Here is a 142,699-nt window from a genome sequence, read left to right as displayed (position 1 = left end):
CGTGCCACGATTATCTTTGCTTTCGTAGCATGCCACCCCATTAAAATAAGACGCAGGCCTACGTCAAAAAGAGTGCAAAAATAGTATTAACATGACAGAAAAGACGGAAACCCGGGGTATCAAAAAAGGAAAAGGGGAAGAACTAGAAGGAAAGGACATTAAAAAATAAAAGAAAAAGACATAAACTAGAAACGAAGAAAAGGGAAATGACAGAAAATGGGAAAGAAACTACTACAGTATGAATAAAAACATAAGAAAAAACAGGACTGAAATAAAAAAATGGGACAGGAAACAAAGATAAATAGAACATTTAAGCAGGAAACACGAGACAGAAAAAAGGAGGGATAAAGCGAAAAAATGGAAGGAAAGTGAAAGCAAAACCCAAGAAAACTGCACTGAAAACGGAAGAAAAAGTGGCAAAACGGGACTAGAAAAGAGAAAAAATGGAATAGAAAAAAAATAAAACGTGCGAGGAATAAGACGAAAAATGTCCATTCAAGATTCAAGTAAAACTTGGTGTCTGATTTCGTATCCATCATTGGTTTGAAGCAAAATTTCATATTAATTCATGTTGAAGTCTAATTTAATATCAAATATCATTTGAATCTCAATTTCAAGTTAATTTGAAATCAATAGTAATAATGTGTCGAAACTCAAAGTCCTAAGTCTAATTTATGTCGAATTTCAAGTGCAATTCCTATTCCAATTTTAAGTTTCAATTTCAAGCTTAATTTCAAATTTATTTCCTAGTCTAATTCAATTCTATTTCTAATTCAATTCTAATTCAAAAATTTAAAATTCTGTTTTAAATCCGACATCATGTCTAACTTAGAGTCAAACTTTCAGTCCAAATTACTCTAAATTTAAGTCCAATTTCACATCCACTTTCCACTTCAATATGAAATAAAGCTTCAAGCTCAAGCTAGTTAGCTCAAGTCAAGTTTTTTTTGCTCAAGTTAGTCCAAATTCAAGTCTAATTTAATGTCCTATGCCTAGTCTGATTTAAAGTCCAATTTCAACTCTAATTTCTAGTCCAGTTGCAAGTCTAACTTCAATTTCAACTTTGATTTTAAATCCAATTGCACCCGAAAGTCGGAAGTTTTCAGCCTAATCGGCAGGTATTTTTGTGACAACTACTAATAGATTCGTCATTCCACGATGATTAGAATTTTTTCAGGCCAAAACGCTCTTCATGCCGCGTGCTACAACTTTTGTGTACGTCTTGGCACGCCAGGGTGTTAAGAGTGCAACCACTGCGTACTACATACCTTCCTTCTGCAGTACTTTGACTGCGCCTTTGATTATTGTTTTTGCACCGAGTGACAGTTCCCGCTAATTTGTTTTTCACAACCTACTGTAACTTTAACGAATAAACACGTTGTTATATATTGTTCCGTATTCTCGTGCTTTTATTCCCGCAAACGTTTATCCGAATCGCAGCAACACTTTACAGGGCAGTGCTAGATCTTCGAACGTTTGGTTTATTAAAGCCTGACTAAAAGTTTCTCTGGACGTATTGAAATAACCTATAATGCGAGACTGGAGTGACGCAAAAACCCCATAAATGACTGGATTGCAGTATTTTTATTCAGTGTTAAACTTCAGAGTATTACATCACTATCATAGAACACATCACACCCTGCCCAGTGGAAGATTCGACTGAATCAGCATGTTTCTTTCACTTTGAACGCATTTCTTGAGCACCGTTGACTGTCATTCCCCCTTCGTCGAAGGGGGGTTGCTTGACAGTACCAAGCTGGTTTCCGTGTAGGTCGCTTCACGATGGATCAGATGTTTACCCTGTGTCAGTTACTAGATAAATTTCGGGAACACAACTCGCGGGCGCATAATCTATTTGGTGACTTTAAGGCGACGTACGATTCAGTCAAACGAAATGAGCTGCGGGTGTGACAGATAATGCTATCATCACGAGATCTCACATGCTTCTTGGGTTTGCGGAACACGTCGATATCATTGGCATCTATAGCGAAATGCCGCGAAAGAGTACTTCAAAGCTTCGAAATTTGAAGCAACAAGATTGGGACTCACGAAGTGCGTGGTCACAGACAGGGAACGTGAGAGTTCAAATGATGTTGAAACCAAGCTGGAGCTGGATTAAAGCCGCAAAGTAAACCGACAAATTGAAGCTGCGAATCGTGATTTTTACGATGTTCATATCCAGCTGCAGTTCCATAGCTTGCCAATTTGCACAAAATTGGCGCTCTACCAAACACTAATTATCCCGGTAGCCCTTTATGGACCTGAATCATTTACGCATCGCTAAATGAAGCTGATTTACGAAGGGCTGGGGGTTTTTGAGCGTAAAATTGTACGATCAATACTTGTTGTCAAAATAAAAAACGCAGATGGTATAATGCAGGCAGTGCACTGTGACAGGCTGCGTTAGGCTGGGCAGGAGGCCAGAATTCCCAATGAAAAAGTAGCTAAAACTATTTTCAGCAGAGAACCAGGAAGAGGCCGTAGACCGCTCGGGTCAAACTTCGCACCTGAAGGATATGCGCTGTCAAGGACAAGGTATTCGAGGAGATTGGAGAATCGCAGCTCAAGACCGGCAGTACTGGAGAGGACCATAATTCGTTCGGCGCAGGATCGATAACGGACCGTCGCCAATAAAGTAAAGTAAGTAATTATTTGATTTACAGAGTGAGTAGTAATTACTATCAGTGCTTATAGGCTGTTATAGGCTGAGGTCGATGACGGCCCATCTCACCAACTTGCCAGTTTGATTCGAATTTCCATTCGTATTTTCATTGGTAATTATGAACGCAAAACGAGTGATAAATCTGTTTTTGGCCGTGTTTTAAAGAAGCGAAAGCCACTGACTCGGAATAAACGAAAGATCTTCGTACCATCAAGCGATACAAGAAAACCGGTACTTGGAAAATACTCCCCAAACCTGACCGTAAACGCACTGTAACGACACTGGAAGCAATATCAAAGGGCGTATTCGACGGAGGCCAAATTAATCTGGACGTAAGGTCAAGGGAATTCAGTCAGCCATGAAAAATATGTTGGATTATGATCTTCGATTGATTCCATACGAAAAAAAACACGGGTGCACGGTTTGACTGAAATGCAGTTTGCTGAAATGCGCGGTGATTGTGAAACTCTGTATTCGGACGAAAAAATATTCCTGCTACAGGATTGCCACAACCAACAAAATGATCTTGCTGATATTCCGCGGGAGAAATTGGTTGTTCAAAGGTTCCAGAATGTTTCCAGAATGATGGTATGGGGATGTTTCTTCAAAAATTTGAAGATTTCATTGCTGTTGGTTGAACCTGATATAAAATCAACACTAAATATTACATCGCCAATGTATTGAAGAACCATTTGCTTCCCATCGTCAAAAATACCACAAGAATCCACCACACTTCTTCCAACAAGATTCAGCGCCGTCTCACCAGGCAGAAGCTACTGAGTGCGAGGACAATTGTACGGATTTTATTTCTTCGAAAGAGTGGCCTGCCTCTTCGTCCGATTTGAATCCAATGTTTGATTTGTAGCCAATGTCCCGCGATGTTGAAGCTAAAAGCGGTGAACGGAAACGGCGAAGCATTTTGGGATGCTGACGGTTGGCATGTCACTCGAGCACCAATCTTAAAATTTGTCCACTAGGCGTTGCAATTCAATGCACTCGGAGTCTATCTTAATTACCTTAAACATTTGTATGTCGTCGGCATTAAAAGACGGTAGCCAGATGGCATGGGAGCCGACATTTCGTTTTCAAAACCAGAAAAGAGCAGCGTTCCAAGGTTGCTCCCCTGCGGTACGCTAGAGATTTAGCAGAACGAGCCGGAAAACTTGGACCCAATCTTCACACTCAACCTACCATGCGTTGGGTACGAGGTGGCTATAGCCACCTGCAGTACGAAGCACAAACTCCCAGCTTCTCAAGCTGCTTTCACTGACTGCATCAATTTGTGGCCGCCGCCCAGTCTAGTGGTGGAACACGACAATTGCCGTCGTTACAAAATTATTCTGAAATCGATGTTCTCACCACAGGTGTGGAATTGTGATGTAAAGTTATTCATAATCATTGTTCAATTTTTTTTACAAAATAGTTATTTATTTTCCTTAACATATTTAAAAATAATAAAATTCAAGTCGCAATTCACACTCCATAGATTTGGGCAACATAGTTAAAGAAGGTCGTGTTGTATGCCACAATAACCATCTGAATGTACCGCTGACCGATTCCTCCAGCTACGACATAACCCTGGCCCAAGCTAGAACTTTGATTCACCACAACCTGAACGTAGCTGACCACTGCACCAGTTCCGGACACCGGATAGCTCAGCGTTAGGGTGACATCCTGCGGTGTACTCCAGGACTGACTGTCCTGACTGGTTCCAACCAGGCGGTCACCTATTAATGAAATAAAAGTTACCACTAGGTGGTGGAACTAGGTGGTGCAAACTTACCGGAAACCCGTCCTCCCAGAGTGTAAACAATCTGCTGCCGCGGGCTTCGGGAAACTTCCATCGGAACCAGCTCCAGATCTGGATGGGCCGCCTTGAAGGCGGCGATATCTTCCACAATCTCAATCCGCGATTCGATGGCCGCCGATTGTTCGACATCTTCGGCTAGAACGGTGGCGACCACCACCGCCAGCAGGGCAACTCCAAAGCTGATGAACTTGGTCATTTTATTTGATTGTTTTTTTGGTAGAACTAATTGACTTGTTCGATTGAAGTGGTTTGCTAAAACTGATAAATTCACCGCTCAATCGTGGAATATTTATACTAGTGGATTGGAACCATCAAATGGCTATCGTTATCAAAAGATGATTTGATTTTATTGTCACGCGGTTTAGTCCCAGTGAAAGTGTATCGAAGTCAACCCGAATTCTTGCGAATTGGAAGCGCATCGATAAGAGAGCAGGAAGTCAATTCAATCTCTCGCATTCAATTGCATTTTCGGTAAACAATTTTTTGTTGAATTGGCAATCATAAAAAGCGTTGGATCTGGATTACAGGGATTGTGTCACTTCAAGGTGATGCCTTATCTGAGAGAGTGCCATAAATTGTATTGTATCAAACCGAAACCGGTTTGATTGCTACTGAAGATGAATCATGGAAAGTTTGGGTCGTAATTTTGCCAATCAATTTTTCGATTGACCGAGTTTGATTACATTTTGTCGATTACAAATTGGTAACTCTTTTGTCTCGTTTATTTAACACAAGTTTTAAGGGTTACGATCAGGACCTGTGAATGACTGATCGAGCTTCCATTGAGCCATTCAACGAGTCGTTCAAGTGATTGATCTAATATCTAAGCCAATATTAAGGTGCGTGATTGTAAAAAACCACAACATCGATGACAGAGTCACTCGAGCTAAGTGGTTGTTACTACAAAGTAGCTAATCCGCCACAAGTGCTCCATTTACACCATCCGGGGTGCTGCTCGTTCCTTTGCCCTGTCCCCTTCTTGGCTTGGCACAGGACGGGGGCAGCTGGCCGTTATTGCCGTGTCACAACCGGTCGATCATTTATTTCATCAGCCAGCGCGGTCTCGTTTTTCCCACCTGAAGAGAGTTTGCATGATCCCAATAATAATAAGCCCCCAGAAGCGCATTAAGTAATAATGATCGCTCGTATGTTATTTTACTCCGCTACGCTTACCGGCGCATACTAAAGGCAACTCTTCGGGGCAGGTTGGTTTGGATCTCATTTCGCTTTGACAATAACGTCGATTGAAAGCAGATAGTCCCCCCCCCCTCTCGTCAAGCCCACTCACTGCCTCATCGTACGTTGTTGGTTGGTTGGTTGGTTGGTATGAACACGGTTGGTTCGAATTTGCTGCAGCCAATCTGATCCACTTGTGCCGAATCCGAACTGCGCAAGGGTTTCTTCTCGAGCTCGAAAGGTCTCTCAACCCGCCTAACCGCCGCGCCGGAGAGCATGCTTGACGGAATCCGAACAATGTAAGACTATAGGCTGGCACTGGCTGGATTCCATCCAGTATTTGCGGCAACTTGAATATGTCAAACTGGCAGCTCTTAAGGGCCACACTGTGGTTTCAGTGAACGAAATGGTGTTGGCTTACCAACCGTTCCGAAGGGGGGAATGTCCGTCAAAGGCATCATCATCATCGGTCCAAGCCAGTCGGAAACGACCTTCGCTTGTCGCGCAATCACGCAGCTGCCTTGCTGGTCGTTCCACCACCGTAGACAGCCAGCCCAGTAAAGCGCAACAAATGATGCCATTACACGAGAGTATAGTGTCATGTAACATGATGCCCGATTGTCTACAGTGCCAGTGCTTGCTTGGCGATATAATACCCTGGAAAAGTGGTCCCGCGTGCCTTTCCGCGCAAACGGTAAAGTGGAAAAAGGAAACCGAAAGTTTTATCGTCACACCATGCGTACGTTTATACTCATCACGAACATTGAATAGTGTCGCCACTTTTAGGTTAGAAAAATCAACAAACTAAATTACCCTAATAAGCACATTAATATGATAACGAAGATTAGAAATCTAGTTTTAAAACTAAAATATTACCCCGGCTTGGGTGCTTCTTTTACGACGCATTGTGGTGAGTCACACATTTGAATTTAATTCCGAACGCGCGTTTGTTTGTTCCGTTGCCGGTGAAGATCACAGATTCACAGCCAGCGTGCGGTGTGCGTTCAGATTGCTTATCGCTGGTTCCTGGCCATTGTGAACGGACGACCGGCCGTGGGAGCGAACTGTCGCAAGACCTGACAGCTCGGTACGGTAGCAAGGCAACAGCATCAGAGAATAAACTAGATTTGACACTTTGTTTGCTGATTTGCTGGTTTGCTACCAGCAGAGCAGGCGGTGCATTGTTGATTTCGTTATAACCTTAAAAAGCAGCGCAGCACAGCAGCCAGCGGCGGTCGAATTTGTTCCAAACAGTCTAGGATTGTTAGCACCAAGTTTAGCTCCGGTCGGTCGCATGTCAGTTTTTCCCACACGCGCAATCCGACGCAGATTCGGTGCCCCCGGTTGGTCGGTCGGTCGCCGTGTGAGCCGGTGGGAAAGGAATTCCAAGTTTAACACTCCGGGCATGCCGCATAAAATGTCATTGTTGGGCTAAATTGCCTGAATACAGAGTGCACCTCGGCAGACGAAGGTAGCCGAAGAAGACATTTTTCGGCGAAGAAGACCCAATTCAATGCTAATCGTGACCGTTTAGCGATGCACATCGTGCAGGGCATCGCATTTGACCCTGAATTGTCCGATGTTGCTACATGCCGGCGCGCGCGATGCGCATTTCGTGGTGTGACCTACGCCGCGGCATGTATGTGACTTCGTTACTTTATATTGTATGTTAAGCATAAAATAAAATAAATCTTAAAAATCCAAAGATTAAGAAATGCTCTTTTTATTCAATGGTTCAAGGTTAATTCTTACCGAAAAGTCATGAAAACTATTTCAGTGTGTATATAAAATGCTCATTTTTGCAACACAACTAATAAATGTCAAAGTAAGTGCAAAATTCTAAGATTATGGGCCGGATTAGCAAATCGAATCGACATGCTGATTAATTCTGAACAAATAGTGCTCGAGAAGTTATCGTTGCGGGAATTAGCCAAAAATTGCGAGTTATTCAAAGTGTGCGATGTTCAAAATCGTTAAGAATTATACAGAAACTTACACTGTAGATAATTTATCCGATGCAGGAAGCGACCAGCGGAACGGGAATAAGGAGCATAAAACAGTTAACATCTTAACATTACATATTATAATAATAATGAGCCCTGATGACCCCGACCCACTAAAACCCTACTCGAGTCTCCAGCCTCAAACCTCCTTGGCACCACCTTATCGGTATTACTTCAGAGAGGGGCTACTGTGCTTAAATACTACTTAGATAACTACTGGACTATGGTAGTTAAGCTGTTAAGCCGCCGTTGATCCGCTCTCCAGCGGTTTTGTAGCTCAAGTACAATCTGGGTAGCAGCCACATTGACCGCTCCCCAGACGTTCGAGCTAGGACACATCCTTTGAACTAAATTATCCGGAGTAGTGTCCTGTCCGCTCACTGCCATCATGTTGTTTCTCGCGACCACCAAACGAGGCCATATGAAAAAAGCATGTTCTGCAGTTTCCTCTACATCCACGCATTCGGGACACGAAGGGGACTCCGCATGCCCGAACTTATGCAAATACTGTCTAAAACAACCATGCCCTAGCAGAATCTGTGTCAGTGGGAAGTTGACTTTGCCGTGGCGCCTGTCGACCCACCCGGATAGTTCCGGAATAAATCGATGTGTCCACCGGCCTTTTGTGGAATTAAACCATGCCCGCTGCCATGTGACCATCGAGTCCGATCTTGTGGTACTCCGTATGCCCCTAGTTCCAAGTTGGTTGCCAATAGGCATCATACCCGTTAAGACGCAATTTGCGTCATGTGGAACTGTGCAATACGCACTCGCCACTCTCAAGCATATGAGACGATAGGTACTTTCCAGCTTACCTAGGTAGCTTTTGGTTCCTAACGCTGATGACCACTCCGGCCCGCCACACCGAAGTATGGACTCGACCACATTGGCTAATAGTCTTCGCTTGCTGCCATATACCGCAGAGCTATTAGACATAGTACGAGACAATGCCTAAATAGCTGTGGAAGCCTTTTTGCAGACATAGTCGACGTGGCCCCCGAACTTGAGCTTGTCGTCGACCATGACTCCCAGGAGTCTTAAGAACCGCGTTGACGAAATAGTGCAGTCCCCGACGCTGATATTTGCTTGCTGCACCGACTTGTGGTTGTTCACTACGATAACCTCCGTTTCATGATGCGCTAGCTCCAGTTTCCTGGAGCGCATCCAATCATCAACAATGCTTACAGAGTGACTGGCCGTCAACTCAACCTCACCGTAGACTTCCAAGGTGATTTCGTCCGCAAAGCCGACAATCACAACCCCTACCGGGAACACCTCGTCATGCGTGACATTCCACAACACTGGACCCGCAATGGAACCTTACGGAATCCCTGCGATGATTGGAACGCTCTTCTGGCCCTCACCCGTGTTGTAGCATTGCACACGATTTTGGAAATAATTTCCAGAATCTTGTACAGCGACATCGGCACTTGGACGTCCCGAAGCGAGTTGGCAATGGAGTTCCAACTAGCACTATTAAGCGCATTTCTCACGTCGAGCGTGACAACTTTGCAATAGCGGATACCCATCCTCTTGCGCTGGATTGCCACCTCGGCTGTCTTAGTGACAGACAAGATGGCATCCACCGTAGATTTGCCTGAAAGCCGAATTAGTTCCTTGACAGACCGTTTGTACCCTCAGTGTACTGTACGGGTCTGTTAAGGATAACCCTCTCCAGCACCCGGCTTCGGCAATAGGGCCAGATTCTGTCGCTTCTATCTGTCCGGAAATTGACCATCTGCCAGGCATCTACTCACTACTAGTCCCAGTGCCTTACTCACTTTTAAGGATTTAACGATCTCAAAGAGTTCCTCGTTCGTAACCGTCGCTTCCTCCCTGACCTCTAAGCCGCCGTCTCCCGCGTTACTTTGGATGTTCGGCAGAGATGCCGACCATCCTACACTATGGTCTGAGATACTGGCACGGCGGCCGTGGGACGACTCAGCGACCGAGGCGCCATCACGCTCTTGTTCTTTACCATGACGACTCTGTAGGCATCACCCCACGGGTTTGCATGAGCGCTAGCACATAACCTTTCAAAGCAGACTCGCTTGTTAGCTTTTATCCCACTCTCAAGCGCTGCGCGTGCAGCAACAAGCGCTACTCGACATTCAGCCCTGCCTTCGTCCGAATAAGCTCTTTGCAGAATTCTCGCACGAAAGCACGCTACGCGGAGTTCCGCACTTTCATCTGTCCACCAGTAAGCCGGTGACCTCCCATACCTAGGTCGGCTTTTCTAGGCATGGTGGCGTCACACGCTCGCGACAGTACCTCAACCAAATGATCATGATGAGCGCACTCTCTTCGGATCGCTTCCAAAAATACTTCGGAGTCGAAGTATGATGTCTTCCATCCACAGGTGGTTGGAGTGTCGGCTCTACCCGCCGACTGCCGCCTCGTTATCTGACCGACGCCATAGCCGGACCGCGGTCACTATCAGCGCAGCCATTGTCTACCCTCCAGTCTCCTATCAGACCTGCCAAATGTCACGTCGATGATGGACTCCGCACCATTTCTACTGAAGGTACTTATGGCGCCGATTGGCCAGATCTACGTTGAGCTTTGCCAGAGCCTCAAGCAGAAGCTGATCCCTATGGTTCGTTCGACGACTATCTCACTCTACCGCCCAAACGTTGAAGTCGCCCACCACAACCACCGGCACTCCTCGAGTCCTCCTTCCGCTACCGACTTGCATGCGGAACTCTTCTTGGTGGCGTCCTTCTTTAGCTCAAGAATCATATCGCCCGTGCGTGAGCGGCGGACGCTCCACACGTCCACTCCTAGATCCCTTAGTAGGGCATCTCCTCTCATGGTCTTTAAAACCTCCAAGTATTTCGGTTTTCAGGATAAGACCGTCGCCCTTCTTCGCTCGCTTCCTTATCGATTTAGGTGAAGCTTTCTCATTTTTTCTTTTTAACCTTAACCTCGGTACACGGGCCACCCGTCTTGGTGCTTCCCGCTGGTTGATTAGTTGTCTTCGCCAACCCGCTAGTCTGGTAGCTTTTAGCGATCAGGGGTTTTTTTGGTCCGCCAGGGGTGTCATCCCCTGTCTCAGAGGCTTGGCGGATGCCTTACCGCTGCTGGTAGTGCTGCGCGTCAACGGGCAGACATCCGTCTGTACTGACTTCGACGCCTTCACGGTCCCCTTTTTCACCTCTCCTGCACGCGCCACGAGGTCGTTGTGCATTTTGGTCACTGCACACAAGATTCTCCGAAGCATGAGCAAGCTCCGCTTGGAGGAGTTCCCTGTTCTTTCCCATCGCCCTGATTAGCGCTGAGCCGTTCATCGCTATGTCCGGTGTGGCAGGCATACCGCTGCCCTTGCCACTCACACTAGCGCTTCTAGTTGCATCCTTCTCCATCCTTGGTGGAGAATGCTGGTGTGCCGCTTCGCTTTCCGCTTACGCTAGCGCTTCCACTTGTAGCCATCGGCAGAGATCTCTGGATACCGCCTCTTGCAGACAGATTATCTAGTCCATCCACGCTCACTGAAGTTGAATTTATATTGTTTTTATCCACATAAAGTCTCACGAATTGAGGGGAAAGGAAAGTCCGCCGCATCAGAGCCTCTTATGATGCGGTAAGGGCAGATTACTGTGGAGGGCGCCCTGGTACTCCACAGGCTTCGTTTGTGGCAGAGTATTTATAGATCCCCCCTCCCTACCATTCATCCCTCGGCACAGGTCGCATGACACCTTGGATTAAGGGTTGATCTATTCACGTTTTTATATTTAGCCATGGATAACAGCTATTAAAACCATCCTCCTATTAGGGGCTTTATACCCTCTGCTCTGGTTCTCAGTATTTTTAGGTTCATCGAACACGCTTCTACCGAGATACGTCATTTGCAGGAGTTCAATGGTAGATGTTGAATGTCGAAATCATTCAACAGGAGGAGTGTCAGGCCCTAACGCTGCAAGCGGTTTACTCTGTAAACTGTTAGTGAGCGAAAGGCGTGACCGTAACCGATTGAAAAACGATGCATGGCGACCATTCATCAATGCATCTGCTGCGACAATTATCTCCTTTGATGGGTCATAGTGAGTGAGCCGCAGATCAGACAGTAGAATAGGCTTGAATTGATCAAAAAACTTCTGGCAGTTTTTGCTCCCAGCACCCAGTCTTTGTTCTCGATGTGTCCCAGGAACGCGATCTGAGAAAGCGCAAAACGGCATTTTTCACGCACACGTTGGAGAATAGCATAAAGGCTGCAATCGTGTTGCTACCTGGTGCGACCAGCGATGAGGAGCCATCCAAGAACGGCTTGATTCCAGGGATGCCGACCACCATACTATCGATAATACGTTGGAATGCGCCTGGCGCTGACTTGACTCCAGAGGGAAGTCGGTTGTATTGGAAGAATCCACGATATGTCTGATAAGTCAAGATGCGTGAACTAACGCGTTCCAGCCAGTTCCGCATGGATGACGTCTGGGTTTGGCAGAGAATACCGGTCACATTCCAGCGCATGGTTCAGCCTCGTCGAATAATCTTCACATGCACGGATTGATACGTTGTCCGATTAGCGTACGACGACTATTGGAGCTGGTGCTTGAATTGGTTGATGAACTGATCTTGCGTTCGTTGGGTATGAAATGGGGAAGGCAAATGAGGAGCGTCCAGTATAGCTCTAGCTATCCCAAGCTCCTACCTAGCGCCTCTACGTGGTCATACCCGGTAATGCTCTATTGAGTAGCCAAGCAAGCAGGTGCGATACTGGGTGGTTTCCGGCTGCCTGATCTCAAAACCGAGGTTTTGGGCAAACGACGGAGCCACACGACCTTGCTAATAGGTAAACAATATATAAGTAATTTTATTTATTTTTTTCGTTTTAGCTTGTTGAGCACCTCCTGCTATATAGTGAAAACTTTGGCCAATACGAGTGTTGATACTGCACATGGATACCAGAAGAAAAAATTAAATTAAATATTAGAAGCATTTATGGAAACTCAAAGGACGCTACCCTATTCCATTTGAAGGACTGCTGGTGAGATTGTTCTATTTTTGCTCATATATACCACATTTCATAAATAAACTAGAATCGGGAAGAGGGAGGGACCATCTAAGCACTTGTTTGAAGCGATGTGCCTAGGGAGAGTGAAACAGCCAACGTTCTAGGATTAATCTTGGCCCGAAACAACACATCGTGGATAATGAGCGGGCTCTTCTCCCCACCTGCTGGAGTCATTCTGCATTAAGACGGTTTATTCAATGATTGACTCAGGCGACTTAGCCCTTGGAAGGAGATTCTCTAAATCCCTGGTACGTGTAAGTGATGTTGCTAAACGACCAATTCCCTTTTGGCTCTTCGTACAAGAATTGGGAAGCATGACCAATCGTTGAATATGTTCAACTCTTTTTGACATGATAGGCTCATTACTATGAACGGATGTTCTGCTATGGCAGATGGTACACACTTAATAAAAAGCACCGAATTCGGTAAAATTTTACCGAAATCTAAACAGCTGAACGTTCGGTAAAAATTTCGATGATGCCAATCGACGTTTACAGATCATTGGTAATGTTTGGTGCAATAAAAATTTTTACCGAACGTTCAGCTGGTAAATTTTACCGAATCGTTTAAGTGTGTAGTACCATATATTCATATTCATATTCATGAACTGATCTTGCGTTCGTTGGATGGCGTTGACGTTAACCAGGCTGCTGATTGGTATTGACCACAGATCGAAAAGATCCATAGGCTGGATTCCCAGAACACTGAGTTCAGCGTTGTCCGTGGTGAAAATGAGAACAAATATGGGGACGTCGCCAATGAAGTCAGAAAGATGGTTAAGGTTACCTTCGGAAGCTGTGACTGCAGACTCTATCGCCGGTTGAGTTTGGTCCACGTTTCGTTCGAAATGATGGTGATCCCGGACGCTGAGTCAGGTTGAAGTTTGATTGCTACACCGTTGAACTTAACCGAATCGGGCTTCCGCTTGTTTACAATGTTGCAAATCGTGAAAACGCTCCTCGTCTTTACTTTGGGCTTCGACTGCTTCGATGGACCGGGCTTGCTACTGACTGCTCACTTACATCTAGTAGGAGGAGTGCGAAGCGAACGGACAACACATGGACATAGTACTGCGTAGAAGCCACCTCACTCGGGAGGCATCTTCCAGGGTTTCGCCATCCTTCGTGAAAACGTCTTCGTATCTCGCATACTAGCCGTCGAAGAAAACTCGCACGTCTTGAATGCCGCTGGCCAGGGATGCAATGATCACTGCCACTGCCAGCCGGATTTGCACGGTGCTTCGCGGTGAGATTGATGAGCTGCAGAACCGCTTACATCAGATCCGCATCAGATATTTTCTTTAGGTTTGAAAATTTCGAGATTCTTTAAGGACTTAATCGCCAATAATTATTGTTGTCGCCGTAACCAAGGTAATGAACTAGTAGTTCGGTGGTTGACTAACGAATGACAATCTTTACTGAGCAAATGAAATTCGTAGCCTTCTTGGGACGCAGGACAGGACAGAGCAAGGCCTGCTACAGTTACACTAGCAAATTAGAAACCTAATTCTATTATAACGTACAATCATTTTCATATCATACAACCCAAACTTAAACTTATTATCTATCTAAACATAAACATTTTCCTACTAGAAATAAGTGTCCACTTTATAAAATGAACAGACCTTAGTTGCTGGCTTACATTTTTTCTTCACAATTCTACAATTTAATTGATCATCGCACGCTGAAAGTAGTCTGGCAGTTTCGACAAACCCAATGATTAATAATTTCTACTCAGATTGATTAATAGTACCTACCGACGAAGAACCATGCTACACTGTAAACAAGTTGTGTACTTAGATGCTTATAATGAAACCTCCGGAGGTTGCCGAAGCGAACGGCAGGCAACTTAACACAGTTTTTTTTTTCAACCAATATCGCAAATAAATAAACAATCGCTTAAGGGCTGCAACCAAAACACAACAACACCAACAGCAGCAATTAAGCCGGCGTAGTTTACTAATAGATACACGCACGCAGCTAAGCGGTGCATACGCACCGCAATACCTACACTTATAGCTTAAATTGCGTGAGCGTTTGGATAAACAGCCAGGTACTGAAATGATTTACTGGAAAAAAAAGCATTGCAAAAACTTAGTCTTTAGTGGCTGTGTTGGTTCTATGCTTCTGCGAAAATAAAATGTTTCGCATTTTTTGTCGTGATTTATGCACATACTTTTGGCATAGCCCCAACGAAATCCTGCGGATAGCTGCAGCCGAGCTGGCTAATTAGACGTCGCGGCGGCGTCCACGAGGAGGTGATCGATTAGCGTGCGTGCTTAAACTAGTGCTTCAACAACCAACGGCACAGTTATTTGTGTTTTTCTAATGTCTGCATAACTCAGCTGGTTGAAAAATGTACGAATGGTACGAAATTAATCGATTACTTGGTTGATTTATTGATAATTGATGCCAGTCAGCGAGGCAGTCAACCAGCTCGTGGTGATGCACGTTGGTTTGCATGGTTTGCAACGAATCACTAAATTGCTTTACATAATTCAGAAAAATTGAAGACATAATCTAATTACAGCTGCAAGCTGAAGTCACTAAAATTATGTATTACAATTTGATTCGCCATACAACTTTGTCATGATTTCAATATCAATAAAATAAGAGAAAAGAATAATCATTTTGCAATCGACAGAAAATAATCATATTCGGTCAATCGAAAAATTGATTGATACAAAAAATTACGACTTAAACATTTCATGATTCATTCTCAGCAGCAATCAAACCGGTTTCGGTTTGATACAATCTACAATTCATGGTGCTCTCTCAGATAAGGCCACACCTCGACGTGACCGCATCCCTGTAATCCAGACCTATACATTTTAGTCCGATAAAGATTATTTACCGAAAATGCAATTAAATGCGAGAGATAGATTTGACTTCCTGCTCTCTTATCGATGCGCTTCCAATTTCCAAGAATTCGGGTTGACAGCGGCATACTCTCTACGACTTAGGCGCGTGACAATAGAATCAAATCACCTTCTGATAACGATAGCCACTTGATGGTTCCAATCCGCTTGTATAAATATTCCACGATTGAACGGTAGATTAATCAGTTTTAGCAAACCACTTCGATTGAACAATTCAATTAGTTCTACCAAAACATTCCAAATAAAATGGCCAAATTCATCAGCTTTGGAGTTGCTCTGCTGGCGGTAGCAGTCGCTTCCGTTCTAGCCGAAGATGTCGAGCAACCGGCGGGCATCGAATCCCGGATTGAGATTGTGGAAGACATCGCCGCCTTCAAGGCGGCCCACCCGGACCTGGAGCTGGTTCCGATGGAAGTTTCCCGAAGCCCACGGCAGCAGATTGTTTACACCCTAGGAGGACGGGTTTCTGGTAAGTTTGCGTCTCCAGATAGATCATAAACAAAAGTTGATTCGTTAATTTCCGATTCATTGATAGGTGACCGGCTGGTTGGAACCAGTCAGGACAGCCAGTCCTGGAGTACTCCGCAGGATGTCACTCTAACGCTGAGCTATCCCCAGTCCGGAACTGGAGCAGTAGTCAGTTACGTTCAGGTTGTGGTGAATCAAAGTTCTAGCTTGGGACAGGGATATGTCGTTGCCGGAGGAATCGGTCAGCGGTACATTCAAATGGTTATTGTGGCATACAATACGACCTTCTTTAATTATGTTGCCCAAATCTACGGCGTGTGAATTGGGACCTGAATGTTGTTATTTTTAAATATGTTAAGTAAAATAAATTACTATTTTGTAAAAAAAATTGAACAATGCATTTGAACAGAGAACTAACTGACTTTGAAGAAATACAATGGGTAAAAATATCAAAAGAAGCCCAACCCTGTATTGCCAAAACCTTATGAGTGGTGCAAGGGCAAGGTGCGAGCAATCAATTATGAAGACCAGGAAGCAACGAAGTAAAAACCTAACCATAACGTTGTAGTTTATTCCCAGAATGTTTGAAGAAAATCCGGCTTAAAATGTCTTAAAGCCTAGGGGAATAAATAGCCCTTCACCTGGATAGTGTGGAGCCCTGGATAATGTGTAACATCTCCTATCCTGTACCCCCTTGTGGTACAAACCGGAATACGAGCAACCTTAGTGAAGCTCGGGTAACCAACCCCGGTGGAAACTAAGGTCATAGACGGACAGGGTAGAAAGCACTGAGGCGAATGTTGAGTGTCAGCACGAGAATAAGCCTTGCTAGCCATGAAAATCTGTCCCTCCTCAACCTAATGAGTGCCTGCGATCCAGATCAGGAGCGGCTCACGACAATGTCTGATCCGTAGCTTGCTTACTCACTTATGTGTCTATGTCCGCTGGTCCGGCAGAACAAAGGGATGAAATCAGAGATCTCCACTGCTGACGGTTACCCGCCATGGCAGGTTCTTGTCTACCATGAACCTTTGGGTCTGCCTCTTTTACGCTGTCCTTGTGGATTCCAGTCGAGTGCTTCTCTGCAGATCTCGTTCGCTCCTTTCCTCAAGGTGTATCCGATCCACTTCCAACTACGTTCACGAATTTCTGTTGCTATCGGCCGTTGTTGACATCGACGGAGTTCCTCATTGCCACCAGGCACGAATGATATATCGGAGGCACCGGTTATAATAAATACCTGCAGTTTTTGCGTTGTTTCCACTGAGACGCACCAAGTTTCGCAGGCATACAGCAGTACGGATTTAACTTTTAAATCAAAGGTTCGGGTTCTCTTAAGCAGAGTGATTTGGTTTGAGCGCCAAATGTTTCGCAGACCTGCAAAGGCACCCCTGGCCTTCCTAATCCGTGTGGCTATATCAGTCTTGGTACCACCATCGGACGTTGTCTGGCTACCAAGATATTTAAAGGCGTCTACCTGCTCAACTTGTTGTCCCTCTACTGTGAAGTTGGTGGAATTGTCAGTGTTCACTACCATAGACCTGTGAGACCTGCTGCCTGGGAGCTCTCGGAGAGGTCATCTAACTTGCTCTGCATATCGTTTCAGCGTTGTGCGAGCAAGACAATGTCGTCGGCTAGGTCGAGGTCATTTAGCTGCTCCATCGTTAGAAGATTCCAAGGCAATCCTCGATTTGGTCTACTGTCAATTGCTCCAATAAATATCTCATCTATAACGATGAGAAACAAAAGCAGTAATAAAATGCAGCTTTGTCTCACGCCAGCAGTAACCCTTATGGGGTCGGACAAGACGCCGTCGTGCAAAACCTTGCACGAGAACGCCTCGTACTGAGCCTCGATGAGATGGACTAGCTTAACAGGAACTCCTCTACGCCTAAGAGCGCCCCAGATGTTTTCGTGGTTGAGTCGGTCGAACGCCTTTTCGAAGTCAACGAACACCAGCAGAAGAGAGTCCTGGAATACGCTCCAATCTAATGTAGAGCGTTGAGATATGGTCTATCACATGATCGGCCAGCACGGAATCCAGATAGCTGCCGCCGGAGAGTAGCGTCGATCTTCTCCTGGATCCGGTTGAGGATCACCAAGGATCCAAGTTGCTTATTGGCTCTGGAGATAAACACACTCCCGACGCGAACTTCTGTACTGTTCAAGGGTCGAGGACGGAAAGAAAGTGCCCATCCTATGCCAAGCTTTGGAAGCTAAATATCATTACATGGGCCGCAAATCGACAAAATGTCGAATTTTCACATATCTGGCCTCATCCGTTTGGTTACGTAACCGTTAAGTGACGTTGCCAGTTAATGTCCCCCTAGCGCTCGAAAGATGTACTTTGGTGGAGTGCGTTCACACCCTCTCCCCAAAGGTTGTTCAGTCTCGTGCACACTCAACATGAACTTAGTCATGTGTGAGATATACACTCATCGCTCTCTCACCACTTACAGTCATAGTCAGAGGCGTAATTAGGATATTAGATGTGGAAAAGGAAAAGTGATTCAACTTGGGATGAAGTCCCAAGTCAGTGCTAATTGGAACCAACGGTTACAAGATCACTAGATATAGATAAAGAAAGATAAAGGTTGTACGACGATCATCAACTCTCCCAACGTCCCCAACTGCGATCAACACTAAATTTTAGGGCGAATCTCGAACGGAGCATTTAATTCAATCAGGGACGGCGCTTCCCTTAAGCAAAACAAGCAGCTTCTTGGAGCGCCACTTCGAGGGGGCGCCATTTCGCCTACATTAAATAAAACTGTAGCATTCAATTAATAAGTGGTTAATATAAAACTTTCTTCCTTCTCCTTTAGCAGCATAAAGCCGGGATGGCAAGTAGTGTATCTAGAGTTACTGTCCGCTGTATTGGGTCCTGGGCTATTTGCCGCCAATTCATTGAGTATCTCGACACAAACAAATCGGCTGTGATGTGATTTTGGTTCGTTTCGACCACGTTAAACGAATGGGTGAAACGAACCAAAATCAATCGAAACGAGAATCGCAATGTCACCCCTGGTCGAGCCGTCTAGTAAGTTGGGATTCTCTATTCCTAAAGGCCCTCATACACGTACGAAGATGTTGGCCGCATATGTTGATGAATTCATGTTCGATCAACACTCTCGCCTGTTTACGAGCGCCACGAACCAAGCAGGCAAAAGAAGAAGTTCCCAAGCAACTAAAAGTGCGAATTTCACTAAGAAACATACTTGAAAGTTCATATTTGGTTCAAATGTAGTTCCGCAGAACTTTCTTGCTGAACAACCAGACATTACATTTGTAAACCGAACTTCATTCTCATTAAAGTACCGTTAATATCTGTAGCAACCTGAAAGTCCAACATGCAGCTTGTAAGTTCAACATACAACTTGAAAGTAACTTAGAGTTCGGATAATGGTGTCTAAGGAAGGTTAACAAGCTTTGTGTCTATGGAGGTATAGCTTGCTAAGCAGCTTTACTGGTAATTAACCGAACTTCAAAGCTGCCTTGAGTTCGCTGCACAGAGCGCTAAGCAGCTTCTGAAGCAACTTTGGCAAAAGTTTATAAAACAGCGCTTGTAGTTCTATTTTTATACTTTTCCATTTTCTATCTCCGCCTCCTCCTAACTTTTGTAAAGTCGGTTCATACGATTAAGATAGACCATTTAAAAAAAATCTAACTAACACCGACCGCTACTGTATTTGAACCCGAGCGTTCCTCGTTACATGCCTATCCTGATGCATTGCGCCATCTCTGACGCCGCTAGTGACATGAATTTTGCCGATGAGTTGTTCTTAAGTGTAAGTTCGTTTCGGGACTGTGATAAATGAGAAATTAGCACATCGAGTAAAAACGATGCAAATCGCATATTCCAGCAACGGAGCAGTGGTATGCGTCTAAGTTACCGAAAAGAAGTACTCGAGTTCAAATCCCTGAGGTTTATGTTGGTGGTGTGTGGTAAGTTACAATAAATTAATATTTATAAAAAAACAGTCGATTATTAACCGAAATTAAACACTTTAGTTAATGAGAAATGTCATGAATCTGCAAAACAGGAAGAAGTGGGAATATATTTCCCCCAATCTTTTTTATTTTGAAAATTATTGAAGTTTCTTTTTGGGCTGAACAGTGTTCTATATAGCGACTTAGGTAAACTTTTTGCGAACTTTCTAGTTCTGTTAGAAGTTACTTTGTATTCCCTTCGAAGTTTAAACATCAAATACGAACTTGAAAGTACGGTTAATTACTTAAAAATGAAGTTGAATAGAGTTCTATTCATGATCATTTCGTTGGCTGATTAAGCCAAAAAACCCCTTTTATCGAAACTTTTGGTTACTTGGGTTGGTCTTGTCGCTCGACCTGAATGACCCGCCAACATTTTATTCGTTTCCAACCCAACATATGCGTACGTGCATGGGGCCCTTAAGGCCGATGAAGTTCTAAAAGAGAACACAGATTCACTGCATGGACTTTCAGTAGTTTTGCGTACTCTTCCTCGTACCCTTCATCGTACTCTCCCAACTTTTGACAAGTGTACTTTGAGAATCATTCCTTGTAGTGCCTGCAGTGCATAGTTCATGCGCCTACGCCATTCTCCGCTTTCCGTTTGCGCTCCACCTCCTCCTGATGAAAATCTATTCGCAACGAAACACTCAGATAAACGTGGTGGGAAAGTGGCATTAATGATATTAAATTATTTAGAAATTTTCCGGGAAATTTTCGAATCTCTTCAGAATCCGCAATCAGGAATGAGGATGAAGTTTCTGAAGTAACAGGAAATATGAACCGAACTTTTTCACTTTTGAAGGTTTATCATTTCTAATAATGGGTTTCAAGAAACCGACAATTATTCAAAAGAAATGGCGGTTGACTGTGACCAGTGTTGGTTGCGAAGCCCTACTCGTTCTAGTGTACACGCCGGCATAAGCATTCCTTTCGGACTTCTGCTCTTGGTTATTCACGTACTATAACGACTTTTGCGAGTGTGCATTTAGCTAACAGCCACGGTCGTCGCTCTCGCACGTTATGGCAGCCTGAGCAACTGATACCGATCACTCGCGAGGACTCGCACTCCTACCCGCGTGTAGAATCGAGGGCGTAAGACGAAGAAGAAAACAAAAAGAAATGCAAAATCTGTATCCCAGTGTGCCGCTAGCCTGCTCACGAGTTGTTTGCCTCGTAAGTGGTTATACAGAAAGTCTGCACACAGCAACGCCGGCTGTTTTTCGTTTGTTCTGGGGGCGCCATTTTGAGAATTTGCGTTGAGCGACAAATTGGCTAGCGCCGGCTCTGACTTCAATGATTTTGTGGCCAAAACAGAGAAGGACCTGATCGCCAAGGCCACGGAAGAGTTGAATAATATGCCGACGTCTATCTTTTGATCGGCCATAGCGAAGATTCCGGTGAACAGCTGTAAAGCCACCTGGCAGGGCGTCAAAGCATTTTTATAGAATAAACGTAGGATTTAAAACAAATTTGTTTCATTGGATTATCTTTTGTATTTTTTTCATCGCCATGCGAAATCAGTTCATTTTTTCAATACATACATTAAGTGCATCTAGGTATTAGGGTATAAGGGATAAGGGGCGACTACGAAAAAGTGATAAACTTCGAACGAGCACTGATTTAAGGGGAAACCGAAAGTGGCTCAAAGATGGCTGGGTAAATGGCTACCATTCGAAGCATGTATTGTTTTGCACCTTAAAAATGCATCTGTATTGGCAGAGCACGCTTTCGCCACGTAATCAGTGCTTCCAGCGCTGTTATAATGTCCTAAAACTTGTAATTCAATTTATCGATCTGCTGTGTATCAATAAACGCTCAGCAAAACATAATTGCTAATCTATACCTATAAAGAAGGATTTCTGTCTGTCTGTCTGTCTGTCTGTCTGTCTGTCTGTCTGTCTGTCTGTATTTTGTTCCTTATAGAATCGAAAACTACTGAACCAATCGGCGTGAAAATTTGCATGTAGAGGTTTTTGGGGCCAGGGAAGGTTTTAGTGATGGTTAGAGACCCCTCCCCCCACTAAGAGGGGGGGCTCCCATACAAATGAAACACAAATTTCTGCATAACTCGAGAACTAATCAAGCAAATAGAACCAAATTTGGCATGTGGGTGTTTTCGGTGACAAGAATTTATTCTAGGGTAATTTGAGACCCCTCCCCTCTTTATAAGGGGAATTATAACTCCTCTCCCCTTTAAGAGGGGGGGCTCCTGTACAAATGAAATACAAATTTCCTCATAACTCGAGAACTAATCAAGCAAATGGAACCAAATTTGGCATGTGTGTGTTTTTGGAGACCAAAATTTTTTCTATGACGAATTGGGACCCCTCCCCACTTTAGGAGGGGGGGCTCCTATACAAACGAAATACAAATTTCCTCATAACTCGAGAACTAATCAAGCAAAGAGAACCAAATTTGGCATGTGTGTGTTTTTGGAGACCAAAATTTTTTCTATGACGAATTGGGACCCCTCCCTACTTTAGGAGGGGGGGCTCCTATACAAGCGAAATACAAATTTCCTCATAACTCGAGAACTAATCAAGCAAATGGAACCAAATTTGGCATGTGAAGGTTTTCGAAGACAAGAATATTTTTTATGATGAATTGGGACACCTCCCCACTTTAGGAGGGGGAAGCTCCTATATAAGCTAAATATAAATTTCCTCATAACTCGAGAACTAATCAAGCAAATGGAACAAACTTTGGCATGTAGGTGTTTTTGGAGGCAAGATTTTTTTCTATGATGAATTAGGACCTCTCCTCACTTTAGTAGGGGGGGCTCCTATACAAATGAAATACAAATTTCCTCATAACTCGAGAACTAATCAAGCAAATAGAACCAAATATGGCATGTGGAGGTTTTTGGAGGCAAAAACATTTTCTATGGTGAATTAGGACCCTTCCACACTTTAACAGAGGGGGCTTCTACACCAATGAAATACAAATCTATACCTATAAAGAAGGATTTCTGTCTGTCTGTCTGTCTGTCTGTCCTGTGTTCCTTATAGAATCAAAAACTACTGAACCAATCGGCGTGAAAATTTGCATGTAGAGGTTTTTGGGGCCAGGAAAGGTTTTAGTGATGGTTAGAGACCCCTCCCCCCACTAGGAGGGGGGCTCCCATACAAATGAAACACAAATTTCTGCATAACTCGAGAACTATTGCTTGATTAGAACCAAATTTGGCATGTGGGTGTTTTCGGTGACAAGAATTTATTCTAGGGTAATTTGAGACCCCTCCCCTCTTTATAAGGGGAATTATAACTCCTCTCCCCTTTAAGAGGGGGGGTTTCCATACAAATTTCCTCATAACTCGAGAACTAATCAAGCAAATGGAACCAAATTTGGCATGTGAAAGTTTTCGAGGGCAAGAAAATTTTCTTTGTTGAATTAGGACCCCTCCTCACTTTAAGAGGGGGGGCTCCTGTACAAATGAAATACCAATTTCCTCATAACTCGAGAACTAATCAAGCAAATGGAACCAAATTTGGCATGTGTGTGTTTTTGGAGACAAAATTTTTTTCTATGATGAATTGGGACCCCTCCCCACTTTAAGTGGGGGGGGCTCCTATACAAACGAAATACAAATTTCCTTATAACTCGAGAGCTAATCCAGCAAATGGAACCAAATTTGGCATGTAGGTGTTTTTGGAGGCAAGAATTTTTTCTATGATGAATAAGAACCTCTCCCCACTTTAGGAGGGGGGGCTCCTATACAAATGAAATACAAATTTCCTCATAACTCGAGAACTAATCAAGCAAATAGAACCAAATTTGGCATGTGGGTGTTTTCGGTGACAAGAATTTATTCTATGGTAAATTGAGACCCCTCCCTCTTTATAAGGGGAATTGTAACTCCTCTCCCCTTTAAGAGGGGGGGGGCTTCCATACAAATTTCCTCATAATTCGAGAACTAATCAAGCAAATGGAACCATATTTGGCATGTGGGTGTTTTTGGAGGCAACCATTTTTCCCATTATGAATTAGGACTTCTTACCTTTTTAGGAGGGGGGGGGGCTCCCATTCAAACGAAATACAAATTTGCTCATAACTTTAGAACTAATCAAGCAAATGGAACCAAATTTGGCATGTGAGAGTTTTAGATGGCAGAATTTTTTTTCTGTGGTGTATTACGACCCCTTTCCCTTTTAAGAGGGTGGGCTCCCATACAAATGAAATACAAATTTCCTTATAATTTGAGTACTAATCAAGCAAATGGAACCAAATTTAGCATGTAGGAGATTTTTCAGTCTTGAATTTATTTTATGATAGTTAGAGACCGACCTCTCACCCCTGTGGTAGGGAGATATGGACTCTCATACAAATAAAACAGAAATTTTTGCGAAACTCAAAAACTAATCCAACTCGAGAAATTCGAGACTCTTCCATAAAACATTAATCAATAACAAGACCACAAAAACTATCTATAGTAGCACTAGATCATTCAGGACGAGCCGGTCGCGAGTGTTGCCGGTGACCCGCCGTCGGAAGCGCCGCCCACTGGGGGGCTTGCAAAACTCGAGATAGTGACAAAGATCATCCGAGATTCATGATTTATGTACAACACAGGTTAATTTGTGGCAATACGAAGTTTGTCGGGTCAGCTAGTGGAAAATAAATTTAACTGAACATATCGATCATTACATTCATAAAAGCGACCAATGTATAGTTTGGAATTAGTTAATAGATATTTGGTTACGCACATATTTCGTTGAACTAGCGATTTCCGAAAAAGCAGCAACACAGTATCAAACTTTCATCACATCAATGAGCTTTTAAAGAGCTTTCAACTTTCGCCGCATCGATGAGCTTAGAGTGAAATAAACAAACAAAACGCAAACGCAGGAATCAAAAACGCAATCCGATGCAAGCGGATTAATTAAACATCCTAGTGATCCTACGCATTATTCAGTTGCTGCTGTTAATTTTGATTGAATCGGAATGCCTTGATAAAGAAAACAAACCCTTTTTCGGGATGTTTGTAGTCAGTGCGGTTGGCTGCGGATCAGCTGTTTATGTTTGCAAGCTCCGCTATTTGACATATATTACCAATACTAATGCAATATTCAAATAAACGTTTAGGTTTTTAACGAACACATGAGATGTACAGTACAGTGTTTGTCGCACTAACACAATAACGTTAGCCACTTTCGGTTCCGCCTTAAGAAATGAGGGGGCGTCAAATTGGGTTTTCGCCAAAGGCGCCAGAATGTCACGCTACGGCTCTGTGAAGATGTTCTTGATGCCGGTCCATTGCTCTTCGACGGTTCCCCCAGGTGGCAACTACGAGGCTCGGGATTCAAGTTGTTCGATTTCACCTCAGAATTCTCCAATCGGCGGACCTCATATCGGCACCGAACTTGCTCCTCTCGCCTCGAATGCCACAGTAGTAGAGCAATACTTGCCCGGATGATATCTTCTGTTCGCCATCAGTACCCGGCCAGCGGACCTCGCTCAGCCCCGGGAAGTAAAGCTTCAGGCGACCAACTTCCCTTGCAAGTTGAGCCAGCTTGCCCGATTCGATCAGAAATTCGGCTACGATCGTAATACAACGTATGTTTGCTAACATTCTGATCGAAACGGTTTGTTTCTGCTCCATTCTTTCACCCCAAAAAGTGGACTGAATTTGGTTATTTAACCATACCAAGTTAAGTTGATCCATGTAAAAGTGTCCTTTTTGTAACCTGAAGCAAACCAACTCTGCTTAAAGCCTGCTTAGAAGCAACGGTTTCACGTTTTTCCTGAGAGTCGAGTCCGTCAGTCAGTACCAGAGATTCAGGACTGTTGCAGCTATTCAATGGATGGTGTCTCTAGTGAACACAGTAGGCGGTTCAACTTTAACTTGCATGCAAGCAGGGAATGTTTCAATTCCACAAAAGATTGGTTGCAAGATTGATTGCATTTCCATCACTGGCTGTTGAAATTCTTAAAAATCTATTCTTTTTCTATGCCTTTTGATTAGATTTTAGTTAGCAACAGGAGGGTACGATTTTGATGTCGAAGAATAGGCAAATTGGAAATCTATCAACCACAGCGGACGTTCAATCTGGTAGAACCGATACACAGTCATTCAGTATCAGTAGGAGGTATCATTGACATAATCTACGGATTCTACGGAGCAACAGACAAAATGGATAGATCAATTCAGAGATTAAATTAGACGAATTGGACAGCACAGGTAAATTTATCGATGTCTAAAAGTTCAACAACCTGCGAAACTATATTTAAATCAGTAGAGCAGTCGGAAGAATCAGATGAAATAGGGAGATTATTACATAAACTTCACTCTAATTAATAGTCAATCACAAAACACGTTTTATTCTCATAGAGAACAACCGGTCTAATTAGCGTTTACGACCAGCTTGCCAGTTTGCAAGCCTGTCACTTCGACCCCGGTTTCCTATACACCATTATTTGTCTGTCATCAGATCCAGAAAAGGTTTATCTCATCATCGGTGAAAATAATCTGGTTCCATAACTGTGGAGGTTTGTCCACGTTTTTCTTGGTAAAATTAAATTCTTTTTTCAAATTCAAATTAAATTCTTTGAGACGGAAGACTTTTTGCTGTTGACCGTGGCAAAATAGCTGCAAACTATCTTTTGACCCCAACGCAAAAAGGCAACATACATTTTCAGGAAAACTTTGCTGCGAAGCGGTTTTTTCCGCGCCACAATGTCGCGGTATTTTTTTTTCACTTTTTATTGAAAATATATATATATATTTATCCATATAATATGTATTTCTTCAAATGTCAAGTAATTACGAGTTTCGGACCCAAACTTGCTAAAGATGGAAAAGTACAACTATATGCAGTACGTACGGTACGGTTTAGTACTATTGCCTACTAATATCATAATAATGCCGCGCAAAAACTGACGCCAGCGGGCTCTCTGAGCTGGCCAGAAACATTCCATTGTATACAAATATTTAGCGCACAAACAAAAACGAAATGAATGAGTGAGGTTTCTTCCCCCTAATGCAACGGTTGTAGCCCACTTCTATTGCGTTTTTTTTTTTGTAATTTTGACAACTGGGATGAAGGGTTTGAAAATAAGTAGTAGGCGGTGCTATTCGTATAATTTTTCGGGAGCTTTTTGCTGATCACAATCGGATGTCTGTTTGTAAACAAATCCTAAAATTAAATTTTGAACCCTCCGCGTCCTTCTATTAAATATTCCGTAAGATAAAAAAATGGCATTTTTCACGTTGAAGGTTTTTTTAAATAATAGATTCAAAAACGAACATTAAGCGTACCTCTACGCTGGGTAAGTAGTGACCGGCGGCCCGGGCGCCGGGGAAGGTAGGCTTCTGAAACTCAACCCATTGCTAACGTTTTCTTCGTTTTTTGTTTCCTATTTTTTTTTTTTTGTTATTACTTGTTTTGTTACTTGTTACTTTATCATGAAAATAGAAAATATTTGCATTACTTAACTGTCCTAACCACTAATGTTCAACGTGTTTTCTTTTTTTTTTGCTTAATTTTGTGGATAATATAATTGTTGCTGTTCTGTGTGTTGCGTATGTCGATTGTGTGTGTGTGTCGAAATCGTTCAGATAATGCGTTAATTAACTCTCCTCATTCTATTGCAGTTTGAATGTGACAGATTTCATTCTGTGCTATTTGCTGTAAAACTTTCGGTTTGTTTGCATTTTATTTGATTCTGACGACCAAAAGCTTGGTTCGTAACAATAAACTATTGATTGTTGCTGTATATGGGTTTATCGAATCGACCTTAAACAGAGGAAAAATAACAATCGACTACCATCTGGTAGCGGTCAGTTGGATTTGTGTCACTTTCTACGGTTAGGTAAATGTGTGTGTGTGTGTTTGTGTGTAGCTAGTAAGTCTGTGTCTGTCACCAAGCGTGGGAAGATGGCACAGAATCATTTGAAATGATTTTTAAGTTTTCTTTTTAGACGTTCAATTTATAATATCGTTGTTACCGTTGTTGTTCTGATTCGGGTACTCGATTCGGTTCTCGGCCTACTCTGTCTAAGCTGATTTGTTTTGCTTACTAAATAATAAATTGTTATCTCGCAATGTCGAAAAAGTATTAGCTTAGATAACATCGTTATAGGTGTTAAAAACAAATAAATTTAAGTTCCGGTATCGGTGACTGTCTCTACCGAAGCGGGTGGGGGCAGGGGAAAAAAGGGAACGCATGTTGCTGTTGTTTTTTTTTTCGTTTTTCGAGTCTGCTGCGGTGCACACGGCCGGCGCGCCGGCTAATGCTCTCTAGCCTACACTGGTTACTGAGGATTAGTTTTTTAGATTTATCTAAATTCGTAGATCTGGATGCATGATTCCGGCACGTGCTCCAGCGTAAGCGATTGGTACCTTAAAAATTGAAAATAGAATTGATGGTTAGTTTCAAACCGAAGGTGTTCTCGTAGCATAGGCGTAACAAACCATTCGGAGGATCGGTGATAGTAGTAGCCTTCCATCACCGCCTGCGACTTTTGAAAGCAGATATAGTAGAACCCGGCAAACGAAGCCCCATTTATGTCCGTTATCTTGTGATCAGGTACCTAAAAAAGGAATCAAAATTTTTTACTAAACCAGAACCACTCGCTAGCGATCAACTTTTCCCCGTACCAAAAAGTGCTCTTTCCATCTCATAAAAACGTAGTCACTTTTCTGCAGGGCATCGTAGTCGAAGTCGTCCGAATTGAAATTTTTCTGATAGTCAACAAAGGCGGCAAATTTTCCCTGTAAAGAACAATAAAATAACGGTTCAGTCCTACAACGGCGGTTACCATCTGTTACAATCTTACAAAATGCTTCCGATCAACGTCCTCGTCGGCATCCCATTTGCGCGTGAGAAAGGGATACTTCTTGGAAATTATCTCCCCATCGAAGAAGGTGGTCAGCGTTGGGAACTCGAACGTCAAGCCGGTGATTTTCAGATATCCGCACAGGTAGGAATTTGCTTCGTCTACATGCTGGAATAAAGAGAGATTTAAAGTTAGAGCAAGATTTCAGGTTAGGAACATGAACGATTCTGTTAGAGATCCTAGCAGCCTATGAATTCAGTTAGTCTATAAACTTGCTATCGGACGCCTTTCCGTAACGAGCAAAATAAAGTTAACTTTTTCAAAATGTCGGTACAACTTTCTTCAAGAAACGGAATTGAATCGAATTCCACGCCTGAAACTGGAGTAGAAAAATCTGGAGCCATTGGAAGTGATCAAACAGTTCAAAGCGGATCCAGTCAAGCCAAGCGAAGGATGCTGGAAAGTCATCCCCGCGAACAATCCACCGAAGGAACAATCAGAACGGGATCTTGCGTGCGACGATAGGTTTGAGTATTGACCCTATGAACCATAGCCTGGTGCAAGATGCGATGACCGCCAAGCAGACATGGAAAAGACTGAAGACAACTTTCCAGGATAGGGATTACATCCGGGAATTCGGGCTGATTCGGCAGCTGGCCGGGTTTGAGTTTGTGGATTGTGAATCATTTGAAGTTTACATTTATCTTCTGATGACCACTCGGCACACGTTGGCTGCAATTGGATTCGAGTTTAATAACCACTAGATGTCCGGTATCCTGTTGATTGAACTACCACTGGTGATCATAGGCCTTTCAGCGTCCGTGCCTTAAAGCTGACGGCGGATACTGTTAAAACAAAGATTCTTCAAGATGTCAAGTTTATTAATCTGGAGCTGTGGCATTGGCGACCCTGAGACATCTGAACGTGGAGAGTTTGAAGCAACTTCGTGGCATGTTGTTGGAAGTGCAATTGCAGCAATTGAGTGCATGTGTTTTGCCCGTGCTTGCGTGATAAGCATCAACGTCAACTATTCCGATACAAGGGTGTTCGAGCAGACGATGTGCTGGACCTGATCCATTCCGATTTGTACGACCAGATGGAATCGACTTCGTTGACCAGAAGCAAGTACTTTCTTATGACTATTGATGATTGTAGCAGGAAACTATCTGCTGACGAAAATAAAAGTGCTGGATTGTTTCAAACATGTGTCGTGTGAAACGATTGAGGACTCGGAGCATCATCCATGGAATAAATTTCGCCTTCCATACCCTTAGCATGTCTGCACAACTATCTATACCAGTGATGTCATCTCGATCTTCGAAATGATTCGTGCGGCTTGCGGACTGATTTGAAAAATGGTGGACTTATGAGAAAATTTTATGATGACATAGGAGGAAAAGTACTCGAAAAATGTTCAATTTAGCCAAACGTACGTCAAATTGGACTGAATATAGGAAAGCTCTAACTGAGTATAATAAAGAAATAAGCAAATCTAAGAGGAAATCTTGGATGCTAACATGCGAAACCATAAATAATACAACAGTTGCAAGGCTACAGTAAACCCTTGCAAAAAATCACACAACCGAACTAGGTAATCTTAAGTATCAAGACGGACATTTTACTAAAAATCTAGGTGACACTTTAAACTTGATGATGGAAACACATTTTCCGGGCTCAACTGTGTGTGTGGTCTCGGAAGGTATAGGTGTAGAAAATTGTTCTACAGAGATTCTCTCAGAATCTAGTAGAGCAGACGGTATAGCAGCAGATGTATCTGACGAAATCTTTACTTTAGCGAGAGGGGTAAATGCTGTAAGATCATTTCAGCCATTTAAATCTGCAGGTGTTGACAGAGTATTTCCAGCACTGCTTCAATAAGATGAAGCAGTCCTAGTACCGGCGCTCATGCAGATTTTTAGGGCAAGTTTAAGATTCAAATACATTCCATCGAAATGGAGATCAGTTAAGGTCATCTTCATACCGAAAGCTGGGAAGAGAAACAGGACGAATCCCAAATCCTTCAGACCTATCAGTCTATCTTCGGTTCTACTGAAGACAATGGAAAAAGTTCTGAAAGATTATGTCGATTCAACATGCATGCAATCATATCCATTATCTGAATATCAGTTTGCATATCAATCTGGTAGTTCAACAGTAACAGCACTTCATACGCTTGTAGGTAAAATTGAGAAATCTCTTTCAGTAAAGGAAATTGCACTTTGTTCTTTCCTGGATAGTGAAGGAGCTTTCGACAATACTTCCTATTCATCTATGAAAGATGCTATGAAACGAAGAAAATATAATACGCACATAATCGACTGGATTCATACCATGCTGGTAAAAAGAGAAATCACTTCTGAGCTTGGAGGGTCCTCTATGACAATGAAGGCAATGAAGGGATGTCCACAAGGAGCAGTTCTTTCACCACTTTTGTGGTCTTTAGTTGTAGATGATCTACTTAGGGGTCTGGGAGCTGAAGGTTTCGAAGTTGTCGGCTTTGCAGATGACCTTGTCATCATGGTGAGAGGAAAATTTGATAATATAGTTTCGGAAAGAATGCAACAGGCTCTAAGGCTTACCTAATCTTGGTGTAAGAACGAGGGCTTAAGTATTAATCCGACAAAAATCGTAATTGTCCCTTTCACTAAAAGGAGAAAACTCAACTTAAAGCTTCTCAAGCTTGAGGGAAAGCAAATAAAATTTAGTGAACAGGTAAAATTCTTAGGTTTAATTCTGGACGCAAAGCTAAACTGGAATGCACATCTCGACGTAGCGATAAACAAGGCAGTCAGTGCATTGTGGCTATGTTCAAAAACCATCGGAAGGAAATGGGCCTTAAAGCCAAAAATGATAATGTGGATCTACACATCTATTATAAAACCGAAAGTTACGTATGCTTCGTTAGTCTGGTGGCCAAAAACAAAGGAGGCTACTGCTGAATCAAGGCTTGCAAAACTTCAACGACTTGCGTGCATTGCAATAACCGGAGCAATGCGTAGTACTCCATCGAAAGCATTAGATGCAATTCTCAATCTGCTTCCTTTGCATGAATTTGTGCAATTGGAAGCAGAGAAATGTGCTCTGAGGCTTAATAAATTTAAAAATGTTTCATCGGATCATTCTGGTCACATGAGTATTCTGAATTACTTTAAAATAGGGCCTGTGTTAAGTATGAATGGAGATTGTATGAAACCTTTGGATAACTATGACACTCCCTACAAAGTGTGCGAAACATCGCGCCACAATTGGGAAAGTGGAGTTCCTATGGTTCGTCAAGGCTCAACGATATTTTTCACTGATGGCTCAAAAATTGGTCCAAAAACTATTGCTGGAATCTATGGCCCTGGAACAAAAATATCAGTGGCAATGGAAATATGGCCAACTGTGTTTCAGGCGGAGATTTTTGCAATAATTGAATGTGTAAATGTTTGCTTGAGGAGGAAATATAAGCATGCAAATATTTGCATCTTCTCTGATAGTCAGGGCTGTCATTCGCTCACACTATGCGCCCAATGTTCCAATACTATGCCTTGTCGCACAGAGCGATTCGGCAACACACCTCTACAGCTAATATGCACACAGCGTACGAGCGAACGCGGAGTGGGAGCGAACGACAGCACTCGGTGAAAATCGCCCAGTGAGTGACAAACAGCACTTGGTGCTGCCCTTTGCCACACTTCGTGCGGAATTGCGCAAAAAAATTGTTTTGTATTTACAAATTTTCTGCCCTTTTAAAAGTGAAAATACACGCTGCACTGAACAACTAATATGGTCTATGTTAAGTTAGTACGGATCAGGCACCGCAACAGTAAAAATGTTTTTTTCAATCACACCACTTCAACTGACCCAGCGCAGGGTGTACAATCCAGCCGCGCAGAGTGCGGCTCTTGGTGTGGTAAAGCACGCAGCAAATTTATCACTCTGCGTTTGCGACTGCCTTTTGTTGGTGCGCGTAAAACACGAAAGAGCGTGTTTAGCAAAAGAGACACTGAAGGGAATTTGTGGGCGAACACACACCGCATGGCGAGTGTTGTGTTGTTTAAGAATGTGTGTCTTTTGGTCTGCGCTGCGGTTTATGCCACCTCTGCTGATAGTCAAGCAGCACCGAAGGCACTAAGTGCTTGTAAATGTACTTCTAAAATGGTTTGGGATTGCATTCTTTCTTTGCGACGTCTATGTCAAATGAACTCAATCAATCTGTATTGGGTTCCAGGACATTGCGGCATTGAAGGCAATGAAATAGCAGACGACTTAGCAAAAGAAGGCTCTAACTCACAATTTATTAGTCCGGAGACTTTTTGCGGAATATCAAATTGCGCAATTAAAATGGAACTTAGACGCTGGGAAGAATAAAAAGTGACAGCCAATTGGATGGCAGTCAGAGGATGTAACCAGTCCAAAAGATTTATAACTCCAAATGCAAAAACCACCAAAAAGCTCATAGAGCTCAATAAGAGAGCTCTTTGTACATACACTGGCCTAGTAACTGGGCACTATCCGAGTAGATATCATTTTAAAAACATAGGTCGGGTTGGTAATGATATCTGTCGCTTTTGCAATCTTGAAAGTGAAACTTCGGAACATCTGTTATGCAGTAGTGATGCATTATATACAAGCAGATTTAAATTTCTTGACAAGGGTTGTTTATCTCCCGGTGAGCTTTAGTCTGCTAATCCCGGGAAGGTTATTGGTTTCATAAACCATATCATACCTGACTGGGAACGTGTAGCGGCAAGTGGCCAATCACTTGTATAATGGTGTTTGGTTTGCCTGACACGTACAGCAAATAAGGATATACTACAAAAGTTCAATTCAATGGACAAAGTAGTCTAAGTCCCCCCTAACAAAAAAAATGCCTGGTCACCAGTAATCTATACCTATAAAGAAGGATTTCTGTCTGTCTGTCTGTCCGTATGTTCCTTATAGAATCGAAAACTACTGAACCAATCGGCATGAAAATATGCATGTAGAGGTTTTTTGGGGCCAGGAAAGGTTTTAATGATGGTTAGAAACCCCTCCCCCCACTAAGAGGGGGGGCTCCCATACAAATGAAACACAAATTTCTGCATAACTCGACAGCTAATCAAGCGAATAGAACAAAATTTGGCATGTGGGTGTTTTCGGTGACAAGAATTTATTCTATGGTAAATTGAGACCCCTCCCCTCTTTATAAGGGGAATTATAACTCCTCTCCTCTTTAAAAGGGGGGGCTTTCATACAAATTTCCTCATAACTCGAGAACTAATCAAGCAAATGGAACCAAATTCGGCATGTGAAGGTTTTCGAGGGCAAGAATATTTTCTATAGTAAATTAGGACCCCTCCCCACTTTAAGAGGGGGGGCTCCTGTACCAAAGAAACACAATTTTCCTCATAACTCGAGAAGTAATTAAGCAAAGCGAACCAAATTTGGCATGTGGGTGTTTTTGGAGACAAAAATTTTTTCTATGATGATGGGACCCCTCTCCGTTTTAGGAGGGGGGGATCCTATACACATGAAATACAAATTTCCTCATAACTGAAGAACTAATCAAGCAAATGGAACAAAATTTGGCATGTGAAAGTTTTCGAGAGCAAGAATATTTTCTATGGTGAATAAGGACCCCTCCCCACTTTAAGAGGGGGGGCTCCTATACAAACGAAATACAAATTTCCTCATAACTCGAAAACTAATCTAGCAAATGGAACAAAATTTGGCACGTGGGTGTTTTTAGAGACAAAATTTTTTTCTATGATGAACTGGGACCCCTCCTCACTTTAGGAAGGGGGGCTCCTATATAAATGAAATGCAAATTTCCTCATAACTCGAGAATTAATCAAGCAAATGGAACCAAATTTGGCATGTTGAAGTTTTCTAGGGCATGAATATTTTCTATGGTGAATTAAAACCCCTGCCCACTTTAAGAGGGAGGGCTCCTATACAAACGAAATACAAATTTCCTCATAACTCGAGAACTAATCAAGCAAATGGAACCAAATTCGGCATGTGGGTGTTTTGAAAGGCGATTTTTTTCTATGGTGCATTGAGACCCCTCACCTCTTTTGGAGGGGAACTATGACCCCTTCCCCTATACCCCTGTCATGGCTAATTTTTTAATGCTATCCACTTTATTTTATCAAACTAAGCAATGAGGGGAGTTTTCTATTTTACTATGAGGAAAATTTGTATATTAAACCACCCATGAACTCCACAGAAACTTGCAAAACTCAACAAAGGTCATCCGAAATTCACGATTTATGTACAACACAGTTTAATTTGTGGCAATACGAAGTTTGTCGGGTCAGCTAGTAATCTAGTATATATATAAAAGTGAGTGTGAGTTTGTATGTATGTTCCGGCATAACTCCAAAACGCATTGACCGTTCTCGACCAAACTTTGGCACACATGTTCCTTGGCGTAAGCAGATCAGCACTGGGGCCGACAAAAGGAGGGTAATCCCTAACAAGGGTGGGAGATCCAAATAAGTATAAAGGGTTACGTTTCTCTTGTATTTAGACCGATTGCAGTTGAGCAAGAGGCTGGGGGACAAGAAGACGGGGGGTATGGAGGGTAGGTTGTGGAGTCACCGAGGAGACATATATGTAAAAAAGCTTTTGTTTCTCTTTTGTTATTGGGACTTTTGACTACGTGGCAGAAGGCGGAACTGACTGGGGGAGCCGAACGGGGGGATGAGGAACGGTAGTATGAATGTATGTTCCGCCATATCTCCGAAACGCCTAGACTGTTCTTCATCAACTTGGCATACATGTTCTTTGACATAAAAGAAGTAGTGAAGGGGGTGCTCTCTTACAAGGAGGGGAGGATGGTTAAAATGGCTAAAGGAGTGCATTTCTCTTGCATTTGAAATGATACCGTAACATGCTCTAATATCGCGAGGTTAAGAACCCATACAAACCCATAACGTTAACGCAAAAAATATTTCTTTAAAGCTGCATATTTTTGACAATTGGGGTAATCTACCAATAGATTATGTTGTGCAAAAAAACAATTGGATTTTATTTTAAAAAAATGAAGAAAAGATGCTTGAATCAAAGACAAGTTACATTGCCTAATACCCTGGTCCCCGGTCTTTAGAAGCGACAAGTATTGGACTAACATTCCGTCCCATCCCACCAGGACTCGCATTCGAACGTGGCCTGCGTCGATAATGATCAGCATGCAGGACCTGATAAGGATGCACAATGAGGAATAGCATGCTGTCCCAAGTATGCTTTTTCCAGCCATCATTTTGCAATTTTCATCGGTCCTGATCAATAACATTGACATTGACATTGACTATGCCTAAAACATAATTACATTTATTTAACTATTTTACACAGTTTTCTATCGTCAACACAAACTTACATCTCACTGCGTCGTCCTCTATAACTATTACTAACTAAGCTATTGTTTTTTTCCTGTCTTCTAATTGTCGTACGCTGAAAGCATCATAGTTTTTATTTTCACTGAAAAAATCAACTAAAGCGATATAGAAAACAGGTTCTGTTTGTAACAGAGAGACAGAAGGATCCTGAGCAAGATCGGCCAATCAGCTAGTATAAGATACCTTGGGATCACCAAGCGATTAAATACACCATCGGCCGGCGGAATCCGGTGATAATGCAAAAAGCTAGAGCCCATGAGCAAAAGTGGAAGATGATGACCTTTGACAAGAAAATTTTCATTGAGACACTCTGGGTGGACAACTTATTGTGAATGCACACTAGTTGACGGATACGCAGGTAAGGGCATATGATGCTACCATGCCGAGAAAATTGAAATGGCGAAACGCCCGACGGCTAGCTTTTACTGGTGAAACAAGATCGGTAAGAGTGGATGCTATTTGAACAGTGGACCAAACAGTCCAAACAGAAGCGAAGAGGAAATATCCTTTTTGCGCCGTTGTAACGATCGACGTAAGAAACGTCTTCAATAATGCCAGTTGGAAGGCCTTCGCCATGTCACTGCATAGAATGGCAGGTCCCGTGGTATCTATGCAGTATGCTGGGGAACATACTTCAGGCAGGAAACGGGTGCTTGTTTACGAGACGACTAACAGACGTAAGGCGATGAACAAACATTACGTCGGAAGTTGCGCAATTTTGCGGATGACATCGTGCTATCGATTTTGCGGATGACATCGTGCTATCAGTGACAGACGAGTCATTGGAGATCAAAATGGTGATGACAGAGGTGATTGAAACGATCGAGAACTGGAACTGGAATTACCCACCATAAAACGGAGGTCCTATATGGTCAGTAACTGAAAAGCCGTACCTACAGTACGCAGTCATCGCCACCGGAGAACACGTTATTACTTCAACATGGACTTTCATGCATCCGGGAGCCTCCAACAACCACGTCAACTACGCTTGTGAGAAGGCGACGAAGGTAAACCCGAATAGCACGTTCCGACTCATGACTGTGAGTGTCGCCCCATTGCATAGATAGAATAGCATCGTCGGAAGCAGTAGGTATTATCGCTGGAATGCAAGACAATAACTGCTACGTACAAATAAATGCCAGAGGAGCTCAGAAGCTAGTGAGGGAAAATTCGCTGGTCAAATGGCAGTGAAACTGCGACACAGCCAAGAACGATGGATGCACGCACGCGATAGACTCATACCGGTTCTATCAGTCTGGTTGAATGGAAGCGAACCAACGGTGTGTCAAAACCAACCTGCCCTGATAGCCGTGAAAGGATGAAAGTAATGTTGGTCGCCATCTCCGGATCGGTACGCGTCTCGACAGGCGTACAGAACAATGCGAAGACATTGACAGCCTCTCCCCTAAGTAAGACGTTACGGGGCATTCTTGACTAGAAGCCCGGAGGGTTTTAGTGGTTTAGAGTGGGGAGCGGCAGACATAGGCCAACAACGAGCTTCCGAGACCCTTTGATTCGTGGGATATTTCCAAACACTCCTTCGTACTGTTAACTTCCTCTTACGGGAGTTCCGCCACTTCATGCGGGATGTTCGAGTGTCCTAAGACCTGCAGTCACTAGTGTACAAATTCATCAAAACAACGCCAACCCTACTGGCGGTTTTCCTACCAGTTTCTAGGACCAACTTTCATTCGAAGAAAACGACGGCTGGAACGCAGCGACAGCTCTTAAAAGTTAACGGGAATGCTGCTCCAAGTGAAATAATCTGCCGTGATCGGTTGTGCGGCATGAAAGATGGCGATTTCAATGGTTATACATTATTTTTAAATTTATTTATTGCCGTCATTATCGCCATCATTAGCAGCCTAGGACCCGGGGTGGCTTGTACTGTTTCAAGCAGTCGTCTCCATTCAACTCGTCTCAAAAGCCGCAAATCACTTTCGACCTGGTCGACCCATCTTGAAAATTGAGTCCCCCAATTCCTGGTGCCTGTAGGATTGTTGAAGCTAGCTGTTTTCGTCGCACTGTCGTCCGGCATCCTTACGACGTGTTCGGTCCACCGTAGCCGACCGATTTTCGCCAGATGTACCGAATCTTTCCAAGCAGTGCCTGTAATTCGTGGTTCGTACGAGTCCGCTTTCAGTTTGTACTCCCACCAAATATCGTCCGCAATACCTTCCACCCGAGCACGGCAAGGGCGCATATGTCCTCCGTGAGCAGCGTCACGGCTTCAAGTCCATAAAGAACTACCGGTCTAGTAAGGGTTTTGTACATTTTCAGCTTCGTTACGGTTACCGTGAAAATCAAAAACATCTAAATTATTTAACAGGCTGAAGCATTTCTTCAGCGGATGGTTCTATTTTTAACAGTTATGATTAGGACAATCGTTGACGGAGGCGACGCACTGGACCAAAAAACTTTGCCAGTCGCAAGTGGTCTGGGCAGTCGCTCCGGTTTGTCAATAAGTCAAAGAAAAACATTCTCAGCAGGTATAAGTGATGTTGGTGCAAAGGCTCCAACCTTATCAGTACGAAGGTAATCCTTGTGATTTATTTCACGGCAGTCGTCACTGCGTACAATAAGCAGTACAACGAGCGTCTTCAAGGCGTTCACGTCGCGGAATTCACGAGCATCATTACAAGGGATGAAACTAAGCATGGCGAATGCTTTGGAGATTATCACAGGAACGTGCTCGTTAAAATAACGGTTGCAGCTCTGCAGAGCCGACGTTTAGGCTGGCAAACCCGTGCGGTGGAACAGACCCTCGCGCTTCAGGGGGGCCTCGCGCTTGGTGATGGTCAACACAGTTGACTGTTCAGAAATATTTGTATATTTTGTATTGACCAAACTCGTGTTTTAGTCTTATGACCTTGAAATGCGGTCAGGCATATATTAATATTTTTTGAAACGATGGTTCTACAATTGATGAAGGGACGGTAAGGGAAAGTAATGAAGAAGGATTTTTTGGGAATGGAGGGGAAAGAGTGGAAAGGAAGGGAGGGGGTAATAGGAAGCTACGCTTAACAAGTTCTCGTTGTGACTCCTATCTTTTGTATAAAGCTGGAAGGTGCATGGGTCGGAGCATTGGACAAAAGGTAGGAGTCACAACGACAACTTGTTAAGCGTAGCTACCTATTATCCCCTCCCTTCCTTTCCACTGTTTCCCCTCCATTCCCAAAAAATCCTTCTTCATTACTTTCCCTTACCGTCCCTTCATCAATTGTAGAACCATCGTTTCAAAAAATATTAATATTTTGAATTGTTTCCTATCCTCTTTTATTTAAATATTGAGTGTAAAGTGTTAGGAAAAAATCGATGAAATTAGACCTCGCTGCTTTAGAATATGTCGTTACATAAGGTGCCAAATAACTCGGATCTGCTTGCACGCCGATTATGTACGGAGGATTCAATTAAGTGGGTATTTAGCTCTTTTGAACCCATGAATTCTCCAGATCCGGGTGGTATTCAGCATTATAATAACAAAGCCTGGGTGCTAATTCCGTTATCGAAATTTGACCTTCTGTTTTTATACGACAGACTTCGCAACCAGCTGTTAGAACACAGGGCAGTACGGGGTCAGTGCTACGATCCTATTGTTGGCTCTAGCAGCCTCTCCCAGAACATACGACTGGCTTATTAGACCAGCGTCTTACCTACAGCATTATAATGTCTGAGCTAATTAACATTTTTCGAACCAGTTTCACTTTGGGACATATCCCGGAGAATTGACGGAAAGTAGGCAGATACCGAAAAGAGAAAACCACCCAAAAGGCTTTCAGTCCAATAGATTTGACATCAATGCTTCTCGAGTTGATAGAGGAAATCGCGGATAACTATAAAGGCATTGAGTTATCAAAGAACTTTCCGTTGCGTGGAAATCCACACGCATACCAACACGGTCAATCTACGGAAACTGCATTGCTCTGCGTTGTGACGTTGATTGAGAAATCGCTCATATATCAAGAGGAGGCACTTTGGGGTTTCCTTGATATTGAAGGCGCTTTCGATAGCGTGTCGTTCGCTTCAATTTTTACAGCTCTCTTTGAAAACGGAATCGACTAAAATAAGTTAGACTCTAGCAAGCCTAACAAGCCGTGAAAGCCTTGCTAGTTAGGAGATACATCACTTAACATTTTCGGCTGTAAAAGGAAGCCCATAAGGAGCTCTCTCACCCTTGCTTTGGTCACTGGTGGCCGACGCATTCCTTCACAAGCAGCACATCTTGGTTACGAGACTATTGCTTACGTCGAAGACTTATCGTCAGAGGAAAGTTTGGGATAAAAAACTAAACATAGCTGCCAACCTAGATTACCTGTTAAGATAGCATCTCGTTGGAATCAAAAACAGGGTTGCTGACTAAACAGTTAAACAGTGAGCTAGGCACAACCAGGGGCCTACTAACTGTCCTACACAGTCCTGCTCTTTATCATTCAAACAGTATCGAATGATACCGACACCTTCCGCTTTTGTAACTCTGCACTTGAAAGTTCAGCACATCTGCTCTGTAATTGCGGAGCGCTTGCTTTATCTAGGCATAACTTCTTCGGAAGTATGCTGCTTACTCCATACCGAGTATAGAACCCAAGTCCCAAAAGATCATTCACGGCACAAGATCACAACTATCTAGCTCAACTTCAACTGTGTACAGCAATCGAAGTCTGCGCCAAAAGATGCTCGTTAAGGCTATCACAGTGGCCTTTCAATCCAATGCCCTTCTGGTATACAAATTAGGGCCTCGCTGCTTAATCTACACGGGGCCTCGCGCGCTGTAACGCCGGCTCTGCAGCTCTGTTTCACACTCAAGTCATTTATCGAAGTAACAACCTAACAAGATCCAAACTGAGTATGAAGACATCAAAAAATGGTTTGATGCGTGTATAGCCTCAGAAGGGAGACTTTCACCGAAAGTTTTGCATGCAGATCAAAGTTCAAAAATATCCGTTATTATACCAGGAACATCGTACATCTGTTTCATTGCAAATCTAAACAAAACACCATACGTCTCCATTGCATTTTTGCAACTCAATAGTCAATTTTTCAAAATTAGGGGAGCAGCTAAAAATTGCTTTTTTCTGCACCATCCTAATTCATAACACTAGGTATACGGGCCAATTAAAAATTACAATCTAATTATTTTCACAAAACAAAAAATATAGTTTGAACAAAACCGGAGTAAATTTTTGCACTAGAACGCAAATGCTTCACAAATAGGCGTATTTCGATTATTGATTACGGAAACTTTCGTCAGTAATTTCGAATTGTTACGTGAAAGCGATTGTAATACGAATTCAGCCATTGCATGAGTATTATCCTGATGTGTGAACGCAAACAACACGATGCACACTTCTTCTAAATGAGCTGCTTTCAGAATTTATTTTAATCCAGTGTTTTTTTTTAATTTCACTATATTCAACAGATGATGTAATAAATGCTCAAAGGATTTGCATAGCACCTTTGAAGACACATGATAGAGATTCTAAAATTGCATAGGCGTCTTAAAGTCTGGCGCTCATTTGTTATCTAATATTAGAATGACAGCGTACGTATAAAAAAACACGCCTACTTGGTTAATAAAAAGAATCCATTCAAAAATGTTACTCGAATAAGCTGGGGGAAAGAAAAACTACCGCCCTTCCCCAACACATACCTGCAGCACCACTTCCACCTCGTACGAATTTCCCTTCGACTTCTGGAACCCTCTAAACTTGGATCCATTGTAGAGCAGCGACTTGGTAACGCCCAGCTGCTTGGAATTGTTCGGCGGAGGCGGCACAATGTCTACCTTTACCGGCATTGTATCTTTCGCGGGAGATGATCGCGATCCTTGTCTGGTGCTGTCGTTGACACTGCCGCCGCTGCAGCTGCTGCTGCTATTGCAGTAATTACCACCGCCGGACGCGTCCGGTTTACCGTCGAAAGTGGTCGCGTTTACTTCCGCTGCCGCTGCCTCCTCGATCGGTGGGGACCGTTCTGCGGCTGAGTCAGTTCCCCGCTCCCCGCAAGAAACTACGTCGTCGTTTTCTACAACCGCTAGAAGCAGACCTACTTGTTGTTGCTGTTGCTGTTGTTGCTCTAGAGACGGCAGGGCACCTGCTGACGAACAACCTTGCTGCAGGTGCAATTCCAGTTGTTGCTGCTCGGAAATGTCCGCGTCCGGCAGCGGGTGCAGCGCAACGGCGGAAGTAGACGATGACGATGTGTCCGACGAGGACGACACACTTTCTCTTTCCGTCCGCTCTTCCGCCTGCTGCTGCTGGTCCTGCTCTGCCTGGGGCTTTATTTTGACGGCTTTCCGACGGGGCACGCTTCGGGTGTCCCGGAACGAAACTGGCTGAACGGCACTTTGCGCGCGACCGGCGTGAACACTACCGCGGGGATTGTCTTTCGAAACACTACCGCTTTTACGACGAATTTTCCTCCGAGAAAAACACACACATCACAAAATACACTCACTTCTTACTTGGTGGCTGCAGCGCTTCTCTCTTCTCGATAAGGGCAATTTTGTGATAGTTCGAGATGGATTTTTTACGACGAATTGCGACGAATGACGTTCGTACTGTCAAGTAATGCAATTCCTATTGGACAGTGATGCAAGCAAGTATAACAGTTTTTTTAATTGAAATAGGGTAACGAACATATTTTGAACACATAGAGGAGATGCATCAGTCTTAATAAAAAGCACCGAGTTCGGTAAAATTTTACCGAAATTTAAACAGCTGAACGTTCGGTAAAATTTTTACTAATAATCCGTAAACATCGATATCACCCCACTGTCACAAATGTCATTCCCATACATTTTTCGTGTAGCCAACATCTCATCTAGCCTAGAGTGACTATATACAGAGTGGCGACAAGTCATCCCAAATGTATGCAATGCGGTTTTTCCAAGGTTTTTCTTTCTCTTTCCTGCATACGCGTTGGATAGGTCGTCTGCTCGATTGGAATGACACTGACAGATAATTATCATTCCAATTTTGACATTGTCGCCACTCTGTATACAGTCACTCTAATCTAGCCCATAACAAACTTCGCCTCGGATGAAATGTATTTGTGAGTAGACCGCTCTAACTTCAGCCTTGGATAAATGTGTATTGGTAAGCGCTCGAACAAAATTAATATTTTGCTTTTTTCTTTTTGTGTCGGACGTGTAGGAAGCGTAAAAAGATGTTAGCTGCTTCTTTACCATGCAGTTTCATACGCCTGGTCGATAAGCACCACCAAAATATTAACCGAACAATCGGCTGTTTAGATTTCGGTAAGTTTTACCGAATCGTTTAAGTGTGTACGGTCTTTTCGGGGACCAAATATCGACTCTGACCACTATCTCGTATAATGAGTAAAATTCGCGCAAGGCTTCGAACACGGCGACAGCTCGCACTGAGAGGACGCTGCGTTGCAACATCCAGCGGTTAACGGCTGACGGCGTAGCAGTGGAATACGCCAGGAAGCTTGACCAACGAATCGCAGAACAGCAGGTAGAAGGAGAAAATATAAATGGACTGTGGAGGAAAACGGTAAGGCTGCTGGGAAGAACGGTATCCCGGCTGAACTTCTAAAAGCGGGGAACGAGCGGCTGAACGAAGCAATCCACCCGATCACTGTCAGGATCTGGGGGGAAGAACAAATGCCAGAGGAGTGGTTGGATGGCCTCATTTGCCCAGTTTTCAAAAAGAGACATCGACTGGAGTGTAAAAACTATCGAGAAATTACTTTGCTCAATTCTGCCTACAAGGTGCTTTCCCGTATCCTGTTCTGCGGACTGCAACCGTTAGCGAAGTCCTTCGTCGGCGAGTACCAAGCTAGTTTTCGTGAGGGTCACTCCACGACGGATCAGATGTTTACCCTACGTCAGTTGCTAGACAAATTCCGGGAGTACAACTTGCAGACACACCATCTGTTTGTGGACTTTAAAGCGGCGTACGTTTCAGTTAAACGAAATGAGCTGTGGCAGATAATGCTAGAACATGGTTTTCCGACGAAACTAGTTACGCTGATTCGTGCGACGCTGGACGGATCCAAATCATGCGTTAGAACAGCGGGTGAGACCTCCACTGCTTTCGTGACGTTGAATGGACTGAAGCAAGGCGATGATGCACTCTCTAACCTCCTATTCAACATTGCCTTGGAAGGCGCCTTACGAAGGGCAAACTTTGAAAGGAATAGAACATCATCACGAAATCTCACATGCTTGTTGATTTTGCGGATGACGTCGATATCATCGGAATCAACCGTAGAGCAGTGGAAGAGGCCTTCAGGCCTTTTAAAAGCGAAGCGACGAGAAGTACATGGTTGCTGGTAGGGAACGTGCTAGCCCATGTGGTATTGGTGCCGAGGTGGAGTTAGATGGGGAACGATATGAAGTAGTGGAAGACTTTATATACCTTGGTACACTCGTGACATGTGACAACGATGTAAGCCGCGAAGTGAAACGACGAGTTGCAGCCGCGAATCGGGCTTTCTACGGATTTCGTAGCAAACTGAAGTCCCGTAGTTTGCAAATTCGCACAAAACTGGCGCTCTACAGAACACTAATCCTCCCGGTGGCCCTTTACGGACACGAATCATGGACGCTAAAGGAAGCTGATCGGTGAGTGCTTGGGGTTTTTGAGCGTAAAATTCTGCGATCTATACTTGGTGGCAAAATGGAAAATGGAGCGTGGTGCCATCCATATATCACGTGGACAGCTTATCGGGGGGTGAGGGGTACGTGAATGTCCACGCTTGTTCACGGAAGCTGGAGAGAGGGTATAGAAACTGTGACTTTTGAATTAATTAAAATTAGGTCACGACGTCGCAACAAAAATTTTTGTTTGAGAGTAGCTTATTCAACTATTGTATAGCTAAAACCAATGGAACAAGCGATTGATAAGCTGCAATACAACAAAAATGTTTCTTGGGGTGTATTGTATTTTGCCTTACAATCAAATGCAGCTCGCTACGAAAAAGAAAATCCATTGACAATGTATTTGAAAAATAACTCGTCTTCTTAAAATTTGTTGAACCACAACGGAGAGGTCTTGTGATGTGTTAAAGTCAGCGACCGAGCTAAGGTACTCTGGTTTGACAGGGGTTGAAGCAAATGAATCTTTAAGCGAAGATCAAGCAGGAACAGGCCTTCCTGTAGTCCATCATTTATTTGCAGTGGATAAGATTAACATGGATAGAAGAACTAGATCTAGATAACATGCCTAGTTTAACTTGCTTTTACGTAAGCTTTTTTCTTAATTTTTTTAAATTTTAAAGAATAACGCAAATTAAAAACAAAATTGAGCATAGAATTTCACATATGAAAAAAATCAGAGGGATTGTGTACAAGACACGACCGCATATATAGATGACGCAGGACTACGTAAGTCTCTTTGTAGGGATAGTAGCATGTATTCATGCTTGTAATCATTCGATTCTTCATGTATACATGCTATATGCAACATATATACATGCTACATGCATTGTATGTAACATTTATCACAGTAGTAACATTGCATACGTTCAATTCTCAAAAGATTGTGCATTTGAAAACAATTTAACAAAATCAAGAACACAAAGTATTCCTTTCCTGCTACCTTACTGAAATTAAAGATTGTTTTTATTATCCATGGCTTCCCACATTGAAGGGATTTTACCAATTCAATCCTATTTTATCAACAGCACATCTTTTCACTACACTTCTAATGAAACGGTAAGCATGCGTATTCATACAGAGTCGTATTATAACCGAACACTACAGCTGTAGCACATTTGTCCAACACAGATATCAAATTCGCCGAGGTTTAATCGTCTCGCAGTAAAGAAGTTGCGATCTTTTGGGACAACGACCTTGTCATTTTTTCTGGCATACTTCCCTAACACAGACATCAAATTGGACTAGGTTTAATCGCGTTCGTAAGAAATCTGGTGGCACGAGGAGGCTTTGCCACTCTCTCTCTCTCTCTCTCTGGCGTACTTCTCAAGCAAGGACATCAAAATGGTCTAGGTTGAACCGCGGTGTTAAGAAATCTTGTTGAAATGAAGAAACTTTGTCACTTGTTTTGGCTTACTTCCCAAGCACAGATTTCAAATTGGTATTGGTTTAGATCATCGTAAAGAATCTTCCAACCAATCACGAAGCGAGAATTCGGGTAAACCATAGGTTCATTATTTTCAATTTTTCAATACTTCAACATCAAGAATCCATACTTTTCTTCATTTGGATCAATTCTTAGAAGATTTTTCGATCGATTGGTGTAAGAATACTGAAAATCGATCGGAAAACCGCTGAGCTATTTGCGCTCAAAACCTATCATTTTTTGTGACGCTCGCATTTTTCAATTTTTTGAAATGACACCCTATCTCAAAACTTGCCGTAAGACGTAGTCCTACGTCAAAACTACGTGGACAAACAATTTTGGGTGGGGGTTGAGTCGATGTCCATACGCTTGTCCACGGAGCGGGAGGGAGTGTTAAAAATTTGTATTTTTGTGTCCACGTGGTATCTGAATGGCCCCTGTAGCGCAGACGCTTGAATCACGAGCTGTACCAAGTATACAAATATGCTGATATAGTGAAGGTAGTGCAATGTGGTAGGCTGCGGTGGACTGGACACGTGGCCAGAATATCCGACGAAAGAATAGCCAAAACTATTTTCAGCAGAGAACCAGGAAGAGGCCGTAGACTCCGAGGCAGACCCCGCACCCGGTGACTGTGTGCTGTCGAAGACGACGCACGTTCAGCTGGTGTTCGCCGGGTTTGGAGAACGGCAGCCCAGGACGGACGGTACTAGAGGACCATAATTCGTTCGGCGCAGTATCGGTAACGAACCGTTGCCACTAAAGTAAAGTAAGTAGGCAGAAGTCATGAAAATTAAGTATAACAGAGTAACAGTACCAAAAATAAAATATGATTAGTGATTGTTTTTTTAGGTAGGGACATAAATGAGAAATTTTGATTTTACTACCACTAGAAAAGCGTCATCTCTTGAAAAGCAACGGTTCGTATGGTGTCCTATTGTATTGCGATTATTATCTAAAATTTTTCTTTCGTTGGTTTAGTTGTGCGCCTAACAGTTGCGCGCAGCTCTGATCTGGTTGCTCGCAGTCAAAGTATCTCTTTTACACTCACACGAAATCTCGTAAGAAACTGTCAACGCAAGAGTGACGAGAAAAGCAACAATATTTCTCTCTCGCTCATCAGCTGAATGCTAGGGTAGCTTGATTCGTGTTTGCCCGTTCAAACATGGATAAATTTTTTACAAACGCAATCAGCATTTAAATTTTATCATTTTCGGTTAACGTAAGACATTGTAACTGTGTTGTTTGTAAGTCTGTACGTAATAGATTAAAACAAATGTTATCTAAGCAAAGAATAAGAGCATAAACATAGAAAACTTACACGTGCTTACACTGTCAATAATACATGATTTACCTTTGCGCACAACTAAATAAAGCTGAAAAACGAAATATTTTCTCGGGAAGCACAATACAGGGGCAGTTTACTCGACCGCAATGTAATTTTTTTTTGCAATCAGCAATACGAACTGAAAGTGCAGAGTGGCGGAGGCGTATGAATCATGAGCTACCGGCACCGCCTGGCGAAAGTCCGTAGGCTACGGTGGGCCGGACACGTCGTAAGGATGCCGGACGACAGTGCGTCTTGATCAAGACGAAAGAGACGAAAGTGATGTACGATTCCTGAGACGACCGGGAAATTGGCGACGAATAGCCCCTGATCGGGTTGAATGGAGACGACTGTCATCCCGGCTCCATCCTGTTGACGATGACGATGACGATCCCGCGAGCTTGGGTCGAACGGTTTCACGACAAATGGGACTGCCGTTCGTGACAAGGATGTTCTCGTGGAAGAGGGATGTCAAAGGGCTGCCATTGCCCATGCAATATTTTAAACTGTTATACGTGCCCCGAAATCAGCAGACTGGCAACTCTTTTGAAGACTGTCACTGTTTGCAAAAGAAAAGAAAGTAGCAACAAAAACAACATCCACCCGAAACTGTTTTTCGCGTTTTTTCTCTGCTTGAAAAAATTGCTGTGGCTATCGAAAAATGACTTCCATCATGCTCCCTAACACCGTGGAGTATGCCTGCGTGTGTGGATTACTTAATCCGCTCACCAAGCTCTACTTTTGTCGTTACTGCATGAAGCTGCGCTGCGGATTCTGTGTCTGTCATGAGGTAAGCAACTTCGATACCGAGCTTTCCCATTGCTGACGTCATTGAATTTCCTTACGCTCCAGGTTGACTCCCACTTTTGCTCCAATTGTTTGGAGAACATTCCCTCGTCGGAAGCCAAGATCCGCAAGAACCGTTGCAATACGTGTTTCAATTGTCCCAGCTGTCAACATACACTTTCGGTGCGCGCTTCCAGCGCTGCGGTTCCAACACCGGTGACCGCGACGGCGGATTCGCCAGCCACTAGTGTCGGAGACGATCAAAAGAAAGAAGGCACCCCGGACTCCACGGGTACGGGCTCGAAGCAAGTCACCCGTAAAATGTACTATTTAGCGTGTTTGAACTGCCGCTGGAGTTCGCGAGACGTCGGCATTCCCGACCAAACAGTAGCGACCGGCCAGTGGCCGGTAGCGGAGTACGCTAACGCAACCCGGTTTGCGGTCCTGCTCGAGCACTACCAGTCGGTAGTGCTGCACGAGAAGCAGGAAAAGCAAGAACTTTGGCGCCGCAAAACACCGAAGCAAAGCAAATTTCCCAGCCTAACCGATCGGACCGGGCTGACGGTGTCGATGATTCGTCGGCAGATGGGGTGGTCCGATAGTAAGGCACAGATTAAGGCGACTCCGTCGCCCATCAATCGTTCGGCAGCCACCGAAGCGGTGGATGAACTTCCACCGGAAATCTTTACTAAGGAAATTAGTTTGAAAAATATTACGACTCTGCAGCAGAGATTGGCTCAAGCGGCAAAACAGCCGTTTACCGTTAATAAACTGTATCCGCAGCATAAGCTGCTGTCGATCAAGCGGTCTTTACGCTGTCGCCAGTGTGATCATAACGTTATTAAGTCGGAGTATAATCCAAGCTCGATTAAGTATCGTATTGCTATGTTTGCAGCCTATCACGTACCGGAGGTACGTTTTGTCAAATGTGATCCACTCACAGTAGGCCAGGAATCAACTTTGCTGTTGAAAATGATCAATCCGACGATTAATGACATGACAATCACCATAATGGAATTGCCAACCGAAACGGAGGAAATTCTGATGATCGAAGAATTGAAACTTTCGGCGGAGAACAGCGCTTCATCGTCGCTGGTGATCAGTGGGCTCAGCTCCAGCTTGGCCAAACAGGCCAACCTGCTGGAGGACCCTCGCATGGTCGAGCGAAAGGTGAACGGCAGTTTCCGCCTGCCAGATTCGTCGTTCGTTATCAACCACCGGGACGATTCGGCCGAGTTCGATGAAGTGGTTCAATCCCAGCAGGAGGATCCCAGGTTAGAACACGAATTTAATTACTAATTTAGAGTTGTTAATTGAGTCTTGTTTCATTTCAGATTCATTATTTGGCGTAAAGCCAATCAAATTGCAATTAAATTGGTGGTTCAACCGAACGAGGATTGTTCGCCGGATGAGGAAGTCTGCATTGGATTCTCGCTGCAGTACACTTACGTCAGCACGGTGGTTGAAAAGAGCAACACTCCTACCAGAGGACCGCAAAAGCAGGCCCTAACTACTCGGGTCTACGTCAAACTTGGAAAACCAATCAAAGCCGAACCAGTTTCTGCCTAATAATCTCCGGCACAAAACAGTTAATCCGCTATTATCGCTTATTTATTCGCGTTCCCAATGTATTCTAATAAAAACATTATTTATAACACAAACTGTTGACTTTTTCATCGTTCAATATTTATTTTCCAATGATTTTCATACGCATAAGCAATGAAAACACACTTTTCCAATGGAATTCTTGCGAACAAAACGAAAACAGCGGCTCTCTACAGACGACGACCACGGCGACCTCCCTTCCGGCGGGTGGAATCCGACGGGATCGGCGTAACGTCCTCAATGCGACCAATCTTCATCGACGAACGGGCCAGGGCACGCAGTGCCGACTGAGCACCGGGTCCCGGGGTCTTGGTGCGGTTTCCACCGGTAGCACGCAGTTTGATGTGCAGCGCAGTGATACCCAGAGATTTGCATTTTTCGGCGACATCCTGTGAAGGAATTGAAGAAAAACGAAATTCATTAGTTCAAATAACAAATCACATTGATAAGAGCATGTTTGTTCCAATCACGGAAAATCCGAAACTTAGTGACCAACAGATTCGGACTTGTTGGTGAAGGTTTCACTTGCTGTCGCACCCGCTGAAATCTTTACCACGACACGAAAGCCGATCGATGGAAAGTTCATTTCAGGTGCATTATAATTCTACAAATCTCAACTCAACTCACCTGAGCAGCCAACATAGCAGCGTAGGGAGAAGCCTCATCACGATCGGCCTTCACCTTCATTCCTCCGGTCACCCGAGAGATGGTTTCCTTGCCGGACAAATCGGTAACATGGACGAAGGTATCGTTGAAGCTAGCGTAGATGTGAGCCACTCCGAATACAACCTCGCCTTCGCGGACCTGGGGTCCGAGCGAAACCTGCACCTCTTCCTTGACGGTTTTGTTCTTACGTGGCGGCATTGTTTATTCTGTCGAAATTCCACAAGCAGAAAAAAAACTATTAGCTTATTTGATACACCGCTTCAATGGAGGTTAGGGAAGTGAGCGACGGCCAAGTTCATGCGTGAAACGCAGATTTAAATTTAAAGAAATTCGGCCACTTTTTCACATTTACTACCCACATTTCACTTTCTCTACTGTTGTAAGGGCCTAACTTAACAATTAAACCGGATAATAAGCAATTTAAAACGTTATTTCTAGTTAAAATACATAAATTCAACTTTACCCAAAAATTTCTCTGTTTTGCTTTGGAGAAACGGAAGTATAGAAAAGGCTGCTTGCCGAGTGACGTTTCCCGATGGGCCTTTTGTGCTGTCAAAATTCACAAATTTGACAGCTCCGCAGAGGAACGCGCGGAAAGTGACTATCAGTTTCAAAAGGCTCTTCCGGTTCACACGTAACTGAAAAAAATTCTTAAGGTACCAGTACACTGTTTGCTGAATCATCCAATATTTGATCTATTTCATCAAATAAATTTGAAAACCCGTGTACTGACCCAACCAAACATTCGAACAAATTTTATTTTTCAAAATGTCGCCGAGCTTTTCCAATAAAATTTGGCGGTTTGTAAAACAGTGTAATATGCCAATCAAATTAAATTTGTTTTCGTAACATTTTGCGCTGTTCGCCGGTTTCTTTGCTTGAAACTTATCAAAAAAGCTCACAATGTTTATTATTTGAACTGCTGTCAAAATCGAATTTGGTACAGGAAAAATCGTGCAGAAAGGAAGTTTTGCAAAGGAAATGACACTGGAATAAATCAGGACATTATTAAATCAATAGTAAAAAGTTAAAAAGATTATGAATAATGAGGAAATCACTTTATAGACCTGTTTTTCGAACATGATTTGTTTAACGGGAAATTAGCAGTCATTAACTTTTCGTCGGAGAGCTCAATTTCGGAAGCAGTTTTTGGACCCAATAGCTGGGGTCGGGTTGTAAAAATATAAATACTGCCTTCTTCTTGCCAATCTGAACACAGCGAATATATTTTCATTAACAGAATTTTTGTTTCAAACAAAAATAACTGCCTTTAAAATTGGCAGAATCGATGACGACTAATTTCACCTTAAATACCCTCTAAAATTAGGCACTACCACGTATATAATACTACATATTGCCCTTTGCATTGAAAGTTGGATTTTGAGCACACTTGTTCAGTCACACATTTTGTAGGTGAGAAAAGTTGCCAAAATTTCGTGGTAAAAACCCATGAATCTTGGTTGATTCCTGAAATAGATTCCTATTTCAATTCTAATGCTCACGTAGAGTTGTTATCAACGCTACGAATAATATAAAAATAGTTTCTAAATACATAATTCCGCGCATAATTCATAATTTGAACAAATATGCAGCATATATGAAATAAATGAAAAATTAAATACTATTTGCTTTTCCTACAACTGGTACTGGCGCCCCTGCTAAATCAAATGTCAGCTCAGATGGGAGAGTTGTAATGATGGGAAATGCCGATCAAAATCTATAACGATTATTGATAAAATTTTCTTATCGTTAATAATTAATAACGATAATATGAAAGTATAAGCAAAAATACGTAAGAAATAGAACAAAAATGTTAAAATAATAACAAGCCAAGAAGAAGATTTCACTTTAAACCCTCCAATTTTCGATACTCTTCCGTGACGATAAAGTTTGATGGTATTATCGATATAAGATTACTAGCGATATTATCAGTAGCACACTTTTCATCACAGTTTTGAAGGTTGCACTTTATAAGTGTGCAGTCCAATTGAGTGTGAAGAGCGCAATATGTGAATCATTATTCTAGTAAATCTAGTAAATAAATAGTCAGAAGGTAAACGTTCATTTCAGGATCGAAAGGCTACATTCTGTTTCTGTTAACATGGATAATTTACTAGAAAATATGAACAATAATAGAGGTTTTCCGTCAGATCATACCCCTCCTTTTCTTATTTTTTCTCAAAAGTACTCCCAATACGAGTGACAATGGTGCAAAAATATATTTTTTTCGTTGACTCTAGAATTTACTACGATTTTTTAAACAATGCAAATTGCAAGAATGTTGAGTTTCTTTTCACCAAATCACGAATGTTGAGTTTTAAAAAATTCGTTTCGGCTGCACTGTTTATCAAAATTTTCAGATTTTCTGGCAGCATTGCATAACAGTTTTTGACATATGTGTATCAGCGGTAGAGTGAAAAGGATAAAACGAATGAAAAGCTAATGATTACCTTCTTTTTCATTTCGTTTGTTGCTTGCCACAAGAGTAAAGAGTGGCACAAATGGTTTCGAAGTGGTGAAAATAGAGGACACTGGTACAAAAAGGCATGTAAGACATCCGAGAAGTGACCGGTTGAAATATACGTATTTTAGTTTTTCATTTTTACAGTAGTTAGAGGCTTTAATAAAGAAAGTTTTATATGGGTATCATTTCTAAGAGTCAAAACCGAACATTTAGTGAAAAAAAAATTTTTGACGGAAAACCTCTATTGTATGCATATCCACCTTTTCGCGCGCTTGATGGCGGCTAATGGGTACAGTTTTCGACAATGTTTATTTGCTCACGTATGCTTGAAAGTTCTACAACAACAACTAAGGCTGGAAATATCAACTTGATAAAGGCATGCTAATTCTCCGAAAATTGTACCCACTAGCCACCATTACACATGCGTAAAGGTCGATACCTAAAAACTATTGTTGGCCATATTTGTTCATTTGTTTATTAATTAAAAGTCAACAGATTTTTTTATCCTACTGACTACTTAAAAACTAATAGCAAGAGCTCTAAATCGGGTTTTCAATACGTTGCGGCTGACGTCAAAGTCGAAATAGGACACAAAACGGTTGAAGTTCCGTTATAAGCCGGTTAATAACGGTTATAGTACCGAAAGTACTGTAGTTAGTTCTCCGGTGCGGTATATGCAAGAAGAAATTGTTCCGCGTTAAGCGAGACCGAGTTAAGATGTCTAGTCTTCATGGAATCCAAGGACAGTCAATCCGAGATGTCAGAACATCTGATACGAAGACGGCTCTAGTTACGTCCCGACGTGTTAGCAGGGTGTCCAAGTTGATTAATCTGCAGCGCTGTTCGTAGCTTGGTAGCCGGAACGGGTCGTTCCATGGTAACCTACGGAGGGCAAAACGGATAAACCTCCGTTGCACCGACTCTATTCGACTAGCAATATTAATATTGCTGTTGTAGTTGAAACCCGTAATCCACCTTTTCGCGCGCTTAATGGCGGCTAGTGGGTACGCTTTTCGACAATGTTTATTCGCTTTTGGGAACTCCGCTCAGGTATGCTTGAAAGTTCTACAACGACAATTAAGGCTGGAAATATTAACGTGAATAAAGCTGCCAAAAGCATGCTAACGTTTTCCGAAAGTTGTATCCACTAGCCGTCATTACGCACGCGAATAGGTGGATAGCTGTGTGACATTCAATTTCATTCTGATTTTGTGTGTCGCAAGTAGTGCGCTGTAATCGCACAGTGATGCGCTATCCAGCTTTTTACACCATCTGCCATAATAACGGACGGTATCAGGATTGCTAATGTGCGACTAATACAGTGGTTTGTGTGCATCGTGAAAAAATTTTCGCAGCGAAAAAAAATTGGAGATGCAAACAAACCGCGTATATGTATACGCGGCGAACTGTGCGTGCGGTAAATGTCAGCAATCTCTATAATACGTACTAGTACTTCATAAACTATGTACATTACAGCAAAAATTAGACTACAAAAATGAAATACTGCGGAAAAATAATGTCCCAAATTTATGATGCACCCAACATTCATTTTTCTTGAATAGTAGGGGTATAGATTACCGGATAATAAGCGCTTGATTAACTGTTATTCAACAGAAATGTTTGTTGGATATATCTGGCATCTGCTTACGACCTTTTGAAAAATTGGTGCCGAACTTATTATATACCAAGCAATGCCTTTATGTAAAGAGCATTTTACGTGACAAAGCGACATGCTGACTTGCTGATATTGATGTTGCGCTTTCCCTGTGCTGTGCTGGTACTTTGACAATCCGCAGATGCCCCACGGGAAAGCAAAACAGAGCTGCCACAATACAGATATTTGTGCATGCATAAATTTGGGACCAAGGGACTGGCAACCTTATCCCTACTCAATGTGTTTGACAGTAGCCAACATCTACTGCCGGCGTGGGTATTATTTGCAAAAATCTGGCTAAGATTTGAAAATACTACCCGTCTGCCAGCATGCCGGCTTTGCAGAGTGAAACGAACAGAACGTATCGCGGTGTTAGGCTGTTTCATTTACGCAAATGGTTAGATGTTGACTCCAAAAACATGGCTGCCTAGCAAGACCGTGTTTGGGACCCATCAATTATTTCAGTTGCTGTGATTTCTGGCTCTACTAATGTTCCTGAATTTTAAAGTAGTCCATAAACTATTTATGTTATTTAAAAGATTAGATCGAGAAAATTAAATACTCCGGAGAAAACGGTGGTCTCAAATTTATGCATGCACAAATATCTGTATTTATGGCAGCTCTGAAGCAAAATCAATATCAGCAATGTTGTTATGGTTCGTGAAATGGTCAATTCGGCTGATATTGGTATTGGGCAAAAGCGACGCGGCTGACATTGGTATTGATATTAGTGATGTCCGAAATTTTTAATTATTCGATTACCGATTAATCGATCGAGTAGGCACTGATCGATTAGTTCAGTATTCGTGCTAGTAGTAGTGTTCGACATCGGAACGAAAATTGAGGTCCGGGTTCCGGTCCGGTCCGGTCCGGTAAAAATCGGCACGAATTTTCTTATTTCGACTTTATTCCGGTCCGATTTGGCTCTGTTCCGGTTCCGGAACCTGAACAGAGCCAAATCGGACCGGATAATTAGTCTTTATAGTCGGAATAACAAAGTTCGCGCCGCCTTTTAACCGGACCGGACCGGAACCCGGACTCCAATTTTCGATCCGATGTCGAACACTAGCTAGTAGTATTCGACTATAAATATTCGAATATTTCGTTAAATAATTCGATTAATCGTACGATTATGAACGATTAATGGGAATTATTCGCATTTTTTTATCTTATTTAAACTATTCGATTAATGAATTACTCGTGCCGGCAGTATTCGATTACAAATTATTCGATTATTCCATGCTGTAATCGATTAATCGAGCGATTACCGGACATCACTAAATGTAGAAATTGAATTTACACTCAAGTCGCTTTTTACGCGAAGGATACGTCCCGCGTAAATCAAAACCGCGTAAATTCCGAAAACCGCGTAACTTCCGAAAACCGCGTGAATTCCGAAAACTGCGTAAAAAACCGCGTAAATTCCGAAAACCGCGTAGAAAAAACCGCAAAAATTCCGAAAACCGCGTAAAAATAGTCGTGTAAAAAATCGCGTAAAAAGTGACTTCAGTGTATATAAATTGCATTTTTTCATACCGCAGTAATTTGTACTAATTATTTTGAATTGATAATATTGCGCTCTTCGCACTCAATTGGACTACACAGTTATAAAGTGCAACCATCAAAACTGTGATGAAAAGTGTGCTACTGATAATATCGCTAGTAATCTTATATCGATAATACCATCAAACACTATCGTCACGGAAAAGTATCGAAAATTGGAGGGTTTAAAATGAAATCTTCTTCTTGGCTTGTTATTATTTTAACATTTTTGTTCTATTTCTTACGTATTTTTGCTTATACTGTCATATTATCGTTATTAATTATTAACGATAAGAAAACTTTATCAATAATCGTTATGGATTTTGATCGGCATTTCCCATCATTACAACTCTCCCATCTGAGCTGACATTTGATTTAGCAGTGGCGCCAGTACCAGTTGTAGGAAAAGCAAATAGTATTTAATTTTTCATTTATTTCATATATGCTGCATATTTATTCAAATTATGAATTATGCGCGGAATTATGTATTTAGAAACTATTTTTATATTATTCGTAGCGTCGATAACAACTCTACGTAAGCATTAGAATTCAAATATTGCTGTTGCAGTTGAAAACCGTAATAATCGACTCGCGACATTCGCTTTTATTCTTGTTCTGTGTGTCGCAACTACGTCGCACGTGGTGCGCTGTGATCGCACATTGATGCGCTATACAGCGCACCACGTGCGACGTAGTTGCGACACACAGAACAAGAATGAAACCGAATGTCGCGAGTCGATTATTACAGTTTTCAACTGCAACAGCAATACGAATCAACCAAGATTCATGGGTTTTTACCACGAAATTTTGGCAACTTTTCTCACTTACAAAATGTGTGACTGAACAAGTGTGCTCAAAATCCAACTTTCAATGCAAAGGGCAATAATGACTGTATTAAAACGTGTTTAAAAAAATTAAAATGGCTTTCAGCTTTCTGTTAAATGAATAGCCTCACTTTCCGAGCGTACTTTTTTTGCGTATTTGATCTGTTTGATCTGCACAGAAAACTGCTGGTGCAAACATTTTCGGGCCGAATGTATTTGATAATCTCACGAATTAAACGAGACGATTAAACCTCGGCGAATTTGATATCTGTGTTGGAAAAATGTGCTACAGTTGTAGTGTTCGGTTATAATACGACTCTGTATGAAAGTGAAATTAGTCATCATCGATTCTGCCAATTTCAAAAGCAGTTTTTTTGTTTGATACAAAAATTCGGTTTATGAAAATATATTCGCTGTGTTCAGAATGGCAAGAAGAATGCAGTATATACATTTTAATAAACACAATCCCGCTTTTGGGCCGAAAAACTTCTTCCGAAATTGGGCTTTCCGACGAAAAGTCAATAACTGCTAGTTTCCCGTGAATACGCATGCTTACCGTTTCATTAGAAGTGTATTGAAAAGATGTGCTGTTGATAAATTAGGATTGAATTAGGTTGTTTAGTGCATGAGAAATGTCTCATTTAGACACATTTATGCACGAAGAACACTTCCAGGAACATATAACAAAATTTATTTTTGCATTTAAATTGTCTACAGCTTCGATATTACAAAAAACATTATTTTAAATTTTGATTAAAAGACACTTGCGTTTATATAATGACGTTCGTGAGTTACGCTGAAAAACATGCATAAGACACGTAAGATGATTTTAACAGGGACATTATTTCATCACGGTGACATCAAGAAATGTCAAAATCTTTCGTAAACGCAGCGGACTATAGTTGATGTTGAATGTAAGGTTGTCACAAACTATCAGAGAATCAAGCAGTGAGTGTCGCGAATGGTTTTTCGATGGCATGTAGTCTTATATATTGACCTGGCATATTAGACATTAAAAAATTTTTTTTTTTTTGACGTTTGTACAATAAAAAAAACCAAATGGTTTATGTTTACTTATTTTTTATGCCAATCTGCATCATATGCCATTAAAACCCATATACCGTTAAACAACCCAATTGGTAAAATCCCTTCAACGTGGGGAACCACGGGTTATAAAAACAATCTTTAATTTCAGTAAGGTAGCAGGAAAGCAATAGTTTGTGTTCTTGATTTTGTTAAATTGTTTTCAAATACATTATCTTTTGAGAATTGAACGTATGCAATGTTACTACTTTGATAAATGTTACATACAACGCATGTAGCATGTATATATGTTGCATATAGCATGTATACATGAAGAATCGAATGATTACAAGCATGAATACATGCTACTATCACTACAAAGAGACTTACGTAGTCCTGCGTCACCTAAATATGCGGTCGTGTCTTATACATTGGCGGAACTAGGGGGGGCTTAGCCTCCCCTAGAAAAATTGACTTGGCCGACCAATTTAACGGTCGAAAAAAATTCCGGGGCTATAGCCCCCCCTAGAAACGAGTGCTAGTTCCGCCAATGGTCTTATACACAACCCCTCTGATTTTATGCTGCAAATTGTGGTGTAAGTCGTTATCGACTCGACAATTGAAAACATACGCAAGCATACTTGCAAGCACTAGTAAAAGGACATCGTTGGACCCGCTTACCGTTTAAATAATTAGCACCCACGTCTGCAGCTGACTACTCAGTATTTCTGCCCCATTTTTTGCAAGAAAAATCTTCAAGTGTGTTCAATCTATCAACGTTGTATATGATTAATATTGTTCTGCACAAGTTCAATGTAAACAAATTTTACATTTGTAGTACAGGACATAGCAGAACAACATAACCTGCAAATATCCAGCGATGCCAGCGCCAATACTTGTCTAGGGACTATGAGGTCTGTTAGCAAAGTAAAACGCTTCTCGTCCTCGTCGAATCGGGTTGTTAACAGTCCGTAACAAAACATTTCTGTCCTTTTAATCTGTTGGTAATATCCCGCATTTTGCACCTTACTGGACACCGCAGTCTAAAAGTGCGACTGGCACAAAAAATGCGACAATGCGAATGCTGTGAAAGAGAAAGGGAAAGACTGACAACTGCAATGTTGCTGTTTTGTTTTGTCATATACATTGGCATTAGAGAAAATAATCTGGATTAATCCAGGTACAGCTGCAAAGCACAATATTTAAAAATAGATTTCTTTGACTGCATAATGGTTGAAGAGATGTTGATTAAGCGACTGGAAAAGCATCATTGCAAAACTATTTCTCGTTCTAAAAATAGAATTGACAGCGTTGCCCAAATTGGTTATTTAAAAACGCGTAAAAACCCCTATTAAGCTTTATTGCAGCTTCGAAAGCAGCTATTAGCAAGCTTGAAGCTTGATAGAATCACCCAGCCCATCGACATCTCTATATTGAGCTGCAGTGAACGTCAGCGACAGCATGTCCTGGGCTCAAAATTTGACAGCGGGCCCAAATCAGACTGCTGGCAGTTGAGTTAAACGCAAAGCTGACATGCTATCTCGTTTTCACACACACGAGATGTTGGCGGCGAAAACATGGTTGCCTGCCGATGGGGTGAAATCACCAGATTTAGATGTTTAAGAGCAGAAAAAAGGTTTTTATTTCTAAACCTAAACCATAGCAACCTGAGAGAGATTCGCGAAGAGGAAAAATTCTAACGTCAAATGCAGCCAGTACGATCTGTCAAATGCAGCCAGTCGTTATCGTTGTCCCAAAATGGAAAAGTATTGTTAATTCTCATAAGTTTTCTGCCGGTGTTTTTGTGAAAAACACATTCGGAATTGAATTAGTCTTGTTTGTCTCAATTGTAAATTAACATTTTTGCAAAAACTGAAATGCCCGTGTGACAATTAACACCAAAATATGTTATTATAAAATGCACACTTCACACGTCCAATGAGATGTTCACGCACAAGTTTCATTTATTTGCCCGAAAATGAAAGCAAACGTAATAGGAAGAAGAAGAACAGCCAAAGCATAAGAAAAAGAAGACCGTCTCCGCGACTCTCTCTCAGATAGCAACTATTGTTCAGCCACAGGTTGAATAAAATCAGCTATAAAAGCCTGAAATTGTTATTTGGGGAATCATTTTCTTTTTAAACTTTTGAAACTCTCTATAGCTTGCATTTCAATAAATGATTTTCCTCTAGTGCATGCAACTGTACCGCTTCTCGGTGTTCCGTTCTGCACCATGAAAGAAAAAATGGCTCAGAAATGAGAAACGCCTCAATTTGACAGCTGGTTTGTTTGTGTTTGCGTGTTTTGCTGGCACAAAAATGACCCCGTAAATGAATTCTTTCGTCTGCTGTTGGCTACTGAAGACTGAGGCAGAGCAAAGGAAAAAGTTCGATTAGTCAGTCAGTTCAGTAGTCACTCGGGCCCGTTCATGTCGATGAAAAATTTTACGTTTTAGTTTCTCTTTCCACGATTGTTGGTTTTATTTATGTGATTTTTCGTCTCATGTTTTTATCATTAGATTAAGCAAATCTATCGTGCGAGTGACCCGTGTGATCAACATGCGATATTCGGTTGCAGTTGCAGTCCATTGCTGCTAAGTGCCCCAGAAAAGCACTGGAAATTTTTTTGTTAAATAGTGTTGAAAAAATTGTGCTTGCTGGCGTAAAAGTTGCGAGAGTGAAAAAATAAAACGGGAATTGAGTGATTGGTTTATTGGCCTCCGTGGCATAGCACCAACCAACTGCAGCGAAAATTATCCACCCATCACAGCTGGTGTTTTCTTGGGATACATATAGATTGGAGCAGCAGCCGCAGCGGGGAAGGCATCGGCTGTGTGCATCGAAGAGTGAAACCTGACGCTCGATTCGCTCTGCCGATTGAAGAGGCCACAATTAATAATCTAGGAATAAGTGCGGAAATCTTGTGCGCGGAATAGGTGTTTTTGCTGGAGTGATAGAGGGATTTTGACCGTCTATCTCGAGGGATGTGGAGTCCGACGCATATTCAAGTCACGGGTGAGTAGCGGAATTTAATATTTATCAAAAACAAATCCATATCCTTGGGAGAATTACAAAACTGTGCTTCAAATAGGGCATTCATTGTGCTATCGTCCCTGAAGGGCAATGGAGCGTGGTGGTAATAGTAGCACAGCGAAAGCGCGTGATGGCCACTATCACGTGTAAAATTATTTGCACTGTTTCCCTACTTTCATTATTCCAGGAAAACAAATCGCTCTGCCCATCACCGCCCCGTCTCGAACCGGTCGGTCAAGCAAACCTCCCCTCCTCTATAGTCATAAGTGCCGCTATTTTTGCATTGAAACTATCGCCGCAGTATAAATTTGCAACCATGTCAAACTAAATGCATGTATTATGTTGAACTGCTGTTGCCGCTACTGTTAAATGCATGCAAAGGGACGGAACGGATGGATAAATCAAGCAAACGAAGTAAATGATGCCCTCAAGAAACAATTTCACCGTCCATTTACCAACAAGCGGAGTAGTGGTCAATCTTTGCATACTTCCGTCTGTTGTGTGGAGTGTATTGACCGCTTCTGGGTTCAATTTGAAGGACTTGTAACGATCCGTTTCAAGCAGTTTATCGATAAGAAGTCTCCGGTTTATCGGACGACATAAAAAAATTCAAACTGACTCATATGCTACCTATAATCGGGTCATGCCCGCATGCCCGATGATGATTCAAGCGAAAGATATCAACCGTAGTACCGCCCACAAAGCGGGCGCCGCCGTCGCCCGATTGCCTGCCTCGTCGATGTGACGTTACGAGCGGTTATGCAGTTATCTAAGGAATTTATGAAATGTTGCTGCCAGCCATGCTCTTGCATGTGCTGTGCGGTTTTCCATTGTCTTATGCGGCGGCGGCGGCAGCGGTGCCGGCAGAATGGGTGATGGGAAAAACGAAGCTTAAAATAGTAATTCCTTTATATTATATTTGCACGTTGCACGTTTTTGGCCTGCCGGCCCGCCGCCAGTTGCGCGATCCACGTGAGCTCGGCTCGGGCTAGAGAATGGAATGAAAATTCAAATTGAAATCGGTATGATCGGTTGCGCAGGTTTGTAGGTTTCTTTCTTCACCACTTCATAAGATTGATTTTGAGCATAGGCAGAGATACCTAGCAGCAGTGAACGGTAGGTAAACGTTTCTAGTTTATGCGCGAAAGGGAATAAACAGTTTCACATTTCTGCAGAGTCAGAAAATATTGTTTAGTTTAGATAGTTCGAAAGTTTCGCCAGAACTGTTATCTAATATTATACCTATCGATGACAGGAAATACAATTCATTTTTGCAATGCTTGCTTAATATTTATTTTAAACGAATAGGACCGTCTATTATACACAGTTTTTGATTCTACGTTTCAACTTACCCAGTTTCCTGTGAAACAAATCTAACTGTTTCATCGCAAATTAAATCATCCATTCACTGATCATCACGCTACATTACGTAACGGTCGTAGAAATGGAATGATTGTTGACATTTTGCCTACGGCCAACTGCGCTGTGCAGTCTTCTCGGCATATGCGCAGTTTGTACTCGAAACCTAGCTCGAAACAAGCGGAATCAGTGAAGTTGCTTCACTTGAGCAGCACACAGCAGGCGGCGGGATTATTGTTATTCGTCAAGGCAGAGAATGACTGTCGGTGCAAAACAAATTTTGCCAGTGAGTGCTTTGATTAGTGATACAAGTAAATATTCTTGAAACTTTTCTGAACTTCAACACGATGTGTTGTGCAGCAAGCTGATTGAAGCTTTTGAACAGTCATCCTAGATAGATAGGTAGTATCGAATTACAATTTCTATTTTTAGTTTACTACCTACCGATTGTCCAGCTAGAAGCAGGAAAGGTGCACTATTTGCAATATTTGCACGTTTCAAAAATTATGGTTTGTTTGTTTGTTTGCGTTGCGAACGTCACTGGTGGCGTTTATCAACGTGGCAAGCAAGTCGTGTATAAAAACACTCGGTGTATCCGGTAACTCTACTTTGCACAGAAACTAGGGAAATATTTTCTGCTATTGCTATTTTTAATGATTCAGTCCGGACTCAATTATATATTCCTAAGCGTGATCGCTAATGGATACAAAGAAGTTTCTCCCATTCGAACGTCTTCCATACGCAAGAAACTTTTCATGCTAACTTTACTTTTGTGTCACCGATTCAGCAGTGAAAAAATTATTGGCCACAGTATCGATTACTCTGGCGTGCACAGACAGAGATAGAAAGTGGGGCACCGACTAGAGATGGTTGAGCCCTGGGTTTTAGGACCAGAACCTCAAAAAACCGTAATTTTTCCGAAAATATTGTCTATTTTCATAATTCCTGCACATCGTGGCTTTATGCCACAGGGTTCCGGAGTTATTCCGATGTTCCTTGGGGGACCGCAACGTGGTTTTTTTAAATAATTTTGTCAAATTCTTGAAATTCCGGAGTTCCACAAGGCAGCCATCCATGCAAAAATGCAAACATTATTCTGAACTGTTAGCAAAGTCTTGCGCTGACCTGAAGCCAAGCAATGTTTTGTATCTCTCATCAACAACTAGTGGCCTTTGCAGCTCAGGGCATAACAAACTGTAAGGATGTTGGCAAACGCTTCCCGATTTCGTTCCTGATGGTACATCTCCAAACGTTAGAACACCGTAAAACATCTTGGTATGCTTCTTGATTGCCTACTGACATTCAAAGATCAGGAGCCATATTTTGTTTCGAAGATCTCGTCTCAGTGAGGATTCGTTTTACTGCTTAGTAAGGATATCTATTGACCCAAAAGTCTTACACTGTGCCTTAGTGCGTTCTGCGGTCGGATATTCATCTGTCATATGGGTGCCGCTTTATCAAAGTAGATCAACCTTTGGTTTGAGCCAAGATTTTGGAACTCCCCCTATCGAAAACTGCGATCTTCAACATAACCTTCGTTTCTAACTTGTAACTGAACTTACATCATCTTTGGAGGAGTACTAGATTTGTGTTGACTAGAGTAGAACCGGTCGTTTCTGGTAAGAACAAAAGACTTTCCGTCATACTTCCGAATCATCCAGCGATATGGCAATATTACTTACTTACTTACTTACTTAGGTGGCTTGCCGTCCTAAGACAAAGCCTGTTGAACAAAGTTTCTCCATGTAACTCGACTGAGGGCTACCGCTATCCAATTCCTCAGACACCGAGTACTCTCCGCCAGATCTCGCTCCACCTGGTCTAACCATCTTGCTCGCTGCACTCCTGGTCGTCTTGTTCCTGGCGGATTTGGGGCGAACACCATCTTTGCAGGGTAGTTGTCCGGCATTCTTGCAACATGCCCTGCCCATCGTATCCGTCCAGCTATAGCCACCTTTTGGATACTGGGTTCGCCATAGAGCTGTGCGAGTTCATGGTTCATCCTTCGCCACCATACTCCGTTCTCCTGTACGCCGCCGAAGATCGTTCTTAGCACTCGTCGTTCGAAAACTCCGAGCACTCGCCGGTCCTCCTCGAGCATTGTCCATGTTTCATGCCCGTAAAGAACAGTCGGCCTCACAAGCGTCTTGTACAGGGTACACTTTGTCTGCTCGACCGCAATTGCTTGTGAAGCCCATAATAAGCACGACTTCCGCTGACTCCCCAGGCACTAGCATAAGCAGAAAATCAATCGCTTCTTATTGACATATCTGGCATCTTTTACTGCACGTTGCTGTATATAAGCATTTTGGGGCCATAGCAGATATTTTGCCAAAATGGCATTTATGTAGCTTTGAAGGTGATTTAAAGGCTTATTGTCTTGCATTGGTAATGCCTATTGGTTACCTAGGGAGTGAACCAAGGTACACAAATTCGTCAGTTACCTCAAACTCATCGCCGTCGACCATTATACTATCGGCCAAGCGGTATCTGTCGGCTTCGGTTTCGCTGGCCAGCATGTACTTTGTTTTTAGACGTATGAATTAAGGTTACGACGACGTCTGGCTGCTTCAGCCACGCGAAATCTAACCGAGACTGGCGTCGGTACCGAATGTTATTCACAACGGAGAGTTTTTTAGGCGCATCCTAACCATCACTAGGTAGTGGTCCGAGCGCACGTTAGCGCTTCGATAAAATCTTACGTCGATAATGTCTGATAAGTGCGGACAGTTGATCAAAACGTGGGCGATCTATGATTCTGTCTAATATAATGATATAGGTGTACTTGTGTAGGATTCTGTGCTTTTTTGAAACAGCACTGCGGCTCTAAGCTACTTGTTCGCTATTGAACGATCTTCTGGCAGTGGACTGTATGGTAGCGGTAGCGAAAGTCTCGGTGAGAAAATTAACTCTTCATATAGCGCTTATAAGCGCTGGGGGTTGACTTTGCTCGCTCTCCTTTCGATGATACTTGCAACCTTTGGAGAATACATCGACTGCACGAACAAATCCATCGTCACCAGGGTAGACTGCCACGATGCGTCCCGATTTCCAGTTGAGGGGTGGTTGGTTCCGGTCATGAAGCAGGACGATCATGCCCTCACGAACATTGGGCATCTCTCGTAGGTTCTTCTTTCGGGGTTGCAGGGTGTTCAGATAATCTCTGCTCCAAGCACGCCAAAAATGTTCAAGAAGGAGGAGTTGAAGATGTTGCCAGCGCGTCAAACGGGGAAACCTTGACGTCTTCTAAGGAGGGCTCAGCTGGAGCGATGAGTGGTCGTCCGATGAGGTAGTCAGCCGGGATGATAGCCCGCGGATCCGCCGGGTCATTCGAGACGGCGAATAAAGGACGGGAATTCAAGACGGCCTCTATTTGGGCCATAACAGTCGAAAGCTCGTCAAATGCAAGCTTCACGTTGCCGACGACACGCTTCAGATGTGTTTTACAGGATTTCGCGGCCGCCTCCCAGAGGCCGCCGAACTCCGGTGCGTCTGGCGGGATGAAGTACCACTCGATTTCACGGCTGCGACAAAAGGATTCGATGGCGTTCACGGTCTGCTGATTCTGGAACTGTTGGTATAGGCTGTACAATTCATTCGCATCTCGAATCTCGGATCTCGGATTAGTTGATTAGTTGTAGTTGGGTTGGTTTGGAAGCATTTCACGCATCGACGGGTGATGAAACGAATGGTGGATCGACCTTTCGGGAACCAGTACCTTTGGCGAAGGGCATTCAGCAGACCTGTTTGCCCAACGTGAAGAAGTTCGATGTGCATCTGCTGGATGAATCGATGAATCACCGGATCCTTATCCGGTAAGATAATTTGATGGCGACTTTCAAAAAGTAGTAGCGATCGGTCAAGTCGGTCACCAACACGGAGCAAACCGTTGGTGTAGATAGGACGAAGATTTCCTAACCTCTTGCATGGTTCGTTGTCGAGGACTCGTTTGATTTCGTCAGTAAAGTGTACATGCTGCACGACGTGGATGATGGTTTCTGTTGCACGGCAGAGCTCATGGACGGTCAGATGGGGTCTCAATTCTCGGTCGGCTGGATTCTGCTTACGGCAATCGTCAGCAAACCGACGAATGTAGCCAACAATTCGTTGTAGCTTGCGTAAATTGCTGTAATTGGAGAAGAATGAAGGCATATCTATTCTTACATCGGAGATGGCGACGGCAGCTTTCAGTTCCGGTAGCGCTTCCTCAGGTATCTCGTCTGGAATAGCAACTTCGTAGCACACCACTTCAAGGTAACTCGGACCATGCCAACAGAGGGTGTTGGTTGCCAAATCTTCTGGAAGCTATCTGCGAGAGATGACATCGGCTGGATTCTGATGGGATCGGAACTTGCCTGTGTGCTGCTGGATCACTGCGACTCGATTTCGGACGAATAGCTGCAACTGGTTGAGGGGTTTCTTTAGCCAGGCTAAGACAATCGTACTATCGCTCCACAGCACAACTTCCTGAAGTGGCATATCCAGGGCTGGCAGTACCTTCGTCAGTAAACGGGTCAACAGGAGGGCGGTGCACAATTCTTTCCGTGGAATGGTGAGCTCACTCAAAGGGGCCAATTTGGATTTACTGGTGAGAAGACGAAGCCTTGCCGAACCATCGGCAATAAGAGTCCGTACGTAAATGCATGCTCCGTATGCCGCTGTGGAGGCATCCGAAAAATCATGCAATGTCGTGGAGGTGCGTTAGGGAAAGTTTTGCCACTGCTTGGCAATAGTTTCATCCACCGGGTCGTCCCAGTTGATTTTAAGCTGCCACAATTTCTGCGCGAGGAGTTTGGCCGAGACGATAACCAGTGAAACCAGTGACCGGTGAAGGGGGTCGAAGAATTTAGCGATCTTGGAGTACATCGTTTCGTTGGTGCTTGTTTCACAGGTGGATTCGGATGATAAGCGATCTTCAGTGTATCGGCGGTTGGGTCCCAACGCAGGCCTAACACCTTTATGGTTTCGTGCACTCCTTGCTCCCCCGGAGTCATCGTCTCACGTTCATCGATAGGAATGTTCTCCGTTAGCTGCTGGGAATTAGAGCACCATTTCCGTATAGGAAAATCTCCTCGACCTAGCAGTTCCTTCAACTGCTCTTTTGCCACGATAGCATCTTCCACCGAGTCAGTTCCTGACAGTACGTCGTCTATATAGGTCTCCTCCTTTACAATACGAGCGGCGATCAGAAAGTTTTCGCCATCTTCCTTGACGAGTTGTACCAAGCACCTGGTTGCTTGATAGGGGGCCGATACGGTACCGTAGGTGACAGTGCACAACTCCAAGACACGCAAAGGCAACAACAGCTGCTCTCGCCAGAAAATTCGAAAGAATCGACGATCCGATAGGGCTTCGACTACTTGACGGTACATTTTACAGATATGCTACCTTGAATTTACGGAATCGTAGCATGATGTGATGTAGATCGTTTGTCGCTACTGGACCGACGTGTAGTACCTCGTTCAGCGAAAGATGCGACGGCGAAGATTTGGCACTTGCGTGCCAAACGACACGGCATTTCGTGCTCGAACTGGAAGGTAGTAGCTCTGCTGGTTTGGTGGGTCTTCAGATTCCTTAATTTCCCGGCAGTTACCGAGAGCCTCGTACTCCCGGATGAAATCCACATACTGAATTCGAAGCTCTGGGTTGCGGACGAGTCGTTTCTCCAACATCAGAAAACGCTTCAGGGCCAGAGCACGACAGTCGTCCAGGAGGGGAAGATCAATATTGAACGGGAGCTGGACTATGAATCTTCCAGATTCATCACGCTGGTAGGTGGATAAGAAGTGGGCTTCGCATGCTATCTCTTCGGTCGACAGGATGGGGACGTCTGCTACTTCCTCGATTTGCCAAAACTGTTGAATGTTCCGCTCGATGTCTGCAACCGATGCGTGGACGTACTTGGGAGAAACGTTGGATGCAAGTGGTGGTTCTACGATGACGCCAGGTGTTATCCACCCAAGCTATGTGTCACGCAACTGTGGTAATCCATCTGCTAGGCCTAGTTGACCTGGCTTCAGTAAGTCAAAAAATAATTCCCCATCAATCAGCAAGTCCACTTTGTCGGGTATGTGGAACTTGGGATCGGCAAGGACCAGTCCTTCTGGGATCATCCAATGGGCGAGGTTGATCTTGGGAGTTGGAATTGTCCCAGTCACTCTTGGAGTTACCAGACACTCCAGGCTGGCGTGGAACGTTGCTGGAGGTAGCGCAGGCTTTCGATGTGGTTAACTGCTTCATCAATGAGGCCATGAAGTTCTTTATTGGCGGCGGAAGACAACTTTATCACTGTCAGCAGTCCTCGGAAGTGGCTCTCCACAATGGACTTTGTCCAGATGATACAGTTTTATGGCGTCTATATCACCCGAATTGGCCATCAGATCGGTAAAAATGGCCTTAAACTTCGGCCATTCCGTATAGCTTCCACTCAACGTTGGAATTGGCATCTTGAGGGCTTGTTGCTGAATAATCATTTTTTGACAAACCAAAATCGAACAAGTAATAAACATCATTAAAACGACTGCAGCAAACTACCAGCGGGTTATTCATTCCATAGCAGTTCGATGAGGCAATTGTCGAAAGAACTCAGTTTGGCGCATCACTCGGGATGGCGTGTTGCAGAGTATATCCGCACAGTCGGTTTTTCAATGGAGTTAAGCGTAAGGTGCAAGTATACGGTTATGGCATTGAAGTTGAATGAAATAAATACGCCAAAAGCTTACTAATGGGTTATATTTTAATGCGTTTTTTCGGTGGTGCAATTTGATGTGGGACACCCTTTATTAATTTTTATGCATGCTTGTGTGTACTGGGGTTTTACCATTTTTTCAAAGCTTGCTCTCCCGCTCGTTCCTCGCTGCCAGTATTATCCCATATTATAGCCGTCCCTGACGAGGACCCATTCGCTCCTCTAACCAGTACACTTAGCTATAGAAGGGACTTTTGCACTGTCAAGAGGCTTCAGCGGGTAATATAGAAGTCAGCATGAAGGAAGGGTAAATGAAGGGTTCTGAGAATAAACCTATGCTGAAGTCACTTTACAACTAGTGGTCTGATTCTACTATTGGAACCCACGACCACCCGCTTGTCAAAGCAGATTCGGTAACCTTGCGGCTACGGAGCCCCCTACCCATTACCTTAGCGGAAACAAATAAAGATCTAGATTACTCCCTTGAGGGACATCGGAAACATGCGTAAATACCCCAGAATCAGAATGGAAAGCTGACCAGAGAAACTATATTTTGAAGTAGTCAAAATAAGTATTTTAACGACTCTGTATTCTAAAATACTGAATTTCAACTTTGCAACAATCGAAGCCTTGCTCAAATAATATTATACGAATAATCCCCTACTTATGATAATGTCACTGGATTCCAATCAGTCGCGGTTATGAGCCAGGGTATGCCTTCCGCTTGCAATGGCCGGTACTTCACCAAGAAGCCAACATAGCGCTAAAAGCGACAATTGTCAACACTGCTAGTCAAAAGTGACCTTCAATATGTTTTCGAATGCCACTGCAATTGCGGCCACGAAAGGAAACAACCGAAACTTCTCGCAAAAAAGAGAAAATCAAATAAATTGAACAAATCAGACTTGGCTGATGGCAGTAGGTATGGTTGCCAAAACAACTGTTCACACAAGCTAACGAAAAGATGATGATTAATAAACATTGTTGTGACTTTGTGAGGATAACCACGACAAGTGGGCGAATGAATTAATGAATGATGAAGTCATTGCCGGCAACGACAAATACAGTCATCATAGCTTTTACAGCTGAGCTAATCGTACTCCATAGACCCAAACAGAATAATAACCGTTTGAATCGAATCAATCTAAATACTAAACAAAGAAAGCGAAAGGCTTTCCCAGTTACTCTCAAATCTAATGCAAGAAGATTTAAAATATTCTCACCTTGTACTCACTGTAAACAGCAGTAGCGGATTAGGGAAGTGACTTTGCCATGATAAATTACAAATTTCACAACAATACCATTCACGCCTGTCATCCTGCAGTTTCAGGGAAACCGGCCTTTGTTTACCGTCGAGCGTCGACGTCGTCAGCTAACGAACCATTTCAAGGCCTGCTGTAATGAGTGAGATACCCAACTGTGCGAATGTTTTATCGGGAGAAATTGGGCGCAAGCTGGTCATCATCAGCTGTGGTGGCGAAATGGCCAGCAAGTAAATGATGATGGATGATGGGACGGTACGGTCGGGTGCGGAGCAGCGCAGTGCAGGCTACAGGGTGTGATGTGGATATGCACGAATGAACGAGGAGAAAATAAAACCATCAAACCGCTGCGCTGCGCCGCTGGCTGATGGACAAGATCGGATTTCAGCGGCGATGTGAATTGAATAAATTTGCTGCTGCTGCTGCTGGCATGGCACGATCACCCCCTAGATCGTCGAGCTGTCCGTCCGTCCACTGGCCAGTCAATGTGCGGCGGAATGGAAGTGTGCCACGGTTATTTGCAAGTATAAGTGGTAAATGATGGGAACGGAAGCTTATTAAAAAAAGTAGCATCTGAGGGTCTCTGACTTTTAGAGAAATTGTTGTTGGAACCTTTTGTTTTGAAAATTTGCAATAACATCAGATTATTCTGTGACGAAAAATAATATAGGTCCGGCACCATTTCCTCAATACAAACAAAAGCGATGAGAAAAATAATTGGGTTTTCAGACTTGACTCGAAATAAAGATGTTTATTTACAACCAAATCTAGTAGGCTTAAAACTTCCAACTGTGCTGTGAATTAAGGAGAAAATTTGATCTGACATTTCTTAATTTTCTTTATGAGTATAAATTCAGTATTCACGCCAGAGTCCAGCTGCATTTTTTACCGATTTAAATACTTTCACGTCCTGTTGCCACTATCGTTTTATTGCCATCCAGGAGAACAGAGTCGCTAGTAGTAGGTAATAATATGTTATTAACAATTATGAAACGTTGAATTGCGTATCTATTTTTGGCGTTGGCATCACTCCAGATATACGCCCGTTGCCTTGGTAACATACAACAACGACGGTCGTGGATTCGGAATCGCAATCGAAACGAAGTAAAGTTTTTCCTATCAATTCAAGTGAACAGTTTGGGCAAAATCTTTGTAATATCTTACTAAATAACTGGTAAATTAAAGTTAAGTCGGGTGGCAAATTAAAGTTTTCTGTGCCTCAAATTAAGTTTCGCGAGTGATGTGACGAATGGAACGGCCGAAATAAACTACAGAAAAATCGACGGCGAAAAAGTGAAAATATAGTGATGAACTTTAATTGGGCAGAAATCTCAGTATTTAGTGTAATTTATGCTCCAAAAAGTAATACAACCTATAGAATGCAATGTTTAGTGCTTTAAGTTGAACTGAACTTAGTTGAACTAATTTTATTTTTTTGTGATGGTTTCCCGAGTCTATGGGAGCATGTTGGTACACTGAAGAAGGGAAGGGAAGGGTGATATTCGGTGCCATACTGACTGCCATAAATGTACTCAAGGTCTGTCGATAATAACATTTATCGATATAGGAAACATCTCCATTTCAGTGAATATATTCTAGGATTCGGAAGAAGAAAAATCTACCTGAGGAATGAATGGAAGAAGTGGCTTGTCCCGTCTATAAAAAGAGCGATTAGTTTGATTGTTATGATTATCGTGGCATTACGGTGCATAACGCCCTCTACAAGGTGCTCTTCTAGATCTGGTTATGTTGTCTATTGGGGATAATAATAGAATTAGGAAGACACCCACAAAAGCCGGCCAGGAAGAACCAACGAACTGTGCCACCTCCAAGATCATGGCCGTACGTAGTTTTTTCTTCCAGCATAAACAGCAAAGTACGCCTGGAGGTCGCCAAATCAGGTTCACAGATCGTGGTGTTCTGATCGATTGTCGGCCGAAGCAGCCAGACGTCGCCGTAAACTGCGCGCATTCACTCGAAGCTGCGCTGCATGAAGCCTCTCGCGAGGACTGTTGGAACACCAATAAAATAACCATTAGCATTGTAGCGGAGAGCTTGGAGGCTTGCTGATTCCGGAGGAGCACAAGTATGCGGAGTTGGAGCGGCTGAATCGCTCCCGAGAAACGCGAAAGTTCTACCAGAAACTAAACGGATCCCGCAAAAAGGCTTTGTGCCGCTAGCCGAAATGGGTCGCGATAAGAATGATAGTATTTTGACGGACGATCGCGAGGTGACCGCAACGCGGAAAAGCACTTCAATGGACACCAGAATGGCGTCCAAGCGGCGGGGAGAGTAATTTTGAGGTCATCATGCAGCTAAAGAACAACAAATCGGCTGGGAAATAATCCAATTAAAGATATGACACTTTGGTTTAAGCCTTAAGGCAGACAGCCAACTACCTCTCTAGCTTTGCACCCAACTACCTTTGGAGTCTTGGCAGAGTAGTTGAAGTGTACAAAGCAGACGAAGGGAAGGTTCGGTTGCGAAGGTCAGGGCCAGACTCTGGCATGTATGAGAGCAATTTTTAAAATGTGTGTCCTATCAATTTTTGCCGATATTTTACATCACAACAAGCATCGTGCTTGGGAAATTGAGAAATCGTGGAGAAAATGGCTCCAAGAAAGATTTCAGTTAAATGTTCAATTTAACTTTCGATCGACTGGTGCAAAAATATTGAAAAAATCAATCAGGAGTCACTAAGTGCTGAAGACCACAGTTCGTGACGCTCGCATTTTTAGATTTTTTGGAATGACACTCCACACTACCCTCCCGTAAGACGTAGACCCACGTCAAAAACACTATACAACACAGTCCATATTCCGTCAACATTCAGTGTAAAAGCGTATGCAAATGCTATTTCAAACACCTCCCGTCTAGCCCGTCCCGTAAAACGCCGGTAACAATAGTAGGTAACTTACCCACTTGAGAAAGTGAAAGTATTTACGCGACTCCCAAAATAGCACCCGCCATTAGCAAGGCCTCTCGCGTCCAATTTAGATCGTCGTCTATGGGCGACGACATTTTCGTCAGTTTTTCTCGGTTAGCCAGCCACTCAAGATGCAGCTAATCAAATTTTGAAATTAGATTCGTTTTACCTAGGTTTACGGCCCGTTTACCTAGGTTAGAGCCGCGCAACAATTTTAGTGGCATTTTTCGCACTCGGCTCGAACCTCCCTCTGATTTGTGGTGGAATGGAAAATTGCTTCAGAAAAAAAACGCTATTGTCATTTTGGTGTCTCGTTCAAAGGCTTCCTTATGGCGCGCTACCACGACCACGGACCACGGTTCATGTGGTACCATTTTGGATTACATGATGATAATAATTGCGCATTCTTCCGCTGCGAATGCCCCACCGCACCGCCACCACAAGCGATGCGACCGATATGGTGATCGTAAATGTCGCTCGCCTCGCCGCCGCAGTATCGGGCGTGCTCGATTTCGAAACTGAACGAAGTTACGAACGACATTTTTCTTTTGACAATAATTGCATTTTTTATCTGTCATCATTCGGCGGCTTGCATCGACTACCGGTTGTTTGGTTGTTGAGTCTGGCCAATCACCGGCATTCCATTGCGTAAAAATGAGGAACATTTTTGGATTGGACTTCTCTAACGCCCATTATCAGAAACTTTAGCCGCTTATTTGGATTCATAATCTTTCAGCAAGGTTATGTTTCGCCGAATGAACTGGCGATAACTTTAAAAATTAAAATTTAATTAAATAAAACCGCTTTTTTCCGTTCGGCATGTCTGCAATCGGCCCGGCAATCCGTCTGTGCAGTCAATGAGACTAGTGTAGTTCCATTCCATTCACTTTTCCGACTCCGTTGGTTCGAATACAACTAACATCGCAACTTCGCAAGTACAAGTGTATGTTCAAGCATCCGGAGATACTCCATTCCATATAGAGAGGGTAACGCCACTGCGCCTAGAATAGAAATACCAAACAGGTCACGGCAGTTTTAATAGCTGCAATCTGTCGCTTAAAACGCACCCCGTTTTTCGAAAATAATCATTACAAGGCAAGTAAGTTCACTGAAAAGAAGAAAAAAAAACACTCGCACCAATACGGTGCCAGCGCCAGGTAAGGTAGTTATTAATCGTGGGTGGTAATCACGTTCAAAGTGAAGATGATAAAATTTTTGTCACACACAGTTGATTGATTGTTGCTGGTATTGGTTACTATAGTGACGCGACTGACTCACCACACGGCACACGGTTTTGATATTTATTTAGCGAACGGCGCAGCGTCGTTCAAGGCCAACTTTGTTCAAGCGCGGCGATGAACGCATAGAGCCGCGCCGCGGCAGCGGCAGCTGTTGCGAAGAGGAATGTTTGTTTGGAAATCAAATTATTTCCTCTTCAATTTTTTTCTGCTTCTTAACTTTGTTTAGTCAATCAGAAGTTCCGTTGGTTGGAAAAGCTGTTGGTCCGCTGGCTGGCGATGCCCGGAGCCCGCCGTTTATTGCCCTTCTAACTGTACCTACGCTGCAGGCAAATTAAACTGACCGACCAACCGACCGACCGACCGGCCTGGCGGGCACCATGAAATCAAACACAATCTGTCGCGATGGTTTATTGCCCATCCATGCCGTAAATGTGAAACGGAATGCTAAGTAGGTGGACCTAGAAGCCTTGCTTGCTCGCTATTTGCATCGCGATTAGATCGGACCTCAATCGCAAACGGATGTTCATGCATTTAGAAACTCATTGGCTAATCTCTTTCGGGTTAGCAATTAACATGCAAGAATCAGTGTTGGGTGTGATTGGAGTTCTACTATTTTTTTAAGCAGATACGTGCTGCCCGTATATGTCTCAACTCCATTCTGACGGCTATTCTGTTGAAATAGGTTCAGGGGCCAGTAGGACAGGACACAATTTTCCATGCTTTACCAGGATACTGATGCCTCAGTCACAGGAAAGTGGAAGAAAGTACCGGAGGAACACATCAGCACAGCCTGCGTTTCCTTTGAACTATGAACTTACATAAGTGGCTACGTTCTAAGGCAAAATCTGATGAACACAATCTCTCCAATTCACTCCGTTTTAAGACTACCGATCATCAATTCCTTGGACACCGTGTACTCCCCGCCAGATATCGCTTCACTTGGTTCAACAATGTTGCACACTGCACTCCTGGTAGTCTTGTTTGACTACCGCATTTGAGGCAAACACCATCTTTGCAGGGTAGTTGTCCAGCATTCTTGCAACATGCCCTGCCCATCGTATCCATCCAGGTTCAGTCACCTTTTGAATACTGGGTTCCCAATAGAGCTATGAAAGTTCATGATTCATCCTACGCCTCCACACTCCGTGCTCCTGTACGTTGGAGAAAATCGTTCTTAGAGCTCGTCTTTCGAAAACTCCGAGCATTCGCTGGTCCGAGCCTCAAGCTCCGCTCCGATGCTACTGTTTAGCCCACTTAACTCTGTCTTGTAGATTCAAGAGGTACAATGTAGATCATTTTTCCAAATTGTCCAGATATTTCTGGACTTGCTACCAGAATTTGCAATGACGGCTTTGCGATGGACACCGATAGGAGATGCGATGGAATCGTTACTCAAGGGGCTCAATAGTCAACTTTTAAGCAAGCTTCTATTTACATCAGTAAGTTGTAGGACTCTTTTGGTGTTACTTACTTGCTTATGTGTCCATGTCGGCCGGTCCGGCAGTACAAAGGGATGAAATCAGAGATCTCCACTGCTGACGGTTACACGCCATGGCTTTTACCTGTCGCCAGGACAGGTTCTCGTCTACAGCCCGGATGTCGTTGGCTAAGCTGCGTCGCCGTGAGCCCCTTTTTTTTTTTTTTTTAACGAGTAGGGAAATCTGCTATCAGACACCTGAGAAGACAGCTCAGGGAGTGGGGTTTGGTATCCCGTGAAGATCATGAAGATCCAGACCCACTAAAACCCTACTCGAGTCTCCAGCCTCAATCCCCCCTGGAACCACCTTATCGGTATTACTTCAGGGAGGGGCTATTGTGCTTAACGCACGCTCTTAGATAACTACTGGACTATGGTAGTTAGGCTGTTTATTCGCCGTTGATCGGCTTTCCAGCGGTTTTGTAGCTCAAGTACGATCTGGGTAGCAGCCGCATTGACCGCACCCCAGACGTCCGAGCTAGAACACATCCTTTGGACTAAGTTATCCGGAGTAGTGTCCTGTCCGCTAACTGCCATCATGTTGCTTCTCACGCCCTCGAAACGAGGGCATATGAAGAAAGCATGTTCTGCAGTTTCCTCAACGTCCGCACATTCGGGACACTCGGGGGACTCCGCATGCCCAAATTTGTGCAGATACTGTCTAAAACAACCATGCCCTGACAGAATCTGTGTCAGGTGGAAGTTGACTTCGCCATGACGCCTGTTGACCCATCCGGATAGTTCCGGGATAAGTCTATGTGTCCACCGGCCTTTTGACCATTGATCAGACCATGCCCGCTGCCATGTGATCATCGAGGCCGATCTTGTGGTACTCCGTATGCTTCTAGCTCCACGTTGGTTGAAGCACTCTACGTCCTCGCTGATGATGATACCAATAGGCATCATACCCGCTAAGACGCAGATTGCGTCATGTGAAACTGTGCGGTACGCACTCGCCACTCTTAAGCACATGAGACGATAGGTGCTTTCCAGCTTGGCTAGATAGCTTTTGGTACCTAACGCCGATGACCACACCGGCCCGCCATACCTGAGTATGGACTGGACCACGTTGGCTAAAAGCCTTCGCTTGCTGCCATATACCGCAGAGCTATTAGACATCATACGAGACAATGCCGAAATAGCTGTGGAAGCCTTCTTGCAGGCATAGTCGACGTGGCTCCCGAACTTGAGCTTGTCATCGACCATGACTCCAAGGAGTTTTAAGAACCGCATTGACGAAATAGTGCAGTCCCCGACACTGATATTTGCTTGCTGCACCGACTTGCGGTTGTTAACCACGATAACCTCCGTTTTATGATGCGCTAGGTCCAGTTTCCTGGATCGCATCCAATCTTCAGCAATGCTTATAGAGTGGGCAGCCGTCAACTCAACCTCTCTGATAGATTCACCGTAGACTTCCAAGGTGATATCGTCCGCAAAGCCGACAATCGCCACCCCTACCGGAAACAGCTTCAACACCTCGTCATACATGACGTTCCACAACACCGGGCCCAGTATGGAACCTTGCGGAACCCCTGAGGTGATTGGAACGCATTTCTGACCCTCCTCCGTGTTGTAGCATAGCACACGATTCTGGAAATAATTTTCCAGAATTCTGTACAGCGACACCGGCACTTGGACGTTCCGAAGCGAGCTGGCTATGGAGTCCCAGCTAGCGCTATTAAACGCATTTCTCACGTCGAGCGTGACAACTGCGCAATAACGAATACCTGTCCTCTTGGGCTGGATTGCCACCTCGGCTGTCTTAGTGACAGACAAGATGGCATCCACCGTAGATTTGCCTTTTCGGAAGCCGAATTGGTTCCTTGACAGACCGTTTGTACCCTCCGTGTACTGTACGAGTCTGTTAAGGATAACCCTCTCCAGCACCTTGCCGGCAGTATCGAGTAGACAGATCGGCCTATATGACGAGGGGACACCCGGAGGTTTTCCCGGCTTCGGCAATAGGACCAGGTTCTGTCGCTTCCATCTGTCCGGGAAGTGGCCAGCTTCCAGGCATCTATTCATTACTGCCCCGAATAATTCGGGAGCCTCTAAAATAGCCGCTTTAATGGCCATATTCGGGATACCGTCTGGCCCCGGTGCCTTGCTCACCTTTAGGGATTTAGCGATATCAATGAGTTCCTCGTTCGTAACCGTCACTTCCTCCCCGACCTCCAAACCGCCGTCGCCCACGTTACTTTGGATGTTCGGCTGGGAGGCCGACCATCCTACGCTATGGTCTGAGATACAGGAACGTCGGCCGTGGGGCGACTCAGCGGCCTGGGGCCAGGGCCTTGGCTCATGGCGCGGAAAGAGGCCCTCGATGATCCGCTCCAGCATCTCTGGCGATTGCTCAGCGGGCGCCATCACACCCTTGGTCTTTGCCATTACGACTCTGTAGGCATCACCCCACGGGTTCGCATTGGCACTAGCACATAACCTTTCAAAGCAGGCTCGTTTACTAGCTTTTATCCCGCTCTTAAGCGCTGCGCGTGCAGCAACAAGTGCTACTCGACATTCAGCCCTGCTTTCATCCGAACGAACTCTTTGCATAATTCTCCTCGCACGAAAGCACGCTCCGCGGAGTTCCGCAATTTCATCTGTCCACCAGTAAGCCGGTGACCTGCCATACCTAGGACGACCTTTCCTAGACATGGTAACATCACACGATCGCGACAGTACCTCAACCAAATGATCAGCGTTCGGATCGGGCATACCGCGATCACCGCACTCTCTCCGGATCGCTTCCACAAATACTTCGGGATCGAAGTATGATGTCTTCCATCCACGGGTGGTTGGAGTGTTGGCCCTACTCGCCGCCAGCGTTGCCAACCGGTTTTTACGAAAATCTGGAAAACGAGAATAAAAATGTCTGGCAAAAATCTGGCTGTCATTTGGCCTAATGGAAGACAATGTTTGAAAAGCGTCTTTTTTTGTCTGATTAGGCATCAAAAAGTCTGGAAAATTCAGATAAATCTGGAAGGTTGGCAACGCTGCTCGCCGCCTGCCGCCTCGTTATCTGACCGACACCATAGCAGACCGCCTGATGGTCACTGTGAGTGTAGCCATTATCTACCCTCCAGTCTCCTATCAGACCAGGACTGCCGAAAGTCACGTCGATGATAGACTCCGCACCGTTCCTACTGAAGGTACTTGTGTTGCCGACGTTGGCCAGATCTACGTTGAGCTTTGCCAGAGCTTCAAGCAGAATCCGACCCCTATGGTTCGTGCGACGACTTCCCCACTCTACCGCCCAAGCGTTAAAGTCGCCCGCCACAACCACCGGCCTTAAACCAGTCAGCACAACTGATACTCGGTCTACCATCCGCGTAAACTGCTCGATAGACCAACTCGGCGGAGCATAACAACTGCAGTAGAACACTCCACCCACTTTGGCAACCGCAAATCCCTCGTCTGCAGTTGACACAACCTCCTGAACCGGGAACCTGCTTGTTGTCCATATAGCCGCCGTCGCAGACCTATCCGAGACCCAGTTGCCGTTTCCGGCAGGGACGCGATATGGATCCGAGACTATGGCAATGCCCATTGCTGACTCAGAAACTGCTTGGTGTAACAGCTGCTGAGCTGTGCTGCAGTGGTTCAGGTTGAGTTGTGTCACTTGCACTATGAACGTGGCTTAGTCGCCGGCACACCGGCCGGGCACCTTGGACCTCCCGTTACGTGCTTTGCGTCCCGTTTACCGGTACAGATCAGGCACTTAGGAGGCTCCGCGCAGTCCTTTGCTTTATGGCCAGCACTGCCACATCTCCTGCACAACTGGCTCCTATCTGGCCCCTTGCAGTTCCAGGCTTTATGTCCGTGCTCGAAACACCGGAAGCAAGCTTCCGACTGCTTGGACACGCTCAGTGGGCATACCGACCACCCCACTTTTAGCCTAGCAGCTTTCAGGGCTTTGTTTCCGTCAATCAGCGGAAGTCGTATGGTGGCTACCTGGGTCCCGGCCGGACCCTTGCGTAGGCGAACCGCCTCGGTTGCCACCACCACTCCACTTTGCTCTTTGAGAGCTTGTACGACCTCACGCACTTCGGTGATCTCGTCCAGGTTCTTAAGCTACCGTGAGCCCCTGGGTCTGCCTCTTATACGCTGTCCTTATGGATTCCAGTCGAGTGCTTCTCTGCAGACCTCGTTCGCTCCTTTCCTCAAGGTGTGTCCGATCCACTTCCACCTACGTTCACGAATTTCTGTTGCTATCCACAGTTCATGACACCGACGATGGAGTTCCTCATTGGATATCCAGTTGTCAAGTCACCAGGCACGAATGATATATTGCAGGCACCGGTTAATGAATACCTGCAGTTTTTGCGCTGTCTCCACCACTGAGACGCACCACGTTTCGCAGGTATACAGCAGTACGAATTTAACGTTTGAATTGAAGATTCGGGTTTTCGTACGTAGAGTGATCTGGTTTGAGCGCCATATGTTTCGCAGACCTGCAAAGGCACCATCGTTAGAGGATTCCAAGGCAATCCTCGATTTGGTCTATTGTCAATTGCTCCAACTAATATCTCATCCATAACGATGAGAAACAGAAGCGGTAATATAATGCAGCCCTGTCTCACGCCAGCAGTAACCCTTGTGGGGTCGGACAAGACGCCGACGTGCAAAACATTGCACGAGAACGCCTCAATGAGATGGACTAGCTTATTTGGAACTCCTCTACGCCTAAGTGCGCCCCAGATGTTTTCGTGGTTGAGTCGGTCGAACGCCTTTTCCACGTAGAGAGTCCTGGAATTCGTTGATCTGCTCCAATATAATGCGGAGCGTTGTCTTGTGATCTACACATGATCGGCCAGCAAGGAATCCAGCTTGCTGCCGCCGAAGAGCAGCGTCGATCTTCTCCTGGATCCAGCTGAGGATTACCTTACAGAGTACTTTGAGAGTAATACAGAGCAACGTGATGCCACGCCAGTTACCGCATTCAGTTAGGTCTCCTTTCTTAGGGACTTTGACCAAAATGCCCTGCATCCAGTCCACCGGAAAAGTTGCGGTTTCCTATATATTGCCGAAAAGCTGATGCATCATCTGGGCTGACAAAGATGGGTCAGCTTTGAGCATTTCGGCTGAAATAAGCGGCACCCAACTTTCCCCTCCCGTCGTTGGACACGTGCGACGCGCAAACGTATCTAGGTGGGAGCTTGAGAGAGCCAGAGCTATGTTTGACGCTCCTTCCAGGTAACTCTCTCCATTTCATACCCTATTGCACCTCTATAATGACTAAATTTCGCTGGTCACTATAAAGTATCTATTCTCATCTTGTGAATAAATTCTAAAGATCTTATTGTTTGTCGTATTCACTGATACTGACCCAAACATAACACGCATGTAAACTGATTTGGTAGCGCGTCCCCTGTATGATTGCTAGGTAATCGTGAGCGTGGCTGCACTGGATTTTTTCGAGTCCGGTAAATTTAATGACTTTAATGTTTAAGTCCCGTCACATTTTACCAAACAAAAGCAAAGCTGCAGATTTCACCCATTTTTCACAACTCAACTGGCACTCTTCTCTTTTCTGGGTCGACCGATTCGGCGGTAGGTTGAGCGAGAGTTGCTTTGATAAAATATTGAAGTGGATTTTGGTTTTGGCCGATTGTTTCTTTAACATTCCCTCGCCGGTGAGCCGTTTTTTGTGTGACCGTGCGGAATCATGGTACCGAACTTATCTACCAGAAATATGCATTACTTTTATTGGGTGTTAATCGTCATAAAGAAATAAGTAAATCTGTTTTATAGCATAGCAGCCCAGCATAACCAGGGAAAACCCCGTAAAACGCAACATACCTATATAGGTACATCCTACTTTTTTCATGCCACTTTACAGCTTGTGTTTGCACGTTTTTACTGTTAAACTCGTTTAACTACAAAACAAAAGGTGTCTGTTCCATCGGTTCCATTCATGCCACGTCCGATTTTGCCGCTACACAACCATTCAATACGGGCAATATGTTTGCGTAATGGATTTTTTCCCGACACGATTAGCGCAATTTGGTCTCAACTGCTGAACTAGGTACTAAATCTACGAATTTCATGTTGGGTTGGAACATCCTACAGCTTACAAACAAAAATAATTTTTCTATAATCACCATAATCACTCACTGAAAATGACGAAGGAAAACTGACGTTTTGGGCTTTATTGCGGGGTCTCTTATCCGGTTCGACATAGTAGCCTGCGATTTTCAGCCAACAACTCAGCCAAAACTTTCTGACGTTTCACATACCTAGACAGCGTCTTATTTTTCAGATTACTTTTGACCGACAATCTTTATCAAATGGCGCAAAATGTTTACAAATTTTTGGACTGAAAATGACAAAAAAAAATATATTTTTATGCCCCGTCACCCATACAAAAACACACCAGTTTTCCAAATCCAAAGTGCGTTCCCCCCTGTTAATAAAATCACAACAAAGGCGACGGATACAATGACAATGCTACTAATTTAATGCAATCCCAGTTTTATTATCTAAATTGCAATCCGGTTGAAGAGCAATTTGCACAAGAGAAGTGGGAAATTGTAAGTCTGAGCCTGAGCAGGGTACATATTACAGCCTGGCCTCAAGCAGGCAGACAGACTCGATCGAGCTCCTGATGGTAAGCGTGCCGGCTGATTGATGAATTACGACGGCGGCTGTCAACAATCTTTGTTTCCTACTAAGCGCACTAAGCTTTCGTTTTTTGTCTTTCTTGAAACCAACCGAACGGTACACGGCGGCCGGAGGCCGAAACGGAAACGAACCGTCAGCTCTCCACTCCACTCCACGTGCGTTCGTCAATAGCTCTCTCAATGATAAATACCTGCAAACCGGCAATTTGTCCGAAAATGCATCCATTTTCGCTCGTTTTGCCAAATTGTGTAACACAGCAATTGTTCAATTGTTTTTTTTTTCCTTTCATACCACGCTGCCATTGATCCGTAGTCCAACGCGCCAAAGGTCTGCTGATCAAGGGTAAACATGGCACAAACAACTGCTTCGTCATCATCGCCCTTGGCAAGGACAAATACCAGACCTCGGTCAAGGAGAAGGCCCCGGATGCGGTAGAATGGCACGAGGAGTGCGAATTGTGAGTAAACTGCCACCTTTGTTCGGGCCCATATCTGATTTTGTTGTTATTTTTAGGCAAATCCCAACGCAGGGCAATCGAGCGGAGCTCGTGCTAACGGCCCTGCACCACAACACGCTGGGAATCGACGAGTTTCTCGGTCAGGTCATACTGCCGCTCAACGAGATGGACGTGTACGAGCGGCCCCGGTCACGGTGGTTCAAGATGCAGAGCAAACCCGGCAAGGAGAAAAAGAAAGAACGCGGCGAGCTGGAGGTTCGGATAGCATTCACCGTGAAGGCAGGTTCGCTGACGGACCTCAGCAAAAAGGAGAAGAACAAAAGCTCCATCAGCAATCTGGCTTCGAACGTCGGTGGGTCACTGCTCAGCATCGGGGCCATTGAAAAGCGCAAAGGTTTGAAAAAGTTTGCCAAATCGCTCGGCTCGAAAGTGCACATCAGCGGGATCGGGAAGAAAAAACACAAGGACGCCGAAGGCGGCGGTCCGGATGATGCATCGTTTACCGGGAGCTATTCCAGTATCGGCACTCCGAGTGGACTTACGTCGAGACAATCGCGGCAAACGTTCGGCGATGCCGATCCGGGGGTGATCAGCGAGGACGAAGATGAGTTCGTGTTCGACAATCTGTCCCACAAAAGTTCGGGCAGTTCGTTGAACATGCGCGCAGCGCATGGCGTGGCTGCACTGAAATCGACTACGCAATCGAGCTCCTCCACGCCGGACGAAATGAGGAAACAAAAATCGATGACTCTTCCACCGTCGAAACCACCGCGGCTGCTTTCCGAACACGAACACGAAACGGCGGCGGTAACGAAAGTCGATGAATGGGAGCAAAAACTGTACGGCAAACATCTCGACATAGGCAGCACAGATTCCCTCAAGCGAAGATCATGGGAAAACTCACGGGTCATGCTGGCGGTTCAACAGGAAGAGGAAGAAGATCGGGCAAACAGCAGGAATGTTCCGAAGGAACCAGCCACGGTCGCGGCACCAGTTTCGGTAACGGCACCTACCTCACCTCTGCTGGCAGACAAGGGTCACACGGAGGACAACGCAGCGAACGACAAACCCCGGCCACTGCCTCGCGCCGGTTCGCAAGACATCGGAAAGGTCAACGAAAAGTTGGTCCTAGACAATCCGACAATCACCACCAGCAACAGTCGCAAATCGATCAATCATCCTTCGCCGAAACAGGAAAAGGACAGCAACTCATTCACCAGGAAGCTGAAGCATTTCATCAAAGACCATCGAGCGGAATCGATGGAAAACTTATCCACCGCCGCGGGTAAAAAGCAGCTAAACGGAACCAAACAGCAAACGTTCAAGCCGCACCAGCAGCACGAACGGATCATTATCGGGGGAGAAAATGGTCACCTGGGAGCGGGCGACCTTCTGCCGATGGTCGCCCGGCAGAGCAAACTAGTGACCGAGGTTTCACCGGAGCTGGTTGCCAAGTACGAGGGCAAAACGCGCGAAGACATGATGAAGATTGCGCACAATCTGGAAAACGAGGTCCACTACCAGAAGCAAAAGGTGAAGGAACTGGAGGACTATCTGGACAGTTTGCTGCTAAAGGTTATGGAGTGTCACCCGAAGATTCTGCAGAATCCGTACCAGAAGGGTCATCCTACCAAGAGGTAAGAAACCCGTTTGTGTGTGTGAGTTTTGTTCGGTTTTTCTTCCAATGGGATCGTTGGTCTTTTTTTTATTCTATTTTTTTCGGAAAGCCTAACCAAAGTTCGAAACCTTTTTCTTTAAGCTTTGCGTCTGTTTTGCTGCGTGATTAAAAACCTGGTGCCTCACTTGTTATCTCTACTTACAGTGGATGATTTGCCCTTCTTCCTTACAGTGGCATTGGTAAGCAGCTGATGGATTGCGTCTATCTCTAGAACTATAAGATCCATCCATATCCCCGAGTACTAATAGATATTCATGAAAAACAAAAAAAAAACAATTCATCATTCAACCACACTCATCCACTAACAACAGAACTGATTCCGGGAGTGTCTCTAATCGACGACCGACGGACGGCACACAGGGATGTATGTATACAACACCAATCGGACCGCCGCGAAGATCGCCAGGTCCAGGTATCGGTAGGTATCGGAGAACTTTTCAACCCTCCCATGATCCCACACGTTCCATTTTATCGTAACTGAAACAAACAAAAAAAAGACAATATTGCCAATGTTTTCTGAATACCTTTGTGATCTTAACTTTGTTTTGTGCCTTCTCAGACAAAATTTAATGTGTTGTTTGAAAAGTTCTAACACAGCAGGCACTGATCTGAAAATCAGCTACCAACCAACAGCTCTAACCGCATTTGTTGGTGCATTTTGTTTGTTTTTTATTTTTATTTTACATCTTATTTTTCCGTTCAAAATTAGTAAAATTTATCTGTATGATTTTAAACAAGAATTAACACACTCCGCTATGTTACAACGTTCCAACATTGTCCGTACTCCGCGTAAGTGTGCACTTTGTACTTGAATTGAACCTAAAATCTAGAGGTAACCATCGTTTTTCCGTTCAGAAAAATCCTCATAATATGGGCACTAACATACAGACACTCACCCACACATACATACGATACAGTTTTGTACCTTGAGAAAATAAGAAAATATCTTATAAAGCAAAATATTAGCAGAAAAGTGTTATTTTTAATCAATCAAACCGTCATTTACTAGTAGCAAGGTTAAGCAGCGCGTATTATGGCCTTAGATAGTGCATTATAGTGTTAAAATCCAACCGGATTGTATCGTGAAATCTGCATTCAAAGGAAAAGAAAAGCAAATTCGAATGATATTGTTCTTTTTGATGATCAAGTTTTTTCCCTCTCTCGCTCTGAGGAGGAGGATAAATAAACGTATATTTTACACTATGTTTGTGGAATGCTGTTGTAATGGCAGCATATTCTTTTTAGATGACATTTAACCCAAGTTACAGTGAATAAAGGTTCACGTTTCCACCCTACCGTGACCACCGATTGCCTCCACTCCTCATGTCACTCCAACAATTAGAATAGACTGCGACGCTTAATACAAACTTTAAGCTTAATACAAACTTGTACAGCGGAAGAAGCATAATTCCCGAAACGCAGACGATACCCGGATGTACCGAGACTAGTGACATGGAAATTATCAACCTCTCACTGCAGTCGTGATATTTCCACCAGCAGCGTACACCAGTCACCGCGGTCTTGCATCCTATCCGTAGCAAGTACATCATATCCGCCGCTTTCCGCAGAACAAAGGGATGCAATCAGAGACACCGTCGACGCTTACCTGTCATGATTCTCACCTGGCGTCAGGACAGGTTATCTTCGACAGACCGGATGTCGTTTGGCTAAGCTACGTCGTCACCATGAGCCTCTGCGTCTGCCTTTTCTACGTTGTTCTTGCGGATCCCAGTCGAGTGCTTCTCTCAGATCTCGTACGCTTTTTTCTTCAAGGTTTTTCCGATCCATTTCCACCTACGTTCTCGAATTTCATTCTCGAACATATTGTACGAGAAAGTCTCGTACTGAGCCTCTATGAGATGAGTTAGCTTATATAGAATAACTCTACGCCTAAGTGCGTCCCAGACGTTTTCGTGGTTGAGCAGGTCAAACTCCTTTTTCAACGTCAACGAACACCCAGCAGAAGAGCGTCCTGGAATTTTGCCTACGATCGGCCAACACGGCATCCAGCTTGCTGCCGCCGGAGGGTCGCGTCGTTCTTCACCTGGAGCCGGTTAAAGGCTACCCTCAAAGAACTTTAAGAGTAATACAGAGCAACGTGATGTCACGCAAGTTATCGCATTCAGTTAGGTTCCCATTTTTAAGGACTTGGACTAATATATCGTGCATCTAGTCCAACGAAAAAAATGCGGTTTTCCATATATTGCTGAATAGCTGATGCATTATCTAGACTGAACTGACAAAGATGGGTCAACTTTGAGCATCTCGGATGACATGCAGTCTATCCCTTGCGCGGAGATCCTGCTATCTCCCAAGTGAAGTGTAATTCTCCATCGACAAATGGAACTCCTCGTCCATTGCTGCCATCCAGTACTCATGCTTGGGGTCAGTGGCTCACGATCATTCTTCCTCAACCATTCCCCAACCAAAAAACCCGAATTAATCCACCTAGCGGCGTGACCTAGCCTTTCTACTGCCACAATAATCATTATTTAATTTCTCAGGAACTTAATTGTAGATGTATAGATGTTATATTAGACTATATTTTTAAATATCCGTTCCGTATTCCTCAAAATCCTTATTTGCCAGTAAAATTCACAACGTATTGTGAAAAATAAATATATTTTCTTTCCTTGGGTGCGTAAATACATGTAAGCGTCATTTATGTTACTTGATGAACACCTTATTTAGTTTTATAATATTTATAGAAAAATAATGTAAACACAAAAGATAATTTTTACAGACTTGAATGAATATGTATAGAAAATTTGAAATTAACCCTCTAACGGGTCTACAGACGTCTACTTTCGGGCTTCAGAGCCACATACGAAACTTGTTTTGAATTGACAATATGAAGTATTTGTTCATAGCAGATTTTTTGATATTTTGATATTAATACCAGGCATTCAAAAGTTAGCATCTTTGAAAAACAAGAGTTCAGAAAGATTATTATTATATTTCGCTTTTGAAGAAAAAGGATATCTACAACAAAATGATTGATCTCAAAATTTTACTATTGGTTTGCTTGGCTTCAATTTTGCAATATATCTGAATTAGAAAAAAATTACTAAATAGAGCATTAGATATGAAAACGAAAAATGGAACTATTTCTTAGCTAGCACTCCTTCAGATAATTATTTTTGCATGAAAATCAAAACTTAAGCTTCTTTTGAATGTACTTTCATGAAAAGATAGTCATTAGCTTGATCGCATCGTTTTTACAATGTTAGAGGGTTGGGACAACAAGATGAGGTCGAAAAATAGTGCCAAAGCTGCGCCATTAACATGCTTGAGAATGGGAAATACGATCGATATGATTCCCAGTGCTTTTATTTATTAAAACATGATACATGACATAAGACATCTGTCCTTTAAAATATCACTAACGAAAACAAATCTTACAAAATTTCTACCGTGCAACGTTTACTTCCTATTTTTCATATTACATTTCTAAGCCTTAGTATCTATTGATTGAAAAGAGCATCTATTGATGCGCAGAATTTGTTTGGAATTTGTACAAATTTATTTGGAAAAATCAACTCACTAGTATTTTTGATTTTATACACCACTATACCTACATGCTTAAATAAATTGCTTTTCTTCGCTTTTTGCTTTTCTTGTACAATTGTGAGTAACAGCAAGCGAAGAAAATGACAATTGAAATCTGAAATCAAAGACAAGAAAAAACTTTTCGATTGAATCCCACTATTTAATATTTATTTGTAACAGATACGTAGTTCACCTACGACGTGCAGGCTTCATCAGTGTCTTATTTCAAAGCGTATACGTATCTGTCGCGAATAAATATTAAATAGTGGAATTTAGTCGGTAAAAGTTTTTTCTTTTCTTTAATTTCAGAGTTCGTATTCCACTAAGAGGCTTCAAAAACTTCAGACAATTGACATGTTTCTCACTTTTCTTGAATTTCATTGCAAATTTTAAAATTGCAAATTGTCATCACATACATACATACATACATACATACATACATACATACATACATACATACATACATACATACATACATACATACATACATACATACATACATACATACATACATACATACACACACACATACATACACACATACATACACACATACATCACACACATCTCATACATTGAATACAATCAACATTTGATTGATATGTTTTGATTTCACACGTTTTAACGGTTTAATATACGGTGCTTAAGTGTTAAAGTTTGAATAACTTTTGAATGAAGCGTCCGATTTTAAATAACTCGGTTTCGTTTGATAGATCTCAGCAGTAATTTTCAAATAATCATAAAATGTGTGATGTTTTTCATTAAATTAATGCTTATATGTTACATAAATATGTTTTAAACACTATTTTTTCACATTTCTTTATGTAACTTTCAAACTACAAGTCCAATCGTCATGAAATTTGGAAGTTAAGGGTTTGCAAGGCTCCTCTTTCATATGCAATGAATATTGTTCAAATCGGTTAAGAGACCTATGAGATAATGAAGTCCCATATTTTTCGTATTTTTATACATAACTTTTGAACTAAAAGTCCGATCAGTATGAAATTCAATAGCGACCAATGGGACACCTAGACCTTTCATTTGACACTAAGAACATTAAAATCGGTCCAGCCATCTCCGAGAAAAGTGAGTGAGATTAAAAGCGTCACATACACACACACACACACACACATACACACACACACACACACACACACACACACACACACACACACATACATACACACACACAGAAAATGCTCAGTTTTCGAAACTGAGTCGAATGGTATATAACATTCGGCCCGCAGGAGCTTCTTTCCATTTCCGGTTTTCCAAGTGATTTCTATACCTTTATACTATATATTTATATAGTAGAAAGGCAAAACGTTACGCCTTATGGTCCAAAGGTATTTTTTTTAATCATGTCATTTATTTGTACAGGCTCGTATACGGTAGCTTTAAGGAGCCAACTTTTTTTTATGTCTAGTTTTTATAACATGTTCAACACTGCTTATATACTATGTTAGAGGGTACGATCGTTACACCCGATTTACTGGGGTTAATACAAGTATTCCAAAGCTGAAGGACAAGGAACCTATCCCTTTCAAGGTTTCAAAGCTCGTTATTGTTTTCTACTATTAGCGGTGGACAGGGTCCAGTAGATAAACGCTGTTCAGCGTTCCAGTTACTACGTTCGTGGGTGCGGGTCTTCAATGAATTAATGTGTCTTCATTGGTGTGGCATTGTTACGTGGAAATCGATTGGTCTGCGAATTATACAAAAGCGTATTAAATTCTTACGTCAATTTTCTTTAGAAAGTTATAAACCAGAGTCATGTACTGAAGATCCCTGCTCGCCAGAATGTCTCGCACCGGCACGTTTGGTTGTATTCCTCGGGCCCGAAGGGAATCTGTTAGCTGGGACCTGACACCACAAAATTCGGTACACGACCATATAATATGCTCGATGTCGTGATAACCATCGCCACAAACACAGTGATTGCTTTCTGCAAGTCCTATTCGGTAGAGATGCGAGTTTAACGTATAGTGATTGGACATGAGCCTGGATATCAAACGAATGAAGTCTCGACCCAAATCCAACCCCTTGAACCACGCCTTCGTCGATACCTTAGGAGTGATGGAATGAAGCCACCGTCCCAGTTCTCCTTTATTCCATGAGGATTGCCAGCTAATGAGAGCTCTCTGGCGCAAAACGCTAAAAAATTCATTATAGGCAATTGGTCTATAATAAGTTTCGCCTTCGATTGCGCCCACCTTAGCTAATGAGTCAGCCCTTTCATTGCCCGGAATGGAATAGTGAGAAGGGACCCACGCTAAGGTAACCTGGTATTTTTTCCCGGACAAAGCTTTTGTAAGCTCTCGTATTTTCCCCAAGAAATACGGTGAATGCTTCGCAGGCTTCATTGAGCGGAGAGCCTCTATAGCGCTGAGACTATCTGTAAAGATAAAGTAATGGTATGTGGGCATTGTTTCGATAATCCCAAGAGCGTGGTGAATTGCGACCAATTCTGCCACGTATACAGAAGCAGGAGCATCGAGTTTGAAAGAAGCTGTAATATTTTCATAGAAGACACTGAAGCCAGTGGACTCATTATGCTTAGATCCATCAGTAAAAAACATTTTATCAGAACTAACGTTTACGAACTTATTGTAGAAAATTTTAGGGATCTCAAGTGCACGAATTTGATCCGGGATACCAATTATATCTTCTTTCATGGTGATATCGAAGAATATAGCAGAATCAGAAGTATCTTGCGATGTGACACAAAAGGAAGTGTATGAAGAAGGGCTGATATCTTGAGCCATGTAATCGAAATATAAAGTCATGAATCTACTTTGAAATTGAAGTTCGACAAGCCTCTCGAAATTACAAATCACTAATGGGTTCATAACCTCACATCGAATGAGCAGACGGTAGGACAGTTCCCAAAAGCGGTGTTTCAAGGGAAGAACACCAGCCAGCACTTCGAGACTCGTCGTATGTGTTGATTGCATACATCCTAAGGCAATACGCAAACAGCAATACTGTATTCTCTCTAGTTTAATAATGTGCGTCTTCGCGGCGGAGCGGAAGCAGAAACAACCGTATTCGAGAACCGACAGTATCGTTGTTTGGTACAATCTTATAAGATCTCCTGGGTGGGCGCCCCACCAGGTCCCGGTTATTGTACGGAGAAAATTGATCCTCTGGTGGCATTTTTGTTTCAGATACCTAATATGGCATGCCCAAGTGCATTTAGAATCGAACCAGACCCCGAGATATTTTGTGACTAAAACCTACGAGATCGTTCTGCCCGTTAGTAGAAACTGCAGTTGTACTGGATCGTGCTTCCGTGAGAAAACGACCAGCTCAGTTTTCTCCGGGGAGAAATCGAAACCAAGCTTAAGAGCTCAGCTGGACAAGTTATCCAAAGTATTTTGCAAAGGACCTTGCAGATCATCGATTTTGTTTCCCGTAACGGAAACAACGCTATCGTCAGCAAGTTGTTTTAGCGTGCATGGGTTGGCAAGACATTCGTCAATGTCGTTAACGTAGAAATTACACAACAGAGGACTTAAACAAGAGCCCTGGGGGAGGCCCATGTAGCTGATTCGTGAGGTTGTCAGATTGTCATGTTTAAAAAGCATGCGTTTTTCTGACAACAAATTGAGCAGAAAATTATTCAAGTTCGGTGAAAGTCCTCGTGTATGAAGCTTCTCGGTTAAGACTTCCACGGAAACTGATTCAAAAGCTCTTTTGATATCCAAGAATACGGATGCCATTTCCTCTTTACGAGCAAAAGCGAGTTGTATTTCTGTAGAAAGCAACGCTAAGCAATCGTTCGTTCCTTTACCTTTGCGAAAACCAAATTGAGTATCTGAAAGTAAGCCGTTCGTTTCGATCCATTTGTCTAAACGAAATAAGATCATTTTCTCCATCAATTTCCGGATGCAGGAGAGCATTGCAATCGGCCTATACGAATTGTGGTCGGAAGCTGGTTTTCCTGGTTTCCGAATAGCGATAACTTTCACCTGTCTCCAGTCATGCGGTACGATATTTAGCTCGAGAAACCTATTGAACAGGTTCAATAGTCGCTTTTTAGCAGAGTCAGGTAGATTTTTCAGCAAGTTGAATTTAATTCTATCTAACCCTGGAGCATTATTGTTGCACGAAAGGAGAGCAATTGAAAATTCTGATATTGAAAACGGCGGTTCGTTTGTAAACGACGGGGACGCATCGCGAAAAGATCTCTGTGACGGTACAGAGTCCGGACAGACTTTCTTGGCAAAATCGAGAATCCATCGATTCGAATATTCCGCGCTTTCATTTGTAACGTTACGATTCCGCATGCGTCTAGCAGTTTGCCAAAGAGTACTCATCGCTGTTTCTCTAGATAATCCGTTCACGAACCGTCGCCAATAACCGCGTTTTTTTTGCTTTCATCAAACTTTTCATTTGCCTCTCAAGTACTTCGTACTTCCTAAGCTGTTCTATCGAACCATGTTTTCGAAAGTCCTTATACGCCGTAGAGTTTTTCGCGTACAGGTCAGAGCACTCTTTGTCCCACCAGTTAGTGGGAGGTCGTCGATTAATTCTTGTACCCGGTATCGGTTTTGTCTGTGCTTGAGTCGCGGCGTCGAGGATCAAGCTAGTGATAAACGTATACTCTTCCTCCGGAGGAAGTACTTCATAAGACTCTACAGCTTCGGATATTGTAGATGCGTAACTCTTCCAATCAATATTTCGCGTGATGTCATATGCGACATTGATAGGATTCGAGGAGGCTGAACCATTAGCAATTGAGATAACGATTGGCAAACGATCACTACCGTGGCGATCGTTAATTACCTTCCACTGGCAATCTAACGCTAGTGACGTCGAGCAGAGGGACACATCAAGCACGCTTTCACGGGCTGGAGGATTAGGTATACGTGTCGCTTCCCCGGTATTTAAAAGTGTCATATCAAATTCGTCAATCAGACTACTAATTAAAGAAGAACGGTTATCGTCATATAGTGACCCCCATTGTGTGCAGTGAGAATTAAAATCTCCTAAAATCAGAAATGGTGCTGGGAGCAACTCTGCTATGTCGTAAAGTTGCCTCTGTTCGAACCGTACTGCCGGAGGAATATAAATCGATGCTATAGAGATGTCTTTACCATTTACGATAGCTTGAATGGTGACAGCTTCTATGTTTGGGAAGGAGGGGAGGTCGATTCGGAAGAAGGAATAGCACTTTTTGATCCCTAAAAGTACTCCCCCGCCATGTGATCCTCGATCCCGACGAATTATATTAAAATCTTGAAAATAGAGCTCGTTATCTGAAGTGAGAAATGTTTCGCAAAGCGCAAACGCGTCACAATTATATATGTTAATTAATTGCTTAAAAAGATCAGACTTGGGGATGATACTTCTGCAGTTCCATTGTAACACCATTATTGAATTCCCATTTTTTCTCGATGTATTTGCCATCGAAGGATATGATAGCAGCAAGAAGGGGCCATTATGTTACTAGTTGTTGCAAAAATGTTTTTACTGTAGGGAGAAAAGTAAGCAGAAGACTTTTAAGAGGATCGGAGATATTGAAAGTTATTAGTATCCAGTCCACGATATCCGAGAATTTCAAGAATCCTGCGTTATTCTCTAGCCGAGAATGAGGTGCACTTGCGGTTCTTGGTGCTCTAGGAAGCGGTGGGTATTCCTGATTTGATTTAAAATTTTGCAAACCAGGAGGTACCTGCTTCGGATTTTGTAAACCGCTTACCGAACTACATTCTCTTGGATAGGGTTCGTCTACCTGTACGCTTGTATGTACCGCGGGTCATGAACTGCCAGAATTGCAAGCAGTTGGGTCATACAGCCACCTTCTGTTGCAACAAGGCACGCTGCATCAAATGCGGCGGAAATCATGGAGAGAGCACCTGCAGTGAAGAGACCGTAAAGTGTCTTTACTGTGGGGAATTTCTTCATGATCTTCAACGCGGGGAAAAATTAAAGCGCTCTCTTAAAGAACGCTCAAAGCGATCTTTTGCAGAGATGCTAAAGAGAGCTACACCACCTATGCCAGGAAATATCTTTAACCTTTTGCCATCTGATGAGGGTACATCTGATGATCCCGTGGCAGGACCCTCTGGTACCTTGCAAGATAGATCTAGAAAGAGAAGAAAGAGCAACTCACCTAGTCCTTCTCGCAAGGGACGCAAGATATCTCCTGACAGGACAACATATAGCACAAAACCACAAAAAGGAAGAGCAGATCCAGCGAAAGTCACACGAAAGGATTCCGATCTACATCCTTGGCAGGGATGTACACGCGATACTCTCTCGTAAAGAACTCAGAGCTAGCAATCTCGTTTGCTTGCTTCAAGCTCCTCCCGACAACTCGCAATTTATTCGGTCTCACCTTCGTAATGTCGGTTACGTCCGAAAAATGTTTTGCCAGGTCCTTGCCGATTTGAATAATGTTCAATGGTTTACTTATGGACCGGAAGTAGACAACAAACGGTCCTTTTGAGCCATCTGGGTAAGCTTTCTTTCTCTGGTTTATAGGGGGTTGCATTGGCGGTGGAGTAGGTGCCGGAAGTTGGGAAGGGCCGGGAGTCGGGAATCCTCGGAACTCCTCTTCCATTTCCTCACCGTTTGAGTCAACATCGTTGATCAAATCAACTTTAGAGTCGTTCATTTTGAGCGGGAGCAATAAGCTCTTCCGCCGAATACTGTAATGAACTCGTATGCAATGGGGGGGGGGTCAATCAGCAGTGTTAAAAAAAAACAATTCATAAAAAATAATAATAAAAGTAAAAAAAAACTTAATTAAAAAAAAAAGAAATGTGTATAGTAATTGAATACTTCACAAATATTTAGTTTCCAGGCTGCCGCGGCGCCTCATCAAACTTTGATGTCCAGGGTGGCGCGATCCTCGCTGTGTGTCTCGCACGACCTTTATTATTGCTTCGTTCGGTTTCTATGCAGACAATAGGTGAGTACGCTGCTACTGAGGAAGCCACTGGTGGATACAATATATGCTTATTCCTTCTTCTGGTTATTGAAAGCCAGATGAAAATGTTTCGTAATTCTCACTATCTGACGAAGTGGAGATAACTAACTTTCACGAATAAAATAAGCCGGTATGAACGGGTAAACGTTGCCGTATAATATTCGCCATTACGAACGCGCAGATATACGTCTCGTCCTGGGCCCTTGCCGAATGTTCCGAGTCGTGTTTTCTTGCTGGTTTATAGTAGTTTGGCTTAGGTAAGTTGCGGTACTAAGACCACCCTAATAAGTCTCGTGATAAGGCTGCCAACTTGGGTTTAGCGTTCAAGACAACACGTGTCTCATATAGTTTAGCTGTCCCCTCCAGGTTAGCGGAATGCGGAAACGATGTTCCACCCGGTAGTGGAACCACCGTTAAGAGCCTCGTCTGAGAATAGACGCTCACGACTGGCAAGGGTATTCCTTGTACCAACACTCAGCATTCGCATAAATGTCCCCTCTCTTTTCAGCAAACGCTTCTCCATTAAGCTTGCTCTTATCCCGGCTGGCATCCTTAAGATACGACCACTGGGATAGGAGTTACACAGCTACATTTATACCAAATAGTGTAATAATTGGAACGCATCATGATCGGTTTTAATGTCTAATTTAATTGGCTCCCATAATAGCTTGGTTCGATCCGCGGATCCCCCAGCTTGAATAAAGAGGAAAGTTATACAAGCAGCGACAATTTTAGACATTTTCAGACAAAATCATTCAGGCAACGGACAAACTAGTTAGTGAGTAACAAACAAATACTAAAAATTGTCATATAGTTAAAATACCAATGTTTATAGCGATTCCTTGAAAAAGCTTTAAAAATAAAAGCGAAACGTCGGAGAGTAACTAAAAATTTGTTACGATTTTGGTTTGACTACATACGCCATTTCCCAAAAAAAAGCTACAAACAAATACAAGTCGACACCATACTACGTTATACAAACATAATAAGCGTTGCTTCAATTGTTCTCCCTTAATTAATTTTTCGCTTTTTCTCCTTCACGCTTTTTCTCTTCCTTTGTTTCATTATATTACCTACTTCTGCCATGTGTCCCAGAATGAACAGTCTCAGTCTCGAGGATCGACTCAGTAGAGCTTGCTGGTCGAGCTCAAGCGAATGGTTATCCCGCAATATTGAATCTATCTTGTCTCTTGTAGTTTTGCCGCCCCTAGATCTGGACTTGGCATATATACTAGATTCAATGAAGTTTCCTCCACCCGCCTGGCTCCTACTGACACACGACGCAACAGTCCATTTAACAATCAGTCAAGAATATGCTGTGTTTCGACAACACGTCTTTGGATTTCAACTTCCACTTCTGTTCTGTGATATGGCCCTTTAAGCCGAAAAATTAATAAGAAACATCATGAAATATTGAATGTCGGATACACTTTTTTCAGTTTTGGATTCTCCTAATATTTGAAAAAGATCAGATACACTTGAATTGACGTTTATTTTATAATATAGATACACAAGATTCGAAACAGTTTAAAAACACGGCATTAAATAACTTCTCTCTCAGTTCGCTTCAGTTACCCATATTCTCCTTAATCCAAAAGTGCTTCATAACATCCACCAGCGTAATCCGGGAGCTGCTCGGCTTCCGCAGCAGCTTCGAGATCAAATCCTTTGCGCCGACGCTCATGAACCGCGGATAGTCCACCTCGAGCCGCCGAATCCGATCGTACGTGGCTTCCGTCGTTTCCGACTCGAACGGCGGACAGCCGACCAGAAACTCGTAGCACAGAATCCCCAGGCACCACTGGTCCACCGAATCATCGTAGATCTTACCGTCCACCATCTCCGGGGGCAGATAGTCGAGCGTTCCGCACATCGTCTTGCGCCGGTTCGAATTGGTGTGGGCAGACCAACCGAAATCGGCCAGTTTAACATTATCGTCATCGGTGAGAAGAATGTTCTCCGGTTTCAAATCACGATGGATGACATTGTTTGCGTGGCAATAGTTGAGTGCGTCCGCAACCTGGTAAGTGTATTTCGCCGAACGTTTCTCATTGAACCGTCCGTGCGGGGATGCTTTCAAATGTTTGTACAGTTCGCCCTGTGAAGCCAATTCCAGCGCCAAATAGATTCGTCTATCGTCGTGGAACCAAGTGTACAATCGAAGGATATGTGGATGCCTGAAAAATTTAGACTTTTACCGGGCGGTCTGTTTTAAAAAGGTACCAAACTTACTTCAATCGAGACTGAATTTCAACCTCGCGCAGCAGCTGCTTCTCCACCCGACCCTTAACCAGTTCCGATTTAAACATCACCTTCATAGCCACCATAAACTTGCTGTGCTTCTCGCGTGCCAAATACACTCGACCGAACTTTCCCCGTCCGAGGGCGCAACCCAGCTCGAAGTCATCCTTGCTCCAGCGGTACTTCTGCCCGTAGGCCGGATGGGACATCATACTGACGATAAACTGCGTTACCCCGACGACGTGCTCCGAGCTGACGCCCTCGATCAGCTGCGGTAGATCGTCCAACGCGTACATACGATCCGTAGCGGCCATTGCGGAACCAATTTAATTACACGAAAAGAAACGAACGGTCAATGACGGTGGTCGCGGTCGAAAAAAATTAAAATTAAACGGATTTTGTTCTCTGCTTTGAAGCGCGATGGACGGTTTGCTTTGTTTGACTTTTGACAGATGTTTGAATTGAAGGCTTTGGTACTTTGGGTCGATTAGGCGTTAAGTTCAACTCAAAACTTGCAAGGAAGTTATTCGAGCACTGTTCCATAAAAGATAAAAACATTATAGTTTACCGAGGGGTCAATCTTGGTTTTTTTTATCTGAGCCAGTCTGAAAAAAAACGGAAAAAACCTGAAAGAAGTTTAAAGTTTTATAAAAATTTTAGACGTAGGACTACGTCTTACGGCAAGGTTTGGGATAGGGTGTCATTTCAAAAAATCGAAAAATGCGAGCATCACGAAAAAAATGAACGATTTTGAGCGCTAAGAGCTTAGCGGTTTTCCAATCGATTTTCAATATTTTTGCATCGGAAAATCTTCTACGCATCAACAACCCCAGTAAAAAAACCTTTTGATTTCAAAGTACATACGTACGCACTACTGCAAAATTGAAAATAATCAAGCACTGTGGAACCGGAAATCCTTGCTTCGTGATTGGTTGGAAAAGACGCCATCATAGTTTTAAAGTGTTTTAATGTGAAAAAAAATGACAAAATCTCTCCGTCCCAACAGGTTGCAAAGATTCCTTGCGTGCGACGATTTAACCTAGACCAATTTGATATCTGTACTTGGGAAAATTAAAACAAATAACAAGGTCTCCACGTCTCAAAAAGATTTCTTAACATCGCGATTAGACCTAGATTATTTTGATGTCTTTGCTTGGGAACTATGCCAGAGTGTCGAAACCTCCTCGTTCCAACATAAAAAATTCAGGAACACGATTAAACCTTGTCCACTTTGATGTCTGTTGGAGATGTGTGCTAGAAAAAAAAATGCAAAAGTTCCTCGTCCAAAGAGATCGCAAATTCTTTAGGGCAAGATGAGTGTATACAGTAATGACCCGATTTTGTCACCCTAATGATGAATTTAGAGGTGATAAAAACGGGACAGTGACAAAATCGGGTACTTTTTCAATTTTTATTTTTTTACAGATAACTTAGAACGAACTACATATATTTCATTCTGATCAGTTTTAGGGCATTTCGCACTTCCTTTCTACCTCTCTGTCGACATTTGTCACCTGTTCACAGCACAGGTATGAAAACACGCGTTTTTTAATTGCGCCGAAATGGTTGATTATACTAGTTAACTATGTTCAAAGAAATTTCACAGCGTAAAAAGCTCTTTCTTATGGTATGAACGATTCTTTGATTAACCCCCCTAAAAGTAAGATGAAAAATTTATTTTTCAAACAGTAAGAGATAGAGCCAAACAATGTTCTACAAAATTTTTGAGAAGATTATTATAAAGAACTTTGTCAAAGAAAGTGCCCTTCTAGCTAATATAAGTTGTGAAGGTAAGAAACAACTTTTGTGGAAACTCCACGATAATCAACACAGTTCTTTTCACAGTGTATCACATGTTTGAAAATGATTTTCAAACTAAGCTTTTGATAAATCGAGAGTGACAAAATCGGGTAAAAAACGTGACAAAATCGGGTTACCACTGTAATTATGTATAATCAAGAGAAAAAGGATTAAACTTGGTTTGGGACCTTATAGTCCCTAGACAAGTATTGGCGCCGGCATCACTGGATGTTTACAGGTTATGTTCTGTTTTGCTTAGGTTGACCACTCGTTCTGGTTTACCAGGACATGTCATGCTTCCACGAGCGTTGTCCTGGTGTCCTGGTTTACAGCGGAAAATCCTGATTTTTAAAATGAAATCCTGCTTTACTAAAGAAATTGAAGTCCACTTGTTTTTAAAGTCCTGTTTCGTCAGTTTCTCTAGAAACATAGGTTATCTTATCTTCGATACCTGATTTTACATTCTCAGTTGCGTAAATGTAGCAAAGATAATCACAAGCCACCCTTGGAACCACCTGACCAACGGGTATTGAGCCTAATCTGTCTAATTCTCATCGATGGCCGATTTTTCTCAAATATCATCAATATGCGTTCCCTACGGGATGCGGATACATCCTAAATCATTATCTAGTACCAGTAACTGTGCGCTCGAACCTACCGACGGAATACAAAGTGCTCCCAGATTTGGTTACGGCGTCTTTCTACAATAGCAAGAAATTTCGTAGGGCAGTATCACGCGACCTTACGAGAGGCCGTGCTACTACGGGTCAAATTTTCTCGCTCAGACTATTCCTCCCGAGTTGTCGGGAGTACAGCATGCCCACGGTTAATATTGACGTGGATTCCAAGGCAGCATACGATACAGTTAAACGTGAAGAGCTATGGCAGTTAATGCACAAGAACGGTTATCCAGACCAACTAACGCGATTGACTCCTTTCGAATTGTCCTTTGTCCTTTGGACTGTTTGTTTAGACGACGGAAAACGGAGGTTAAGAGGACTGGGTAAAAAATCAACGCGTCGCAAACCAAATATATAGGGAAACCGCTAATAATACAGCTAAGAAGATTCAACGATGCATTTAAGTTGGAATTCGGACTTTCTTTTCACCCCACAAGACTTGTGCAGTCTTGCTTATGGAAGATAGACGTGTATTTGTACGAAAGGTGTTGCGGACTATGCGGAGACAAGCAGAAGGCAGAGAATGGCGCAGGCGTATGAGCCATATCGCAAAAATGCACCAGCGACTCTAGATAAAGAGGAGCCTTACGTGCTGCGTAGCTCGACCAGATTGCAGCTGACTTGCGAATGTCGAGATGCTCAACGAATTGGCGACGAATAGCCCAGGACGAATTCAATGGAGAAAAGCTCTTGTTATAGCATGAGCAACCCGGGATCCGTATGGTATGCCTTATTCGTTTCTGGTCTCCTATATGATGTTTTTCCAGGGCTTGCCAGGATATTTGGGGGCTTTTCCTCTGGTTTTTGGTGCAATTTCGACGGTAGTTAGGTTTACTTGCTCACTGAAACTCACTATAGCATTTATACAAGAAAGCATTTGGCTCCACAATAGAATGTTGTAATTTGTTTATCTGTATGGTTGGAGTGGTACATCATTAGGATCATATTTGTCTAGCATTGTGAGAATTATACCTCTAAACACAAGGATCGGAAGGTTAGGTTGGTCGATTTATCGAATCTAAATCTTTATCGGCCGACGGCGATGAGTTTGGGTAGTAGACTAATTTGGCTCACTGGTAACGGCAGACAATGTTACTAGTCGTGAGATTCAGAGGCGTATTAACAGCGGAAATCGTGCTTACTATGAGCTTTACTAACAATTGCGGTCGAGCAGACAGCCCTTGTACAAAGGGTCCCCTGTGCAAGACGCTTACTAGACCGGTTGTTCTCTACCAGCATGAAACATGGACAATGCTCGAGGAGGACCTGCGAGTACTCTGTAACCGTCGGCTTAGTCTCTGCCCAAGATTTAGGAGACTGTCGCGCGTGCAAAATACCGTGGACCCCCGGTCGCTTGACCATTTTTAATCTGAACACTTTTTAATTTGAACCCCGTTGGTTTGCACGACGTGCAAATTAAAAATGGTTCAAATGTCATTCTCAACATAACATCATTTGTTCGATTCGTTTGTACTGACCTAGCGTGTTTAATCGGTTTCACATTTCGTTTTCCTAACGATTAAGAGAGAAATCCGATCGGAAAATGCAATATTCGCACTTGCAACTGCCAACTAAAACAAACCACCAAAACAATAACAAAGATCAGGGCGGCCAGTTCACACAGGTTTCAGCATATTTCGGGTTACCAGTTGTTCAAATTAAAAAGTAACCCCGTTAATTTGCATGAGGAATCGTTCCACTGTATTTTATGAATGTCCCGCAATAAATTGTCAAGAGAGTAGCTGGAACACCCTATTGCGAACACGACGTGTACGAAGCCATACGCAACGGCTTCCACCCACCCACCACCAGGGGGCAGAAAATAGAGTAAAGCTAACATGGATTGCGGGTGCCGATAAAGCGTCCAGAAAACGACAAGCGAGAGACAGTGGAGGTTTTAGCGCGAAAAGGTCATAGGTCGTTGGACAAAAGATAGTTTGAGCCATTACCCTGTCCGAAGTCAAACAGTACGGTACTGAAAAACGAAATACAACGTCCCGCTACCACCACATCCGTCAATCCTGAAGCTGAAGGAGCGTCCCTGTCAACGACGCCATCGCAGTTACGCCGCGTCATCGCCATCGCGCTTATTCAGAGCCCCAAGCGCGCCCGCAGTCGGAACGCCGGGAGTAGGCCATCAAGCTTCGTACCAAATGTCATCAACCTGACCGCAAACGGACCCAGGTCAGCATCTCCGCCGGAAGTGAAACCCCTAGATATCAAAAGGTAGCAATTACCGAGGGAAATCCGTTAATAAAGGGAACAGTTTAAGCAGAAGGTTTTCAGGGGTTTTCTTGCCAACAAGTGGCGAACGTTTGCAGTCCCTGAGATTTGTTTTAGGGGGTGTCGTAAGTGCTGGGTAGCTACGACGCCGTCAGTTACAACTCGGAGTTTTCGGAATACGAGTAATAAGAACGATCTTCAGCGGCGTACAGGAAAACGGAGTATGGAGATGGAGAATGAACCATGGATGAATGATTAACCATCAACTAAACGATGAACCTGCACAGCTCTATGGCGAACCCAGTATCTCAAAAGGTGGATAAAGCTGGACGGATACGATGGGCAGGACATGTTGCAAGTATGCCGGACAACTACCCTGCAAAGATGGTGTTTGCCTCAAATCCAGTAGGAAGAATACGACTAGGAGCGCAGCGAGCAAGATGGTTAGACCAGGTGGAGCGAGATCTAGCGGAGAGTACTCGGTGTCCGAGGAATTGGAGAGCAGTAGCCCACAGGCGAGTTAATTGGCGAAACGTTGTTCAACAGGTGTTGTCTTAGGACGGCAAAATACTTAAGTAGGTAAGTAAATCTTCATCGGGATGTGTGGGCAAAAAATGTCCTGATTTTTAGTTGGATCGATATGGTCACCCTTGCTGTGTGCTGTACTACCCAAGTAACAATGGTAGCTGAATTGCAAGAGCAATGGCTGTTTACGGGTTGGTTTATGGTGATAAAAGCTGCATAAAGTAAGCACTTAAATGGTGTTTGAAAAAGCGATCTTTAAGCTACTTTAAGTTTTTCAACCCAGTTCTCTCCCAAAAGCTGATAAACAAGTTTAATAGCGGATTTTTCTGCTAAACAATCTGCTTCTAAACAGCCAGAAACATGAAACCATTTTACGGCTGCTTAAAAGTGTTAAAATGTAGAGTGGAAGCTATCATTGGCTCACAGCTATCAAACTACTTTAAGGCTGCTTAAGGGTGTTAAAGTGGCTTTACAAACTTCTACCAAGTTTTCTTTCGGCTCACAGCACACATATTGTCAGATCATAGAATTTCGCAATTCGTCTGACAGCAAAAGTTTGTCAGTTATCGACATTATCGATTGCTTCACGCTAGGCGGACTAGGCTTCAGGCGTAAGAATATTCTCACTATCTGTTCTGCCGATGCAAATGGGGCGGATCATACGGTGAGCAGGGATGCCACATATAATTCTGTGTTTTTTGTTGGAAAAATCTGACAATCTGTACGGCGAGGAAAAATATCTGTGCAAAAATCTGTCCAATGCAAAACATTGAGAGTGAAAGAGTCATTTTGCTAACTATTTCCGTCTCTTTCACTCTCATGTAAAAGCTCAAAAATCTGTTTAATCTGTGTAATTTGGCGAAAATCTGTATTCTATGCATACAGATTCTGTACAGGCGATTTCTTTCAAATATCTGTTAAACACAGAATAATCTGTGCATGTGGCAATCCTGACGGTGAGTGCTTATGGACCAAAAGATGGCGGGTTCAATTCCCGGAAAAAAGACAAGCATTTTTAATTAGCTTAGTAGCTTACTTATACAAATTAAAGTTATTGGAAATTAAAAATATCGCGTTCGGCAATGTTCACGGCAAAATAAAAATGACGCGGTCCCTTTTTATTTAAATTTAAAAATAGATTTCTTTTGGCTGCATAAAGGTTGATGAAGCGTTGATTAAGCGAATGGGAAAGCAGATTGCAATACTATTTCTCGTTCTAAAAATAGAATTGACAGCATTGCGCAAATTGGCTATTTTAAAGCGCAAAGAAGTTACTACCGCGGACCCCCGTTTGTTTGACCGTTTTCAATCTGAACACTTTTTAATTTGAACCCCGTTGGTTTGCACGACGTGCAAATTAAAAATGGTTCAAACGTCATACTCAATATGACATCATTTGCTTATGCAGACAATGCTCATAAACACGATTTGTTTGTGCTGATCTAGCGTGTTTAATCTGTTTCACATTGCGTTTTCCCAACGATTATGGTAGAAATCCGATCGGAGAATGAATATTCGTTGCTTGCAACTGCCTACTGTATCAAACCACCAAAACAATAACAAAAAGCAGGGCAGCCAGTTCACACAAGTTCCAGCATATTTAGGGTTGCCAGTTGTTTAAATTAAAAACTAACCCCGTTAGTTTGCATGAGGAATCGTTCAAACGAACGGGGGTGCACTGTATTAAGCTTCATTACAGTTTAGAAAGCAGCTATCAATTTAGCATGAAGCTTGATAAAATCACCAGTTTTAGAGGTTTAAGAGCTGAAAAAAGGTTTATATGTCTAAACCTAAACCATAGATCAGCCACAGGTTGAATAAAATCAGCTATAAAAGCGTTTGATCAGCCTGAAATTGTCACTTGGGTAGTCTTCTTCCGGTTGGAAATTCCACATTATTCACATACCCCAGGTAACCAATAAGCATTAAAATAAGCAGTAAATCAGTCGTTTATTAGCATTCCTGGCGTTTTATACTGCAGGTTGTTGTTTATCAGCTTTTTGACTGCATAACTGTTGTAAATTGGCATTCAAAATTCTATTTAAATTCTTCTTGTTGGTAACTAGCTGCAAATAAGCATTGTCAGCACTATAAGAGGGCTAGCAGTAAAGTAGCCGCATATTTTGCCAAAATAGCATTTAAGTAGCATTTAAGGCAACTTAAATGCTTATTGGCTTGCTTTTAAATTGCATTGGAAATGCTTATTGGTTACCTGGGACTTTTTTTTCGGAATTTTGACTATTTTGATTATTTTGAGTGTAGTTTCATGCTCTTTGAGTTGACCTCTTTTTTTCGAGTAGTTTTCGGATTTCGATCAGTTCTGTAATTTGACAAAAATATCTGGCATCTCTGGTATCGACATAATAATAACGTCCTATAATAACAATAATAATAGTACTAGAAATTTTAAAATGCTTTCTATTTTTTTGAATTGAATTGTTTTTATTATGAAATATTAAATTTTGTATGAAGTTTTTTTGTTAAGAATAAGGTTTTTTCAAGCTTCTTAATTGAATAATCTGTGTGCTTCAAGTCTTGAGTACAAAACGATGGCAGAGACCCACAGCAAAGAAAACCAAGGTAAGATAAGTCAAACCAAACAGCTTAAGTCGCATAGAAAAATACCACCCATCTCTGTTTAAGCCAAAATGCTTGCAGACAAATCCACCCAGCGTTTAATCACGACGTTAAAAACGATGGGTACAACCACACAGTCCAAGGACCTTACCGAAGAACAGAAGCAGGCCTTCCAAGCACTGATGCGTATGGCGGCCGACCCGAGCGGGTATCAATGGGAGCGGAGAGTAAAACAAATGCAGTTTGTAGCGGCTCGCAAGGAACGATCGGCACAACTAGAACGACATAACAATCAGCAGCAGCAGCATTCTCAACCGCAATCTGAACATCACACAAAAACCAAATTAAAGCACAGAGTAGCGGAAATGCGAAGGCTTGGGAAGTTTCCACTTCCACCGGACAAAACCACACCGAAGGACAACGCTAGGCGATACGGATTTATTCCGAAATCGGAAAGGAGAAAACACCCGACGGATTATGCGAAAGTTTAAGGCTGTGAACTATTCCACCGTTAAAATATATAACAGTACCAGAGACAGCACCATTCTATTACCCTTATTCTTGTTTTCGTTCGAATGATATTCGTTCGAAAGTTAAGCCGATTCGTATTCTTGTTTTCGTCCGAATCAATTCGAACCTGCGAGCTCTCCTTCCTTTTGTTCATTCGAATATGAGAATAGTGCTACCCGATTCGTTCGAAGCAAACTATTCGTATGAATGCAGGATACGGCCGTAAACAAGAATAAAGGTGTATATTCTATTAAACTTGAAAAAAGGCTCCGCCTTGTTGTACCGAAACGCCAGGGGCAAATATCACTCCCGGGTTCAACATCGGCGAAGGCGTAGATGTCATCATCGATGACGAATGAGACGGACTGCCGTCCAGGTCCAGTTCGCTTCCGTCATCAGCGGGTTTCTGATGCCCGGCGGTTGGCTCAGCCGACGCTGCTGGGCCTCCATGGCTGCGCTCATGCAGTGTCATATTTCCACGAGTGGCAAACGCTTTCGGACAGTATTTACACTGGTACGGTTTCTCGTTGGTGTGCACACCCCGAATGTGCGTGGTCATATGATGCTTTTGACGGAAAGACTTATTGCAGTACGCGCAAACGAACGGCTTCTCACCCGAGTGGACACGCAAATGTTTCTTGTGTGATCCCGACGAGGTAAACCGTTTGAAGCAAATATCGCACTCGTACCGTTGGTCACCTGAAACGACGGAAGTATCATAATTAGAATGATTTTTTTTTTTCGACACTCGAAATGGTTAAATACCGTACCGGTATGCGTTCGAATGTGCATCGTATGCGTGCCCACCGAGGTGGAAACTTTACCGCAGAAAGGACAGACGCAAACCTTTTCCCGATTGCGTCGGATGCGTATCTTCTTCTGATCCTGAGGCAAGTGGGTGTTCATATGAATGTTCAGATGGGTCTGCGTTTTGTAGCCCTTGGAACACACACCACACATGAAGTTTCTCGATTCGATATGTATACTGTAGTGTATCCGTAACTTTGTGGCTTTGGAAAACCCTTTACCGCACTTGTCACACACGTACGGTAGGTTTTCGCTGTGAGCATCTTCCACGTGGGTTTTCATGCCCTGTTGCGTGACGTAGCTCTTGTCGCAGTGGGGGCATTCGAACTGCCGTACACCAGTGTGACGCAGTTCGTGGTCCGCCAACCGAGTGCGACGAGAGAAGCACTTACCGCACGTTTTGCACCGGAAACGCTTTTTGCCATGAACTGCTCTTGCATGGGCGTACATTTCGGACGATTTCTCAAACTGTTCTCCGCAGGCCCCACAAGTATTTGTTGGCTCGGTTTTATCTTTACTCTTCTTTCGATTAGGCGAAACCTTTTTACCCGATGAGTCGGTATCCGAGCCTCCCGAATAATCCTGATCGTTGGAATCATCGGAATCCGAAGGAAGTTCATCTTTCGAATCAGTTTCCTTGGTTACGGCTTCGATCACTAGAAGAGGTTCAACTTTTGTCGAACAAATGTCAATCGATAGCTCTGTTACTTTCTCCGTTTCGGAAAATTCATCTTCTTGTTGTTCAGCTTTGACCAGAACCGACTCTACCGGACAATCACCGGTAGCTTCCTCGGATAGGTTCGTTTCCGTTGACTGCTTCCGTCTCTCGCGTTCTTCTCGCTTAATTTGCCGGACATAGTCGCAATCGAACGACGGATGAACTTCGTCGGTGTTCCAGTTGTTCTCTTCTAGGAACTCTATTTCCTGCCTCAACTTTGCGTCCGTTAGTTCACACTGCACTTTGAACTGGCATGCCTGCTGCAGGTTAATCCGACACTGCTCACATATCCTCTTCGGAAGTTTATCCTTCTTATTAATCTACAAAACAGAGCATGAAGTATGCGTAAATTCGAATGCGGTGCATAGGCACTTACCTTAAAATTACAGATCGACTCGATTTTTTCGATCAGCTTCTCGTTCCTTGCAGCGAACAGGTCCGACCACTTATCCGTCATTTTGGGAGTGGCCTCGCATAGCCGGCAAATGCTAGCATAGAAATCCATTACTTTACCCGTAATATCATATGTTTCCTTAGATGATTGGATTCAAAATCTGTTGTATTTCGATCGGTTGAATAAGAGAACCATAATGCAGATGCAGCAACAGAACGCAAGGATACGTTCAGAAAAAATGATAATTTGTTTACTTTTAATAGGGACAGATTTGCTATAAAATTGAATGCCAAAAATCAGATTTTGACAGACTCTGTCAGTGTCAAACCCAACGATTACGAACGTGACGGGGGGCTATCAATATAATTTCAAACATTCCATGGCGCACTGAAGAAAAATGCCCATTAATATTATACGTTTTATAGATAACTTGTCGAAGGTGCCTTGTATTTAGTTCGTGCTTGAGTCGCTCCGTGCTGGCCACTAACTGCCCAAGTAACACTTGCAAAATGTTTTTTAGAAAAATATTCAGAAAACAGTTGCATTTAAATTATAAACAAGTTTCATGGAAAACAAGATGTTATAAAAATGTTTTATTTCTAACGCCGATGTTTTCAGCCAGAATGACAGGTTAAAGTTGCATTTCGGTTGTAAAGCTAAGTTTTTATTGAACATTTACAACTGAGTATTCGCGACTACGGAAGTAAAAGAGATTTCTAAGTCTGTTCGCACTCACACGAAACCCCATGCCGAATTGTCAAAACTTACGTGAAAACAAAAGCAAAAATACTTCCTTCTCTTTTTTTCTCACACAAAAATCAAACCAATATCAGCAACTTCGTAGTGGCGAATTGCCGGCATTGAACAGCGGCGAAGCGATGACAATGAGTACAGCACAGATCCATAACTTTGACACATTTTCGCAACATTGCAATATTTTATTGAGCTTAAATGCTCCAATTTATGAGTATTCTGGGTATTTTTTGAGCGCAATTTAAGTTCTTTCACAAATAAAAATTAACTGTGAATCAGTTGTAAGTTAACGCGAAACAAAATGCATACAGTAAAGCTTTTTATTGGTTTCGAATTTTTCGGTTATCGGTGTGCTCATTTGAACGCAATCTTGTATAAACATGGCCGATGACTGCGCCAAAATATAATGTAATAGATCATTATTTTTGTGTCGTAGAATGATTTTATATATACAAGGGACATATAACACAATTAATATAAAATATCCCACCGGTTTTCAAAGAGATTAGCATGTTTTGTGAGATTGTCAAAAAATGATATTTATTTCTATTCCACTCAACTTTTGCTTATAAAAGTAAATCTTGAGCGCATCAATTTTTCGGAAGTAGCATGGCAAAGTTCACGATAAATTTAAAATTGCACTTTAGTTTGGGTTATTTGAAGGCTACAATGTTGCTTTGAGTGATTGATGAATTACCGAAATATAACTTTTGCCATTTTATCTTGCGAAAAATGTCTGTCATTATTTGCTTGTAAATGTAAATATAACTTCAGGGAAATATCAGAAAAAAAATTCCTGTCAACAGCGCGATTAAGCTTTTCAGTTGGTAGTACAAAAACCATGCAACGCATAGGCGTCACTTTGAAATATTTCACAAACATGTTACATTTTAGCTCGTTTCTTGCGCTGTTTCAGTGTTAATCCGGTCGTAATTAAGTATGTGGAAACGAAAGGTTAGCAATTCGATTAGTTTTAAATCCGTTGTCAATTCTTATTTAAAACCAAGTGTGTTACTTAGGTGATTTAGGAAATTTGAGGGTGCATTTGAATTAAATATAGGATAGATTATAAATGATTTTACTGACCGGTGTCGGTGTTTGCGGAATAGAGTAAATCCATAGAGAACAGATTAACAGGCTCGAAGGAAGTAATCGATTTTTTGTGTGTAAAATCTGTCGGTAGCGCCCTCCAGAAATAGTTTGCCAAACGTATCAAAAAATATCCATGTACCTTTATCAATATTTCTTTGTGCTGGAGTAACATAGCAGCGATGGTAGCGACATCAAGATTTAGTTTGCCACTTAGTACTCGAGGGGTGCTCTATTGAAGGATTACTCGTAGATTACATAAAAACCTTTTACACACTTTTTGTCAATTACCTGGTAGTCTGTTCTCTGTGATAACACTATGCTTTTTCTCTACAGCACAAAGTAGCCAATCCAATCGTTCCAGTCAATTTCAAGCTTTTAAAATGGTTCTTTTCAGAACCATCATTATGATTTCCACTAGCAATAAATTTTCTGATAAGTGTTTTTATTAAGGTGCATCTACCCAGATAACACAAAATCGTAATAGAAAGTTCATAATAAATCGTTTTCATGCCAATTTCACATCGGAATTGTATAATAATTAGAATATGTCAAATCGAAGTGAACAATAAGTTGTTTTGCAGTCGTGCGTGCCTTCATATACAATTCATGACTGTGAATTATAAAGCAGTATAGACGATTGCAATATTTGATTATATCTTAATCATATATTCAGGAGTATTTAGTTGCGTGTTATAAAAACTACGCAAAAAAGAATTACAAATAATTGTCAAAGCTTTCGCACGTATATCGCCTCCACTTTGGTACATATATGTTCTTATATGGCGTGAAATATAACTTTTTCGTTCAGATATGATTTCGTATATCTCAGTTGCAATCGAGATATACAAACCAAATGGTTTACTGGGTAGATTGGCAACTAGTGACATGCAAGTTGATCTTAACTGTTGTTAATGTTTCCAAGTAATTATGGCGATGTATCACAAATGTGCAGGTGGCGACAGAAGCAACATTGAGTAAAAACTAGAAACATCGCATTCCAAATGTAGCCAGAATTGCCCATTCTAAAGGCACCTTTACATTAACTTTGCGTAGTCCTACGGTGAACATGCGGTCGTGTTTTGTACACAACCCCTCTGATTTTTTTTAAATTGCAAAAAACTTCACCGGTTACAGTATTGAAACACACAACAAATAAGCAACTTTATGTCATTAATACGTTGGATTCAGGTTATCCAATACTTCCCAAGTAACAACGGTAGCTGAATTGCAAGAGCAATGGCTGTTTACGGGTTGGTTTAAGGCGATCAAAGCTGCATAAAGTAAGCACTTAAATGGTTTTTAAATAAGCGATGTTTAAGCTACTTTAAGTTTTTCAAATCAGTTCTCTCCCAAAAGTTGATAAACAAGCTTAAATGCGGATTTTTCTACTAAAAAATCTGCTTCTAAACAGCCATAAACATCAAACCGTTTTACGGCTGCTTAAAGGTGTTAAAGTGTAGAGTGGAAGTTTTCATTACCCAAGTAACCAGTGAGCACTTAAAGAAGCAGAAATCTAGCTTTTTATTAGCCTATGGTGCACACCATATCCTGCAGCATAGTTCAATATGCCTATAAAAAGCTGCTAGAAAGCCGGTTTGCGTAACGGTAAAACGTCAAACATAAAAAAATGCGAAAAATATATTGGACATCCTTTTTTATCTTCCCTCTCTGTTATGCTTATATAGCGGCGTACTTTGTTGACGTTTCAAGATTGCTTTTTTATTTCCTTTTTCGGTTAGAATTGAACCGCCAGCCAGCCACCAAATCTGTCAATTACGTGGCTTGGAGTGGAGGAGTAGGGCAACGCCTTTACCAGTTGATCTGTAAACGGTAGTTGCGAGTCAGCTGCCAATAGCTCTACTTATATTACCGAAAATCTTAACTCGGATGTTTGATTTGCTTATCGAGGTGGAATGGAGGGAAAGATTTTATTTTTTACATTTCTTCCATAAGTTGCGCTTTGGGAGAATTACCTACCTTTCATTTTCTTTTTATGTGATGGCATACATGTATCCAGCTTTTTACGAGCCATAATGGCGGACGTGTTCGTAATATTTGAACAGTATTTTTGTCATTTCCCCAATACATCGCACGTTTTCTTTCCGCGCGTTCACGGTAAAACTAAAGGAATGTACGGAAAGAAAACGTGCAATGTATTGGGGAAATGTCAAAAATGCTGTTTAAATATTACGAACACATTCGCCATTATGGCTCGTAAAAAGCTGGATAGAAATATTTCTTGTAAAATCCGTCTGCATATGCCATAAAGATTCGTGTTGATGTTTATTCTATCGGCGGTGCAGGATTGTGCGTAAGATAAAAAGAGAGGGAAGAAGAGGCGAACCAGCCGCAGGCTGAAAACCTCTCTAATATAGAATAAAAAAAGAGGGAAGCATTTTTTCTTTTATTACACGTACGTTCGCAATGAGAATTCCTGCAAGTGTGAGCAGTGTTCAAAATCTTTTTTGATGCCGGTAACGGCAATAAAGCTTGCTAAGAGCATCTAATCAGCTTTTCATAGTGCTTCAAGTAAATTTTAATTCAACATTGAGAATGCCATTTTAAAGCTGCTATGCATTGACAATGCTGAATTATATCTGGCAGCATGTAACTTGCAAATATAGAGCAGCTTCCAAGCTTAATTCAGTGCTTAGCGGTTACCCGGGTAGGCTCACAGCTTTCAAACTACTTTAAGGTTGCTTAAGGGTGTTAAAGTGGCTTTACAAACTTCTTCCAAGTTTTCTTTCGGCTCACAGCACACATACTGTCAGAGCGTAGAATTTCGCAATTCGGCTGATAGCAAAAGTTTGGCAGTTATCGACATTATCGACTGCTTCATGCTAGGCGGGCTAAGCTTCAGGTGTAAAGATATTCTCACTGTCTCTTCTGCAGATGCAAATGGAGCGGATCGTACGATGAGTGCTTATGGATCAAAAGATGGCGGGTTCAATTCCCGGAAAAAAGACAAGCATTTTTAATTAGCTAGCCTAATTAATTATTCGAATAGAGGTTTTCCGTCAAAAATTTTTTTTTCACTAAATGTTCGGTTTTGACTCTTAGAAATGATACCCATATAAAACTTTCTTTATTAAAGCCTCTAACTACTGTAAAAATGAAAAACTAAAATACGTATATTTCAACCGGTCACTTCTCGGATGTCTTACATGCCTTTTTGTACCAGTGTCCTCTATTTTCACCACTTCGAAACCATTTGTGCCACTCTTTACTCTTGTGGCAAGCAACAAACGAAATGAAAAAGAAGGTAATCATTAGCTTTTCATTCGTTTTATCCTTTTCACTCTACCGCTGATACACATATGTCAAAAACTGTTATGCAATGCTGCCAGAAAATCTGAAAATTTTGATAAACAGTGCAGCCGAAACGAATTTTTTAAAACTCAACATTCGTGATTTGGTGAAAAGAAACTCAACATTCTTGCAATTTGCATTGTTTAAAAAATCGTAGTAAATTCTAGAGTCAACGAAAAAAATATATTTTTGCACCATTGTCACTCGTATTGGGAGTACTTTTGAGAAAAAATAAGAAAAGGAGGGGTATGATCTGACGGAAAACCTCTATTAAAGTTATTCGAAATTAAAAATATCGCGTTCGAAACATGTTCGCAGCAAAATAAAAAAGGCCGCGCTGCGGTCCATTTTTTTAAATTTAAAAATAGATTTTTTTTGGCTGCATTTTTTGGCAGCGTTGGTTCAGCGATTGGAAAAGCAGATTGCAAAACTATTTCTCGTTCTAAAAATAGAATTGACAGCATTGCGTAAATTGGCTATTTAAAAGCGCAAAAAAGTTTCGATTATGCTTCATTGCAGCTTCGAAAGCAGCTATTAATTAGACTGAAGCTTGATAAAATCACCAGATTCAGATGTTTAAGAGCTGAAAAAAGGTTTTTATTTCTAAACCTAAACCATAGATCAGCCACAGATTGAATAAAATCAGCTATAAAAGCGTTTGAAATTGTTACTTGGGTGGCGCCCTTGTTTATAAACAGACCGCTGAATCCAAAAATGTTTAGGCAAGTTTGTTGTTTAAACCGAGTTTAAACAGCATTAGAACTAAATTTTAAAGCCATTATGCTTGTAAAATGTTATAAAACACGCTACATTCGCTATAAACGGAAAGGAAAGTTTTCCAAAACGTAAACAAGGGCGCCAGTATCTGTCAATTGACGGTATGATGATTTGGTCTATACCAGCCAATCGACATCTGTAATCTGTATATCGAGCTGCAGTGCCGATGGGGTGGTCTATACCACCGCTGGAATACCATCCGGCCCAGCAGAGAAGAACCGTTTTAACCAAGCCCCTAGCAGACAACCATATGTTCTCGCCGCCAACATCTCGTGTGTGCGAAAATGAGATAGCAATTCAGCATTGCGTTTCATTCAACTGCCAGCAGTTTGATTTGGGCCCGCTGTCAAATTTTGAGCACCGGACATGCTGTCGCTGACGTTTACTGCAGCTCGATATAGAGATATCGATGGGGTGGTTTTAACTTTTTGGTAGCAGCCAGCTATCACCATATCGGCAGTAATAGTAAATAAACTCAAATCCACCAAGTCGACCGGAACATGTGCAGCAGTCTTGACTCAGATTAACGTTAGCATTGCCTCAAGGAATCTTCGACTTCGGCCGTTTCTTAGACTACATTAAATACCTGCAGGTATCTAATGTAACCCCCATGATGGGGCTCGCTTCAAAATCCACCCAAATCTAGATAGAATTAACAAAAGGGCGAATGTCGCAAATGTAAACAAAACTAGTGAGAGTTATTTTTTGCTGGACCAGCATAGGAAAATCAACCCTCGGTTTGTTTACGCTTGCGACATTCGCCCTTTTGTTAATTCTATCTTGAAATTTGAAAAAAAATCATCAAGAAAATCCACCCCGCTGTCACAAATGTCATTCCCATACATTTTTCGTGTAGCCAACATCTCATCTAGCCCACAACAAACTTTGCCTCGGACAAAATGTATTTGTGAGTAGCCCGCTCTAACTTCAGCCTCGGATGAATCTGTATTGGTAAGCTCCCGAACAAAGTTACTTTTTTGCTTTTTTTCTTTTTGTGTCGGACGTGTAGGAAGCGTAAAAAGATGTTAGCTACTTCTTTACCCTTCAGTTTCATACGCCTGAGAAAATCACACATCTTCCTGGCGTTTATGTTAACGGTGTAACACAAATCCAACCCTGCTCATGCTTGACAGCTGCAGTGTCAAGTTTGATGGTTTGCTGATGTGTTTGTGTCTGCATCTGCAACGAACACAAACAGAAAGCGAGCAGTTTACAGTCTGTTCGGTTCGGCTGACTCGGCTACCATCAAAGTGCACAGTGTGAATGAAAAGATACCAAAAACAACGCCCGCTCCTCCGCTCACCGTACCCTATTTTTTTTATCCGGTTCAGTTTTCAGAGCTAACAGCAAAAGACGTACACGTAGACAGGTATCTGTCTGGTTGCGTTTGATATCGCGGTGCGAAACATCGTTTTTTCGGTTGGGGAGGGAGAACTTTTTCACTAGATAATCAAGATTGCTGGACTACGCAGCAGTTTCCTGTTGATTAAAGTTTTCCTCTCTGTGTGACGGTGTGACCAACGGAGTTTGCAACAGTGCGTAGGGAGACCAACGTTATGCGAGTGACCAACATTCGTCGTGGGCGTATTGCCCGGATTGCCGTTATCGTGCTGGTGGTACTGTTTATCCTGTACACCATTGCCACCTGGTCCGGAGTGGATCACCGAGCGGTAAAGGAAGCGTACAATTCGCGCTTCACCGGTGGCCGTTCCGGCGCGGAGCAGGACCACCAGCAGCAACGGGATCACAGCAACGTTTTTCCGGTGCTGATCGAGGGTAAGTTGGTCTGCTGCGGCGCAGCAGCAGCAGCAGTGCGGAGGAGTTTGCACATTCTCTTCTTGCTTGCTGTGCGAAGTGTGTCACAATGGCTACACACGACTAGCTAGCGACGAGCGAAGCTCGCTCTGGTTTTTTTTTTACTTGAATATTTTACATTTTCTCGGGTATGGGAATTTTACCGAGGCACGCCAGTGCCTCGGCTTACAATGTAGTTTCGTTCAATTATGCTCTGTTTCTGGTCGGTAGGTCTGGGTAATTTTGAACCGAAGGAGGTGGAACGTCGCGATGGGCCCGGTGAGGCTGGTAAAGCTTACATTCTTCCGGAGGATCAGCAGAATAGGGCTTCCGATGCGGAAATGGAATACGGTATGAACATCGTCGTTTCGGATACGATTTCCATGGATCGGACGATTCGGGATACTCGGTTGGAAGAGTGCAAACATTGGGATTATCCGCACGATCTGCCCAGCACCAGTGTGATTATTGTGTTCCACAATGAGGGCTTCTCGGTGCTGATGAGAACGGTTCATTCGGTGCTGAACCGGTCGCCGAAGCATGTTCTGCACGAAGTTCTGCTGGTGGATGACTACTCGGACAAGGAGGATTTGAAGGAAAAGCTGGAGAAATATATCGAACAGTTTGACGGGAAAGTTCGACTGATTCGGAACGTCGAACGGGAGGGTCTCATCCGCACCAGGTCGCGAGGAGCGAAGGAAGCGACCGGTGACGTGATCGTTTATTTGGATGCCCACTGTGAGGTCAACACCAACTGGTTGCCACCGCTGCTGGCTCCGATTTATCGGGACCGAACTGTAATGACTGTTCCGGTTATCGATGGAATCGATCATAAAACGTTCGAATACCGGCCAGTTTACGCCGATGGTCATCACTACCGGTGAGTAAACCGTAAATTTATGTAACGTCTTCTAATAAACCATCATTTTAGGGGCATTTTCGAGTGGGGAATGCTGTACAAGGAGAATGAAGTGCCACGGAGGGAACAGAAACGCCGCAAGCACGACAGCGAACCGTACAAGAGCCCAACGCATGCGGGTGGTCTTTTCGCAATCAATCGGAAATTCTTCCTGGAGATTGGAGCTTACGATCCGGGACTGCTAGTGTGGGGTGGTGAAAACTTTGAGCTGAGTTTCAAGATTTGGCAGTGCGGTGGAAGTATCGAGTGGGTTCCCTGTTCCCGTGTCGGCCACGTCTACCGTGGCTTCATGCCGTACAACTTTGGCAAATTAGCGAACAAGAAAAAGGGTCCACTAATTACGATCAACTACAAACGAGTAATCGAAACGTGGTTCGACGAGCAATACAAGGAATACTTCTACACCCGGGAACCGTTGGCTCGATTCTTAGACATGGGAGACATTACCGAGCAGTTGGCACTGAAGGAACGGCTCCAATGCAAGAGCTTCCAGTGGTACATGGACAACGTGGCGTACGACGTACTGGACAAGTATCCCGCCCTGCCGGCCAATCTCTACTGGGGAGAGTTGAAAAATTCCGGCACGGAAAAGTGTGTGGATGCTCTCGGACGCCAACCACCGGCCATCATTGGGCTGCAGCACTGCCACGGCCAGGGGCACAATCAGCTGATTCGACTGAACGCTGCCGGCCAGCTGGGTGTAGGCGAACGGTGTATCGAAGCCGACGGTCAAGGCATAAAGCTTGCCTTCTGCCGACTGGGAACGGTCGATGGACCATGGCAGTATGACGAAACCACTTCCACGCTGCTGCATAGAACCTACAAAAAGTGCATGGGTTACCACCCGCAAACGAGAACGCTAGCCCTGATGCCCTGCGACGTACATAACGCTTACCAATCATGGAAGTTCCACAGTATTACTCCTCGCTGGTAGTCCGGCCTTTGAATGCATCGAAACGAAACATTCCTCGGTTTTTTTTCTTGTTAGAAATTTATGACTCGAAACGGATGGAAACAACTTGATTCAATCAAATTTTTTCTTCGATGCGCGACAGTCATGGCAGTAGAGTGTAAGCGAGAGTTACTCGTCGAGGCATCTTGTAAATATTATCAAATTTGGAAGAGTAGAACTTGCCAAAATTACTTAACTTGGAACAAATTTAGGAAAAGCTTCAGGACGAAAGATTCAGCCGACTTAGTTTCTGTACATTTTAGCCCGGTGATGTGTGTCTGTTTGAACCTGATCCTAGCACCAACCGACTGACCGGACCGCCGAGACGAACCAGCAAACTTGCAATAATGACATTCAGATAGGGGTGGGACTGTTTGTGCCTTTTTCCTTCGTTTGATGAAATGTGCAAAATCAAATCAATACCTAGCGTCAGTACGTTTACGTTGTCCGTTAGAAGCTCCGACTTCGTTTGAACCCGTTTCTTAGTGATCGTGTATTTTCCTTCCCTGGACGGCAGGCAGTGTGCTGCTGTTGTAGAAGCGTGGGTTAATAATATTGTTAGTTTAGGATACCTATCCAGGCATATATGACCGTTTTAGACTGTTGCGGCGTGTGGTAGGTGGTAGAGAAAAATTGACTGCGGGAAAATCGAAACAAACAGCGAAAAAGAGGGGGAAACGTGTACTGCCTAATCGTGGCAGTAAACCAATCAATCGTTTGGGACTTATCAAATAAGAGATCAAATTTAGCATACATTTTGTATTAAATAAGACGAAATAATATTGTTAGTAAATTAGTTGGAAAAGTTCTATTGATCCGAAATATTCTAAGGTCTTTATAAACTACAGAAATTTACACGTCCTTACCGATTTTTGCGGTGGATTCGAGGTCCACTTGACTTGGGTCAGATGCCTCTGAAGCTACGCTAGTAACATACCAGTGCGAAATTATAGTCTTTTCCACTCACCTCTGCAGTTGAGTCCTCTCCTGAGTGGACTTTTTATAGCACAGCTCCTTCTAGCAACAAATTAGCACCAAAATAATAATTTCTTCCTGAAAGCACTTCAATTTAAAAAGTGCTAGACGAAATGAAATACAAAAATTTGACATTTTTCGCGTAATCCTTAATCATGGTTTGCTTTGATCCTTTCATTTCACCTCGACCGTGACTGCGCTGCAATATGTTCTATTTTGGCGTTCTGATATTCTCCTGAGAATATTCTTAACTTATTTTTAAAATTTCATAGGTATTCTATCGGATTCAATTATTGTTCTATTAGATACCAGCGTTCATCTCAGTCGTCGCCAACCTACTCTCCCAGGCAAGTACTTACGATTCCACGACTTTGTACTTCCTCATTGCTCCTTCGGCTCCGGCGCGGATTCATTTGGTCTCTCTTCTGGCAATTCTACACGTACATCTACATCTCTGCCGCATTTCTACACCTCGTTTTTGGCCAATACTTCAAGTCAGTTAAGCTTAAGCTTATCATCCGGTCCGGGAAGCCTACCACAACTTACTTACTTAGGTGGCTTGCCGTCCTATGACAAAGCCTGTTGAACAAAGTTTCTCCATGTAACTCGGTTGAGGGCTACCGCTCTCCAATTCCTCGAACACCGAGTATTCTCCGCCAGATGTCGCTCCTCCTGGTCTAACCATCTTGCTCGCTGCGCTCCTGGTCGTCTTGTTCCTACCGGATTTGAGGCGAACACCATCTTTGCAGAGTAGTTGTCCGGCATTCTTGCAACATGCCCTGCCCATCGTATCCGTCCAGCTTTAGCCACCTTCTGGATACTGGGTTTGCTGTGCTGTGCGAGTTCATGGTTCATCCTCCGCCTTCATACTCCGTTCCTGTACAACGCCGAAGATCGTTCTTAGCACACGTCGTTCGAAAACTCCGAGCACTCGCAGGTCCTCCTCGAGCATTGTCCATGTTTCATGCCCGTAGAGAACAACCGGTCTAATAAGCGTCTTGTACAGGGTGCACTTTGTACGGGGACTTAGTCTGCTCGACCGCAATTGCTTGTGGAGCCCATAGTAAGCACGACTTCCGCTGATAATACGCCTCCGAATCTCACGGCTGGTATCCATTGTCCGCCGTTACCAGTGAGTCAAGGTAGACAAATTCATCGACTACCTCAAACTCATCGCCGTCGATCAATATACTACTGCCCAAGCGGTGTCGTTCGGCCTCGGTTCCGCTGGCCAGCATGTACTTTGTTTTAGACGTATTTACCTTTAACCCAATTTTTTCTGCTTCGCGCTCTAGTCTCTCTAGTCACAGATGTTCTGCCGATAATATCCATGTCATCGGCAAATCCGACGAATTGACTAGATTTGTTGAATATCGTGCTCCGCATGTTGATATCCGCTCGGTTCATAACATCTTGTAGCGCTACCACAACATTCCATATCATGTCCCCTGATCAACCCCTGATCCGCCTTGCTCAGTTGAGCCCGCCGTAGACCCCGAATTACAATCGCAATTGACTGGTTCCTGGAGCATTAACCGTAACAAATATCGCCTACTCGCTACCTGGAATGTCCTGGTATACTATCAAAACGTTGGAAGAATGAACTTCTCTGTTGCCGAATACCAGTTAGCCTTCATCGATTGTTGTTACGACGTTATACGCTCTCACCGAAACCTGGTTGAATCAAAATACGACGACGAGCAAGCTGTTTAACGACTCTTACTCCGTTTACCGACAGGATCGGTTGCGTTCAAATAGTTGTAAAAGTACTGGAGGTGGCGTTTTGTTAGCTGTTCGCTCAGGATTCAAGCCCCGCAAAGGTAATCCTCCAAATAGTGCGGCAGTTGAACAATTATGAATCACGATTGCCACCGTTGACCCAATACTCTATCTCTGCGTAGTTTATATCCCTCCCGATCGAGTCAACGACGAAAACCTGATGGACAACCATCTTGAAGAAATCAACTGGGTTGTGTTGCAATTGATGCCTAGAGATAAAATTGTTATTTTGGGTGATTTTAACTTAAGCGCGATCTCTTGGCAGCGTAGCGTAATTCCCACGGTTCTCTATTCCTGATCGCCTCCCGATCGTCCATCGGTATAACCCCGCGAAAACTGTTCGGTACATATAGCACCGGTGGACTTGGACAGATGAATGGAATTGAAAAGGAGAATCATCGGGCCCTTGATCTGTGCTTCGCTAGTGACGAGTTGTACGTAGACTGTACGGTTACAAAAGCTCTGGTAGCACTCGTAAAGATCTGCAGACATCATGTTTAATTCTTTAATAATAACACTCAAATTTATTTTAACAAGATTTATTAAACGATGTTGATTGAGCAAAGTACAGATAAAGAATGAGAGTGCGCAGTACAGTCTACCTCTAGCTACCGGTACGCATTGCGTGTATGTGTGTGTGTACTCAAGCTGGCTTACCTAGTACGATCACAGGGTGTATCTAAATACTGCAACATCCTCTCCACTTTAAAAATAAAAATAACAGGTTTACTAAAAAATAACAAAACTTACTTATAAAATAACAAAAATCACTTAAAGGCTAATTCGAAGTCCTTAAACTTTTCTGGGATACGCGTCAATCGTTTTGGTCTGCGATTAGATGACACTTCCGGTACAAAGTTATTCTTTTCCTTTTGCTTTGGAGTTGTGGGAATACACGAAGTTGAAGAACGCATTGCGCCACCACGCGATGTTGAAGGGGAGGCAGTTTGTTGTGATTCAATCATAGTAAACTGTGGCGCAACGTGACTTTCCATTTGACAACCATTCGTTTTTTCACCGTCCGGAAGAGAAGCAAGTTGAATGTCGCTGTTTGAAAAACTATTACTGGAAACTAACGTTGATGGTCTGCGGTCAGGTAGTATGTTCGGTTCTTTACGTGGCTTCAAATGCACTAGACTACGACGATAATCCACTCCGTCTACGTTGACTAAATAGGATCGTTCGCTTAAACGATCGGCAATTGTTCCAGCACGCCAAGTTTTCGAAAACTCAGGTTGTAGCTGCGTGTATACCGGAGAACCAATCTGTAGCTCAGGTAAGTGTCGACATGTTTTATCATAGTTGCGTTTAAAGGTTTTACGATTGTTCTCGATTTTTGTAGGAACGTCATTTACGACTCTCGGAAGCAAATTTGATACGGATGTAGGCACACCACAGCGAGTTTGACGAGAAAACAAACGAGCCGCAGGACTGGAACCAATCTTATTTGGTATATTTCGCCAGTGTAAGAGAGCATACCAAAAATCAGTGTTAGTTTCGTCTGCTTTCGTAATTAAACGTTTTGCTATTTTTACAGCTGCCTCGGATTTACCGTTAGCCTGTTGGTGATGGGGTGCTGATGTAACTAACTCGATATCCCAGTCACGGGCAAATTTTACCATTTTGACATTTGAAAAGTTGGTCGCATTATCAAATATGTCGACAGTTAGCTTTGCATCCAGCGGTGCGCGAGACAATGCATCCGCTACAACATTGTCCTTACCTGTAACAAACTCAACAGATAATCGGTAACGCTGCAGATTTAGCAGCATGTGCTGAAGACGACGTGGAGCTGAAAGCAACGGCTTTTGGAACAAACTGATGAGGGGCTTGTGATCTGTTTTGATCACAGTCTTTGGGTTACCGATGATTAGTTGGTCGAAACGAGTGCAGGCGAATAGAATAGCTAGTAATTCCTTCTCGATTTGAGCGTAATTACGCTCCGTAGGAGTCAAAGTTCTTGATGCATATCCAATTATGCCGTGCGATTGATACACAACCACACCAAGCCCGAAACAGCTTGCGTCACATTCAATGGTAAGCGGTTGGTTAACATTGTAATAGCTTAAGGTTCCAACATCTGATACCAGTGACTTCACTCGTTCGAATTCCTCTTGCTCCACTGCTGTCCATTGCCAGGGAGTTGTTTCCAAAATCAACCTTCTGAGGTTTGTTAAATTCGAACTGAGGTTTTTTAGAAATCTGCTTAGGTAGTTGACCATACCGACAAAACGATGGACTTCCTTTCGGTTGGTCGGGATAGGAAAATTCCGAATCGTAGAGATTTTCGTTTCATCTGGCTTTATTCCTTGGTCTGTCAATACATGACCATAAAACTTGAGCGAAGTCTGACATAGTTTGAGCTTGGACTTGTTCAGTTTAACGTTGTGTTTTTCTAAGCGAGTCAATAACTTCTCGAGACAACGGTTATGGTCGACGAGAGCTTCTTCCATGTTGTCACCTACGCCATACACTAGTAAATCATCCGCAATGCACTCGACACCTTTGAGTCCCTGAATGACTTCTTGCAGGCGCATTTGAAAAATCTCTGGAGCTGGAGCAATTCCAAACGGCAAACGAGTCCAGCGATATCGACCAAAAGGAGTCCAAAAAGTCGTCAGCTTGCTACTAGGTTTATCCAATACAACATGCCAGAAACCTTTCTTGGCATCGACGGATGAAAACACTTTGGCTTTTCCTAACTCAGGAAGAATCTCATCCAAAGTGACAAACTGGAGATTAGGTCTCTTGAGAGCTTTGTTGAGCGGAATCGGGTCAAGGCAAATACGGATACTGGGTGATTCAGGATTACCACGTTGGACAATGACAATGTTACTCACCCAGTCTGTGTGTTTCGACTCTTTAATAATCACGCCTTCTGCTTCAAGAGCATCCAGCTCTTTTCTCAGCGTGGCACGCATAGCAATAGGTACTCTACGAGGCGATTGTATAGATGGAGTAACATCGGGATCCACTTCCAAAGACACTGTTCCAGCTAGCTTGCCGTATCCCTTAAATATTTCAGCATGGCTGTCGATTATCTTCTGCGCTTCGACACGATGTACATTCAAAAGCTGCGACGACTCAGCTGGCTTAGTTGTTACGAATGAAACCGCTTTGCAAAATTTCACGAAACCGAGAATGCGGCATACTTTCGCTGACAACAAAGGGCGATGATTTCCTTCAACCACCTGCAACACTAGCACATATCTTCTGCCTTTACGGCGACATGGGATCTTCACTTGCCCAAGCACTTTGATCGGGTTACCTCCGAAGCTTTGCAAACGAAGTTTTGACGAAAGAAGAGTTAAATTCACTTGCTTATTCAGTTTCATTAAATATTCGCGACCGATTAAACTGGTATTAGCACCTGTGTCCAACTCACACTCTACCGACTTCCAACCATCAGCAAAAAGTAACTTGAGTTTCGCTGCTACACTTCCACCATTTTCAGAATCATCGACTATTTTCCCGATTTCAAAATCTTCATCACTTACATCAGAGGATGCTTCATTTATAGGTTCCTCTTCTGAATCGCTAGCACTAGTATCTTCTGTTACTTCCTTTACTCGCCACTTTTTATTTGCATTTTTTGATCGACGTTTACTGCAAACTTTTTCAAAGTGGTTCTTTCCTTTACAGTGATGACATCTTTTACCTAGAGCTGGACATGAACCCTTCGAAAAGTCATGGCAGTCACCACAAAACTTACAGCGGAGCATTTTCTTCTTAGGTTTTGAAATTTTCTTCACTTCCGATTCGGCCGGAATAGCCAGCTCGTGCGATCGTTTTGCTGCTATCTCTTCGGCTCTGCACATATCCACTGCTTTCGTTAAAGTAATGTCGGTAACTGTTAGCATCTTAGTGCGTAATTTTGTCCACTTATTAGCTGTAACCACCTTGTACGTTACCAAATCTGCTTCATTCTGATCCTAGTTTCGCTATTTTGGCAAGCACTTTTAGGCGGGAGGTAAAATCATCGATGGATTCGTCATACGTTTGAGCGGCGGAGAAAAAATCCAATCGATCGATGATGATATTGCGTTTGGCCGTAACCTTTTCTTTAATGGCCAATAAAGCCGCTTCCACACTCCCTTGCTGTTCTGCTGTCAACTCAAAGTTGAAATATTTTCGCCGTGCCGGTTCGCCGATCACGGACAAGAGAAAACTCACTTTTTGTGCATTATCAACCGCTGGCCATCTATCCATACCTACCCAAGTAACACACAAAACAAGTTCTTCAAAGAAAGTAGTCGTTTAAGGGTACTATTAACGTACTTTGAAAACATGTGTCGTTATTATTAAGGTTTTGAAATGTTTTGTGATAACATGAATTTATTTGACAGCTCATATCAAATGAATAATGTTTGTTTTTGTCAACATGTCAACACAAAGTTTTTATTATATCTCCATTACTAAATCTCAACTACTGGAAGAACAAGTTGTAGGTTATGCTATAATAACGTTTTAAAATGGAATGAAATAACCTGATACATACTTCTTTCAATTGTTGTTTGATTAGACTTCAATTTTTTGCGCTTTTCTGGTAATAGAGAAGTTCTGATGTATGTAATGTTATACTATTCTATAACAAGCTGTGTTGCTTGGGTATGGCCTTAGCGTAACTGTCCCAGCTTCTCTGGAAAAAGTCGAAATTCTGTTCCATATCACCTTCTAATGCTAGCGGTGCCGGCTGCGGAACAGAAATATTTGCACCAAGTGATGGCCCAACCGGTGGCGCTGCAGCAACATTTCTCTGGGCATTTGTCAGACCCATCATGAGTTGACTAAACAACTTCGTCTGATGCTCCAAAAACTGAGCAAACTGATTCGGATCCATTTCAATGAGGATCAATTCACTTTTCACACGCGGAGTACGAAAAATAAAATGGCCGCCGACGCTGCGCGACTTGTACAGACACGTTTATCAATGTTCAAAAAAAAAATGTTCGGAAAAAAACAGCACTTTTCTCGCGATTTCACCAATGACGCCAAGAAACTGCACTTAGAAGCACACGATAGCTTCTGACACCATGTTTAATTCTTTAATAATAACACTCAAATTTATTTTAACAAGATTTATTAAACGATGTTGATTGAGCAAAGTACAGATAAAGAATGAGAGTGCGCAGTACAGTCTACCTCTAGCTACCGGTACGCATTGCGTGTATGTGTGTGTGTACTCAAGCTGGCTTACCTAGTACGATCACAGGGTGTATCTAAATACTGCAACAATCATCCTCCTTTATTAACGCACTTCAAGATCAGGCCATAGCAACGCTTCCGGGATACTTCAAAATGCCTATTATATAACTTTAGTAAAACAGTATGAACGATTTTCTAGGCCACGTTGATTGGGAGGAGACGCGCGGTTATGATGCTAGTCTCGCTGCATCGACCATTTCTAGCATTCTTGTATATGCTTTCGACCAGTTCGTGCCCGTCAAGTCGAAGCGCGTACCGCCTAAACCAGCCTGGGCGAACGCTGATCTCAAGCGACCTAAAACGATTAAACGTGCAGCCCTTAGACGACACAGCAAGTACCGCACTGATTTCACGAGAATAAGATACGTAGAAATAAATACTACCTATAAGCAGCTCAATGATCGCCTGTATAACGCCTACCAGCACCAGAACAATCTGCAACGCCGTCTCAAGGCAAACCCAAAAAGTTTTTGGCTCTACGTGAATGAGCAACGTAAAGAATCTAGATTACCCTCTAAGATGTCTAATGGTCTGTTTGAAGCCGACTCCAACGCTGACATTGCCGACTTGTTCCGTTCTCATTTCAGTAACGTTTTTAAGTGCCACTTCTTAACTGTTTGAGTTGATTATTCACCAGGAGCTTGCACAGAGATACAAACACTACATCTGGTAGGATCATCACGGATTTATGCCTAAACGATCTACAACAACCAACTTGACTTCCTTCACTTCGTTTGTAATACGCCAAATTGAGAATGATCATCAAGTGGACGCAATATGCACAGACTTATCTGCAGCATTTGATAAAATGAACCATCAAATTGCAATTGCTAAATTTGATCGTTTTGGCATGAACGAACATTTGCTACTCCGGCAAATCTTATCCTATGTGGTCGAAGCATGTTTGTAAAAATTGGTGATCATATTTCTTTGCCATTTTCAGTTTGTTCTGGTGTTCCACAAGGAAACCACCTAGGACCGTTTTTGTTGCAGCTGTATATGAACGATGTTAATTCCATTTTGAAATGCGCGAAACTCTCATACGCTGACGATCTAATGCTATACCATACGATAAAGCAACCACACGGTATGACTTTTTTGCAAGCATTTGGGAGTTTTAATCGATGCAAAATTAATATTCAAGGATCACATTTCATACGTGGTGGCAAAAGCTTTTTCACAGCTGGGCTTTTTATTTCGTTTCGCGAAAACGTTTAAGGACATCTACTGCTTGAAAACTCTCTACTGTTCAATTGTGCGACCTGTACTGGAATACGCGTCTGCCGTATGGTTTCCTTATTACCAGAACGACATTCAAGGTGTCGAGGCTATTCAGCGAAAATTCATCCGCTTCGCTTTACGTCATCTCAGATGGACTTGTCTCCTGTGATACTCGGTCTTGTGCTACTCGCCGCCAGTTCGTTGAGGGTCTCGACACTCGCAAGTCAACTTCAACCTAACCGAGCCACCTAACACTCTGCACCATTCTATTCCTGCTGCTGGTAGCCTCCTTGGAGGACAGATTTTGCCGCCACAGTCGTAGCCTCACGACTCACCCGATGATGTGGGATGAAAATCGCATCATATAGTTCCTGCAGCTCATAATTTACTAGTCTGTAAGTTATTGTGAGTCGTCGTCGTCAGTAGCACGTGCTATTTCAAGCAGTCGTCTCCATTCAACTAGGTCACTAGCCCCCAATTTCCCCGAGGCTTCAGAGGTCGCTCTGTTTCTGATGCCGGTGGAATTATTAAAGAGAACTGTTTTCGTCGGGATGTCGTCCGGCATTCTTACGACGTGTATCACCCCTCCGATCTACCGACTTACGCCGGATGTACGATAGGAATCTTTCCAAATAGGGCGTGTAGCTCGTGATTCATACGCCTTCGCCACTCTCCGCTTGCAGTTTGTACTCCGCCAAATATCGCCTGCAGCACCTACCGCGTGAGCACGGAAAATCCATAAAGATCTACCGGTCAAATGACGGTTTTATAAATTATCAGCTTGATCATAGTGTGTTGCGAAGAGCAAAGTGGGTTCAATTTCCTGTATCCTGTGCCTTCGCTTTTAGTCTGGCATAGATTGCTGTTGCCATCACAAAGTTCCTGGCTATGATATCAAAGTCATCTGCAAAGCCTAGGAGTTGGTGAAAATCGTGCCTCTTGTTTCGATGCCCGCTCGTCGACCTTAAGAACGACATTGAACAGAATACAGGATGAGCCGTCAATTTATCTCAATTCTTGCCAGGCCGAGGGTCCCCGAAATGCTCGAAATACATCTCTCGATCAAATGTAACTCTGATCTGTCGCGTCAGTTTATCCGGAAAACCGTGTTTGTGCATCATCTGCCGTAGCTGGTCTCGATCGACAGTGTCGTATGCTGCTTTGAAATCAACAAAGACGTAATGCGTGGGCATGTTGTAGTCCCGACATTTCTGCAAGATCTGTCAGATTTGGAGCTTAGTTGCACGAGGACCTGACAGAGGGTGAACATACGCAATTCATAACCTCTGTGCACTAACTCCTATCCCTAGCTCCACGAGATGCCGGCTGGAGTACGCAACCTCGATTGTCGTACGCAAACAGGGAAGCGGGCACAGGGGCTCCCGCCCACTCTAAGATGGAGCCCCGTCAGTGGGCCGGATACTGGCGAACACAAGACATCGACGGGGCAAGTCTTGCTATACTTTGGATACTCAACAAAGAGGCATTGAATTCCTACTGAGCCCTGGGGCACCTGCGGTCCTAAAAGACCGATAAACGAAGGAATAATCGTAGTTAGAACACGGGTTAAAAAGAGCTTCTACAGCAAGCTGAACAGCGTTGGCTCAGTAACGCGGCGTTCTCATGCAAGGTACAACGGTGTCTTGTTTGACCCTATAAGGGTTGCTGCTGGGGTGACACAGGGCTGCATTTGATCACAATTGCTGTTTTTCATCATTATGGATGAGATATTATTAGGAGCGATTGACAGTAGACCAAATCGACGATAGCCTTGGAATCCTCTAACGCTGAAGCAGCTAAACGACCTGGGCTTAGTCGACGATATTGTTTTGCTCGCACAATGCCGAAACGATATTCAGAGCAAGTTAGATGATCTCTCCGAGAGCTGCCAGGCAGCAGGTCTCGTAGTCAATGTAGCAAAGACTAAGTCTATGATAGTGAACACTGACAATTCCATTAACTGTACAGTAGCAGGACAACAGGTTGAACAGGTGGAAGCCTTTCAATATCTTGGTAGCCAGACAACGTCCGATTGTGGTACCAAGACTGATATTACCACATGGAACAGAAAGGCCAGGGGTGCCTTTGCGCTCAAACCAGATCACTCTACATACGAAAACCCGAATTTTCAACTCAAACGTTAAATCCGTACTGCTGTACGCCTGCGAAACGTGGTGCGGAGGTAACGAAAACACTGCAGGTATTTATTAATCGCTGTCTGCGGCTGCAATATATCATTCGCACCTAGTGGCCTGACAATTGGATTTCCAATGGGGAACTCCAATGGAAAATGGACCGGACACACCTTGAGTAAAGGAGCGAACGGGATTTGCAAAGAAGCACTCGATTGGAATCCGCAAGGACAACGTAGAAGAACCAGACCCAGAGGCTCATGGCGACGACGCAACATAGCCAATTTAGCCAGAGGCCGTTGTCATAATACTGTCATAAAGCCACCTCCTTCCTGATTAGTTTCTATTTTGTCAGCAGGTAATAAGCAAAGCCATTCGGTTTCCGATATCGAAGCTTGACCTTCTGTTTTTATACAACAGACTTCGCAGCCAGCTGCTAGAGTATAGGACAATGGCAGAGTAGTTGCTACTTGCTACGATTCTATTGACTCTAACAGCCTCTCCCAGCCGAGATTCGACCATACGACGATTGGCTTATTTGGTCAGCATCATTCCTCGAGGCCAGGTGGGAGGTCCAGATTAATATATAGAATGAAACCGTCGCTGGAGGACACTCGATGTAACAAGAATAAAATTTTACTCCATTCTTCCAAATGTCATGTGGTTTTAAAATATATGTTGGTAATATATAAAGTCTTAGATCAATTCCAATTTTGGGTGCTCAAAACGTTTTAAAGCATCCAAATTGTAAATATTAAGCGAATTGGTGGAATTTACTTAAGAACCTAGTAGACATGATACTCAAAACCAAACTTGCTAGCTTTGCAATTCACTTTATTCCAATCAATCCACCACTCAAAACACTACACTGGCATCAAGCAAATTGACAATATCATCGAAACTGTCCGCCTGAGTGCGAACGCAAATTTCGATCCGCCGATAGCCTCCACCGGATAGATCCTCGTGGGTATCCCGCACCTGTAGCTTAATGTTGCGCCGGAAGTGCACGTTCAGCTCCGGAATGCAGGCCGTCTTGCCGTACGGAATGTTAAGCTTCGGATCCATTCCGATCGTCACGTACGGGGCACGGTTGTCCAGAAAATCCTGCAGCGAGTACAACTTTTTCAACTTCGCGTCGCTAAAGTCACGTTTGTTGTCGCTGTCGAACATCGGCCGGTAGGCCGACAGCATCACTTTTTCGTGCGTTTCGTTGCCCGGACACTCGAGCTCCTTGGGATCGTACGTAACTGGAAGCAATCGAAAAAAAATCCTAAAATTTCGTTACGTGTTACGTGGCAAGGGAGAACTTACAGTTGTACTTTTTGCCGTCAATCCCGGTCTGACACCAGTACAGGAAGCTAAACAGTAGTAGGCTGATCAATTTAGCTGCCGTCATTCTGTTGCGTTGGCTACAGTCAAAACTGAACTGAATTGTGCAGCGCACCGGTGTGCCGATGGATTGCATTACCTAGTCAGCGAAAAAACTGCATCCCAGCAAATTGATTTGCGCAATCGCTGTTTAGCGATTCGAAATTCGCGAACCAATTGAATTGTTTTTATATTAAATGAAAATTAAAGTGAGTCCAGCCTATGATGTATTGCTCAGAACTCAAGCGGCACGGTAGGGTAAAGTGGTGCAGAATGCACCGCTTAAGCAAAACATCATTTTTCAGAGGCGTGTTTGTTGTTTTTCAACTTCTAGAAGGCTTTGGGATCTTTTTTACACTTACTCCTGGTGAAATTTCCTAACAGAAACCAGCATTTTTTGTTATTTTTGACGATTTTTGTCAAGAGCCAAAATCATTATGTGGGGCAAAACGCCAAAGCCCATGGCCAAAACGCACCAAGTTTCTACCCCTGTTTTGTATTTTGAAGTTTTTTGCAATATATGTGAAAAACATGCCTAGTTAATGCCGTTTTTGTGGTGATTCATCGAGTATGACAGTATATCAATTAGAAAGACTGTATTTATTATGAAATTTGCATACCGACTAGTGGTAAAACTTAAGAGAAAACCGTGATTTCTTACATGTGGAATGAGATCGCGAATAATCGCTTGATTTGATTGGATGTGGCTATGTTTGATGCTTTTACATTCTACACAATTATGAATCAGCTTGTTTTACATCAAAATAAAATGCGCATTCATAATTTTACCAAATAGTTTCCGCGTTTTAAAACAATTAATAGCATGGGCCATTCTACTCCCACGGTGCGTTCTGGACAGTCTTCCCCTGATACGGAAAACATTTGCACAAACCAAGGCCGTTCGTCTTCATTGTAACTAAGCAACTGCACGCGACTAAAAAAGATTACATTTTTGTTTAACCGGAACGGATTCAATTTGCGAAGGCTCGTATACAGCAAAAGCCAACGCTCAATTATGCTCTAATGGTAGGGAAACTTGTTCTGCGCAACATTGTATCAAATGATAACCCGTACATAGCTCGTTGAGTGATCCCTCTGGCATTCACGGTCGACTCTGCACGCACAGTGCAGCAAAGACGCTGCGCCCAAAACGAAAGAAGTTTCCATCAGGAATTTACGCTAAAAACGAACACAAATTTATCACCGGGTGTGAGCAACCGAGAGGGTTTTCCATTTAATTTTATTGTTTACTATAGAAATCAAAAAATGTTCCCTGTAAAACATTCCATACCTAACACAAATATTATTCAATACGATCAATTTTTTTCTTTCTTTGTTCCTGCCTCGCTATTATTTCATGAAAAATCGTGAATATTCGTGAAAAATCTTCAGCTTCACGTCTTTACCGACGCGGGTGAGAAAGCGTATACGGTTGCGTGGCTTATTTTCCCGCCGAGATCAATGGAAAAAATGTATGCGCGCTAGTGATGAGTCGGAGTAAAGTCGCTCCGCCGGGGCAGTTAAGCATTCCTCGGCTAGAACTTCAGGCAGCAGTGCTGGGCACTAGACTGATGCGTACTGTCCAGGAAAACCACAGCTTCGATATTCAGAAAACATATCTCTAGACCGATTCGCAGACTGTGTTATCCTGGATCAGATCGGACCAACGGAGATATAAACAGTACGTTGGGTTTCGCATTCTTCCCCGACAATGGAACCGCGCATGAGTTGACCGATGCGCGTACGAAGTGGACTTTCAATGCACCAGCTGCCCCCCACATGGATGGAGTTTGGGAGCGATTGGTCAGATCGGTTAAGGAGGCGTTGAACACACTTAACGACGGGAAGCGGCTGACAGACGAGAATCTGATAAATTCTAGGCCATTTTTTTTTTCCATGTGTGGACTCATTACTGCGACCAGTATAGTTGATCTATTGTAATATCGCCCGGGTGTTTGCTGTATGACCTGCACTGCATTTCTTTTTGCTATAATCGCTATTGAGTGAGCGATATGCTTATTAAATTTTATGCGTGCTTGCGTGTAATGGGGTTTACCCTTTCTTCAAAGCTTAATCTACTTTACCCACTTATTCCTCGCTGCCAGCACTATCTCATATTATAGCCGTCCCTGGCGAGGACTCATTCGTACCTCTGACCAGTACACTTAACTATAGGAGGGACATTTGCACTGTCAAGAGGCTTCAGAGGGTAAATATAGAATTCAGCACGAAGGAAGGGTAAATGGAGGGGCCTGAGAATAAACCCATGCTAAAGTCACTTGACATCGAATGGCTTGATTCTACTAAGATTCGAACCCACGACCACTCGCTTGTCAAAGCAGACTCGGTAACCTTGCGGCTACGGAGCCCCCCATATTCTAGGCCATTAGTCTGAAGATGGAAGCAGCAGAAGCACTTATTCTGAACCACTGCTTTCGCGGGATTTCGCCGAACGAGGCGCAGATGATCTCGCCTCCCCCACATTCAGCAGAGACTCTACGGGATGCGTACAAGCGTTCGCTGGAATTGGTACAGAACATGTGGGTATCAGGTATCAGCATCTTTTGCTCGAGCAGCACGTTCCTCACAATGATGTGGAAGATTTGTGCCTTGCTCGTGTCATCATTTACCTGATGAGGACGGGAAGGAAAACAGGAGAAATAGGAAGGGGTGGATGAGGAATTTGGACAAACACAAACACATACATACCGAGAGATTTTTGTACCCCCGAGGGGATACTGCAATCCTTGGTAGTTAACTTATCATATGATAAATAAGAGCTTATAGTTCAATACCGCTTTCGGTAAGAAACATCAAATTGTCTCGTAATTTTAGTTCCTAAATTCCGATTCATTTAAGACGTAGGATCCGAAGATCCTATGACGCAATTGTGCTACTGCAGGACAGTTGCAAATTATGTGATATGGTGTACCGAAGTCGGATTCACATAAATTACAATGAAACGATTCAGCTCGCTGAATCGTAGCCATATGATAATTTAGTCTGCAGTGACCAGTCAGTGACCTGACAAGAATACTGCAATTTACCTTTGAGTGTTGCAAAAGAAATTTCGCAACCTTCTCACAAGGCTTAACAATGAAACTTTTCGTTTGACGACAAGTTTCAAGATTTTCCCAGTAACGTACATGTTCAGATGAAAACCAAGATCGAATCTTTTGTTTTATCCAACATGCCGCAATTGGTAAAGCAATTGGTTCCGGTCCGAAAACCGACTTTTCTGCTCCAGATCTTGCTTGTTCATCAGTCCATTCATTTCCGGTTATACCAGAATGGCCAGGAGCCCAAACCAGATGAACGGCATTTAGAATGCTTAGTTCTTCTAATTGGGTGTGGCAGACGATGACTGTTTTAGATTTAGAATTAGCCGCACAAAGGGCTTTTATAGCGGCTTGAGTCCTATCAGTTCTTTCTGTAGAGCGCTCCGCACATAATTGCAAAGATTTCAGCTTGAAAAACGGTGCAGTAACTACCCAACGAATAGGATTTCTCCAATTCCCGCTCACGGCAGTAAACACCAGCACCCGCGTGACCTTCGTACAAGGAACCATCGGTATAGCAGACCACATAGACATAGTCGGAAATTTTCCTTTCCATGTAGCCTGACATCCACTCCTCTCTAGGAGGAAAGTCACTTGAGAAAGTCCTATACGGGAAAGTACGCATGAGCGTTACATCGCTAGGAGCAAGGACAAACTTGTCCTCAGCAACAATTTGCGACCATAATCGAGTATGACCAGTGGAACCGTCCACAGACTGCCAAAGGCCAATCGCGTGTAGTCGATAAGCACATATTAGTGCCTCTTGCTTCAGGTGGAAGTGTAGAGGTTTAATATTGAAAATAGCTTCTAGGGCGGCAGTAGGAGTTGTAGTTAATACACCAGACATTAAACCCATTAAAGCCATTAAACACATCCTTTGAAGATGGTTTAGCTTTGTCTGGACAGTCACAACTTCCTTTCTCTGCCACCATACAAGACAACCATACGCCAGTATTGGTCTAACAACGACTGTGTATAACCCCCCGTGTATGTATTTGGGTTTAAGCCCTCAAGAGTTGCCAATTGCTCGTCTACATTGCCCAAAGGCCATGCACGGTTTTTTAATTCGGAAATCAATATTTGTGGACCAGTCAAGCTTGGAGTTGAGAATCAACCCCACGTACTTCACCTCGTTCACAACATCAACATCCGAATCGTAAAAGCGCAGAGCGCGAGCTCTATTGGTATTTCTACGTGTTGAAAATAAGACGATAGATGTTTTGCTCGGATTTACCGAAAGTGCAGTTTCTCGGCACCACGTTTCCACGACGGGTAGTGCCTGCTGCATTAAGTCAAATAATGTGCTTATGCACTTTCCAAATACTAGGATGAGATAGTCATCCGCAAAACCATATGACGGATAGCTTAGACCATTGAGTTTCCTCAATAGGCCATCCGCCACAAGGTTCCATAAAAGAGGCGAGAGAACGCCACCTTGTGGACATCCACAAACACTTTGCTTCCAAATGCTTGCTTGCCGTAAAGACGAAAAAAGCAATCCACTTTATAATTATTGAAGGCACATTATGATAACGAGCAGCCTCCAAAATGGAAGCGAAAGATACATTATCAAACGCGCCTTCAATATCCAAAAAAGTTCCTAAGCAAGATTCCTTTTGTGAAAAAGCAACCTCAATTTCTCACCACATCATGTAATAAAGTGGTTGTAGACTTGCCACTTTGATAAGCACTGAATGAAGAGGAACTTCTACTAAGCTTGTTTCGCGGATATGGTTATCAACAATCCGCCCAAGTGATTTAAACAAGAAAGAAGTTAGACTGATTGGTCTAAAACTTTTTGCTGGCTCGTATGTCGCGCGTCCACCTTTAGGAATAAACTTAGTGGTTATTTCACGCCATTGAGTTGGGATGTACCCAATAGCAATACTACACACAAACATCCTTCTCAGAATGTGTTTGAAGTACTTGAATCCTTTCTGCAGTAGAATAGGGTATATTCCATCTGTTCCTGGAGATTTGTATGGAGAGAAGCTGTTCACAGCTCACTCAATCGCTTCAGTTGTGACAAGTCTCCGAGTAAAAGCCCATGAGTATAAGCCACCTAAAACGATTTCTGGATCGTTTCGAACTTCAGGTTCCACACAGCCCGGAAAGTGACTATAAAAGAGACATTCCAGGATTTCATTGTCATTCGAACAGTATTCACCGTTCGAACTTCGAGTTCGAATGTTATTAACCTGATAATCTTTCGATTTTGACAGTATTTTATTAAGTCGACTTGCCTCGCCGAAACTGGAAACGTTGCTGCAGAACCTGTGCCAGTTCGTGCGTGCTGAAGATCGTAGAGTTTTTGCATAGGCCTGCTTGAAAGGTTCAACGCCATCCCTACGACGTCCATTCCAGGCACTCCTGCATCGTTTCTTTAGTTCCGCGAGATGAGAGTTCCACCATGGTGTTCCTCTAGTCGTTTTAATAGTTTTTAGCGGGCAGGCTACTTCAAAAGCTTCAGTGATAAACATTCACGCCTTTGATGCCGAGGACCCAAGATATTGGCCTCACTATGTGTAGAATCCAAATTAAAATGCGACTTAGCCATAGGAATAATGTAAGATATATAAGCAAACATTGTAATATCATTAATATTCAGGGAATCAAAAAACACGAACGCACAAGAGACAAAGATATTGTCCCTACTTCAAAATGTCGCAATGTATGATGAAAGTTTGTCACTATTGCATGGAAGTTAAGACAAAGATAAGTTATCGGAGCTGTTTATCGTTAATACAGATGTTTCATGACAACTATGTTGTTGCCTGCAAAAAAGATTTACTGCTGCATGCTAGGACACGACATGACATGTGACTTCTAATTATTCTTGTTTATTGTTTTGGCGATTCCCTTTCAAAATTTACTGCGGCAACGAAAAGTGTTTCCAAGAATGCAGGTGCAGTTTATGATAGAAGCCACTTGTCCTAGTTGCTCACTAATTACACAAAAACAGATTCAATTCGGCCGAATTACACTTTCACTTGAGTTTAGTTTGTTTTATGCTAACACGGCACGATAAACAAACTGTTAAAATCCTAGTAACGTTAAAAATTTGATGGTTTCAGTGTTTGCTGTGGTTTCTAGCAACACTTTTGCGCTTCCCTTGTGAATTTTTGTTTCTACATTTGCACGCATGAAATCAGCCAATCAGGAAGCTGGCTCTTTTTTGACAGAAAATTGGCTCTTTTGCGATACAACATGTTACGTCCTGTAGCATTGGGCGATACTGTATCTGTATCGAAAAAATCGATACTTTTGAGCCGATACATCGATATTTTGGATCGATACTGAGCGTCCCGATACCGGCCAGTATCGATGCTAAAACGACGATATTTGTATCGATACCTTTATAGTAAATGCTAGAGAAACTAAAATACTTTACTTATCCTAATGCGATGTCCATTAGGATTTCACCTGCATAACAATGTTCCGCCAACAAACTCGATCCATGGCTGTCCGCCTCCAATTTCTCGAATGTCCCACACTTTCCAGGACTTGCTCCACATGGTCTAACCGTCAAGCACGCTGCGTACCTCTGCGCCTGGTACCAACCGAATTCGAGGCAAACATCATTTTTACGGGATTGTTTTCTGGCATTCTTACAACATGTCCCGGCCATTGTACTCTTCCAGCCTCAGCAACTTTCTGAATGCTGGGTTGGCCGAAAAGCTGCGCCAGCTTGTGGTTCATGTTTTTCCTCCATAGACCGTACTCACATACACCACCAAAGATGATCCTAAGCACACGACGTCCAAAAGTGATCAGTCTCCGTCGAGCATTGTCCACGGTTCGTGCCCGTAGACTATCGGTCTTATTTGCGCTTTGTACGTGGTACATTTGGTACAGGGATGAAGCTTGCCAGATTTTAGGGTCTTGTAGAATCCGTAGTAAGCACGACTTCCGGCAAGAATACCTCTGCGTATTTCTCTGCTGCAGATGTTATTCGACCACCTCGAACTCGTAGAAATTAAAATAAGAGGTGTACCTAATTAATGCGGCAGCTAATTTTTTTTTTTCGATAAATAAACTCTGCAAAAATAGATGCATTCCCAGTTCCAGTCTTAAATCAAATTTTAAGTAAAACTTCAATTTCAATTTGAAATCTAATTTAAAGTCGGATTTCTTGGGTGATGTAAAAAAATCAAATTCAATTTCAAATCCTATTTCAAGTTCAAGTATAAGTCCGATTTAACTCCAATTTCTGGCAAAGTTGTAAGTATAATTTCTAGTCAAATTTTACATCCAATTCACTATTAGTTACTAGTAAAATTTTAAGTTCTTTATTATGTCCTATTTCAAGTTCAATTTCATGTCTCATTATAAGTCCTATTTCATGTGTAATTTCAAGTCCAATTTATATATTCTAGTCTGAATTGGTCCAAACTTGAGTTTAACTTCGCGTCCAATTTTAAGTGTGATTTGAAGTCCAAATTCAAGTTCCACTTCAAGTTTAATTTTAAGTTAAATTTAAAGTCTTACTTCCAGCTCAATTTAAAGTAAAGATTCAAGTTGAAATTGATTCAAACTGAAGTCCAATATCATTTGTTCATCAATATCAATTTGAAGTTTAATTTTAAGCATAATGCCATGCTCAATTCTAAGTTAAATTTCAGTTCCCATTTCAAGTTCAATATCAAGTTTAATTTCAGGTTCAATTTTAAGTAAAATTTCAAGTGCAATTCCAGCTCCGATTTTAAAATTAATTTCAAATGCAATTAGACAACTCACAAGTTGCTGAGTGAAGCTCTGCTTTCCTCAATGGAGGTAGCTGTCTTGGCACTCGAAGATGGATGTGGTTGGATACGCTAGACCGTCAATGAAGCCGCAACTGCGTTGTTAAGTGAAGAAACCCTGAGTGCATGAAATAACTTTTGACGGAGATGAACTGGAAGGGGTTGATGAATTCATAAATTAGGGATCTCTGGCAACCACCGTCAATCATACGAGTAAGCTGATTCAACGACGCATTCTAGCTAAGTCAGGTCTACTTTTCCCTTCGTAAGTCATTTCGATCAAGGAGCATAAACCGTATGCAAAATATAAAAGCATTTGCTAGCGCTTGGCTGAGTGGTCGATTTCTGGTCGGCCCGGCCGGTTTTTCACTTGCAAAGCCGGTGACCGATCAATCTGGCAAAAAGTCGGTTTACCAACTTAAAAAACGGATTTGTACTTTTTGTCCGATTTTTAAAATTTATTTTTCATTTCCATCATTCCACTAGATTTTCTAATAAATTTTGTAGCAATCCTGAGCAATTCGTTGCAGTTTCCGGTCAAAAGAGTTTAAAACCGCAGGCCTGACCAGTCCGACTCAGCTATTATTTCGTTCCTAACGAGATTTCGTATGAGAACGAAAGAGAATCAACAGTAGTAAAAGCACACGCATATAATTTTCTAAAAAATTAAGCTTAATAATAAACAAAAGTGTGGTTTTCTTTGCACCCTGTCAGTGTATCGATACCGATATCGATACCACTGGTATCGATACTTGCCGCCCGATATTTCAGCGGGATCGATACCTTTACAAAAATTGTATCGATATTCGAATATCGATGCTTTTCGCAGTATCGCCCAATGCTAACGTCCTGTCCTAGGGGCTTTACACGAAAATTTCCGGTGTGGACGGCAGCAAAATTTTTCGCTGTCAAAATTTTTCTTACAGTTTGTAAAACAATATTTAATAAAACGAATTATCGGTTCCGTACGAATTGGGAAGTTGGAAATAATCAAGCAGATTAGTTGTTAAAATAATCACACAGATTAGTTTTTCGGCCAGCGGCAGCAGATATAGAATTAGCATGTGCCTTGAAGATAGTGACAAACAAGTTACATGTTTGGATGCAGACGGAATTACTGGAGGCAACTGTTACTGGAAGCGGTCCGAATTTACGCTTGTGCATACGGTAGTGACTTTTGCGGTTTATGAAGTTCTGCCCCGGAGGCACCCAAAACCTAGCTTTCGAATAGGACTTTAAACTGTTTCAAGTTTAAATCGAAAATGCTATTCAGTGGCGGGATTTAATGGAATGGACGAAGAAACAAATGCCGGTGAGGTCGTTTCATAACTTCACTCGTTTATCTATTTGATTTTCCTGCATTCATATATTTTATTATTTCTAAATTTTATTCTTTTACTAAGCAATTAAAATGATGCCAGGTAGACGGAATTTTTCAATTTTCAGAGAGCGAAAAAAGGCGCTATAACCTTGGCCTATTGCAGCCAGACTATGGTTAATGCCATAAGTTCATCCCCGAGGGTCCGGAGTATCACTTAACCTTTATTAGCAAAGATACTCCCAACGACTACAATTTGTAATCTGTAAATTAATCAATATCTTCAAGGGAAGCGTTTGGTACGGGAGGTCCACGCTTTCTTCCTTCCCCTTGATTTCAATGAGTTGAATGGAATTAAGTATCATTTTTAATTCCACTTAATTCTTTGGAATTCTCTCTGCGGTACATGCTGCGCAGTTGGCCTGGCCGTTGACAAGAAAAATGACCGATTTAAGCAATCGGCATTTTCCAGGATGCCTTCAAGTATTGGCTGCGTTAGTGTGAGATAAGATAAGATAAGACAACATGTTACGTCCTGTCCTAGGCTGCATGTATGCGTACTATACGGCACGCAGCAAAAGCAATCCTAATGATGTTACATTGTGTCGGCAGCGGCAGTGTTTGGTAGTTACCAAGGTAACGTTGGTAATTTTTGTACGCCAGACTTTAGGTCAAAGAAAGCTGGTCTTTTTCTTAAGGTTTTTGCTGTTTGTCCCTTTTGTTCAAGTTGCTGATAAAGTATTGTAACCAGCCAACTGTCGACAAAGACATATTTTATTGTATACCTGCATCGCCAACAACAAGCACTTGTGAGAGCAAGTGTGTATCAACATATATTCTCATCGAGAGTTGTCCTGCTTGCTGGTGTGAAAGCACATTCATTTGTCCTAATATTTTGTTGTCGTGAATTCGTGATACATTCTGGTTGCTACGTACGTTTGTTTTATAGGCAGAAAATAACTGGTTTATCGCTCTTCGTTTTTGTCGGTTATTTCTGAGTACGAACAATGACATTTTGATTCCCCGTTTAATATTTTATATATCTACTTATGTTTGACAAAGAAATAAATAAACAAAAAAAGACAAGAAATCGACAGGAAAAGGCGGTGGAGCGCACATAGCAAGAAAACAACGAAAAATTAAAGACAAAAAAAACAAACGACGACAAATACAAGATGAAATAACGAAAAACAAAGACAAAATGCGAACGACGAATGTCGAGAGCATGCGTTCTTAATGGCAAATCTATAAATGTAGGCATAAACGTCGATTAAATTTTCATTAAATAAAAAATTTGATTAAATTTTCCCTGTTTCTTAGTTTGAAGGGAAACAATAACCATTTGTTTTGTGATAAAAACACAGATGATAAGCTTACGGATTCCTCTTCAGCAAAACCTGGCATCACAACTGACGATCACTTATAAACGTAAAAACTAGGTTGTTTACGCTTTCTGACCATTGGATAATCTTTCCATTCATCATGCTGCCCGATACCGGTGGTGGCACAGATCCATTTTCCATCAATTACAAACCCGTTACGTCGTGGCCACTCTGAGACTGTCTCGTCGTCCGTCGTCATTCACCATCCTGGTTATTTTCAGTGAACGAGGATCAAAACGTCCGATGTATATTTGACAAAAAAAAACTTGAGAACAATGCGGAAGCTCGTTTATGTGGCAGCAGAAAAGTCCCGAAGTCGACTCGGCACAAACAGGGGCACCGACAACCACAGAATACCGTTTGTACCGTTACGAAAAACAGCTTGGAATTCAGCTGGTAAGCGGCATGAATATTCACTTCTATTCTCTCCTATTTTGGTCAATCTAATTTTCCTGTCGATGATTTTTACCCAATTTTTTCCGAACTTTTTCCCAATGTTCCCAATGTTCAAAGCATCCAACCCCAATCCATTCACTATACTTTCCACGCTCCACAGGTGATAATGTTCTTACTAGTAGTCTACCATCAGTGGAATCAGTGGAATTGAACTTGAGTTATCTCTCTGTTGCGGCTGCATGTGGAGGAAGTGAAATGAAATGATATGGAGCAACTTGGTTTTTACTTAAAGTGATAGGAAGTTCCAAATACGCCCCAGTTGTGATTGCGGCTATCAACGAGTGAAGAGCGTTTCTTGTTAAATCCTGGCGCTGGCCAGTGTAGTTTAGTGCTTTAGCATCAATCAATGCCGTCGTGAAAGCTGCGTTAATCTCGTCAATAACGAATTTTCGGTTGGTTCAATCGGACAATTTTAATGCGCAATGTGTGATTTAATTGCTACAATAAAATTAGCACAAAAGCACAGCCTAATCGTGAAACGATCGACCTGTGGGAAGGCCACATTTAGAATGCTTCAGAATCAGAGTTTTGTCACGTTATTCACGGTCATTTGCGGATTAGTTTTACTTAGTTTCACCTCTATTGGCGTTAATGCTTTATACGGTGAGTGATTGGATTAAATCTGGATTACGATGAGCTTCGACAGCTTTAGATGTGAAAAGTGCGTTTTTCCCCGATCCCGTGCAATTAATAAGTTAAATTTAATCCTCAACTTGCAGAGAACGATTACTGTCAGCTGGCAGGCGGTTCGGCGGGGATTTGTACGATCAACAGCGAGTGTCCTTGGTTCGTGTCGAACGTAATTCTTAAGAAGCTGGTACCGTACAGTGTCCAGATGAGGTGCGGCTTCGTGGGTGATGTCGAGATCATTTGCTGTCCGAAGGTACAGCCGCCACAAAACCTACTGCAAAATGCTAGAGCAGACAATAGGTAATTCTAGTGAAGTTAATGAAGCAGTCAATCTTACCATTATTTCCTCGGCCATTTTGGGAACCAGCGAATACGGTCAGAAAGCTATACAAGCATGCCGCGACATCCGCGGACCGACCAAGCAGGTCCACCACATTATCGAGGGGGAAGACGCGGAAGAAGGGGACGTGCCATTCATTGCTGCGTTAGGATACGTACCAACTGGGGAAACTGTCGGACGGTATGACTGGGGTTGCGGATCGAGTCTGATATCTGTACAATTTCTCCTAACGGCCGCTCACTGTATCCGTCCCAGTCGGCGACCGGTGGTCGCGCGAATGGGAACACTCAACCTGGACATGTCAGAATACCCGGACGCCATACAGGATTCTCCCTTGAAGGTATGCGTGTAGGACAAAAACATGAAGTAGCTAATTTTGCCCGCTTTTTTAGAACTTTTTTCCACATCCGAAATACAGGGGAAACAAGAAGTATCATGATATCGCACTAATCGAGGTGACCAATCCATTCGTTTATAATAACTTTATCAACCCAGTATGTTTACATACAGCTACAGACGATTTACCGGTAACGCAAACGTTGATTGCATCCGGGTGGGGTGAGACGGAAGGTAAGTTCATTGACATTAGTGCTTCCCCCCTAAATCTAACAATAACTTTCAGATGAAGTCCGATCGGACAAACTGCTGAAGGTCAACCTGACGACGGAACCTTTGGAACAATGTGACAAGGAGTATCGAAGACAGTTTGG

General features: G+C 43.0%; 12 protein-coding genes across 15 annotated transcripts in view; 6 read left to right on the top strand and 6 right to left on the bottom strand.

The window, feature by feature from the left end:
- Positions 1–4,135: 4,135 nt before the first annotated feature.
- LOC128732313 (uncharacterized) lies at positions 4,136–4,668 on the bottom strand. Its single transcript, XM_053825557.1, has 2 exons — positions 4,446–4,668; positions 4,136–4,389 (listed from the first exon to the last, which is right to left on the bottom strand). Exons 1-2 carry the CDS (start codon positions 4,666–4,668, stop codon positions 4,136–4,138), a joined length of 477 nt encoding a protein of 158 aa, XP_053681532.1.
- Positions 4,669–15,789: 11,121 nt separating this feature from the next.
- LOC128732312 (uncharacterized) lies at positions 15,790–16,332 on the top strand. Its single transcript, XM_053825556.1, has 2 exons — positions 15,790–16,012; positions 16,079–16,332. Exons 1-2 carry the CDS (start codon positions 15,790–15,792, stop codon positions 16,330–16,332), a joined length of 477 nt encoding a protein of 158 aa, XP_053681531.1.
- Positions 16,333–26,700: 10,368 nt separating this feature from the next.
- On the bottom strand, positions 26,701–42,580 carry LOC128733842 (glucose-induced degradation protein 4 homolog). Its single transcript, XM_053827670.1, has 5 exons — positions 41,792–42,580; positions 28,781–28,948; positions 28,602–28,715; positions 28,416–28,534; positions 26,701–28,343 (listed from the first exon to the last, which is right to left on the bottom strand). The coding sequence occupies exons 1-5, from the start codon at positions 41,936–41,938 to the stop codon at positions 28,280–28,282; spliced, it is 612 nt and encodes a 203-aa protein (XP_053683645.1). The 5' UTR covers positions 41,939–42,580; the 3' UTR covers positions 26,701–28,279.
- A 5,564-nt stretch (positions 42,581–48,144) lies between these two features.
- Positions 48,145–49,958, top strand: LOC128733213 (dynactin subunit 4). The gene is made up of 3 exons (XM_053826910.1): positions 48,145–48,307; positions 48,370–49,577; positions 49,638–49,958. Exons 1-3 carry the CDS (start codon positions 48,179–48,181, stop codon positions 49,870–49,872), a joined length of 1,572 nt encoding a protein of 523 aa, XP_053682885.1. The 5' UTR covers positions 48,145–48,178; the 3' UTR covers positions 49,873–49,958.
- A 9-nt stretch (positions 49,959–49,967) lies between these two features.
- On the bottom strand, positions 49,968–51,110 carry LOC128733214 (40S ribosomal protein S14). 2 transcript variants are annotated; one of them, XM_053826911.1, is made up of 3 exons: positions 51,038–51,110; positions 50,536–50,780; positions 49,968–50,297 (listed from the first exon to the last, which is right to left on the bottom strand). In XM_053826911.1, the coding sequence occupies exons 2-3, from the start codon at positions 50,770–50,772 to the stop codon at positions 50,079–50,081; spliced, it is 456 nt and encodes a 151-aa protein (XP_053682886.1). In that variant the 5' UTR covers positions 50,773–50,780; positions 51,038–51,110; the 3' UTR covers positions 49,968–50,078. The 2 variants fall into 2 exon arrangements, with proteins under 2 accessions (XP_053682886.1, XP_053682887.1); XM_053826912.1 differs by lacking the exon at positions 51,038–51,110 and adding an exon at positions 50,934–51,022.
- A 9,372-nt stretch (positions 51,111–60,482) lies between these two features.
- LOC128745681 (rab11 family-interacting protein 5) lies at positions 60,483–86,018 on the top strand. 2 transcript variants are annotated; one of them, XM_053842769.1, is made up of 4 exons: positions 60,483–61,095; positions 83,003–83,147; positions 83,204–84,784; positions 84,970–86,018. In XM_053842769.1, exons 1-4 carry the CDS (start codon positions 61,065–61,067, stop codon positions 84,974–84,976), a joined length of 1,764 nt encoding a protein of 587 aa, XP_053698744.1. In that variant the 5' UTR covers positions 60,483–61,064; the 3' UTR covers positions 84,977–86,018. The 2 variants fall into 2 exon arrangements, with proteins under 2 accessions (XP_053698744.1, XP_053698737.1); XM_053842762.1 differs by having other exon boundaries at positions 84,907–86,018.
- A 10,787-nt stretch (positions 86,019–96,805) lies between these two features.
- Positions 96,806–97,971, bottom strand: LOC128743683 (aurora kinase B). The gene is made up of 2 exons (XM_053840313.1): positions 97,544–97,971; positions 96,806–97,488 (listed from the first exon to the last, which is right to left on the bottom strand). The coding sequence occupies exons 1-2, from the start codon at positions 97,864–97,866 to the stop codon at positions 96,879–96,881; spliced, it is 933 nt and encodes a 310-aa protein (XP_053696288.1). The 5' UTR covers positions 97,867–97,971; the 3' UTR covers positions 96,806–96,878.
- Positions 97,972–105,232: 7,261 nt separating this feature from the next.
- Positions 105,233–106,110, top strand: LOC128742431 (uncharacterized). Of its 2 annotated transcripts, none has more exons than XM_053838806.1 (2): positions 105,233–105,360; positions 105,439–106,110. In XM_053838806.1, the coding sequence occupies exons 1-2, from the start codon at positions 105,330–105,332 to the stop codon at positions 105,846–105,848; spliced, it is 441 nt and encodes a 146-aa protein (XP_053694781.1). In that variant the 5' UTR covers positions 105,233–105,329; the 3' UTR covers positions 105,849–106,110. The 2 variants fall into 2 exon arrangements, with proteins under 2 accessions (XP_053694781.1, XP_053694772.1); XM_053838797.1 differs by having other exon boundaries at positions 105,424–106,110.
- Positions 105,860–107,963, bottom strand: LOC128742423 (zinc finger protein 613-like). The gene is made up of 3 exons (XM_053838784.1): positions 107,769–107,963; positions 106,638–107,712; positions 105,860–106,566 (listed from the first exon to the last, which is right to left on the bottom strand). The coding sequence occupies exons 1-3, from the start codon at positions 107,895–107,897 to the stop codon at positions 106,118–106,120; spliced, it is 1,653 nt and encodes a 550-aa protein (XP_053694759.1). The 5' UTR covers positions 107,898–107,963; the 3' UTR covers positions 105,860–106,117.
- Positions 107,964–114,996: 7,033 nt separating this feature from the next.
- On the top strand, positions 114,997–118,164 carry LOC128733119 (N-acetylgalactosaminyltransferase 7). The gene is made up of 3 exons (XM_053826741.1): positions 114,997–115,493; positions 115,743–116,391; positions 116,443–118,164. The coding sequence occupies exons 1-3, from the start codon at positions 115,274–115,276 to the stop codon at positions 117,362–117,364; spliced, it is 1,791 nt and encodes a 596-aa protein (XP_053682716.1). The 5' UTR covers positions 114,997–115,273; the 3' UTR covers positions 117,365–118,164.
- Positions 118,165–129,549: 11,385 nt separating this feature from the next.
- LOC128732311 (uncharacterized) lies at positions 129,550–130,090 on the bottom strand. The gene is made up of 2 exons (XM_053825555.1): positions 130,006–130,090; positions 129,550–129,941 (listed from the first exon to the last, which is right to left on the bottom strand). Exons 1-2 carry the CDS (start codon positions 130,088–130,090, stop codon positions 129,550–129,552), a joined length of 477 nt encoding a protein of 158 aa, XP_053681530.1.
- Positions 130,091–141,528: 11,438 nt separating this feature from the next.
- The window catches only part of LOC128732310 (serine protease persephone-like), a 1,445-nt gene continuing 274 nt past the window's right edge, over positions 141,529–142,699 (top strand). The window contains exons 1-5 of the mRNA XM_053825554.1: positions 141,529–141,622; positions 141,739–141,949; positions 142,017–142,329; positions 142,382–142,559; positions 142,612–142,699. The exon at positions 142,612–142,699 is cut by the window's right edge and continues 274 nt beyond it. Of these exons, the coding sequence (XP_053681529.1) occupies positions 141,529–141,622; positions 141,739–141,949; positions 142,017–142,329; positions 142,382–142,559; positions 142,612–142,699 (884 nt within the window). The remainder of the gene's footprint in view (positions 141,623–141,738; positions 141,950–142,016; positions 142,330–142,381; positions 142,560–142,611) is intronic.

This window comes from Sabethes cyaneus, chromosome 1, assembly GCF_943734655.1.
Source record: "Sabethes cyaneus chromosome 1, idSabCyanKW18_F2, whole genome shotgun sequence".
In the NCBI taxonomy this organism is placed as follows: Eukaryota; Metazoa; Arthropoda; class Insecta; order Diptera; family Culicidae; genus Sabethes; species Sabethes cyaneus.
This window is presented reverse-complemented; position numbering and strand designations above follow the sequence as displayed.

Coding starts and splice junctions, on each gene's coding strand:
- LOC128732311 (XM_053825555.1), bottom strand. CDS start 130,090: ATGACGGCAGCTAAATTGATCAGCCTACTACTGTTTAGCTTCCTGTAC. Junction 129,942..130,005: donor TGACGGCAAAAAGTACAACT/GTAAGTTCTCCC, acceptor GATTGCTTCCAG/TTACGTACGATCCCAAGGAG.
- LOC128732313 (XM_053825557.1), bottom strand. CDS start 4,668: ATGACCAAGTTCATCAGCTTTGGAGTTGCCCTGCTGGCGGTGGTGGTC. Junction 4,390..4,445: donor TCTGGGAGGACGGGTTTCCG/GTAAGTTTGCAC, acceptor TTTCATTAATAG/GTGACCGCCTGGTTGGAACC.
- LOC128733214 (XM_053826911.1), bottom strand. CDS start 50,772: ATGCCGCCACGTAAGAACAAAACCGTCAAGGAAGAGGTGCAGGTTTCG. Junction 50,298..50,535: donor CTGCTATGTTGGCTGCTCAG/GTGAGTTGAGTT, acceptor ATTCCTTCACAG/GATGTCGCCGAAAAATGCAA.
- LOC128732312 (XM_053825556.1), top strand. CDS start 15,790: ATGGCCAAATTCATCAGCTTTGGAGTTGCTCTGCTGGCGGTAGCAGTC. Junction 16,013..16,078: donor CCTAGGAGGACGGGTTTCTG/GTAAGTTTGCGT, acceptor ATTCATTGATAG/GTGACCGGCTGGTTGGAACC.
- LOC128733842 (XM_053827670.1), bottom strand. CDS start 41,938: ATGCCGGTAAAGGTAGACATTGTGCCGCCTCCGCCGAACAATTCCAAG. Junction 28,535..28,601: donor GATGGAAAGAGCACTTTTTG/GTACGGGGAAAA, acceptor TTCCTTTTTTAG/GTACCTGATCACAAGATAAC. Junction 28,344..28,415: donor TATCACCGATCCTCCGAATG/GTTTGTTACGCC, acceptor TCAATTTTTAAG/GTACCAATCGCTTACGCTGG.
- LOC128745681 (XM_053842762.1), top strand. CDS start 61,065: ATGTGGAGTCCGACGCATATTCAAGTCACGG. Junction 61,096..83,002: donor GACGCATATTCAAGTCACGG/GTGAGTAGCGGA, acceptor ATTGATCCGTAG/TCCAACGCGCCAAAGGTCTG. Junction 84,785..84,906: donor AAGGGTCATCCTACCAAGAG/GTAAGAAACCCG, acceptor TTTTTCTTTAAG/CTTTGCGTCTGTTTTGCTGC.
- LOC128742431 (XM_053838797.1), top strand. CDS start 105,330: ATGGCAGAGACCCACAGCAAAGAAAACCAAG. Junction 105,361..105,423: donor CCACAGCAAAGAAAACCAAG/GTAAGATAAGTC, acceptor TCTCTGTTTAAG/CCAAAATGCTTGCAGACAAA.
- LOC128743683 (XM_053840313.1), bottom strand. CDS start 97,866: ATGGCCGCTACGGATCGTATGTACGCGTTGGACGATCTACCGCAGCTG. Junction 97,489..97,543: donor GAAATTCAGTCTCGATTGAA/GTAAGTTTGGTA, acceptor TAAATTTTTCAG/GCATCCACATATCCTTCGAT.
- LOC128733119 (XM_053826741.1), top strand. CDS start 115,274: ATGCGAGTGACCAACATTCGTCGTGGGCGTATTGCCCGGATTGCCGTT. Junction 115,494..115,742: donor TTTTCCGGTGCTGATCGAGG/GTAAGTTGGTCT, acceptor TCTGGTCGGTAG/GTCTGGGTAATTTTGAACCG. Junction 116,392..116,442: donor GCCGATGGTCATCACTACCG/GTGAGTAAACCG, acceptor CCATCATTTTAG/GGGCATTTTCGAGTGGGGAA.
- LOC128742423 (XM_053838784.1), bottom strand. CDS start 107,897: ATGGATTTCTATGCTAGCATTTGCCGGCTATGCGAGGCCACTCCCAAA. Junction 107,713..107,768: donor AGTCGATCTGTAATTTTAAG/GTAAGTGCCTAT, acceptor TCTGTTTTGTAG/ATTAATAAGAAGGATAAACT. Junction 106,567..106,637: donor GCACATTCGAACGCATACCG/GTACGGTATTTA, acceptor CCGTCGTTTCAG/GTGACCAACGGTACGAGTGC.
- LOC128733213 (XM_053826910.1), top strand. CDS start 48,179: ATGACTTCCATCATGCTCCCTAACACCGTGGAGTATGCCTGCGTGTGT. Junction 48,308..48,369: donor GATTCTGTGTCTGTCATGAG/GTAAGCAACTTC, acceptor CTTACGCTCCAG/GTTGACTCCCACTTTTGCTC. Junction 49,578..49,637: donor TCCCAGCAGGAGGATCCCAG/GTTAGAACACGA, acceptor GTTTCATTTCAG/ATTCATTATTTGGCGTAAAG.